This window comes from Glycine max, chromosome 13 (genome assembly GCF_000004515.6).
Source record: "Glycine max cultivar Williams 82 chromosome 13, Glycine_max_v4.0, whole genome shotgun sequence".
Classification (NCBI taxonomy): domain Eukaryota; kingdom Viridiplantae; phylum Streptophyta; class Magnoliopsida; order Fabales; family Fabaceae; genus Glycine; species Glycine max.
Genome location: NC_038249.2, coordinates 25,514,825 through 25,624,698, shown reverse-complemented (window position 1 = coordinate 25,624,698; position 109,874 = coordinate 25,514,825). Strand labels below are relative to the sequence as shown.

The 109,874-nt window shown below is 31.8% G+C and overlaps 5 protein-coding genes, 1 long non-coding RNA gene and 1 other non-coding gene across 11 annotated transcripts; 2 read left to right on the top strand and 5 right to left on the bottom strand.

Annotated features, from left to right (window-relative positions):
- Positions 1-2,371: 2,371 nt before the first annotated feature.
- Positions 2,372-11,926, bottom strand: LOC100800648 (serine/threonine-protein kinase CTR1). Its single transcript, XM_003542487.5, has 16 exons — positions 11,115-11,926; positions 9,538-9,839; positions 9,307-9,451; positions 9,069-9,172; positions 8,653-8,861; positions 7,026-7,415; positions 6,536-6,576; positions 5,813-5,881; positions 5,616-5,716; positions 5,414-5,498; positions 5,201-5,299; positions 4,412-4,480; positions 4,178-4,309; positions 3,436-3,530; positions 3,152-3,355; positions 2,372-2,578 (listed from the first exon to the last, which is right to left on the bottom strand). Exons 1-15 carry the CDS (start codon positions 11,673-11,675, stop codon positions 3,247-3,249), a joined length of 2,511 nt encoding a protein of 836 aa, XP_003542535.1. The 5' UTR covers positions 11,676-11,926; the 3' UTR covers positions 2,372-2,578; positions 3,152-3,246.
- Positions 11,927-31,120: 19,194 nt separating this feature from the next.
- LOC100779756 (DNA glycosylase/AP lyase ROS1) lies at positions 31,121-42,991 on the bottom strand. Of its 5 annotated transcripts, none has more exons than XM_006594133.4 (21): positions 42,534-42,991; positions 42,381-42,417; positions 41,835-42,266; positions 39,134-41,308; positions 38,668-39,045; positions 37,821-37,911; positions 36,403-37,738; positions 36,233-36,312; positions 35,948-36,032; positions 35,792-35,883; positions 35,654-35,722; positions 35,484-35,520; positions 35,321-35,403; positions 34,545-35,018; positions 34,254-34,290; positions 34,115-34,172; positions 33,808-33,950; positions 33,598-33,663; positions 33,388-33,502; positions 33,262-33,300; positions 31,121-31,680 (listed from the first exon to the last, which is right to left on the bottom strand). In XM_006594133.4, exons 3-21 carry the CDS (start codon positions 42,241-42,243, stop codon positions 31,466-31,468), a joined length of 5,982 nt encoding a protein of 1,993 aa, XP_006594196.1. In that variant the 5' UTR covers positions 42,244-42,266; positions 42,381-42,417; positions 42,534-42,991; the 3' UTR covers positions 31,121-31,465. The 5 variants fall into 5 exon arrangements, with proteins under 5 accessions (XP_006594196.1, XP_040864076.1, XP_006594195.1 ...); XM_041008142.1 differs by having other exon boundaries at positions 42,795-42,991; XM_006594132.3 differs by having other exon boundaries at positions 41,835-42,417; positions 42,534-42,990.
- On the top strand, positions 39,822-41,529 carry LOC121173303 (uncharacterized). The gene is made up of 2 exons (XR_005887853.1): positions 39,822-39,934; positions 40,928-41,529. It is a non-coding gene; the product is annotated as an uncharacterized lncRNA (long non-coding RNA).
- Positions 42,992-47,734: 4,743 nt separating the features above from the next.
- Positions 47,735-49,538, bottom strand: LOC100813965 (uncharacterized). The gene is made up of 2 exons (XM_041007932.1): positions 49,385-49,538; positions 47,735-49,104 (listed from the first exon to the last, which is right to left on the bottom strand). Exons 1-2 carry the CDS (start codon positions 49,536-49,538, stop codon positions 47,735-47,737), a joined length of 1,524 nt encoding a protein of 507 aa, XP_040863866.1.
- A 22,655-nt stretch (positions 49,539-72,193) lies between these two features.
- LOC100805994 (delta(14)-sterol reductase) lies at positions 72,194-79,718 on the bottom strand. The gene is made up of 13 exons (NM_001369277.1): positions 79,560-79,718; positions 79,345-79,462; positions 79,118-79,188; positions 78,656-78,712; positions 77,777-77,868; positions 77,290-77,337; positions 76,408-76,528; positions 76,274-76,320; positions 75,044-75,125; positions 73,805-73,881; positions 73,519-73,638; positions 72,901-72,975; positions 72,194-72,791 (listed from the first exon to the last, which is right to left on the bottom strand). The coding sequence occupies exons 1-13, from the start codon at positions 79,620-79,622 to the stop codon at positions 72,638-72,640; spliced, it is 1,125 nt and encodes a 374-aa protein (NP_001356206.1). The 5' UTR covers positions 79,623-79,718; the 3' UTR covers positions 72,194-72,637.
- Positions 79,719-82,063: 2,345 nt separating this feature from the next.
- TRNAL-UAA (transfer RNA leucine (anticodon UAA)) lies at positions 82,064-82,146 on the top strand. Its single transcript has one exon. It is a non-coding gene; the product is annotated as a tRNA-Leu (tRNA).
- Positions 82,147-98,155: 16,009 nt separating this feature from the next.
- Positions 98,156-105,306, bottom strand: LOC100808118 (glucomannan 4-beta-mannosyltransferase 9). The gene is made up of 10 exons (XM_003542501.4): positions 104,919-105,306; positions 104,480-104,779; positions 104,227-104,325; positions 103,864-104,116; positions 100,603-100,713; positions 100,304-100,440; positions 99,822-99,935; positions 99,543-99,742; positions 98,871-99,026; positions 98,156-98,740 (listed from the first exon to the last, which is right to left on the bottom strand). Exons 2-10 carry the CDS (start codon positions 104,777-104,779, stop codon positions 98,575-98,577), a joined length of 1,536 nt encoding a protein of 511 aa, XP_003542549.1. The 5' UTR covers positions 104,919-105,306; the 3' UTR covers positions 98,156-98,574.
- Between the last annotated feature and the right edge of the window lie 4,568 nt (positions 105,307-109,874).

Here is a 109,874-nt window from a genome sequence, read left to right as displayed (position 1 = left end):
CAAATAGAAGAAAAAATTTCACTAAAAAATATCAATTTTTTAGACAAAAATTAATTATTAGTAAATTTAATAAATATTTTGTGCTTGTAACATAGTAAATAAAATGATAAATAGTTATTTTGGTTCATATAGTTTGCATTCAATGACAATTTTGTTTCTAAACTATGAAATAATCAATTTAATCCACAAAAATATAAATGTACAGACAATTTAGTCCAACCGTTAAGTTATTTCTATTTCTGTTAATGTTTTTAATGATGTGGCACGTGAGGGATGATGTGACAAATCCATATGACAAAAGTAAATTTTATGCATTGTGGACCAATTGGTAAGTGTTGGTGGTAAATCTTCGTCCCCCACCCTTTTGCAATGTTGATGACTTGCCAATAGATAGTGGCATTTTATTTTTGGTTGTCATTTGAAAAGTATATTTGATTGTGCGTTGAAGACGAGATGCAATTTCGTAAGATAAGGTTATTTTATTACTTTGTTGCACCAGATGTGTGAATGATAATGTTGTGTATGAATATTTATTTCCTGACACCGAAGATATTAATAGAAGGTGTGTCTAATGTTGTTAGTGAGTCATTAATTAACAACACAAACAAACAAGTGTTTCATGGTGAGGATGTGGGTGTAAATGACTGCATTGGAGATGATATGCTAAATGAAATTGATAATATAACAAAAAACATTGTTGCTCATTATAGAGACAATGATGGTGGCGTGGATAGTGTGGAAGGAGATGTAGTGGCTCACAAATTTGGAGAGGTTGTTCATCCTTTGTATGACATTCAACTTGATTATGGTGGTCTTAATGTAAAAAAAGATGTAGCAACTAAAGTAATGACTGATTTCTTTGGTGACGTTGGAGATGATAATCAAGATGATGTGCGAAAAAATGAAGATGGGAGAGGATAATGATGGACTATACGATGACAATGAAGAATCTTTTATGATGATGATGAAACCAATCTAGATTTTGTAATCAATGTTTATGGTGAGTGTCCACTTTTATAAAAGTTGTGGACCATTTTGTCATTTAGTTACAAATATCAAGCATCAATTTGTTGTTGCATAACAACCTATTACTATGGAATCAAGAAGAATCAACTCTTGAGTAGAATAGTTGTTAGCTTCACAAATTTAAAATTCAACCGTAAAAAAAGTATCATTGGCATTTTATTCCAAGACACTCTTGGCTAACATGGCACATCACATGCACATGTTGATTTGCCTTGTCAGCAAAGAGTTCACTTTCGTCATGTGAATTTGTCACGTTATCCTTCAAGGGTCAAATTGTAAAAAAAAAATTAACGAAAACATAAATAACTTGATAGTTGGACTAAATTGTCGGTACATTTACACTTTTGTGTACTAAATTAATCATTTTCATGGTATATGAATGAAATTATCACTAAATGCAAGCTACATGAACCAAAGTGACTATTTACGTTAAAAGAAATTGTCAAACGGAGCAGATTCATCTTTTGGTTTGGCAGAGCAAAATTTAGAAGCTATCCCTATTCGATCTCGTTGAAATGGAGAGTTCCGATTCTTTCTTCTGAAGGAAAAAAAATTGCCCTTTCTCTTTGATGTAAGCTTAATTTTGATTATAAAATGCAAATTAGCTGCGACAATATTTATATTTCTGTTAATATATAAGGTTTACGTGAATTCCGAGCTTGTTAAAATCTAACGCAAGGGATGCAGATTAAAAAACAAACAAGACATTGAGGAAGAATTGAATTCTAGGCCGAATGTACCCTACCATTCTTACGTTATCAGAGTCTGGCTTGAAAACGAGAACTTATGAGGCTCTATGCCCCCTACCATTCTTTTCCTGATCCCCTTGAGCTTCTACCTGTTCAATGGATATATTCCTTCTGTTCAAGTTATTTTTGTTTTGTGGTTTGAGTTTTCGATCATCTCTTATGCCCAAATGATAAATTATTTAAGCACTAGCTGTACATTAACATGCATTTCTTTTATGCTTCAATTTAGTGTAAAACAAAGTCTACATTTTAGATATGTCCTTTTATCATTTGGTTAATGGATTGTTTTTCTTTTCCAAACTTCTAAAATGACGACCATGAATTATAAAAAACCATGCAAAAAGTGGAGTGAGTATAATGAATCGTATGTTGCGCAAGATAACTGGTGCTCATTCCTTTACGAGGAGCAGAAAGACAAAATACCAAAATACTGAAATAGCGTACATGTCAGATGGAGGGACCATTTATTTGGTTTAAAAGTATTCTCACCATGGAATTAATTCAACTCAAGTACAGAGTGTATTTTAACGGAGTCAACGGATCCAAGCATGCAGAAAAATGTGGGTGTACACAGCTGGCGCTGGCAAAGCTGCTTATCATTAACTGAATGTAATTACAATCGGAATATTTTTTTACATACAAAATTATGAAAGAAGAAAAAGTAAAACATTTCTCGGTAAAATTACAAGATCACCTAATCAAACAAATTTGTTTGGAACAACAAAGAGGGAGTGTGGAGTATCCTTGCTCTGCGTTGAAAATCAATATTCTTAAACCTGAATTAAAGAAATATACAATTGACCCTGCAACCAAAAAGACATGAACAGCATTAGTTTGACCACGAGGTTAGACACATGATCAATAGGGACAAAATAAAAATAAAACTATTTTTGGATAAGCTTCTCAAGAAACAATTCTAAGAAAAGAAAATAAGAAAGAATGAAATAAGTTTTTCATAAGTTAAAATTAGTTCTCCATTAACTAATTTGTGAATGTCTTCTCATCTTTTAGAAAAATTAAATGAGAAAACTTTTACAAATTAACTAATAGTTAGTTAGCTAATGAATAGTTCATTTTAGGTTATGAAGAAATTCATCTCATTTTTCTCTTTTCATTTTCTTCTAAAGAAGTGCTTCTAAAAAAGCTTACCCAAAGAGGCCCTTATTGAGTTGTAAAAGCACTTCAGCATGATTTATAAATTAAATAATTATAACAAAATATTGTGTACGCTCCAATCCAACTATAATGAGGTCATATTTCCACTAGAAAATCGATGACCATTCCCCTTACCCACGGCACAACCAAAAATTGAGAAATACTAGGTCCAAGCTAGATTTAGTGCTGGCAAGAACACCATTATGGAATTTGGCACGTACCTAGGGACAACTAAAGCAGTGAAATCTTGTTAGACATCAAAGACCAATAGAATCCTGTCATATGTGCACGAAAAGCAACTTGGCGTTCCAACCATTCAGGTCAGTAATGGCATGCTTGGACGACCAGGTTGAGGTGTAGGGGGTTTGAGCAATGGCCTCAAAGAATCCATAATACTCGCAAAAGAAGGACGTTTCCAAGGCTCACTGCAGTAAACCAATATCAATAAAATTTTATGACAAAATATTGAAGTGGAATACATAAAGGTAGATGCATCTGAACTCACTAGGCCCAGCAAGCCTCAATTAGCGCAGCTACTTGGGGATTCACATCATGTGGGATCTCAAGCCTTTTTCTCTTAAAGCCAACAGCTGCCACAACCTACACGCCCATATGCATTTGTGACATTGAAGCAAAATAAATGAATATGTAGTAGAAAACTATATATGTGAAGAGAAAAGGTGGATCTAGCTCCTTACAACAGAGCTTAACCCTACTAATTAGTGATTACACTGAAAAACAGAAAAAGCAACATATTGACAACTTTCTCTATAACAGATTCTGCCCATTATTCCTTCTTTCATACACCTGCAGCCCATTAGGCCCAGTCCTCTTTCATTTAGAATAAACTTGGGCCAAAGATTTACCTATGTGCATGCAAATGCAACCAAAGCAAGCATGATATAACAAAGATTGACCACCGTGAAACAGGATAACACTCAAAAGTAAAAAAAATACTTCAGACACAACCTTAACACTTCAACCATACACCCATCAATATTGGCTTGTCCAATACATGCTTCAACCAATATCCACTTCTTGCAATCATTCTCAGATTTCTATTTCCAGCCACACGCTATTTCAATTTCATATATTCTTATAGACATTCATTTCACATCACAAGTTTCATAAATGCCAAAACAATATAATAATAACAGCAACAACAATAACAATAATAATAATAATAATAATAGAACTATTAAGCATAAACATACTACAATATCATGTATCACAGCTATACAACAAACCTGTGCTGGATTTAAATTAACCCATGGCTGTTGCAATGTTGCAAGCTCCCATAAGATTACACCAAAGCTGTAAACATCGGACTTCTCATTCGATGGCTCATCACAAAGAACCTCTGGAGCCATCCACTCAGGCTAAGGGAGGAAAAGGAGAAAAATTAAAAATATAGTTATAAAACTTACTTCTGAAACATAAGACGTACAAAACAGAAATATCTGCAGTCAATGTGAACTTACAGTCCCAGCAGCTGACTTGGATGAGAGAAACGTATTGGCCTTCAGACGTGAAAGCCCAAAATCACAAACCTACAAAAAGAAGGCATTATTATTTAGAGGGGAGGAAAATCTCCCTTAATGTCCAACAGAACAGATCAACCCTCCCCAACGAAAAAACATCCACAAAAAAATTGACCAATACAGTACACATGTTTTCATATGGCTTTTCAAATTTCAACAACATTCCAAATTTGAATCAAAACAAGCACAACAAATTAACAGAAGGCTGAAACTTTTATCAATAAAAAGAAAATTTTGCAATAAACACAATCTTCCTCCAGTTCATAAAGATCCGAGATCAAATCAAAATATCAAATTATTACTAGAATGTACCAGGAAAAAAGTGTCAATTACTATTTAAAGAAAAGCCAATCAAATCAATAGTTTATTCATAATATAGCTCCATCTCTCTAGACAATACAGAAAGGGCTGTCATATGCTATGCGGAAGCCAGAAGTGTCATTTTCCTTTTGGGATGAAGTACAAATTCCCTGAGACAAGTGGGGGAAGAAGGTAGCTCCCTCCCCAGATGAAACCTAGTCCTGACCACATGAGCAAATATAAAATCTTACTACATTCAAGTTATGCTCAAACAAAAAAGATGTGAACATTGTGACTAATTCTTGGCTTGTATCGGTGTGAGACTATCAGCAAGAAAGTGGAATCCTATTGCCATGGGTGACAAATAATTTATATGAAACCCTTAAAGACTATTTGTAATTTTTATACTAGAGAAAACTTCATTCTTACCTTCACTGTATATTTCTTGTCAACAAGAAGGTTTGGAGATTTCAGATCTCTATGAACAATGGGGGGATTACGTTTATGAAGATAATTCATCCCCTTTGCCTGCAAATGATAAAATAACACATGGTTAATTAAAAAAATACAAAGATTATGACATTATAATTCAAAAAATACTAAAAAAGAAGAAACAGTATAGTTTATTTTTTAAATACATACCACGTCATAAGCCATACCAAGCCTACGCCTCTCATCCAATACTTCTTTGGCGCCAGATCTATGCAAAAGCCTATATAAGCTACCCCTGCACTTAGGTCAAGAACTCTTAGAATGTCAAGGTCAAAATATCCTATAATCCTATAGCCTTGAAAAACTTCCCTCTTTTAGGGAAAGGGATGAGGAACAGGTAGAGGAGTACAACCTAGATAAATATTCCGTGACAATTGATAAGTTAGGAGGCTGAGTGACTGCCCCCATAAACAAAACAATGTTTGGATGCCGTAAACGTTTCATTATTGCAACCTACCAAGAGAAGGGAAAACACAGATCAAATAAACAGCAAGAAAATATCTAAAAAGCAAATAAAGCAGGGTTAGGACTTTCAACTTTCAAGCATACCTCCCTTAGGAATTCCTTGAAGCGCTCAGCATGAAAATCCTGTTCCATCAAAATTTTCACAGCAACATCCTGCAATATGATGTGTTTTGAAGGATGTAAGAACAGCAAAAAATAAAACAGGGTTGAGAGGAAGAGGGAAGCAAAAGAAAATTATATATTTATAATTATGTGTGTGTGTACGTAAATATATATATATATATATATATATATATATATATATATATATATATATATATATATATATATATTTGAAACACTTTTTGTTACAAACTTTAATGATCCTGGAAAGTTCAGTCCTCTAGGAGGATATATAACCCCCAAAACCCCAACATATACACATTCCAAATGATGACAGAAATTAAGCTTAAAAGACTTGAAAACAAAAGAACATAAGCCTAAAAAATATGCCACTTTAGCAACATTATTTAAGGCTCTATTAATTTGCAGAAAAAAATAAATGTTTGATGGAAAGTTCCATGAGCAAAACATCTAATTCCCTTGGCGGATGAATTTTTTCAAATAAACTTCTGGTCTTTTGAAGTGCAACTTAATTAGAAAACATAAAATACATAGTTACTGATGGTTGGTCTTTTACTGCAAAAGCCAGTGTAACAATGGCCGGGCTTGTACTACTAGATGTGCATTGAGCTGGGCCTATTAGGATAATAATACTATGTTAGGAGTAACATTTATACAGCATCAATTTAAGAGAGATTGGCTTACCGAGCCATTCCACTCAGCACGATGTACAGTTCCAAAAGAACCTGAAATACCACAGGTCACTTTCAATTTAATGACTACTGATACTAATTACACAGATCATGCCACTAGAAGAAGCAAGTTATGTTACTAAAAATTAATTACTGTGCTCATTTAAGTTAGGATCAGATCTTGATGATTATTAACTTTAGAAGGTTTGGCAGAAGCAAGGAAATTTTTTATGGTGGTGTGGTATAAGTGATTGGATGTAATATTTTGAATGGTTTTATGAATCATGACTTCTTCAATGAAAGCCCCTGGTCAAATATGCATATGGATTGGGGAGCTTTGTTGCATTAATGAGCAGGCTTACTTTTTCTGTTTCTTCTTTTGTACTATCATTACTAAGGACAATATCTAATTTCCTTTCATATTGTCTTTTCTCTCTACAATAGTATGTCTCTTTTTGTCCCCCCCAAAAAAACAATTGCAAGTTATAAAGGAGAAGATATACCTGACCCTATTTTCTCTCTTAGGACAAGATCACTCCATGGTATGTCCAAATCCTCCATGTCAAAGTTAAGCTCTCGAGCATGTTTGCTAGGAATCAGTTGACTTCCTTCAACAAACCTCTTGCCCTCAATCATGTCATCATTAGTATTTGTAAGTGCTAATGGGGTTGGTATACCAGCAGGACGCTTATGCTTTATTGGTGGTGGATACTTTCCCAGAGTTGAGTCTACAATGTTCTGAGGAGCGTTACATGATTGATATGTTTCAGAACCTTGTTCACGTGAGCTTGGATGAGAATCTTGCGGATGCAGAGGAAGGTGAGAACTTCTATTGCTATCAGACGAAATTGGCCTAGGGTTACTGCTGTCTTTGCACTTCCCATCAAACTGTTCTGAAATGGAGAATCCAGAATCTCCATTAGCAACGACTCATGTGATATAAAATTTAGCGTATCCTAAACTGGCACCAAGTTAAAGTTTAAATAACTATCATACATAATTGCAAACCAGATTACAGGATGACAAGCAAAACTAAAACTAATGTCGAACAAGCAACAAGAACATTTATTCAAAGCGTGCTTTTTGAAACTATTCCAGATGTTGATTTACTTGCAAATTTACTACAAATCAAATTAAATATAGTCACTCAAATTTCATTCTGTAGACAGACTAAATGATGTTAACCCCTGTTCATCACAATAAATCAAGAATTTGATAATGATATTTGATAAACTTGACTGAGTAACTTGAACTGTTCTCCCAATTCTACAATACAGAACCCAACTTACATGGAACACCATATAGCACAAACATCACAGTGAAGAATCATGAACTTCTTTTTTAGTAGGCAACCATATTCTTGCAATTTCCAAGTTTAGAAAAATTATTTGTCAGCTAATTGCAGTGAGCATATGAAAGGGACAAAAATACAGACACCTGCCATCTAATCTTAGTGCTTATAAACTGATCAAATCAACAAATGGAAAGAGTTCAATTCAAATAAGAAAGCTATAACACTTTAACATTTGGTAGACAAGCAAATTAATTATAAAGTGTGTTAGGAACCACAGATTAAACACCAGAAACTGATAGCTTTATTATCTGAAACCAGCTTAATGAACTATATCACCTGCAAAAAAAAAAAAAAAATACTCCAGTGCACGAATGCTGCTTCTCAGAAAAAGCAATCTTCTCTGCCTACAATTCACCCTAAAAGCAATTGCAAAAAATAACTCCTCACTCCCTACACTCTCCTCCCAGTAACCTTCCCCCTATCCGGGATCTATGGCTCTCAGCCAGTACGCAACTAACTCTTCCTACCCAGATAACCAAGTGTAGGGACCCACTTTCTTTTTCCTAACATAAACCCTCCAAATCTTGGGCCTCTTTGGATCCAAGTCCAATACCTGCCTCTGGCCCTAGTCCTGGTCTGGGCCCTCAACCCAATCAGAGAGTAACTAGCTTAAAGAAAATGATTTCATCTTTCATTAAAAATATGGAAATTAAAAAGGGAAAGATCAGGGACACCTGGATCCTAAATACTTAATAAATGCAACAGAAGGCCATTAGTAGATCTTTCACACTCCCAGATGTAGAGTATCATAAATTAACAGGAAATATGAATATCACCTGCAGAGTTGTTGTCGAAGACAAGCTCAAGAGACACACAATCCGAGAAATACTGTTTGGCCAATGACCTGAAATCAATGGTAGGTTCAGCCGGTTTAAGTCGTGGAAAGCGCAAGGGTGAAGAAAATGAGATGGAAGATGGACCATTGAGCAAGGAATCAGGCTCAGATAAGTTTCCTGGCTTTCCAATTAAATCAACAAGATACTCCCTGTATTTAGATTATGTAAGATGAGAGGTGTCAGGAATATTACCATTAATAAAGATATATTTAAAATGTCAATAAACAGAATGTTAACATGTTAACCAATTATATAAAGTCCTTTTCCATGGTCATCAGAACTCATGGAAACTAATTTTTACATTGCAGTCTACTTATTAACAGAAAAGTATATGTGCTTGGCAATAAAGCACATACCTCTCAAGCCCAAATCGAACAAGACAAGATGTAGCATCATCCCTTTTGCAATATTTACAGCCCTTAGCAATTCGACATGGTAAATCAATGGCGTCAGCTAGTACCTGAAAATATTGAATATAAAGCAAGTCATTTAAAAAACAACTTATATACAATTGCATGTACTAAGCCAGCAAACAAAAACAAGTCAACATGCATAATCATAGCCTTAAAAGGCCAAAGAAAAGTAGAGCCTTACTTTGAATAATATAGCACGATGCCGGCAGAGGCCAACAGATAGACTACCTATGGGAATAACAACAGATCCTAAGCAATCTTTCAGATCATTACTGCAATCCCTCCAGATGGAAAAAAAGTGATCTTCCCCAACAGAAGCTGAACCACTTGTTATGGCAATAAAACACAGTTAGACAGATATGACCAGACAAAAAGTTAAATAGGTCAAGCCATGAATGTCAAGGAGGCTCACCCCATACGGTTGCAAACCAGCTTGGAAAGTTTATCTACAACATCTGTTGTTGTTATGCTAGTACAAGAAATGTTATGAACATTATTTTGCAGATCTCTTAAGCTGGGGTCACTGCGTCGATCCACCATAACTACTTCAAGTGAAGAAACGACGCAGGGATTCACAGACTTCAGCATATCAACTGATGGAATTCGGCCATTTTCATGCAGATCAGTGCACAAGGTCCAGACAAAGGAATTCATCCCATGAATCAGGTAAAAGCCATCTGGAATTTTGTCAGAGTATGATAGGCAGCCATTCACCTGGTGCACGTTATTAACAAGACACAAAATCAACAATTGCATATCTTACCAAAATGAAACAACTTCTAGTTTCCTCCCTCAACTTTCCTGGGAAAACTAGAGATAATTTTTAAAAAAGAAAATGTAGTACAATAAAGAGTGAAGGGATATTTTTTCCTCTTAAACATAATTCATGCAACAACTCAAGAATCAGGTTTCAACTTCATCTGTTCAGAAATTATGACTATATTTCTTGGTGGCAATTTCCTCTAGTATGACCAAGTACACTCTGCACCCCCGCAATGACACCAAAATATAAAAATTAACATTTTGAAGGTCCTTAAAAGAATTACATTTTCCAATATTGATTTTTTATGCAGCACAACAACGAGAAAATAACTCAAGATAAGCATCAGAAATATGGTAAGCACACAGTAAGAGAATAGCCTACCCATACTGCCCAGAATTCACAGCAAACAGAAAACAGTTTTCCCAAGGAGCAGATGTCACGGGGGAGGGGGGTAGAAGAGAAAAGAAAAAAGGAGCATGATATCCATTAGACTTCAACAGCGTAATTCAAAATCCAACTCCGTCCTTTCAGATAAACAAAACACAACTTCTTAAGAGGATTTTTGCTAGGAACTAAATGGAAGGAAAAAAAAACAGAAAATAGGAGAGAGATCCCTCCTCCAAGGGATTTCCCCTTCACGAAGGATTTCTTTTTTTACAAAGAGCATAAGCTCAACCTACGGATGATACAAGATAGAATCCTCCTTTGAGTCCTTGATCTTAATTACCCCTATTTATATCTAACTAATTGTTATAACTGACTAATTTACTCTAACTATCAGTAACTAATTTTCCATCCCCTTCCATCTAACTCCTAACAGTTTTGTACTAATGCAATTCCCTTCCATTCAATTGAAACTACATCTCCTCCAATTACTCACCGAAAAGGACCAACCAACCAGTGTGAATGAACTTCTAAAAGTTTGCGATCGTCAAGCACAATTTGATTGATCCTCCCTTTGACGCAGACTACAAAAACCTATTACAATCATAGAACCACTGCAGCTTCATCTCATGCTACATTACATTGCACTTAATGAAACTTACCGGAGTCAAACTACACCCATGTCAACTCACGCTTCCAAATTATTTTTCACGGGCAATTCATCAACACACGATTCAAAAACACCTAATAGCGAAATCCATCACCGGAATTCGCAATCACAATCCAATTGAATTCAATCCAATCCAAGCCGCGCAAACAAAGAGGTACAGCGATCAACGTACCCAAAACCTATGCGAAACCGCCTCGGCCGACGACGAGAGCCGCGGCGCGGCGTCGTCCGGCACCGGATCGAGGAAATTGGGATCATCGGCGCACGTGGCGTGCAACGAGAGGCGCAGTGCGAGCGCAAGCTGCAGCTGGTAGCTCTCCTCCGTCTGCTGCGCCCAGCTCTTCCCGGAGGAGGAGCCGGCGATCCTCGCCGGCGCCACCTCCGAGAACTTGCTCCGCTCGTCGTGGAGGTATCCGAAGGCGTCGACGTCGCTGACCGCCGCCGTGGAGAGCGTCGGAGCATAAAAGTCGCCGCCGCCGGAGAGCGAGCTCTCGCCGTAGCTGCTCCCGCTGGACTGGCGCTGCAGGCCGATCGAGGAGTAGAGGTTTCCGATCCGGTTGGCGGCCCGGTGATCGGCGACGAGGTCCCAGTCGAAGGCGGCGCGGTCGGACTTACCGGCGCGGGCGGACTTGCCGTCGCCGGAGGAGGAGGGGGCGGCGGAGGCGGAGAACTGGTCGTCGGGAATTTGGCTGAGGAGCGAGTAGTTGGATCTTCTGGCAGGCATTTCCATCATCGCAGTGTGTTCAAAAAACCCTAAAACTCGCCATTGGTTTTCTGTTTTGGTATTTCTTCTTCTTCTCTCCTCTTTCTATTTCACTTTCTCTCACTAGAACTACAACCAGGTGTGACTGAGTATCAGGGGGAATGGTTGAATGAATCCTCTCTCTCTCTCTGGAATTGGGTTGTCGGAGAGAGAGAAATCAACGAGGCCAGCCTTCTTTTTTTTTTAATCGGTGGCGCGGACTTAATTAATTTTCCCTAAACTTATTTTTTAGCTTAATCTTTCAAAATAGTAATCACTTACTATCACTTAAATATTCTCTTACAAAATTAATAAATAGATACTGAAGTTCTATTTTCTTTTTTGTTTCGATAAACTGTTTTAATTTTTCTTGTATTTTTTGTAAGTGTTATGGGAAATTTTATTGAAACAAAACTTGGTTTTTTGTATATATTATTATTAGTGTAACTTTAAATTATTAATTAGCTAAAGATAATTATTGATATGATTTTTAAATTTGTTTTATAGTTAAGTTTTACATTTTTTTATTCAGCTGATTTTTTTAATATTCAAAGTTAAATTTTACATTAGGGATACATATGCTATTTAATCTAATTCACATAAGTTGGAAAAAGACATGAGAATATTGCAATTCTTTATTAGAAAGGATGGGGGGATTTTGGAAAGAATGGTTGTTAATATTTCAATGAACTTGGAGGTTCACGGCCTACAGTGGAGTCTTATATTTGGTGTTATGTGGTGGAATGGTTCTCCAAAGGGTTTGTGGAAGATTCCATAGACAAGGTGTGTACTATGGCAGGGTCTTATTATGAGAGTGTTGCTTTTTATAAGTCATTCATAAACACCAGACACCTAAATTCGAATATGGTGGAGATTAAATGGATAGCTCCCAAGGAAAGGGAAGTTGCCCTTAATTGTGATGGGGCAGTAACTGCAGATGTGCCTTTATTTACGGATTTTCTTCAAATCTTGGAGGATGTTCAATTATAGTAGCGCTGAATTGAAAGCTATTTGGCTTGGTCTTCGCTTTTGGCATGATCGAGAGGTTTCATGAACATAAGGGTTGACTCAGATTCAAAGCCTGTGCTGAATTTATTAACTCGTGCCATGAATTGGCTGAGCATGCCTTGTCAGCTGATGTTAATGTTCAAGTTTTTTTCTTTTGCACCAAACTTTATTGTATAAGAGCTGATATAGCTCACATTTGTTTTTTTAAAGGCTTTTAGTCTTTGAATAATATTATCCATTTACAACAACAAAAAAATTAGTGTAGAAGATGTGGTATCCATCATATTTTTTCTTTATTCTTCTTTTCTCCCTCTATCAAACACACTCTAGCGGACACATAAAAATAAACATAAACACATGTTGCAAACCACTTTTTGTTTGTGGGTTTCTTCTACTAAAGCTCTAATTTTTCCAGCCAAAAAATTGAACTGATATCTTATGAAGCATACAAGAGAAAACTTTTAATTTCCTTAAAATTTTAAGTTGTGAATGTTTTTGTTTTGAAGAGTTAAATTGAGAATGTTAGTTTCCCATGTTTGGTTTGATTTTAAAAGATAACAATCATAGAAAATAATATTTTTTTGAAAATTTTTTTGACCAAGTTTCCCAAGAAAATATTCTCATGGGAGAAGTAGAAATCTAAGTTTCTCAAATAAAAATAAAATTTAATTAAGATAAAAATATTGTTATACATATTAAATTATATAATGAGATAAATAATTAAAGATCTTCGAAAATAAAATATTTTACTTTATATTCTCAATAAATTTATTTTGCAATATGTATGATCAACCTTTTAGATAGAGGTATTTGTAGTTTGATGGCAACCTATTTGGTTTTAAATAATCTAACATTGATCAATTTATATACCTTAAGGTTAATGAGATTTTTTTTTTCATTACGTTGTATGTGAATGACATATTGTATGTTTGAAATAACCTAGTATACTTTGTGAGACAAAGCAGATGCTAACTAAGTTCTTTAGCATAAAGGATATAGGTGAGACTTCTTTTGCATTGGGAATCAAATATTACAAAGATAGATCACATTGTGTGCTTGGGTTGTCTCATGAGGCTTACAATAATAGAGCCTTTGAGATATTTGATATGCATACTTATAAATTAGGGGATTCCTCATTCACTAAAAGGTAACAAATCAATAAGGATCAATGTTCGAAGAAACTTATTTCGCAATATGTATGATCAACAAAAGAAATTTAGTTATTCCTAGAAATCATGAATCTCAATAACAATGATTCCTGTACACGAAAAAATTCCCCTTGTACTAAACACGCCCTTAGTGAAATCAAATTGATTCAAGTACATTAGAAATTTACTATAAGGGATTAAACCAAGTAGCTTAGTGTCATTGTTTAAGAGAGAAACCTATAACAAATCTCACATGAATCGGGGATTAAAAGTTAAAACACACTACAAGGGATTAAATTTAAGCAAAAAATGAAATAATAGAATGGATAAAAATATGAATGCAAAGATTGATTTAAACAAAAAGGTCAAACATGACTTCCTTCAACAGCAAAAAGATCCAATCATTTCACAGCTAGAGAATCAAGGAGCATAATCAAGCTTTAGGGAAATTTACAAAATTTAAAAAATGAATCAAACAAGAAGCCTAATAAGATCTATGATTGAGAAGTGGAATCAAACGCCAATGACGAATTGGAGCGCTAGAGTTTGTCAAACATGTGGAGTGTGATGATGAAGTCGATGAAGTAGAGGCTCATCACGAGCACTGTCGTCAACAAGAACTTGAGCCAAAGGAAACATTGGTGTAGAACCATAACATGTTGTTCTCGGCACCGTAGTCGCCTCTGATGGAGGCAGAGTTGTTTCCTCCAACCTCTACGTCGATACTCAAACCCACCAGCAAGTCTTTGGACATAACCTTTTTTGCTCATCTACACATTTAGGGTAAGAGGTTAAAAGTAATGCTTTAAAATGGAGGGGTATCGAGTATAATAAAGACAAACCTTAGATGGTCAATGTAATCAACTCTAACAACAAACAAGGTGCAATTTATCTGGATTGGGTGGAGATTGTTTGAGATAATTGCTCCTTTTAACAAAAGGCCTTTGTGTAAAGGTATTTTTCTAGAAAATAATGCTAGAGACTTATTTGGAAATGTCATAACTCATTATTTGAACTTGCACATATAACATTTTTATGAACTTATCACAATAAAATAGAATGATTTGACATGCTTAATAATTCAATTATATTTCATGACATTTTACTAGATGTCTTTCACTTTCTACGGTTATGTAAAACTACAAATACAAATTTTACATTGACCCGACCTTGTGGGGCATAATAATAGACCCAATACTAGTAGTGTATTTTTAGGTTGTATAAGTATATCATTTTACATTTTTTATGAATGAAAAATTGATCTAATTCTTTAAAAGTACCAAAATAATTAATTATTACACTTAACAATACTTTGTGGTAGGGCTATCAAAATGACCAAACCAAGTCCATCAGGTCAAATAGTGAAATTGGACCAGCTCAGGCCCAGTCCATATTCTTGTGGGTTAGGATATCTTAGGCCCGGCCTAGCCCTATGCCAAGTTGGCATGACACAAAGCTTATTCAGCTAATTTAAAAATGAATACAAAAGGAATTGAGCATTTGTTTGTGATTTTCGTGGACGCCCCTCGTAAATCGCAGGTAGGTACTCACTTTGTCACTCACCCTCTCCTTTACAATCAATTATTCAAGTAATTATTTACTTTTGATTTTTGAAACTAAGGGAAAAAAGAAAGAAGGGGTATAATATAAATTATAATACTAAATACTACTTATTAAGTTATTATATTTTATTTAATATTACCTATGGTCCTATTTATAGGAAATAGGAAACAAGTTGTAGTGTATTTTACACTACAATTTGTTTCTTATAAGTAGGATTATAAGTAATATTTATTATATATTACTAGTCGGATCAATCAGGCTTGAGTCCATTTGGCTCGTCGGGCTATACGAGTTGAGCCAGAAAGACTTGTTTTTATTTGAGATGTATTTTTTTTAGCCCAATCTACCCTAATTGTGGGCTAGTCAGGCCAACCTATTAGGTCAAGTCCATTTTGTCAACTTTACTTTACGGTAATCAATATTAAAATATTTCTAATTAATCTAATGTGATTCAATCAATTGTAGCTTATAGGTTGTCTGAAAATGGACTAATGATGTGATCTATTATGTGATACCCAATCCAATTAACATAATGATCATTTGATAATGGTATTTGGACACCTAATATTGATTCATGTAGACAATAGTGTAAGCCCTTAACCTTTAGGCCCATGATGGAAGGTACCTAAAGTTAATATATACTCGAAACTAGGTTCCCTTCATTATCATTATCATTTTTTATTTTCTCTGCAACTTGTCTAATCGATAATTGAGATAGAGAGTGGTATCACGTGAAGAAAGGCTTTGCTGTTAATATGCATTTTCGAAGATTGAGAATTTTTTTCATTTATCTGAAGGGAACACACTTTTTTTACCCTAGTGGTGTGACTATCGAGTCCTCTCCTTATTTTGCCCATTTTTTTCTAGTGATTTGTTGCACAACAATATTGATGATCATAGCATCAACAAGCAAACAAACAAAGTATATGTCCTATTTTCATGTAATGTTATAACTCTTATGCTCATTTTTCTTATACTTGACATCAAAGACCCATAGACAATGTTACATCACTTATAACCTAATTTTTGTATTATTATCTTCCTTTTTATTGAAAATAATTTTTTAGGTTATTATGTTTTTTAAATAATTATTTTCAGAAAATTAGGACACAAAACCATAAGGCTTTTGCAGAGTAAGATTGTAAAAATTTATGGAGAACAATTTCAATAACTTTTTATGAGTACAAAGGAGAAATTCAAAAAATACAATGCAGGTGAAATATGTATGAACCATGACTTTTGAAGCTTAAAATTCCATATTTTATCAATAGACCTATTAGGACTTTTATCATAGATCCATTCGAAATATATTTTTAAACAGAATCCTTTAAAATTGAAAAAAACTTGACTAACGAAAGGAGATTATTTCTTGAATCTAGTGTGTGCTCATAGATTAACCCGTTTGAGGTTTTGGCATGATTATAGCCCTAGTTTATGCTTTTTGCCTAAAGTTAAATGTGCTATTATGCCAATCTCATTATTTATAGCTTGTTACGTCCTAAGTTATATATGTCATATAATATATCTCAGTATGTTTGTGTTGTCTAAATAATTTAATTTTAGGATGGTGTTATTGGAGAGTACATTGGGTTAAGAAATTGGTTTGTCCACAAGAGATCATTTTCTTAATTTAGTGTGTTGTTATATGTTAACCCACTTGAGGCTTTGGCTAAGGCTATAACCTTAATTAGTGCATTCTGTCCAAAAGTGAATGTGTTCTTATATTAGCCTCACAATTGGTAACTTGTTGTGTCTTAACTTACATTTTATCACTCTATGTGCCCCTATTAACTCCTAAGGGTTTGATATTGGTTCTACAACCTATATTGTTGTATCTTTAGAAAGATTTTGAAGCTTGAAGGGATCACATGCAAAGAAAATTAAAATGAAGGTAAGAAATTAGTGGGAGGTGTATGCTTAATCTTAGAATTTAGATTTAAATTGGTTTTGAAATATAACTTTTATGTATCTTCTTTTAGGAAAGTATTAAGGTAAATATGATGTCATGAGGTAACATATGAGATTATTTGCTACACACATGCAATATAGTGGAACAATTCCACACTATGCCATGCTTAAGAGTCCTAAACGAAATGGTGTGGCCAAAAGGTATAATTTCACGCTCAAGGATATGACAAAGATCACTAGGATTGTGGAGTTCATGCATGCTAAGTTCTTGGACCTTTATATAGCAAAATCCATCATCTTATGATATTATGTTGATGCTTTTTTTACTAAGATATTTTCTTTATTGATGCTTGACCATGATAATAGTGCCATGTTTACTATGTTTTTTGAAGCTCACATTCCAATTGAGAATGTGAGTAATCCATGAGTTCAAAATATAGTTAATCATTATATCATGGTTAATGTTCCACAATTTGTTGATCTAGTTGAGTAAATTATTGTAAGAAGGTCAGTTAGACATAGGTGACATGCTATTCTGATGATTTCATGGTTCATCTTAATAAGAATGCTCTTGACATTGGGTGTGTTATGAAGTAGAAAAATTATCATAAAATTGTTTATTGTCCTTAATTTGAGAGTAGATGCATGCAACGAATGAAGAAATGCAATCTATGACCACTAATGATGTATAAGAGCTTGTTGAGTTACTTGGAAATTGTGAAGCAAACGGTTGTAAGTAGATTTTTCAAGACTAGAAAAATATCAGAAGGTAAAATTTGGAGATTTAAAGTTAGTTTGATAGCTAAGGATTTCACTAAAAAAAGATAGAATTAAATTTAATTAGATTTTTTCACCTTTACCAACTAAGGATTACTTCATAATTATAATGGCACTTTATGGTTCATCTTGATTTAGAACAACATCAAATGGATGTTAAAATAACTTTTTATATGGTAATTTGAGTAAGGAGGTATGCACCAACTTGAGGGTTTTAACGTTAGTGGTAATGATCACATGGTTTGTAAATTAAAAATACTCATTTATGGGTTGAAGCAACCTTTTAGATAGAGGTATTTGTAGTTTGATGGCAACCTATTTGGTTTTAAATAATCTAACATTGATCAATTTATATACCTTAAGGTTAATGAGATTTTTTTTTTCATTGCGTTGTATGTGAATGACATATTGTATGCTTGAAATGTGGATTCACGTCCAACAATGTGGATTCACGTCCAACAAAAAGTTGTGTTTATGTCCAATTAAAGAAAAAAGAAAAAGAAGGAAGAGTGTTAAAATATTTTCAAGATGAAAATGGTGTCATGTCTTTTATAGAGTTAAGAGGAAGGAGATGAAGGTATTTTAGACATAAACTTTCATTAAAAATTATGAGATCGGCATGTGCCTACTTTTTGTTAAATTATTAAACGATGTTTAGGAGGGAGGGAGTCTGAGTGTAATGTGAGTTAAACAATTAAGGTGTTTTTTGTAGGGTGAAAAAAAGGAGAGGTGTCGGGTGCAATTTGAAAAAACAGAGGGGGCGCGAGTCTGAGGAAGAAGATGAGAGTATTTTAGACATAAATTTTCATTAAAAGTCATGTGACTAACATGTGCCTATTTTTTGTTAAGTCATTTGACGGTGTATAGGAGGGAGAGAGTCTAGGTGTAATGTGAGTTAAACAATTAATGAAGTTTTTGTTAGGTGCAAAAAAAAGAGGGATATCAAGTATAATTTGAAAAAAATAACACAAGAAGTGCGAGTATAATTTACTCAATTACTTAAGTTGTTCATTGATAATTGTTAATGAGATAGACTTTTCAGAGAAAAAGAGGTTTTAAAGATTATGGAAGAAAAAATAAAGACATTAATAAAGCACAACAAGCACCACTACCAAGTTTAGAAATCAAGGCCAAGAAGAGGATTCAATCTTTGAGCACTAATGAACAATTGCTTGTTGGCAAAGTCTATGAATACATTAGAGGTGTCAAGCCTACTGTTAGTTGGTGTTCTGTTATATGGAACTCAACAATCCCCCCTAAGATGTCTTTCATTTTGTGGCTTGCTAAAAGGAATCGGCTGCTTACTCTTGACAAAATTGCTTTTTTGAACAAGGGTTCCCTCTGCCCTTTATGTTCAAATGAGCCTTAGTCAAATGTTCATTTGTTCTTTTCTTGCAGGAAATCTCTCTAAGTTTGGGCTCACATTCGTGATTTGGCTCCTTTCCGTAGGCGTTTCACTTCTTTACAGCGCATTACTGACTCTTTAATTAGGGGCAGATCCACATCAGGTGTTCAAGGAAAATTACGTTGTCTGGCTATAGCAATTAGAGTCTATTGCATCTGGCTGTCTAGGAACAAGCTGATTTTTGAAGATTATCAATTTTTTGTAATAGAGGTTATTAGCAAGATTAAGTTTCTTATGTATAGACAAACGCACCTATTGCATTTGTTTTAGCATCTTGATATAGGTCTTCTTATATTAGGGAGACTTTTGATTTTCTTTAACTGCGGGGTATGCCCCGTTTATTATTGTATCATTTGGGTTTAATATAATTTACATTTTTTCCCAAAAAAAGTTTAGAAATCAATTTTCCTCAATATTTTCAAGCAAACAAACAAAGTATTTAAGTTGAAATTGAAAATCCTTCAATATATTAAAGTAATAATAATAGTAGTTTTAACTTTTTTTTTCTCTTTTATTAGTGTGTATATTAAGTTTTGATAAATTGTATTCACTATAGCAATAGCTATAGGAAAACTGCTGAAGGGAAAAAGAAAAAAAATGATACATCGAGGAAGGCATTAACTTCAACAAGGAAGAGAAGAAAAACTTCTAGCAATAGGAGAGGAGGTTTCTTACGTTACTTTTGCCTGTAGGATTTCTAATTAATGTTATGTTCGTGATTTGCAAAATATCTATAACTCCATATATTTACTTCTTTATTTTTTTTACTTTCGTAGCCCAAGTGATAATCGTCCTATAATATGAGTGTGATGGTGCTTGCTAAAGGTGTGCCTAAAAAAGCTTCTACTATCCCATAAGTGACTCATCTTTGCCATTCACTTAATAGTTTTGTCTTTAACTTAAACTTCTAAGAAAATAAATATAAGTTTAGGTAGGTGATATAGAATCTACTTACGAACAATGAAATGCATTTTAATATTTTTTTCTCCATTGATCATTCGTCCGGGCAAAAAGAAATATAACAACACATTTTTTCAATACACTTTTTCTAATACATTTAACTGTAGATTAAAATTTATTATAAATTACAAAATCACATATATCTTCTTATATATACTGTATTTAATAAATTTTACTCAATTTTATAAGTTTTAATAAATTTTAACTAATAAGAATTATGTATTAGAAGAGAAAAATTGTGGTAGAAAGTGTGCAAATAGAACTATTCCATATCTATCCGTTATCCTGTAAGAGGGTCCATCCTTCCTACTTTATATTAAGTTATACAAATTTAGAATCCAAAGATCTGCAGATAAGACAAGATCTAAAACACAAGTTAATACAGATTTGACTCTTAAACGTATATATAAAAATATTTTATTAGAGAAAACAAAACATATTTCGATAATCACTGTATTGTCAAGGGTCTGGTCTACAATTACAATTAAACAATAAAATTGATACGTGTGTAATGATTACGTATGTAAATATCCTCGATAATAAAGTAGTATTAGTTTTGGAAAGAAGAAAGGGGGTCGGGTTCCATGAATCTGAACCTGAAGTTGTCATGGGTGTGATTTTAATATCATTTTAAGTCAATGAGGAATTGCACTTCAATATAATAAAATAAAAAAATAAAGATTGATAAATAATCTTATCTTTTAAATATATGATTATGAATTTGATTTATATATATATATATATATATATATTAAAAGAGATCAATTCCTTAAATAAAATTTAATACTTCAAAAATTAGACATTCACTTTCAATAAAGAATACCTTGGTTTTAAAAAGAATAATAGTAAAACAAGAAATGTAAAGATTAGACCAAAGCCTCCGGTCCGCAACGGTAACCATGCTTTGATTGGAAATGAATGAAATGGTGAGTGAGAGTGACGCAGCGACGATTCGTCCAACCCCAGCCTGCTTCAAGTGGGGGAAAAATCTTCAATTATTGAGATTGAAGCAAAAAAAAAGGGTTATTTTTTATGAGATTATAGTTATAATTTTTCACAGGTTTTCATCTCCAAGTCCAAAGACCGAAGCTGGAAGCTTATTCCCTTGTTCTTATGTAACTTTATGACCGTGCAATTTCAACATTTTTTTTATTATTAATGATCACTTGTTTTGACCATCATGCGAAACCATTTTGTTTTTTCTAAAATAAAAAAGTTCAACAAAGTGACTTCATTCCTAATATTTTTCTTCCACCAGTTCCATGTGGAGGTTTTGGGCTTGGACTTGGGCTTTGACCCAAAAACACAAAAAAGGAAGGGACATGCTAGGTGAATCGAGCAATATTATTGAGGCACCCAACAAATAGTGAATGGGTGAAATTGTCCTTCTGCAATCCCTTCTTCCGGAAGAACCTACTTCCTGGAAAAATTCCGGAAGACGTCTTTCCGAACAACTTTCGGAAGAAGACGGTGGGCTTCCAGAAGAACTCCCGGAATGCGTTCCGAAAGGACGTGTTTCGAGCTTATTCCGGAGGAAGATTCTTCCGGAAGACCACCTTCTTCTTACGGAAGAACCTTCTTCCGGAAGTGCTTTTGTAAATGATTTTTTTAAATGAAATATTTTTCTAATAATTTCTTTTCTAATAAATAAATTATATTATAAAATAAATAATATTATTATACATAAATTATTAGTAAACATAATTATGACTAATATTTGTAATTCCTTTTTTACGTGTATGTAAATTTAAATAATAAATTATGTGATAATTTAGTATAATTTGAATCATAAAAATTAATTAATTCGTATATTTTATAAAAAATATAAAATATTTATTATGATAGCATTTAATTTGTATTACAAAACTTAATATATAATAAAAAAATAATTTTAATTTTATAACAACGTGAAGTAAAAATAAATTTCATTTTATAATAATAACTAAAAATAAAATAATATTTAATGCATATTTAATGACGATTTTGTCCCTGTGTTGTTTTCTTTAAATTTACTGCGCTGCTTTTTTATTTTGCACCTTTTTGGTTTCACCTTCATCCTGGTGTTCTTCGTATTCCTATCCTTTTCCGTAAAAAGCTTTTGAAGTTTTGGTGGTCCCATTTGTGTGTTTGAAGTAGCTGTTATGTGAAGGTTAAATATTGGTGGTCCCGTTTGTCTGTTCGTCGTTGTTGTTCTTATTTCGTCGGAGGTACGCATTTATCGTTTTTTTTTTTTGCTTTTTCTGTGTAGTTTTTAGAGAAGATGAACAGTAAAATGATAAAAAAAATTTCCGGAAGAACTTTGAACTACCAGAGGAAGTTGTTCTGCAAGAACAATTGTGAAATTCCGGAACAACTTATTCCGAAAGTTGATCTGTCAACTTCCGGAAGAAGTGGTTCCGGAAGAGACTTCCGGAACAACTTCTTTCAGAATTTCAGTGTTGTTCTTCCGGAATGTTAGTTTTTTAAATTTTTTTGGAATTATGCTTTAATATATATATATATATATATATATATATATATATATATATATATATATATATATATATATATATATATATATATATATATATATATATATATATATATATATATATATATATATATATATATATATATATATATGAATATTATAATTTATAATATATGTATTTTAAATTGTGGATAATTGGTTTAATTAGGTATAATGATTTTGGTATAATATTAATTGATTTAGGTAAAATAATTGTATTTTGTTGTAGTAGTAGTTGTTTATTATAGTGTTAAGTTTAATTTAAGTAAATAATGTAGTTACAAATTTTGAATGTATTTGTATTAGTTGTTAATATGTAGTCAATTTTTGGATGTGGTTATATGATAATTTGAATGTACTTGTGTATGATGCATAATTTAATATGTCGTTAAGATGGACGAAGATCAATGGACGTATGACTATACGATGTCACAAGAAGTTCATATGGATTATGATTATGATAATGAAGAAGAATGTGGTGTGAATGAACCACATGTTGATTGTTCAAATGCTTTTAATACGTCTCAGGTAATCATGTTGATTAGTTTGAGTCATTTGGTTGAATTGATGTTTTGTATAAAAATTAATATGTTGGGGTTGCGTTGTAGGTATTTGGTACTCGAGATGATGTTTTGCAGTGGGCTCGAACAGTTGCCCATGAAAATGGATTTGTTGCAGTGATTATAAGGTCTGACACAGATACCGGCAGTAGAGGAAGAAGTTCATTTGTCTTAATTGGGTGTGAAAGGAGTGGTATCTACAAGTGTAGGAATAAAGAATTCGTTAGAAGAGACACTGAGAGTAGGAAATGTGGTTGTCCCTTCAGGCTTCGTGGGAAACCAGTGCATGGAGGGAAAGGTTGGATGATGAAGTTGATCTGTGGGATTCACAATCATGAATTGGCCAAGTCCTTAGTTGGATATCCATACGCTGGGTGATTGACTAAGGATGAAAAGAAAATTATTGCTGATATGACAAAGTCGATGGTGAAACCAAAAAACATCTTGCTAACGTTGAAAGAACACAATGCCAACAGTTGCACCACGATAAAGCAAACTTACAATGCAAGAAATGCATATTGTTCTTCAATAAAAGGAGCTAATACCGAAATGCAACATCTGATTAAGCTTCTCGAACATGATCAATACATTCATTGGCATAGATTGAAGGATGAAGTTGTGGTGCGTGATCTGTTTTGGTGTCACCCAGATGCAGTAAAGTTATGCAATGCATGTCATCTGGTGTTTTGTATAGACAATACCTACAAAACAAATAGATACAGACTCCCACTACTTGATTTTGTTGGGGTGACACCAACGGCGATGACATTCTCTGCTGGGTTTGCATATCTGGAGGCTGAGCGTATTAATAATATTGTATGGGCTTTGGAACGATTTCGAGGTCTATTTTTAAGAAACGGTCGCCTCCCTATTGTTATTGTCACTAACAGAGACCTAACACTGATGAATGCAGTGAAAACTGTGTTTCCGGAGTGTACAAATTTGTTGTGCAGGTTTCATATCGATAAGAATGTGAAGGCGAAGTGCAAATCTTTAATCGGTCAAAAAAATGCATGGGACTATGTAATGGATAACTGGGGTACTTTGGTTGATTATCCGTCCGAACACCAGTTCGCTGAGTCACTTCAGAAGTTTCAAATTGCTTGTTCGCCTTGGCGATGTTCGTTGACTATGTTAACGACACATGGATTATCCCCCACAAGGAAAAATTTGTTACAACATGGACGAATAAGGTCATGCACCTAGGCAACACAACAACAAACAGGTATTAAGAATTGATTTTATTTGTTAGTAAGGATTATTAATAAATGGTATTTAATTGTTGTATATTTTCATGTTTGTTGTGTATTTTAAATGTAGGGTTGAATCAGCTCAATGGGCTCTAAAAAGAGTATTACAAAATAGCCTTGGAGACCTGTGTAGTGTTTGGGATGCCATGAACAACATGATCACGCTGCAACACGTTGAAATTAAAGCATCCTTTGAAACCAGTATGCATGTGGTTGGACATGTATTTAAAAAAACCTTATACAAGAGACTTCTTGGGATGGTTTCAATGGACGCTTTAAATGAGATTGCTTTTGGGGTTGACCGTCTACGTTATCTCGGCAACAATCCCTCTTCTTGTGGTTGTGTGATGAGAAGCACACACAGTCTTCCTTATGCATGTGAGCTTTCTAGGTATACTACTAGCAACATCCCAGTGAAGTTAGTCCATATTTTCTGGAGGAGACTTTGCTTTTCAGACCAAGGGTTATGTGAGGTCGAAGTCAGCATCAAGGAAGAGATTGAGACCATATCTGGAAGTTGTAACCGGTAGGCTACCGTACCCATACATTCAACTATTTGAAAGGGGCCATAATAGCGCTTACTCAGTTTCGAACAGGTGGTGCCTGTGACTGAAACTTGTCATTGTGGCCTAAGCTTGACGAGGACCCAATCACCCACTTGGAATTCCTGATCACGGCAGTGGCAATCTGCATTTGTCTTCATTCGAGACTGGGCTTTGAGTAGCTTGCGCCGCAACATCGCAAAAACTTCTTCCCTCTGACTGAGTATGGCATCTACAGCTTCGACGGTAGAAGTACCGGCGATATAATGAGGATAAGTGGGTGGTTTCCGGCCAAAGGTAATTTCGAAAGGAGTCATACCCGTAGTTGAATGGCAAGACTTATTATAGGACCATTCGGCCCAAGGCAGGTATCTTTCCCACGTTGCTGGTTTTTCATGCACGAAAGCTCGTAGATATTGCTCGGCGATTTGCGACCTCCGTTTGTCCATCGAACTGCAGATGGTATGATGAGCTTAAGCGCAGCTTCGTACCACTCAGTGTGAAGAGTTCGCGCCAAAATTTACTAATAAACAACGGATCTCTGTCTGATACGATGCTTTTAGGCATGCCATGGAGGCGTCCCACCATGTCTATGAATAGCAGGGCCACTGTGTGCGCCGTATGTTGTGTGGGCAACATAACTAAGTGCAAACCCTTCGAGAAACGATCCACCATGACGAAGATGCATGTGTTGTCGCGATAAGAGGGTAACCCCATAATAAAATCCATGGATAGATCTTCCCATGGTAGTGTCGGCACTGGAAGAGGGCAAAGGAGCCCCGTAGGTTTACGATTATCATACTTAGTGTGTTGGCACGTTGCACAGGCCGTGACAAACTTGCGAATATCTTCCTTGATCGAGGCCCAAGTAAAATTATCATTAAGTCTTTGGAGAGTCTTCTGGATCCCCATGTGGCCACCCGTAGGAGATTGATGAAACTCCTCAAGCAATTGTTTGATGAAAGAAGAGTTAGAGGGAAGCCATATTCGTTTCTTGTACATGTTGAGTCCCTCAATTAATGCATAATCTGGATATGAAGCTGGGTTTTCCTGGATTCGACTGTGCAAGTCTTGAAACGTCTCAAGAGAGGCTAGCTCCTTGCGAAGATCATCGAGGAAGACAAAGCGTGGCATCGAAAGGAAGAAGAGTGAAACAGTGTGGTCTTCCTGTGATCTGGATAATGCATCCGCGACCACATTGGTTTTCCTTGCGCGATATTGAATGGAGTAATCAAACCCCAATAGTCTGGCCAAATAACGATGCTGCTCCGGTGTTTGAATTGTCTGGTTCATGAGCTCACGTAAACTCTGATGGTCCATTAAGATGACGAAGTGGTGGCCAAGTAAATACTAGCGCCACTTTTTAACGGCCGCCGTGATTGCTGCTAATTCCCAAACGTAGGTAGAAGCATTAATTAGCTTAGGGCAGAATTGTTTGCTATAGTAAGCCAGAGGGTGGCCCTTCTGTGTTAACACCGTCCCCATACCAGACCCTGAAGCGTCTGTTTCCACCACAAACGATGTGGTGAAGTCAGGTAACTCGAGAACAGGTGCCTCTGTGAGAGCCCTCTTGAGGTTCTGAAATGCTATCTCGGCCTCGTGACTCCATTCAAATTGGTCGTGGCACAAAAGTTTGGTGAGGGGAGAGGCTAAGGCTGCGTAGCCTTTTATAAATTGTCTGTAAAATCCGGCGAGGCCTAGAAAGCCTCTCAATGCCCGAGGTGTGCGAGGTGTTGGCCACTGTGAGACAGCTTGTACCTTCTCCAGCACCGAAGTGACCCCGCTCGAGGACACCATGTGTCCCAGATACTCCAACTGCTCCTGTGCAAACGTGCACTTGGAAAGCTTGAGAGAAAATTTCCCTTCCACAAGAACCTGAAAAGCTTTCTCCAAGTGAAGAAGATGGTCATGTATGGTCCTGTTGTATATCAAGATATCGTCAAAGAAGACGATGATATACTTCCTGTGGTATGGTTGAAATAGCTGATTCATTGTGGCCTGAAAACTAGAATGTGCATTGCACAATCCAAAGGGCATTACACGAAACTCATAATGCCCTTGATGTGTTCGAAATGAAGTTTTGCAGATGTCAGACGTGTTCATCAATATTTGATGGTCCTTGCATGAGATCAAGCTTAGAGAACTACCGTGCTCCACCCAGCTCATCGAGTAACTCATCCACTGTCGGTATGGGAAAACGATCGCACACCGTGATGGCATTAAGGGCCCTATAATCGACACAAAACCTCCATGATCCATCTTTCTTTCTTACCAGCAAAACTGGGGATGAAAATGGACTCGAGCTAGGTTGTATGAACCCTTTCTCGAGCATAGTAGCTACCTGTTCTTCGATCTCCTTCTTCTAAAAGTAAGGATATCTATATGGTCTAACGTTCACCGGAGTTGAGTTAGGCAATAGATTGATGGTATGATCTGTGGATCGCGATGGCGGCAAGGTCGCGGGAGGTTGAAAGAGGGAAGTGTATTTGGAGATCAATGTGTTGATTGCCGGCAAGGGATGGTTTGGAGAAGAGTTGTGTGTGGTTGCTGTTTCGACACGAATGTGGAAGAAGGTTGTAGTAGGGTTTGTGTGTACGAACCTATGTAGTTGAGATGGTGACATTGGTTCGATTCCCTTCTCGCGATCTCCATGGAGTTCAATGAGTTTACCCCCAGTGATGAACTTCATTGTCAAAGCACCGTAGTCTGTTAAGACTGGGCCGAGAGTCTTCAACCATTGCACCCCGAAGACCACATCAACTCCACATAATGGCAATACATGGAAGTCAATGGTGAAAGAGTGTTGTTGTATGTGAACCTGGACTGCCGTACACAACTGATTACAGTGAATCTCCTCTCCATTCCCCACCGTGACCCTAAGCGGTGTTGTTTCAGTGGTTTTTAATCCTAAGCTCAGTACCACACGATTATGGAGGAAATTATGAGTACTGCCTCCATCTATCAAGATGTTGATAGGCCGGTCATTAATAAAGCCTTTAAGTTGTAACGTCTCTGGTGCTAAGTGGCCAGATAATGCATGTAAGCTTAGCTGCACCGGCGGCGATTCCGGTAGCAACTCCTGAGTTGGTGTATAGTCTCGTATTGACTCCGCTTCGATCGTGGTATCCTCATCGTCCATAACTAAAAGAAACAATGAAGATGCATATTTGTGGCCACGAGAGAATTTCTCGTCGCAGTGAAAGCATAGTCCTTTTTCCCTGCGCGAGGCCAATTCTTTTGGTGTTAAACGTTTAAAAGGAATTGAGGAGGGAGTTCGTACCGGTGTTGGTAGCAAGGGTTGCGTAGAGTTGCTTGATGATGAGCGCGTGTTAGAAGGTCCTGTGGAGACTAGTGGCCGATATGGCGGCGGCCGGCGAGCATCGAGAAGTTTTTCTTCCTGTAATCGTGCGTAGGATACTGCCTGAGTTAACGATATCGGTTGTAAGACTTGTACTTCTCTGCGAATCGTTGGATTCAATCCTGAGATGAAGTAACTCAAGACGAACGGAGCTGATAATCCTACTATCTTGTTAGCCAAGGATTTGAATTCTGAAAGATACGCCGATACCGACGAACACTGTTGCAATTTGCAGAGTAATCCCGTAGGATCTTCATACGTGGATGTTGCAAATCGTGAATGAAGAGCATGTAGAAAAGCTTACCACGAGGATAACTGGGCATTTCGATGCATCCATTGAAACCACGCAAGTGCTGGTCCCTCCATGTAGAAGGAGGCAATGGTTAACCTCTTGTGATCCGGCATAGAATGAAACTCAAAGAATTGCGTAATCTTGAAGGTCCAGCCGATTGGATTAGATCCATCAAACCTCGGGACATCAAGCTTCATACGGTGAAAAGAGGTTTGAGTCTGTGGCGTGTGTCCTGCGGACGACGACGGCGAAGACTGCGGTTGTTGTTGATTCGCCTCAAGCTGAGACATTCGTTGGAGAAGATAATCAATCTTTGAATTCATAGCAAGTTGCGAAGTAGTGAGCTTGGCAATTGCATCTTCCAAACGCTCTGATGATGCCTTAGAACGCGTTCCATCCGCCATTGATGCTCAATGAAAGCACCACTGTTATAGCTTGACTTTCGAGGCCCAAGCAAACCTCCTAGAAGCAAGAGAAGGAAGAAATGATCAAGTATTATTTCATGCTTTTAACGGATGATTACATAGTATTTATAGGTGGTTACAAGCTTCTAGATCCATCCTAACTAACCCTAACAGAAGCCAAACAACTAACAGAAGGTATCTTAGCCTTCTAACCCCTTGATTGTGCTTGCGGTTCCCTCGATAAGCTTCACGCGTTCCATTCTGCATGGCTTTTATCGTAACCTTCTAGATACGCTGGGGTGAGCCGTTCCCTTCGTGATCTCGCATTCCTTGCTTCTTGCACCTCCCTTGCTATTGACACCCCTTCCCTTACATTTCTTGTAACAAAGTTGCTCTTCCGAAAAGTTTCCAGAATAAGTGGCTCTTCCGAAAAGTTCTTCCGGAATACCCAAAGGTCATCCGGAAGAATCCTTCTTCCGGAAACTTTCCGGAAGAACCACTTCTTCCGGAAGTTTCGGAAGTTCCGAAATAAGTCTTCATGGTTCTTCTAGAAACAGCCACCGTAACGAGTCCGCGCTTTCCTCATTTTTTCCGGCGTCTTCTACCCTAAGGTTCCACTATCCTAGGCTAAATGCTACAACAATACTGAATATTAAAAGCAATGGGGAGTTAGGGAGACCAACCTCGAAGGCAAAACGCGTCTAATCAAAGCAGAAGAAGCAGTCGGGCTCGCAGAGAAGAAGAAGCACCAGGAACAGGAAGAAGAAAGCGCGTGGTTCTTCCGGGAGGAGGAGCGCTTTTTAAAATTTTTAGATAAAGGGAAAAATGGCCCATTCACTAAATTGTTGGGTGCACATAGCATGTCCCAAAAAGAAAAGATACTAGCCCAACCCAAAAACTAAACCGCCAAGGGAAAAGAAGGGAAATAAGCGGAGGGAAGAAAAGCATATGAAATTGGCGCTAAGGCGGCAAAAAACTATAATTTGCGTTTCAATCTTCTCTGCCTCGCCAGTTGTTCGTTTTCTCTGATTCGATGCAATGCTTCCTTCGCGCCAAATAAATCTTCAAGGTACGCTTTCTTGTACGAAATTACTCTATGCTAATTCACTGTTCCTCACTTAAACCTTTACTCTATGTTAATTCACAGTTCCTTACTACCATGTTTGAGTTGAAATTAGGTTTTTCCCATTCGATGTTTGTGTTGATTATTGGTTACTTGTACGTGTGTGTGATTTTAGAGGAAGTGATTTTGCGATTAATTTGTAAGGTTTTCATCAGACCTTAGAAAGTTTGTGGACGATGCAGTTTTTTTTTTCCTTCCAATTGTTTGAAGGCTATTTTCTGTTGCTAATTTTATTGAGTTTTGAATGATTTCTGAGCGAGATAGGATTCGTTTTCGTTGCTATTAAAATCCGAAAATGGACTGGTGAGTTAATCCAGAGAGGACAGTATTCCATTTTACTTCTTGTTATACTGTTTAAAATTTTAAATCATCATGATGATGAAGCCTAATTTATCTAAAGTTTGATTTATACATTATAATTTTTTATTTTCTCGAGCTTCTTATATGTTTCTTGGGGGGTGCATTCTTTATTTATCTCTATCCAATGAACCGTTTATTGGATCATTGGATCATTACAATCGATGTTGGTACCATGCAAATATCACTTAGTGAGATAAAACTTTATCGTTGTTATTATATATCATGATGATGGAACTCAAAAGTAAAAATCAGATTAAATATGCAAGTAGTGAAGGTGAAGTGAGGGGGGCATGGTATTTAAATCTAAAATATTCCAAGTGTATCTCTGTAGGAGTTGGGGGAAAAAGTACTTTGCTGTTATGCAAGTAGCCCCAATTCCTCTCATGTGGCATTACATGGCTCACACTCCCCTTCACATAATTTTCCTTTTGGAAACAAGAAACTAAAGCCTAAGTGCTACCAATAGTACATTATTATTGTTGGGTCCTAATCTGGAAAACTGCTCAGTCTCTGAGCATGATAAAAAGAACTCAAAGTTAAATTAAAAAATGACTTTGTCATTTTATACATGCAACTGGGCAACACAGCATGGGATGAAAAATGCTGATTTGTCTTCAGTCTCTTCCCGTCTGTAGAAGGTTGCTACTGTTGGCAATCAATTCCGGCTGTTCTGGATTTGGTTTCGATCCCCGTGATTTTGCCGTTGAACTCGACTCCTTTTTTGTCCTCTCTTTTGTCTTGGCCAACTTGCTAGCTGGGAAATGTAGTCTAGCCATCAGAGGACGGGGTGCTCGTGCTTCCCTGTCAAACCCCCGCACACAGACATACCCTGCAAAACATTTTTTTATTCATTTATTTAGACAGGTGATGTTATTTGCATACCTGCTTTTCTATTCAGCTATGGCATGGCTCCCCCCAATTCGGGTAGAATGGTTTATGGTAATTTATTTCCTTTCCTTTTCAAATAAATAGTAATACACTCCTACATTTTATATTAGAATTAGAATACACAATTTGAATAGTGATGCTTTCACTTTACTTTCTCAATTGGACATTCATATATTCCCTCTCCTTTTCCTTTTCAGATGTACATTTCACATATTATCTTGCAAGTAGTTGGAAAAAAATGTCAACCATCTCAAACTACTTGTCTTTATCTTTATTTGTTTAGTTATTCTATATCTACTTATCTTTTATCTATATCTCTAAATTAGAATTTAATAATTTTTTGAAAAGAAATTGTTAAAAATTAAAAATAACATTAAAATTTAAATTATTCACTACAAATCTAAAATATAATTCAGAGATTTAAAATATCTATTTTTTATGAATTTTAATTATAGTATAACTTATATATTAAAAAATATTTATTATCATTACTTGTATATTAGTATGTACATTGCATTATTTACCAGTGTTAGTATATAAGTTATATTAGCATGTACATTGCACTAGTATATTAGTGATAAATGATAATAATAAAAAACCAGCAAGGAAGCTAGAGCTAAAAAATTGTTTAGTACAACGATGCAGCTCGTAATTTGTATTCCAAAGTACTATTTCGTATTTATATAGAAGTGTTCACGATGCAGTTTAAGGTCAGAAAAGCAAGGAGCCAATATAGTGTCATACACAGAAGGGTATGGACATTAGATGACCGAGAGTTTTCAAAAATCTATGAAAAGGTAAACACACATTGAAAGTATTCGAATACCTCCGAGTATGCATGCTAGAGTGCGCATGAATCTTCCACTAGGAGAAGATAATATGGATCATAGAAGCCTGACAATGAAAATATGAAATGACTGACAAAGTAAGGAAACAAGGTTTCTAGAATTATTCGATGAAGTGGGTATAGAATGGACAGCGATGGCACAAGGGAATTGCTATTAAGGGTTTCAGTTACAGTTTGAGGAGTTTTGATACCAGAAGTACATTGGTAAATAGTGCAAGTTGTCAATTAGATTTCATTAGTCACAAAATGCTCCTGGATGAGATGAAGACAATAAACAAGTTGATACACCAACAATTTACTCTACTAAGTAGGTTAGTTCATATCTTTCTCTTTGCTTATGAAAGCAAGTTGTGTTTTTGGTTGGTTTGCTAGTTATCTTTGATCTTGTTAGCACTGTTGTTAACTTAAGTCAACGAAGCAAGTTTTCCTAGAACTTACAAATTATAGAAGCATGTGCATATATAATGCTTAAAATGCTTGCACAATTAACCTAAAACCTATAGATCATGTGAGGTGGCATATTATGGTCGCATGATGGCATTCATAGTGTTTTAACAAATAAGGTGCTAGAAGTGCGTTTATTTATTCGATCCTGTAGTATGTCTCAATAAAAACTGGCTAAAGTAGGATATTCAATTAACAAAACAGTATTACATTCTGTGAATTAAATCTTACCTCTCCAAAAGCATTGTTGAATTTCTTGTGTTGTTAAACCTGATTGACAAAATTCATATATTCAAGTTCATTGTTAATGCACAGTAATTTATATCTTACCATTACAATGAATTCTCAAGTCTTTACCTTTAAATATTGTTGTTACGGAGGTTCCAAAATATACTGTTCGCCTGTTGAGGTTCCAGATCCAACTTCGAGGCACACTAATTGGGTTGAGACTTGAGTCATGGTCAGCAAATACCTGGTTCAAATGATACAGGTTGGTACTGCTTAAATTTCAATAAACAAGTATAAGAGGAAAAGAGATTTAGCAGTCAGAATTTCACATTATTTTACCTCATTGACTTGGAAATAGGTGCCATTCAGTGGAAAGCTCCCCCGTGTAGCTGTTCGACATGGTATCTGCTCATATTTATCATAAATTCAAGTCAGTCTATTATAATGCTTGAATTTCTATGGAGATGTATTCCCTCCCCTGTTCCCATAATGTATAAGAATTAGTAAGCTACATATGGTTAAAACAATGATTTTGATAAGCATTCAGACCAGGAGTGTCCCTCTAACTATCTGAGAATTTGCTTCACGGAAACTGTTGCACGAGAAACATTCATTCTCATTACAGAGTTGGCCACATTCTTCTTGAGAGCTGCATTTGCTTTCTGGTGGCTGTATAGAATTTGCTGTCTCACCTAATGCAATAATTTATTCGTTAAAATGAGTTAGGAAACACCAGAAAGCTGAAAGAAAACATTTCCCAACTTATTGTGCTGCTGCATGGAGCAGGCAAAGACTAGCAGCATATTTAAATTCATCTAGTAGGAGACAAGGTAGTGAAATTGCTATTTTTGTCTACCTGGAGTCCATATAGCAAGAAGATATTTGCCTGGATCATCAGGCTCTCGTGTGTCCCACTGTAATGCACAAATAGTTAATAAAAGATGGACATACAGGGTGAAACATAGCTTTGATTAATAGATGCAGCAATTACTAACCCCTTGGAGAAGAGGATGCGTATCTGGGAGTTCATAACTGTATAAAAGTAAACACAATCAGCACAATTTGTTAGAAATTTTGCCTACCGTAGCATGGTGGTTGTGATATCTGCCTAAACTCAGGATTTATTACATGCAAGATTCTTTTACACTCATCATTGAATATTGCTGTATTTATAATTCTGGACATGTAATTACTGATTGCTGGTCTTGCATTTGTGGTAATTATTATGAAATCTTGATAGTGCACTCAATGTCATGTAGTAGGAGATGAGTTAGTTATTTACTTACACACAATGCTCTGTTCGTAATCGGCTCACATTCTTTAGCTTGGGCATAGGAATGGAAGCAGCTTCTGGATTCAAAGCAACCAATGCCTTTGACATTTCAGCTTCTTGAAGTTCCATTTTTTCTTGCATGTAATTTTGTAAATTCATAGTGAACTCTTCTATGTTAAGATTGATGGTTGGAATTTCACATAAATCCTCATAGAAAGCATCCTCTATATCAGTTTGTGATACTTGCAAGCATTCTGGCTCTGGAGTTGTGGGCTCTTCAATGATAGGTTGGCAAATATTTATTTCAGATTTTGATTCCAACTGTCTGCTCACTTCTGTTAGTTGAATATCATCTGCTTGGGCCGTGCTCTCAGGGGGAGGCAAGTGCAACTGACTGATGATTTCAGATGGGTTCTGGTCAATCACACTATTTCCAGTTGTGCTAACTATACTCTTCTGCTCTGGTCCAGGCAGTGCAAGCCTTGCACTGCATACAATATTGTTTATTTGTAATTGATCTATCATAACTTGCAATACATGCATATTATTTGGTTCAGTGTGGTATTGAGATCATTTTCAGTTGTCACTTAAGTAAACATTTCTTAATTAAACAATCGTGATAAGGATAGAATGCAATAGTACTGTCAGTACACTAAGGTAGCGAGTATTATATTTCTGGATATATGAACCTAGTATTTTGTCCGTCAAGTTCGTCACCTATTGCCCAACTATAATGCTTTCAGTGCCTTCTAGAGTTCTATATTTTGCAAAGAATTTTAATATACATACCTTGCAAATGCACTAGCGAAGTGTCTACATTCTCCTCTCATTGGGCATGCATTACAATTTGGTTTGCTTTTTGTACAGAAGACCTGCATTCATTGTAGTTTTTGTCCCAATCATAACGGGTTTTAGTTAAGTAAGGTCAGTCTCTTTAGAAATTGTAATTTACCTTTCCAAATGTAATCATCTGGTAATGTAGCTCATATCTGCAATATTAACATAAAAAAGAAGCAAAAACCAAGAATCAATATCCAAACCTTTGCTAAACTTGCAGAAACAAAGAATTTATTTGTATTTTATTTTTTATTTTGCCAAGTAAATTGAAAAGAAAATCTTTACAGTGTTTCCTGATCTAGCTTGCATAGTCGAGGCCAGAGATATTTTTGTATTGACTCCAACACTGGGTACCTGCATAAGACAATGATATTAGTTCTTCATATCAACAGAACTAATGCCTCATATCATTTATGTACTCACAATTCTAGGAGATGCAACTGCAGTGACTCAGGCAGTGGCTGTAGAGGGACCCATCCCAGTCGTACTGCTATACGTCCGACATTTGTGTCTACCTGTTATATGTCAACAATTTATCAGATTTATTCCATATTGCTGTAATTGCTTCTTTCAACTTACCGGGAAGGCAAGATGGTGCAGTGTTAAAAGCCGCACACATTCCACACTTTTTAGTCCCAATCCTCTTATGCTGAGCAAGTATTCTCTGTATGCACGAAATCAATTTTTATTATGAATATATTGCCTACTTGAAATAGGTCTCTTCACTTGTGAGTTTGTTACTAGTGAATGAATTGAGAGAGTTCTGGATGCTGGTTTCTCCAATCAGAGTCAAGAAATGCTCACATTATTGTGCCTATGAGAAATAGTACTTCATTAAGTAGTTTAATTAACCACTGGACTTACTTTGCTTTGTCAGGTGGAACGTCTCTAAGCCATTCAAGGTCAATGCTTCCATGTTCTTCAACCAATCGATTTAAGAAATTCTGCAGTGTATCATGTAAAATATAAGTTGCATTCATAGGCTGTCTGTCTCCAGAAAGTTATAAGAAATATTTCATGGAATTTGGTTGTACCTTAATACGATCTGCAAGCCTGTTGTTCATGCCCCTTTCTTTGATGGTCTCAGCGATTTCACTGACATCTGCACATCTCACAGCATCCCAGTCCAAAGAATCCATGGTGTTATCTGTCTTTTCTCTTTTCCCAGCCTTAGCCTGTGCTTCAATTCTTAAACTATCCCAGTCAAAATCATCCTTTTTCTCTTTTTCTTGTTCCTTGCTCTTAAATTTTATTGGGGCAGAACTTATCTCATTGGTTCCATTCCTCATGGCATTTTTTTGCTCACCAAGATCTGACCCCCTTCCTTTCTGCATAAGATCTTGAGTTTGTCCAGAAATGTTGAAAAAACTTTGCTGCTGGTGATTGCTTTGTTCCTGAGGATGGACTTGAGATACAATACTTTGAGAATGGGTAGTTGCAACTTGGCCTCCAGGTTCTGTTGTTTGAAGACTAGATCTGTTCATGCTATTTTCATCCTTTTTTTTTAAGAAGTCACTTGTTGATGCTTCTGTTTTGAAAGGATCAAAGCAGTTAACATCAAGCATTCCTAAGTTGGGGGCGAGTTTCAAAGTATATTCATCAGATAGGATGATGGATGCTTCTGCAGAGCCCTGAGTAGCACTTGATTTTTTCAAGCTTTCTATTGTGTTGTTATGCTGCCTGTGTATATGTTGATCATATGCATCTCTTAAGTTCTCAATTGATTCGCTTTTTTGACTGTTATCTGCATAAAACTTGGTTGAACTAACCATTTCGAGGAGTTTACTGAAGGAAGTGTTGCTACCAAAATGGTTGTACTTTGCTGTGCTGGACAAAACTTCTACTTCTGAGTTGCTATCTGAGCATGATCCTATTTTCTCAGGATTTTGATCATTTGAAAAATCTCCAGATATTTGAGATGAAATAACAGAGCCTTGGGATGAAACTATGTCATTTAACTCTTTCCTATCACCATCGTAACATGATTTTTCTTCTCCTTCCTCAATTGAAGCACTAAGTAGTCCACTTCTCATTGGACTACAGTGTTCCTTAATATTCTTTTGAGGTAATTCTGACAATCTGGAGTTTGATTCATCTGTTAAGCTAATTACACTGCTGGTAGTTCCACAGGATTCATTGCTGTTGAAGGCTTCTTTTTCTCGAGAATGCTCAACTATATCTATTGTTGGAGAAGGCTGGTCATAAACAGATTGATTCAATAATTTTACATCCCATTCAGTGCTCTCTTCCGGTTCCACTATATGCACTTGTGGTTTGTTGACTACCAGTCTTGTGTCTTCTGCATGGTGTGTTTTGCACATGCTGCTTGAAATTTTGGGAAATCGAGCAGCAAGGGACATGAATGCAGAGCTGTCAACATAGAATAGAAAATGTTGCTGTGGCATGCCATTAAGTTATAAATTTGCCAAAATTAATCTTGTAAAGTTTATACCTGGAAAGATGGTCAGTGACATTTTGGGTGAGGAAAACTCCAACCACTGAATCCACAACTGATCCTTTCCATCGAGAAAATCGTCTGTCTCCTGTTGAATATGATTTATATTGATATATGAACTCAATGTAAGAAGCTCTTATTGTCTGAAGTTTTTGATTGTTCATGGAGTAGATTTTCTGCACATTGTTTTTTTTTTCAAGATAAAATTGCAATTATTTTATTCTCTTCTAAGCTGTAACAATATCCTGATGACGTGGTTTCATTATAATATTTTAGTAAGTGCTACATGTGTTTTAGTCAAATTAGATTGGGTCATTGAGGTTTATGTACACTACACCTGAAAAAATATTTATGCTACTTATCTTTAAATACCATGATGATTTATTGCTTATAAGAGATGCTGAAATTTATGCGTGATGCCATGATGGATGAGATATAGGATGCTATTATATCTGTCTTGCCTTCAATCAATTTCAAGAAAACCCCCTAATAGATGACCGCCAAAGTGGAGGCACTAAATTTTTTAAACACTGAGAGTGACCCTTGCATTGTTCTTGTGATATTATCACTGACCTAGGTTGTACAAATAATTTCATAATTCATGTTGTGGTGGTCTAGGGGACCTTTTTTTTTTTTTTTTTTAGTTATTGGTGGGTGGGGTTTACCATGAACTTTTTGGTTCAATATATATGGGAAGTAGGCAGACATAACATATGATATGCTTTTAAAGTGTAGTTTTGTCTTGCATCTTTCCTTTTCTTATTTCTTCCACTTCATTGATCACATATAAGTTGGTGCCCAGATAGAGGTGTGTGTCAAAGGTGAATAATGTCAAACATGATACCTTGTACAAGATGCATTCGTGCAATAAAAGAGTCGGCTCGTCCTCGAAACACATTTCGTTCTTCTTCCCACCACTTTGCCTTATCTTCATCTGTTCCATCAATCCCATGACTGTTTATATCTAACAGCAAAAGCTTCCACACTCTATCAGTCTCATCATCAAGGTCGACCTTTGGTCGTAGATGCTGTTTCTTAATGTGAAAGGGAACGATGACCCCATCTCCATGGATAAGGCTGTTTTGCTGTTTATAAGGGACAAGTGCATTCTGCTCATGAAATGCAAGGTCTCTGACTTCTGTGTTTAAGTTTAGTTGTCTAAATTGCAATGTTAATGCATCAATATTGTTCATGGTGTTCCATAGTACTTCAGGAACAATGTCTGCAATGCAAAAAAATTCATGGTGGAATTATTTGTCCTTTGAGATTTATATAATGTTGCTGACACAAAAATAAGGATTCTCAAATACCTGATGGCTTCCCCATTGGCAGAGGGTAATTTTCCAATGTAAAATTATGGTTCTGTAGCATCTCATTTGTGGTAGAATGTGCTGAACTGGAAGGAACACTTTTCTTTCTATTCCGCTTCTTTTTTGTGGGTGGTGTACATGTCTCTGCAACTAAAGCACCAATTGCATCCCCAAATGTTTCTCTGCCAGAGACGCCTACTTGTTTTGCAGTATAATTTGGTTCAGTATCACAGTTTCTAATTCTGGTTAGAGAACCATGATCACAAGTAGAGGTTTGAGATCTTTCTGCCAGCCTTTTCAAAGACAAGACGAACTCATTGAATGTTTGAGTATTATCAATTTTTAATTTTTCTGTCGATCCACTTGTGGCTGGGACTCTAGCTGTATTATATCCAGAACCATAAGTCCAGCAGCTGGAGCTTGATGCATATGGATGTCCTAGAGCATCTTCCTGAGGGCATGTCTGTTGGACTTCTTTTGTTGCATTCCCCGTTTCAGTTCTTTTCTTCTGTATTTTTGGAAACTGAAGGCAAATGCTAGTTTGGTATGAGGGCAGTCCATTATATTGCACTCCAATCAGATTCATGCTGCTGTCATCTGCACGATTAAAGGTGCCAGAATGTTTTCTCTTTGAACCAACCATTTGTGACCTTATTGATGAACTTTGACTATTACTGATGTTTCCACCCCGAGCAGTTGCCCGGCCTTTTTTGTTTTTCTTCTCTACAGAGTTGGCATTCAGCTTTGACCCAGCAGAAGTGCATTTTGAAATAGATGTACTTGGGCGTCGTGTTTCCTCAGGTAATGACATGCAAATATTTACTGCCTCTTTCAACCAAGTGTCTTTATAGGTGGGACCTACTATTCTTTCCTCTAACACCAGATTTTCCTTCCCTGTGTGCAAATCCAAATTTTCTCTGCCTACATTTCCCATATCCAAATTTAAGGATCTTCTCCATGACATGTTAGATTCAAGCATCCTTGCTTCAGTCAATTCTGTAATTTCTGTTGGAGGAATAGGAGACGGATTTGATCCTTTTTTCCCCGCATTCTTCCTCTTGCCAGTCAGGTTTTCTTTTCTCTTTGTCCCAGGGAGATTGATTTTTGAAGATGAACTTGGGGCTTGTGTGTCCTTAGGTAATGTCGCGTCATCATTTAATGCCTGCTTCCTGGAAGTGTTTAAATCATAGGCAAGGCCCACATTCATTTCCTTCATGAGTACACCAATTTCACTGCCTGGATGCCCAGTTGGATTCTCTTTGACTGTATAACTTTGATCTCTTGCTCTTTCATCAAATATGGACTCTGTGCATGATGTTTGGGCAGATGCAGACATTGTTTCTTTAGTCAAATTTCCAGGAACTTCTATTGGAGGAGCAGAAGTCTTGTTCACTCCTTTCCTTCTCACATACTTCCTCTTGGGAGGCGTGTTTTCCTCTGGCTTTGTCCCTGAGCTTTTTCTTCTCGAAGGAGATGTATTAAGGGCTTGTTTGTCTTCTGGTAGTGACATGTAACTGTTTGATGCCTGCTTCATGGACGTGTTTAGATCAAATGCAGAACCTACATTTGTTTCTTGAACGAGAATACCATTTTCTTTTCCCAATAGTGCAGTTGTATTATCTATGGCAGCAGAACTTTCATCTGTTGTTCCTATGTCGAAATTTAAGGACCTTTTACAAGACATTTCTTTACTCAATTCCCTAGCCTCTTCGGTAGGAGGAGTAGAAGTCTTGTTCACTGTATTCTTTCTCACATACTTCCTCTTGACAGGTGTGTTTTCTTTTGGTTGAACAGGCTTTGGGGTAGCAGGCTTCCGAGTTCTTTTGGGTTTGCCTTCTTTGATGACCTTGGGACGGTGCTTTCTTCTCCTTGGTTTTTGTTGTGGTGTTTTATTAAGATCAGTATCATGACTGCTTCCCTTATCTGGGTTGTGATTCTCTTTCAATGGTGAAGAAACAGCAGCAAATTCCATTGCAGGGTCACAGAGTTCTTTGCTGTTTGGCGGTACATTATTGTCAAGCTTATTGGCAGGGGCATTTCTCTCTTCCCCTCCTGGATCCTTTTCTTCCATATTGACTTGCATTGATGCTATTTTTATGCCTTCTTTGTTGGCATTGTCAAGTGTAAATAGGGTATCCTGTGAAGTTTTCATGCTACAGCAAGCAATGTATGTTTCTGTGTCAAAAGAGAATATGCAAACAAGTGTAAGAGCAATATGATCCTAGATAGACCAAGTCTGGAAATTAAAGCAGAAGCTTATTGATAAGAAAATGGTGGATATTGTGCTTGAGGCGCAAAAGGTTTTATGAATGCTATAGAGCAACATGGTCTCAAGGTTGATAATTTTCAAGGAGAAAAATGCAAGCAAAATGCGAATAAATCATTTTAGTCACAAACTAGTTCTTTGAATGTAATTCTATAAGTTAAAAACTGACTTCCCATTCAGATTGTCCTCATTTCAATACAAAATGGATGATAATGGAAATATATATTATGCCTAATATCATTCAAATTTATATCGGGTATCCTCTAGCTGTTGCTACCTCTATTTTTTATTTATTCATCATCAGTGTTCTGTGTAAATTCTTAATTTACCTTGATACTGTCGTTGCTTGTGCTCAGAATTCCAGTGAGATGTGGAGGGGAATATTTAATAAAATGTCACTTACCAAGAGTTGCAAGGACAAAACATAGAACTTACCCTGAGGGTCTTGGACATTGTCAAGGATGAATGAAGGAACAAAAGGATTCTTCAATCCATCATTATTCCCTTGTGTCACACTAGAGTTCCTCGATTCAGCCTCAACCGCAAACAATTGTTCACAAAACCCAAGTTTGCTATAGTTGGAAACAGCATCCGAATCTGTCGGTTCACAAGTTTTGCCACCGTCAGTGGCAACATTTGACCCATCACCTAACCCACCAATTTTGTCTTGGCCGTGTGAAAATTCATCACATGCAACTGCTCCATTTGCATGATGACCCATTTGATTTCTCTCCCCAGGCGAGCAGATCGGCATTGGTTTCATAGGAACGGCCTTAATAGGGGTGCCGGGGCTCCAAGGAACCTCAACTTGTGGCTCCTTTCTGTCCATTTCCCCAACCTCCATTCACTCTCCCACTCCAATCCTCACTGAAAAAGGCAAAGAAATAGGGAAAATAATCAAAATTGTTGACTGGGACTATTTCAGGGTGGTCTCAGAAGACCAATTTCCTGATAAAGGTCACAACTTTGTTCAATTTCGACCTTTTCCTCGCTGGAAGGAGCATCTTCACAGTTGAACCTAATGTAATAAATGAGAAATAAATGAATAAATATCAGAAATTGAAGAACAGAATCAGAGATACAGTTCCAGTTAATGCAATAAAACAACATTGACAAAGGTGGGTTTGTAACTACCTAGATGAAGCATGTAACAACTCAGTAACTGTAAAGGGGATCGAAGAATTTGTTTATGCTCAATTGATCAATTAATAATAAAAACAAAAAACAAAAACTGGTAGAATGGAAAGCAGCAAGCAGAAGCAAAACACTGGTTGATTATTGTTCTCTTTGGAAACTCCGCTTCCTGCTCGGCGTGACCATAATTTCTTCCATGCAGCAAACCAAAACCAAAATTAAAACTAAAATATAGGAGAGATTCATGGGGAAGGTGGTTACATAGAGATGCTGGAGATCTAGATATCTCAAAGTGTGTGGGGGCTAAGTACTAAGTTGTAAGTGTCTCACGGGAAGTGAGTAAGAGAAGAAACACAAAATTTTATCTGGCTGGATGATGTGCATCCAGAGCTAGGTTAATTTCATTTCTGTGTTGCATTATCTAGGTTGAAGAAATCAAACATTTAAAGTACGCATTGATTAAATGTACTTTCATTTTATCTTTCATATTTAAGTCATTGCTGACTGAAAATTGTAATCTCATGAGAACGAAATAAAAAAAGAATAATATTATTCACACATTTTTCACACGTAATGCATGCATACGTATATGCATGCATGCGATTTTTAGAATTTAATTTTTATGCACTGTCACGTCTCAAAAATTCATATAAAAGTTGTTATTAACTAACAAATTATACAAAAAGATGCAAAAAAAATAATATTTTTATTCGTAATGCGTGTATATAATTTATTTTAGAATTTAATTTTTATACACTATTCTGAAAAATGTAAATCAATCAATTGTTTTTATTAAACTTTTGAATAGTGTTTTAAATTGTTATTTATGACCATGAATTTAAAGATTTTATAAAATACACATACATTAAATTTTTATTTTGTGTTTCTTTATGTTTTTCATAAATAATATGTGTTATTTATTTTGAAATGTGTTTTTTTCCACCATCACATAAAAAAACATTCTATCTATTCTATTATAATTATCATGTTGTTTCATACAAATAAAACTAATAAATGATGAAAGAGAATAATAATTTTATAAAATTAATCTTATTATTATTAATTTATTTTTAATATTTATTGTTCATATTATTAATATAATAAGAGGTATAGATAAAAAAATAATTAATATTACATTAAATACAAAAATAAAAATTATTTAAAACAATTTTTTCTTCTAACAGTGCAATTATTATAAGATGGATGAAGTATTTTACAAGTTTGGTTGTGCTTCCAAAAGTAAGTGGAGATCCTTTAAATTAGAATGGTATAATATTTGGTAAAGTAACCAAACTGTTGATCAATATAAAACTTGTACAATAGAACTTAAGTAAATTGAGTAAATTCATATTTATATAAGAAATTTAAAATTAGTGTTATTATTGATTAATAAAAATATTTATAAAATTTTTTAAAATTCATCAGTTTCAAAATATTTTTTCTTTTTAGCCAAAAGTGGGAAACAATTTTAGACTTTATTTTGATTATAAAATATTGTCTTTCTATGCATATTATTTATATTATTTGGATTTAAACAAATTAAAATTCTCAATTTTCTACAATATCTAGCGGATAACATGTTTTCAGCAACAAGTAACTTACAATTATTTTTTTCTTTTTATCTGTTATTTTTTTTATCTCTTGTTCTTGTAATATATTTTAATTTTTTTTACAATTGAATTAATTCTTATAAATAATAAATTGAATCCATGCAATTTGAACTCTTTTTATATAATACTTATAATTATATTTTTTTTCTCTTTTTCAGTTTACACGTTGGTATTCCATAACCGAAAAAAAAAAAAAAAGAATCTCATTGTTGAGGTGCCATTCACCTCGAGTTCTTATTTAGCACAGATAATAATAATATGCTCTATTTGGAAATAATATTGAAAAAGACCGTTCAATGTACGTGCATATAAATAATAAAAGATTTTTTTTTTGTAAGTGATAAAAACATGCGCAAATTTCATAAAAATAAGTGTATTTTGTATGCTTTAGAAATAAAACAACAGGAAAAGACTAACTATGGCATCCGAAATCAGTACACGCCTTATAACAGGAAGTCAATAATCCCAAATAATAAAGGAAAATAAAATAAAATGGATTTAGGTCTATTGTACAAGTCTTATATTGACCAATATCTTTGTTACTTTATCAAATCCTGTATCATTTTACTTTAGAGGATCTACACTCTTTCAAAAGTTATATTTAAAATATTGCATTGAGTTTTCACAAATTAAAAGCAAACTAAAAAGTTCTGTTTGAAAAATCTATTTTTCAAATAAAACTGAAACATTTCTGCTTTTTTTTTTCTTAATTTTTGAAACAAAAACATATGTAAACAAGAAAATAAATATATTTTAAACATAGCACTTAATAAATATTTCTTTTTTTTAAGAAATAGTTTTTAAAAATATTTTACAAAATAATTTAAAAAATTATAAATAAAATTAAACACAATTAAATGTCCATAATCCATTTAATAAAATGACTTAATTTTACTTTGGTTCCTGTAATGCAGTGGCCAAGCAATTGTTACTAAAGTGATCAAGCAATTTTTTGCTTGTTATAATAAATATTAATAAGACATTTTTCTGGTACAAACAATAATAAGACATTAGCAAAACAAGAAATTAACATACTCGCAGAGAAAAAAAGCCATAAAGGGGAAACATGAATAAAGAAAATTTATAAACAAGCAAAGTGCGATTAACTATTATAGGATTAACTCTTCAATTGTCTTCAATGTTATCAATGAAATTGTCAAACTCTTACAACGTGATTGGAAGACATCGCGATGAGGGATGAAATAAAATTTGATTTTTTTTTTGGTGAGATGAAATAAAATTTGATATCGATAAGACAATGAAGAAGTTACCAATCTCATTTAAAATCAAGAAAAATCAGAAAAAAATTTATTTTGAAAAACCAGTCTTAAAAAATGGAATCTGGATTTCAAAGTAATATAATTCTTATTAAAACTATTTATGCGCTAATTAATTTAAAAATAATAATTGTATGAACTTAATTTAAAATTTATATTTAATAAAAGGATGAATGTTGAAGATTACATTACAAATTTTTTTGATTCATGACAATCAAAATATCAAGAGTTTATAATAATTTATAAATTGTTATTCAACCAATTAAATTACATTCTTTTTCATGATCAATTAACTATATTTTTTTACGCTATTAATGGACTATCTAGTCATATTTAATTCTTATTTATTGAATTTATTGTATAATATTTAAAAATAATTTTTCGAGATCATCAAATAATGGAGTGAGCGTGTCTTGAAGGGATTAATAAAATGTTCGGTTCATGTAAGATTTTTTATTTTATTATTGTAAATTAGATAGCGAATCAACCAAATAATTCCTTCTTGCAATAATATTTTAGATAAAAAAGTGTGGCTGTTATAATATTAGGCAATAATATATTTTAGAGAATTGAATTTTATCTCAAGAAATTAAAATATTTTAGGAATATGTGTATTTTCTATAAACGGAAATTTGGAGTTGAGTTTTATTTGTGAAATTATATTTATTTATTTTTTAAAATTAAATTTAATAAATTTAAACTATATTATAGTAATTTATAATGTCATTAATTTTTTTTATAAAATATCTCCTTCTATATAAACGTATAAGTTTATTTGCTCTCATTGTTTCACTCTAATATATTCACTTTCATATGAGAGAGATGTGAATTTTGACTCTTTTAACATGCACCTAGTATTTTTTTTTTTTTTTTTTGCACTATTGAACAGTTTAAGTGTAACTGAATATAAAAATCAATTTTAAATATATATATATATATATATATATATATATATATATATTATCTTCAAAATTCAAATAAGCTTTTTACAGATATATTCTCTTACACTTTTAATAGTAATTGAATTATTTAACTTAAAATTTTAATCTATCATTTTTAATATCTTTAGTTTTAAGTTGAATTTCAATTTTTACATATTGATGACTTCAAAACTGATATTTACATATTAAATTTGACTGGTACTCCCTCCGTTTCAAAATACATGTCCATTTTGGAGAAATTTTTTGTTTCAAAATACATGTCCATTTGATAGTTTAAGGATGCATTTTGACTATTTTGCCCTTGCCTACTAATTAATTGGATTCTAGTTTTTTGTCCACAATAATTAATTTCCATTTGTCTCTATCTATTGGTGGGGAGGTATATCAAGGAACGAAACAGTGAATTTAGGAATGAAAGCTCGAGGAGCGGAACAATGAGAAGATAAGGAGTTCGTAGCCCTCCAACTCTCCCAAGAACTACTCCTTGACTCTCTAACTCTTTGTGTGTACCAAGGTTGTTAAATGATGGACTACTTATAAAAATGGCAAATTTATATGTAATTACAACTACAAAAAAAAATGGAAAACAAAGGAAAGTCTGTGAAAGTTGAAGATTTGCAAAATGAAAGAGTTGAAGACTCTTTCGACAGCATACAATATGAAAGAGTTGAAGACTCTTTTGATGGGTTACAAAGTGACACAAACATAGCCTTGCAAGAGGATAAAATGCAAAAACATGGAGATTGTGTAGAAGCATCTTCAAAAGCAACAAAGGATTTTGACTTAAATATAAAGGCAGATTGTGGATTTGATTTGAATGAATATCCAGTAGAAGAAGAAGAAGAAGGAGGAGGAGGAGGAGGAGGAGGAGGAGGAGGAGACGGAGACGGAGACGGAGAAGAAGAGGTTGATGGAGAAGGAGAGGGAGAGGTTGAGGGAGAAGGAGAAAATGTGGTTAACAAGATGTTGAAAATTTATCTTCCTAATCTTAACTGAAACTTTGTCAATTTAAATTCATGAATTCAATGGAAGTGATTTAGAAGATTTTGTTGTATTGCAAAAAAATATAAAAATGTACTATGAAATCCTTTCTAATGTTTTACGTACTGTCAAATCCTTACTTAGTGTTTTATATACTGTCTGGGAGTGGTACTTACGTGAGAGGGAGAATATCTAGGCTAAGTATTGCTCATAGTCTTATGGCACTGTTCTACTTCTATGGATACTCAATAACAGTTATAGTTATAGTCTTGATGTATAAGTATTGCTCATATGTCAGAATAAAATATTGGACTTTCTTATAAATCAAAGCATAATACTAGTATTTGGAATAAAATATGAATGTGATTACAACCCAACCATAATAGGTACTGTTAATTGTTGTTTAAGTAATCCAAAGTTTCTTGCACTAATATTGGGTCACACTTCAATTGAATGGGTAGTTGTTCTTCTGTTTCTAATTTTTCCTTCTGCATATGCTGAGATGTATATCTATTGGAACCTTTGGCTTTCATTGTCTCTATCATGCATAACTGCAATGAGAGAAATATGAAATTGGACTTCACCACACAATAGTTTTCAAACGACTTCACCACTGCATTGACAAGTTCATCAATAGTTTTAGGTGCTTCCTTGTAATGCAATGACTGTATAGCACTGAAAAATCCGAGGTCCAAGACATTAAAATCCGGAGAATTAGGAGGTTGACACATTAAACGGATGTCAAATCCATCTTGTGTGGCTGCCTGAACAAACTCAGGATCATCAGGATTAATATGAGTTCTTGCATTATCTTGTTGAATGAATATCGTTGACCCCAATTCGTCTCTTGGCCACACTTCCTTTGTAGCTGGAAGCACTTTCTCAATAAAAACTGACCTTATGAGGTCTCTATTTATCGAAGTTATTGCTTTTGTCTCCATTGTTCCCGCCACTCTGTTAACACTTGTCCTTTTAGCCGGTTCTTGAGTGACAAACAGGAAAATTCCAATTTTCCCTGAAAAAGTTACATTTTTTTCCGAGTCAAATCTTGGTCGAGCTACAGCAGTTAAAAACATAACTTTTGGAACAAAATTTTTACTTTTACAACTACGATGTGGTTTATCCTCGTCTGGGAGCAAATAGTATCTCTCAGATTTCTTCGTCATGTAGAACCATTTTTCATCAATGTGAATAATATTGTACATACTTTGGAACATTGGATCATGCGGTATACCTTCAAGCATCGACAAACAAAATTCCAACCGCAATCTTTTACCTTCCTCTATCAGTTGTGGCTTTATGGCACTCGAATGACGCTTTATTGCACCTGATTGTATAAGCCTATACATTGCACTTGTATTTGTTTTCATGGCAACAGCTAAAGTTCGAACAGTTGTTCTTTGGCTCAAAGGGATTTCACGAAGTTGACTCAAATCAATTTCAACTCTCTTGCGACCACTATTTTTTGTCTTCTTATGAGACACATCATGAGTCTCACTTTCTTTTGCTCTTTTCCAAATACGGTCGATAGTTTTCCTACAAACTGAAAATGATGAAGCTACTGACTCTTTCACCCCTTGAGGTAATTTTCCATCAACACTTTTTTGCAGTAGTAGCTGATAAATGGTAATGCGCTCTTCATTACTCAACATTTTAACCTTTCTTTGCATTTGGAGTTGTTCCTCATCATTGTTTTGGGGCTGCTCCTCTTGAATATTTTCGTGACTTTCATTCTGAACTTCATGGACTTCTTCTGAATCAGCTTCAAAAGTTACATGAGTTACATATAATAATCATGATAAAGGTAAATACTCATAACAAAAAAATCTCTACAAAATAAATATAACAAAAAATCTATGAAATCTAAGAATACCATCAATAACTGTAATATCATCATATAAACTGGAGCATTAGAGTACAATTATATTTAGGCTAATTCTATATACTTGGAGTACTATATATGTAGAGTATCTCAAAGCAATTATATGTAGCAAATTTTTTACGTATAACAAAAAAGAATTTAAGAAAATGAGAGTACATACCAGTTATGTGAGTGTTGCTTTCTTCTCCTGTAGCAAAGTTTTCTTCCTCACCATTTAAATCATGTAGTTCTTGATTTAAATCAAACAATGGCTCTTCATTTAAATCAAACAATGGTTCTTCATTTAAATCAAATGGAAAAGCATTGAGATCCATAGCAAAATTTTGTTCTTCATTAATAATATAAATTTGATAAATGAGTACCTAACTCTTATATATACTGAAATTATAAGTGTTTTTGAAAAAATGGTGGGAAATACAAATTTTAATTTAACTTTGGTGGTAAACATTTTAAGATTAGAGTATAATTAATAATGGAGGGAAGTTTTTTCAATTGAGTTTTAAAAAACTTTGATAACCGAACTATGCCAATTGAGCTTTTCAATACCGAAGCAAAAATAATGCCATTTAGTAGTATTGGTATTGCCAGTATGTATTGGTATTGTAATTTGATTAACTTTAATTAATTTTGGTATTGGGAGTAATTATGAGGTGGGATAAATAAATATAAAATGGAGAAAATAAAGGACAAGGGTAAAATAGGAACTTTTGTGTCAAATTAGCCTGTCCTTGGTTACCGCAATTTCTCAAAAATGGACATGTATTTTGAAACGGAGGGAGTACATTACAGGGGCAAACATACTAATACCTATCTATTTATATATGGGATTGATAAATTTACTGGGGGTGTATTGGATTAAGATTTCAAAGGATTTTAAAAGGCTTTTTTATGATTAAAAAGTCTTGTGGTATTCAATCAAGACTTTTATAAAATATAAACAAATCTTGTGGTATTCAATTAAGACAATAAAGATTTTTTTTTCAGGGCAACAAAATCTGTTGGTATTCAATTGAGATTTCTTACCACTTTTAAAATGTCTTTTGGTATTCAAAAGTAAATAGATTTTGATGGATTCTTTTGTGGAATGGATTTTGAGAGACTTTTTAGTTAGAAATACACATAAAATACTCCTCCAACAATCTCACCCAAACCCTTGAGACTTTTCATAATCTTCCAATGACTTTTTCTTCTCCTGCCGAACAAGACACAAACCACTATCAGGTTCATTCTCTTACAACTTTTCAATCAATTTTACCTATTTTTTTAAATGGCAATCGATAGTCAATATTGTTCATACTATATGTATATTACGCAAATCAAAAGAAAAGGGTGCTGTATATGCTTCAAGATTTCATATTGCTTTTTTGATTTGCAATCGTATTCATATTGTTTTCAACGTCCAGGCAATGAATATACATCAAAAGAATGACAATTGATATGCATCAAGATTTCATATTGCTTTTTTTTAGTACTGTATATGCAAATCAAAATAAAAAACTCTTTTTTTTTTCTGTTTCTTCAACTTGTTTTTTTACAACGTCCATTATTATTATTATTATTTTCTTGTGTTATTATTAAAATGTTAATTATTAATGTGTTATTATTATTTTTTTGACAGCGTGTTATTATTATTATTATTGTGTTAATAATTTTTTAATTGTTATTGTGTTATTATTATTGTTATTTTGTTAATAGTTTTTTTAAATGATTTTATGATATATGAGTATTATTTTTATGGAAAATGCTAACATGTGCCCTTAAGACACTTGTTAGTGTATTATGTATAGAAATTTTGTATTGAAAGTTGTGCAATTTACTTTTTTAAAAGTAAAAAATTGTTGTTTTTAAGACATAGTTACTATTGGAAGTATCCTTAACATGTGCCCTAAGTGCGTATGTTAGCACGACCCTTATTTTATTATTAGGTAGTTTTTTATTGGTTTTTCTATTGAATTGTATATTATTCGGGATATAGTCACTATACTTTTGACAATTAGGAAACAATAACTATTTTTGTCAAATAACTAGTTTCTTATATATATATTAGCGATCAAATGGGGGATTCACAAGAAAATAACAAAGGAAAGAGTAGAGACAAAGATAATTATGTATCTTGGACTATGGAGGATACCAATGAGTTGTTGCACCTCTTGGTGGATGCTATGAATAGGGGATTGCGTGATGCCAATGGGTCACTTAGCAAACAAAATGTAGAACGAATAATACTTTCTCAACTCAATGCAAGAACTAAATTCCCTAAAACTTATAGTCATTATTTGAGTCGGATGAAGTGGTTTCGAAACCAGTATAACATGATGTCAACCCTTATGCGCAACAACTCTGGCTTTGGATGGGACCCAATTGGAAATCTTAAAATGTATTAATCATCTTTTTCATTATAATGTCAAACATTATAATTTATTTATCATCTTTTTCATTCACTTTTGTAACTTCCGTTATTTTTTTGTTTAAAATGTATTAATCTTTCAAAATCTTAAAAATCCATAAAATACTTTGAAATCTTAAAAATCTGTGTTAGAAATCCATTAAAATCTTGGGTTAAGAATCCTGATTGTAAAAAGTCTTCTAAAATAAATCTTTTAAAATCCCACAAAATCAATACAATCCCACATAATCTTTTAAAATCTTCAAGATTGTTTTTGTCAAAATATTCTCTCAAAATCTTCAAGATTGTTTTGATAAATTTACTTTAGGAGTAAGTTTTTATTTTACATTTATTCTCTTTAATAATATTTTATAAATTATAAATTTGAAATTTCAACCGTTAAATTATGTGATCATGATATTATCTTAATTATCAAGCATTTAAAGTTTTAGATAAATTAAATTAAGAATGTTTACATTTGTAATCTTGTAAAAAAGTTGATTGATGAAATATTTAATTGTATAATTGGACTATTTATTGCAAACTTTCAAATCAATGGTTAAAAATTAATGAAATTTTATAGCTATAATTTTTTAAAAGTGGAGTTAACTAAGTTAAGAATTAGTATATTATCACTTGGTAAACGGAATTATATTATCATATTTTGATATTATATATCTAAGTGCTTATAAAATATTGATAATATAACGTTGTGTTCTTATATTATTTTACCTAGCTATTTTGGATATTTTATCGTATCTTCCCTTTTGCCCACCAAACAAGTATTAAGTATAAAGAAATTGAGTTCTAATATCAAGATGGCAAAATGTATCTTATTATTAGTTTGAATATCAAGATCGCAAGACTATCTTATTATCACATACATGATTTGAAAGATAATTTAATTAACTTTTTCATATCTAAAATATAGGTCGTTTTTAGATTAATATTTAACATTTTTTTAACTAATTATCTGAAAAAAAAAATCAATTTTATTTTACTACCTGCCGTTAATTGTCTTACGTTAAGTGTGTTAAGTTGTCATTTGTAACCGACACTCTCTCATTGTCATGTTATCTCCTTCAATGACATAGTAATAATGTGTTAATGATTGAACGCGATAATGTGATAAACACTCTATTTTGTCAGGTAGTAAGTTAAAAAATTTTATAAGTAGTTATTTGATAAAAAATGAATTTTTAGGTAATAATCTGAAAAAAATCTATTTTCAATGGATAAAAAATTTAATTACGTCAATTGAAAAATATTTTTAAGTTAACAAATGATAAGGAGAAATTTTATCAAAATAAATAATTTAATTTTAGATAAAATGATAAATTTTATTATTTTATTTAAAATAAAAATAAAAATGGTAATAATAAATTTAAGTTATGTTTAAAAGAAAATCTTATAAGTCAATAAGAAAAAATTATTTTTCAAAACACTTTTATTTCATCAAATATTTGTAAACTTGTCAAAAAACTAAAAATTAATTAAAATAACTTGATGAACATATATGTAATTTATTTTTATATAGACTTAAGAAAATTTATCCTATTTATTTTTTTAAGATAATTTCTCATTCAAAATAAAAAATACATTAAATTAATAATATATTTTTTATTGGTAGGAATAAAAAAATACTATTTTGAAATTTACAATAACTCGTCTATCAATTTATCATGTTTAATCAACTAAACTAGATTAATAAGATAATATTAAAGGTGAAATTAAAGAATTAAGATGCATACATTTAATATCTAGATAAAGCTAAAAGAGAACCAACAAGATCAAATGATGAAATATATATTTTGGGTCCAAAGAATAGTGAAGGAAGAGTGAGGCAATGCATAACATGTTACATATGTACATTGATCATAGATCACAAAACATAAATTATATATGATTTAAATAAGTTTTTTATACTTGAAAAATAGATTGTTTTCATATTACTATCTAAAAATTTATTTTTTTGTCAAATACCTACCTGAAAATTTTTTATGTTTCAATTTATTACTTGTTGTTAATCTCCTTCTATTAAGTAATAATGTGGTAGACCGAGTGTCACGTCATCACGTCCAATCATTGCCACATTATTGAAGGTGATGACATGATAATGAGGTGTTTATGACAAGGCATTATGATGTGACACTCCATTTGTCATATCATCACTTAATGAAGACGATTAACGACAGATAGTAAAATAAAACTGAAATTTTTTTCAGGTACTTGGTTGAAAAAATGAATGTTAGGTAGTAATCCAAAAACAACCTATATTCTAGGTATGAAAAACTTAATTAATAGGAGTAGTGGTAGCAAATTACAATAGCACCCCTTCAAGTTTACTCAAATTACACTTTTAGTCTCTCCTTTTTTTATCATATAGAAAATCCCTTAACTTTTGGGTTCTCATTACAGGGACACCTCTTATATCTTCAACGATATTAACTATGTTTCATCATATGTCAACCACATATTTTTCAAGTATTTTTTTCCAAAACACCCTCATCCCTTTCCATACATAACTATTACATCTGAGATTTTTGAAGAACAATAAAGAACACATAAATTTCCAATATCTAGACCATGTTCCCAACTACAAACCAAAATGCTAAAAAAGGAATGCACCAATTGGATTATGTAGCGACCCATCTTTGTTACCAATTTAAAATACTAATAGATTAAAGGTCCTATGGAAATACATAGTATAACACATTATGCATACAATCCATAACCTAATATACATCATTGTATCATGAGGGTATTAAGTCTTATGGCTTTACAGAACATACATATATAAGCATATACAATACCAAAAAGAATCCTCTGTTAGAAAACAAGCACTCAAAACATAAGTATATATCATTAAGTCGTAAGCTAGCCTACACTATGAGTATTCTATAAGAAAAAGAGCAAGAAGAGGGATCTTATCCCATCTCTCGCATAATCCACATTTGCTTTAGTCACGAGTGGCTTGAGAACCTGCATTAGCATCGTTAATCTACTCTGTGCCAACCATCACACGATCATCGCAATCACACAACACAACACAGAACATACAAAGTGCAAGGGTAAGCTTATATAAAAAAAAAACATAGTCATTTGAAGAGATAAAGATAGAATTATATTAACTCAAAATAGAATTCTAATAAAACAATCACAATCCAGACAATTTCAACACCATTCATTAAATAATCAAACTATACTTTAACTTCATATGCACTTAGACCATGAAATGCCATGCAGGCTTGACTCCTCGAAGATTTTCACCTTTTGGCAATCAACATAAATACATCCCTTAACATAGTCTCACTTCTTGACCATTTAGGAATGACCTGCAGTTGATCTCGTGGAGGAAGTGTGATTTTTTCGAATATAGGCAAGTATGAGTATTGGCTTACCTATGCAAGGTTTGCAAGACCTTGTATCTATAGGAATTCACTCACTCGTCTATTCTATAGGCTCATTCCCATTAGTCACCACGTAAACTCCCAACACTATGTTGAGAGTTCACCTAACACCCTCAACTTACGTACCAACCTATATGCTATACCATTTATGCATCATGTATGAATCGACATGTACCACCAACAACATAACACACTACATGCATATAAACATTCATAAATTTCTCTACCTCAGGTTCACCATGTTATAAATTTACTATTCATATTTGATCACACTTAAGAACCTATCTAAAAGTTATACAAATACCATAAGACATTGAACACCATGAATCCTTACTATCACCTCACCAAAATCCTCTTGAATGGTGAATTTTATAACAAATTAAAACTAACCTTACTTCTTATAAGCTCTTAAAATTGGTTTGAAAACTCTCAAGAAAGTATTAAAGATAAATAACACTTTGCAAGAATTTTGGCTTAGCCAATTTTCTACATATTTCCATTCTGCCTAAAATATGACATAGCTACAAATTTTAGCTTAGCCAATTTTCTCTAGAACTCATAACATTAACTTTATACGTGAATTTTGGCTTAGCCATATACTTTCACTTAGCCAATTTATTGCAAATTTTTTAGCATCGTGATTCCTCCAAATTTTTCTTGTTCCAGCATCATTGATGACTACCCAAGCTATTCAATAGATCTTAAATGGTTCATAATCAACCCCCGCTTCTTCTAAATACCAAACCAACAACAAACAATTCATTAACCATGTAGATTTATGAAAATTCCCAAATGTCAAGATTCAAGATTCTAACCCCTAAAATAAACCACAAAGAAATAAGATCAACAAGGGGAAAAGGGGAAGAAAATAAGAAGGAAGTATTTTATCATTCAAAGAGCATGCAATTCATACAGTTTCCAAGGATTCTAGCTTCGTAGAGGAAAGGATAAGGAATGAAACTTTATGCCAAAGGGAAAAGCTTTTCTCCAATTTCTGTATAGGTCCAAATAAAAGAACAACAAATCAAATCCAAAACAACCATCAATGAAATTTTTATGTCATGGTTTGGAATTTTCATGAAACTCATGTAAAAGCTTCATGAATAGGAAAAAAAAATTGAACAAGGAGAGCAAGATGGGGAGGTGATAAGCTTACTAACTAGTAATCAACCCAACCAATAGTATAGGAACTAAATCTTCAAGCTCTAAGGTGAAGAGAAGACTTGGAAAGGATAAAGAAAATGATGAATGATGGAGACAAAGAAGGAAAAGATAAGAAAATGAGGAGGGAAGGAGTTCCGACGGTTAAAAAATTACGAAAATTTGAGATTTCTCTTTGCACCCCTTGTCTCTCTAGACACACCTTTTTTATTTTTTACAACTAAACTTATTTACAAGGCTTCAAGAACTTAACCCAATCTCATCTACATCCATCAAAACATATCAAACACAAAAATAAAACAGCATTTTTAATTGATTATTATTATACCAAATAACAATTTTAATTTAGTTCCTTTTTTATTTAAATTAGACACTTAATCATACAATTAGGAAAACATGATATTACAAATTCCCCCAACTACATGAAGCTGCTCAACACAGTGCTTCAATCCAAAAAACTTGAAAATAGTGGGTGATATGAGTGGGATAAAAATTAATTCCTTCTCGCAACAGTAGGGAACATCACAGACGAATCTAAATCAAGGCACAGACATACAAATTCCTGTTGTTACAACCGTTGTCATCGTCTACTCTCCGTGCCCTTCCTCTTCCTCCTCTACCCTGATCTGACTCAACCACATCGGAATCCGAACCAACCAGAGCCCTATTCTTGACCTTTCCTTCTCCCTCACCGGCAAAGTTCATCGGCTCCTCCTACGTTGACGCCGCTATGGGTCTCTTAGAAATAGATGGGAGGACATTTTTGGGTTTGAAACAAAAATGAAAATGTTTGTTAACGGTGTTAGACAAAGAGAGGCCAAAGTAATGAAAAATAAATAAATAAAGAGAAGAGGAAATGGATGTGTAATTTGAGTAAATTTCATAAGAAATGACTGGAATTTGGTCTTTTTATTTGGGTGGATAAAAGGAGGAACTAAAGTCCTCTAGAGAAAACAACTTGAGTTAATCAGCTCTCAAAGCATTAAGAATAAAACTAGGAGCAAACTCAAAAACATGATATCCTATGTCATCATTTACAACTTGGTTTGCTTCTCTTAAGACATGATTCCACACCAGATTGCCTGTATTAGCATGCAAAACATGGATCTCCCTAACCAAGTTATAGCAAGGGTGAAGATTGGAGCAAACTCCTCCCAACAAATTAATTGCAGGAATCTGAAACAATACGAATACGCCTAAAACCTCTTGACCAATCAACAGTGGCGGATATAAGACCCTGAATTAATGGGGTAATTTTAAAATATATAGAACAGCAAAATAAAAAAATTTAAAATACTTAGTAATAATTTTACCAAATTAAGGGGGTGCACCTGCACACATGCAGGTCTGCCACTGCCAAGCAAATTTGATGATGCCCAATAGATGCCCAATAGAATGGCCCATAGCTCCTATGCCATGGTTTAGTATTTCTATTTAGCTTAATTATCACACAAACTGACGTAAAAATGCACTTAAATAATTACTGCATATTAAACATGAAATTCTAATTTTATATTTGGTAAAATAAGCTAATAACTTAGTTGAAAGCTTATAAACTACGGACTAAAAAATAAAAAATTTATAAGCTAACTGATATAATTGAAAGTATATGATAAATGTCAAATAACATATATTTAATCTTTTTAATATTTGAATTTATTTTTAATAATTTATCAAAGAGAATAATTTTATATTACAAAAGAATGGTGAAAATTTGATGATTTTACTCATATCATTTAAAATCAAAATTTTCCTTCTTTAAAAAAAGTAGAATTAAATTAAATAAACATATTATTTAAAATCAATTTTTTAATATTTATTTTTATTAATAATATTGTTTAAAAAATAAATTTTTTTCTCTTTATAATTTTTATTTTCATCAACTTTCATTTAGTGACTAAATATTTTAAATAAAAAATAAACAATGTATTAATTCATTGAATAAACAATTTAAAATTAAACAAAATAAATAGAGACAAGTAGAATTTCAAGTTTCATAATAACTAAAAAAAATGCTATCTAGTGTTTGTAAGAATGTTAAACTAAGTAAAAGGGTTTTTAAATTGAATAAAAAGGTAAAAAAAATAGTAAGGATAAAATTAAAAAAAAAAAAAAAAAACTAGTAGCTATAAGCATGCTTATTTTCTACAAGTTACTTGAAGCTACTTCATGAAAAAATCAATTTTAATTGGGTACAATAAAAAAAACTAACTCAATCCAAATACTCAACCTAACCTAAAAAAATGTAATTGGATTAGACAAGTTTGCATATTGAGTATAACCCGCTTATACCTCTATATATATATTTTTTAATTATCTCATGTTCATTTCTCCTCTATTTCTTAGATATCAAACAAAGAAATTTTTAGGATCGATTTAATTCGCTAAAAAATGTACTATTGGACATGACAACTACTATTTTTGTTTCATATTTGATTTAAAAAATGATTGCAACTAATCACAAATTAAACAAATGATAGCAGAATAAAAACATCACATTTTGTTACTTAGAAAATTATGAGACAATTTTTTATCCTAGATGCAAAATATTCAAAACTCAAAAGGCACATGCCCTCACTCATCTTTCTTTCTCTTTCTATTAATTAATAACAATAAAAATAGTAATCATGGTTCTTTTTTTTTTTTTTTAAAAAAAAGGAAACATGTACTGAAATTTCTTATTCTAATTCCTATTTTTTTATTTTATTTCGGAACACATGTTGAATTAACAATAACTATAATATATGCATATGTAAAATAAGATTTTAATGTCTATGCAATGAGTTTTATACTATTATTCAATCACAAATCATCATTTAATTTTTTTTGAAATAATTATTTTAAAAGTTAATAAATTTTTTTTAAAATAATTATTTTAAAAGTTAATAAATTTATTATATATGATGAGTTATAATTAAATGATTATGTAAATTTTTTTATATTATTAGTGTATAATTCTTTTTCTCATAAAATAATATATATTATATATTTTAATATACCATAAATACTATTTAATATATAAATATTATAATTATTATGGTATATTAAAATATAGAAAATATATATTATTTTATAATATAAATAATATTAAGATAATTATTATTAAAAAAATTATTCTAGTAAATTTTATATTATTTTAATTTATGTCGTTCATTATCCATCAAACGAAGTATATGATAAAAAAAACTGTCCAACAACTAGTGCTTTTGTCTTATGTTGTTTTTCGTGTTCCATAACTTGGTGAGTATAATGTCAAAGAAAGTAAAGATAGAAAGAAATAAAAGATATTAATAGAATATTTAAAGTTAAAAAAATATTTATGTATCATTGGTGTGATAAACAAAAAATGTCAATGTCAAAGAATGTGATTCAATCTACAAATAATAAAAATGCAAAAGGCTGACATAATGGTACAAGGTCTTTGTATTAACATGAGATAACAATTTATATAGTGGGAGAATCCATGTTCAAGTTCCATAGTGGGCAAAAAAAAAATTGAGTCAATGGCAACCATGCATTAGGAATGAGATTAACATCTGATCCAATAAAAATAATTTATGATAAATCATTTATGTTGTGATATACTATTATTTTAATTATTGATATTTAAAAAAATCAAAGTCAAGTTAAAATTAAAAATACTGAAAATAATAGGTTGAAAGAGATAAATAGTTAAATCATTCATAAGATGGTATCATATGCATGTCAGTAGTATATTTGAAATTAGTTTATGATATTTTGTTATAAATTGTTAAACCATTTATTTGATATTAAAATTTAAAAACATAAAAATATGCCAAATACATGTTAGGAGAGAGTGAAGTTCACTATTTAATGAGAGAAGATTATTCAAATGAAAATAAATATGAGGGAGGAGAATAGAGAGTGAAGGTCTGGAAAAACAAATAAACTTAGACATTTATATATTTATATATATAGGATAAGATGATATGGGATAAGAAGCCAAAATATATATGAATATGAATTATTTATATTTATTGGCGTACTTGCACCATTACATATATCGTTATTTACAAGAAAACAATGTAGAAAGGAAAAGTTTGAACAAAAAAAAAAAAACCTGAAACAAAACACAACACCCTTGGTGTGGTACAATGATTGTGGATGAGATGTACAATTGGGGATTGGGGATTGGTGTACAAATGGTGCAATAACTTTGCTTCATGTGGTGAGTACTGAGCAATAATAATAATATGAGATCGTGATTTCCGAAAGCTAACACTTATCAACGAAGAGGAATAACTCTTTCTCTCTCCCCCTTTTTTTTCCTTCCTTTTTTGAGTGCTAGTGGGTCTCTTTTACAATCCAAGAACAACTTAATTGGTCTCCAAATGACTAACTAATTCCAGTATACCATGATCTCCTTGTTTGTAGGCTTGCGGCTTCATGTATCTTTTAGTAACCACTTCTTTTCCTCATATGAATTAATGTTGCTCCAGTGTGACTGAAATATCTTCTGTTGACCAAGTCTTCTTATAAAGTCCACATCTTCTTTAATTTTTTTTCAAAAATATTTTAAATACTTTTTATTTAAAAGATAAAAATACACCTGAATAAAATTGGGTATTCACAATCCTACATATTAATCTCCTCTAATTGAATTTACTTGTTGTATCTGATCTAAATATGGTATTTACCAAGAACAAGCTTCATCATTACATTATTAATGTCATTGTGGTGCAAGAGGAGGCAAGAGAGTTTCATCCTTTAAATAAACCTATAAGAGGACACAACTAAATAAAGTTAGTGGACAAATTGACATACTACAATGCTAAATAACAAAATAATTGAAAAATGTGTAAGTGCACAAATTGATAACCATTAATAAATCCAATAGCGATAAGTCAGTGACGTGCAGTAAATGACGGTAGACTCTAAGTAAAAAAATGTCCAGCTTTACATCTTGGATAAGTGTATCAACACGACATTAAACTAACTAGCAATGAAATACCCAATGTCAGGAATGAACATCCACTTATCACAATTTGCTATTGTGCTATTGTCAACATGACATTAATTTTTAAGACCAAGTCAAAGACTATTGGACATAGAGCGACTCTCAACAAGGATGAGATTAATTGAACCAATTGTTATTTTGTGTCAAAGAGCTAAGCGTATTGAGTTTCCTCAACGTCGTAATTACTAATAACTGCAAATTTTGTCTAACTTGACATCAACAATACAAACAATATATTCATGCAACTTGTCAGAAAAGTCATCTATAAATGGAACAACTTTTTTCCATTTAGAGTTCTGCAAAACTTTGCAAGGCACACCTGGTGACGAATTATTTACAATTGTGTGCATTGCATCAACTCATTCCCACATTGATGGTTGATGTTTAGCCGATTTCTCAGATTTTGGTGCTCCCATCGTTTAAAATAAATAATTCAATAATCAAACAAACAAATAAATACATAGATATATATAACGAAATCACAATTTCATTATATATTTTAAACCTTAGTGATAATAAAATCACGATTTTCTGTTATGTGTATGAATCTAGATATATACCGGAATCACCATAAAGTATGTTACTTGTTACTAAATATGACAATTTAATTTTATTCACTATTCCATAAAGTATTTATGTATTGAATATAACCAACAATGCATCACTCTACTACGAAAGTGCGAAATTCACACTCAGATTTTGTTAAAAGGAAGAATAAATTTTATATATAAAAAAGTTGGCGATGTTTTTTTTATGAGAATTTTTTTTTAGGTGTTTCACTTTAAAGATCGGGGGACACAAAATTATATAATATGGATCAATAAATGTTAATTAGTGTTTAAATAATGATTAAAAATTTTAAGTTATTTTTTAATTAAAACATACCATTAAGGCAAACTAATATTACGTGTGTGCTTGGTTCCACATTTGGAACCATCAAACATTGGTCTTAATCTATATCGATATAAATTTAGTATTTTAAAGATGTTTGGAAGTCAATTTCAAGCGTGAGTCAGAAAGAGAGACACAAATTTAAGTTGAAGTCATTGAGAATAACTTCTGCATCAATCTAAAATTGAATTTATCTTTTAAGAACATTTTTGCCCTTTCCTTCTCAGAGTGCAATGATGGTTTGCTGAAGAAAATCTTCTTTTGTAATTTTCCAACTGACAACACACAACCCAATTAACTTTAAAGTTCCCTCATAGAAACATGACAATTTCACTACTTTCATTCACTAGATGACAAAAGTTTCTAACATTCAAAAATGGACTAAATGGACTGGGGAAATTTGTTTGGAGAAGGTTAATAGAATAACTGAGAAGGAAATTTTGAAGTGTTTCCCTCTAGTTGTTTATCAACCAACATAGGTGTTACCATGTCAGGCTCTCCTTCACTAAATCATGGACAACAATGCTAACTCTCTCTCAACTATTACATGCATGCCAAGTGCGTCTAATCAATACTAAAATCCCACTTGCTAGTTGTGGTTGCAATGGACATTGAGAAAAATGGAGAAAGGTTACAAGCGATCAAATGGTGATTCATCATGTGGTGTATGCTGGAGAAAGAAAAAAAATGCATTTAGCCCAACAAAAAAAGCACACCTTTTATTTATTTATTTTAAGACTATGCATTTTATTTCAGAACCTAATTTAGTAATTTCACACTATAAAAATCAATTTTGATTGCAAAATTTCAAATAACATTGTGTCAACCAATTTTCTAACATATATTATTTAAACAAAAATTACATTAGCGTAAACTTAGGTTTACTTAAAATCAATTCTATAAAATCATTTTAATTTAATATCAATTTTACTAACTCATATCCAAACATGCTACATCGGTACGTTTGAGTGAAATTAAACTTAAACTACACTAAATTTCAACATGGTAACCCAAAAATACCATTAAGGTAATTCTATCTCATAACTTTTAATACATTTCTAAAAAGAATCTAATTAATAAAATTAATCTTTTATCAACAGATTGAAATTTAATAAAAATTCCAAATTATGAAAAAAAATCATTAAATGAGATGTGTTCATATTTTTTTATATAATTTTTAGTTAATAAGAAATGATGTGTTTAAAGAGTGTATTAATAGTTAAGGACGTGCATATATATCTACCATGGAAGTAAGGACCAGTAGTTGGGAGTCACTATCACCATGTATGTAGGTCGAATCATTCCAAATTGCATGTATATATATATATATATATATATATATATATATATATATATATATATATATATATATATATATATATATATATATATAAATATTAAAGTTGCTTAATTTTTTTTATATAAGCTTTCTGTTGTGATATACTATTTTATTTTACATAATTAAGAAACTTTCTTTAATAATTTGATTTTTATAAAATATATTAAATAAATTCTCTAATTAATTTGACATCTTCAATTTTTTAATTAAAATTTTAACTCATTTTTATTTTAATTTTATAATAGTAAAATATTTTTTTCCACATTCTCAGTTTTTCTTTCTTCTCTTCTTTCTCCTCTCACCACCTTTTTTTTTTCTTCTTCTTCACCTCCTTATGGTTTCTTTCGGTGGTCTCATCTCTCTATGTTCAAGCTCTCGCGATAGTTGTCGTTGGCTGCAATGCATTCTCCGAATTTATATATATGCGTACGGGTATTTTATTATTTTTAAAATAGTTATTGTTTGTTACCACATACATTAGGACCATAGAAAATGCATGTTTCGGAACAGTCTTCCTCGGAAGAGATAATTGCTTTGTCCATTTTGTCAAATAATAAAATTCTAGTTCAGAATAGTTACAAGAACTGATTGCTTAAGTAATAAGATAAACAATTGTGTTAGTTCCTTCCATTTTGACACTTTAAGTCAATTGATAAAATGACTGAGTACATGTGATCTTTAATTTGTTGGAGAACAACTTCAGCTCTCTCTTTTTTTCCTTACAAAGAACAAAGAAGTTTGGGAACCTTTGCACCTCCCTCCTGTAATGGACAAAGATAAGTGTGTATTTACTCCATTTATTGTTGACTTAAGTATTTTCTAAGAATTTTATTTTTGTCATCATAATATAGTGTAAAGTATCTACGAGCTTTGTTGAAGATCAATTTTTATTGAAAAACTTAATTTATAACAATTAATTAGATCTCCTCTCAATCATGTATGTTTTTTTTCATTCATAAAAGAATTTATTAAACAAACATGATATGAAAGATAATTTTTTTGGATAAGCTTGATGTATCCATTGGTCGAGAGAATCAATGACTATTCTCTCAAGGTTATGATAAATTATATAACTTCATGTTGATATATAAAAGATAGAATATGATAAGCTATAATATTTTATAATGCAACCAATTGTGTCATAAATTGTGTTTTTCTCATGGATTAACCTTCCGATATAGGAGAGGAGCCGAACTCAGAATTATTAACAAAAGTTACATGGCTACATCAACTAAAAGAGCTAGTAAAATAAAGTGCGGAGGAAAAAAACAACTCTCCTAAGTTTCTGTAAAGACAAGTCAAATTTAGCTAGAGAACAAGCTATTGTGTCAAGTGTTAACTGTTCTGTAGGAATGCCTAACACAACTAACAAGAGGGTAAGCATGGATGGAGTGTCGAGCAACCATTATAAAGAAAAGGTACATCTACCCGTCAATCATACACAACGATAACAACTATTTGTTTGAAACCTCGATTGTAATGGAATAGCTTATGCAGAACATGGTTGGAATTATCTTTTGACATAAATAATTGCGTATATTTTTTAGAGAGTTTAAGTAAATAATTTATAACATGTCCATAAAACGTTTTTAACTTATTTCAATAAACTTATTGTGATAGCTTATATTAAAATAGTTTTCTTTTTCTATTGCTTGTTTGATTACAAAAATAACTTATGCATAAAGGATCCAAATCACCAGTCTGTGTCAAAATATGCCCACCAACAAAAACTTGACACATGGATTAAAATAATAAACCTTTGACGGATCATTTACACGTTTACCTGTTATCCATCTTTTCACTACCTAATCAGCCTTTCCCTCAACGTATTATCAAATGAAGGGTTTTGCTACGCTGCCTTGAATTGAATTGATGCATCTACGGTATTATCTAAAAAAATAATTGCTTCATCAACGTATCTCAAAGAAAAATCTTGATTTGAATTGCCTTGAAACAATAACTTGTTCTGAATTTATCATAAGTAGGAACATGACTATAAATTGATTGTGATGGAGAAATCACGAATTGCTCACGCGTTCTGAATTAGTCAGTTTGCAGCTGCTTTACTTTGATCGTAGTTGAAAAAAAGGAAGCGAATTGCTCATATTTTTAGAATTAATGGTGAATTGCTTACATGATCTCAATAGGCGAATGGCTGATTAGGTTGAGGAAGGATGGATAATCACGCAAACTCTAAAATTGAGAGGAATGTAAGGATTGTCCAAATATGAGACTATACAATTAAACATGATTTAAAAGAATTAAGTAATACGAGTTATATTAACAAGAAAATTGAGTAAAATGTTACTGGATGAAATATTGTAGAATATGAGTCACTCATAAGTCGATAATCATGAATAGTACAAATGATATCAGCGCATATGTATATCTCTCTACCATTCTACCAGTACGGTGTGATTTGAGTTTACATCGGAATGAGAGAGATCTAGAGACTATGCAGGTGTGAGATTGTATAATTTTGGATGACTTAAATGAATTAATTAATATTATTTATATTAACAAAATGCATTTACTTTTTTTATAGCCTATCACTTAAGAATTTCACAATCAAGTGTGTTTGATTTGAAATAATTATGAAATGAGCGACTTATTGAGAAATATTTTGAAAGCATGTGAGAACAAAACACGTTAAAAAGTCTTGTATTAGTTGTGGGGACAATCATTAATGCTATAAAATTGTTGAGTTATTAGAAAAGACTATCTACAAAGTATTATGACCAACAAAAAAGTTAAGTAAAGTGTCACTTAGTGAAAATAGAAAATTCATTTTTTATTTTAATTCATGTATCAAGTTTTTATTGGTGGGAGTAATTTGAGACACACAAGTGAGACGGTGATTTGAATCTATGCATAAATATTTATATAATAAATACTTATTCAATAATACCTTAATTAAGTGATTTATCCAAAGCGGCCTCTAACTCAAAGTATCTCCCCCAATTATTGGGTTGCTACTCTCATCTTGGTTTTTACTATTCCCACCAGATTCTTTGTTTGACAATTTTGCATTCCAAAAACATTCCTAACAAGTACATGTTTCTATGGAGCAAAATACACAACAAAAACACATTTTATTTTTGTTGTGTTAATAGGGATGTAAACTCAATACATAGTGTAAACCTATTTCCATTGTGTATTTTTCTCCAGGAAAATGTGTTTTCATTGTGTATCAAGTTTTCACTTTGTTAACACAACGAAAATATGTTTTTGTTGTATATTTTACTCCACAGAAACATATTTTCATTATGTTATAATTTTATGAAAAAAATTATAATTAATTCTTGTGTAAATTACCATTTTAAAAGTAATTAAATTAATGGTGACATGAATTATCTTTTTAATTTTAATTAAATAATTATGATTAGCCCATTAATACAAAAAATCATGTTTCTATTATATAATAAAATGATAATGTTGTGTATATGAGTTTAAACACACGATGGAAATGTGATTTCATTGTGTATGAATACACAACGAAATAGTATTTTCATTAAACATGAAAAAAAAATCATGAAGTGTAGAAAAATAAAAGGAGGACAAGAGTGTCTTTTTTCCTGTTTTTGAAAAAGTAAGAGGTGATAAGAGAAAAAAATTGATATGGGAACAGCAATGCCCCAAGATGAATCATGAATGAACCATTGTGGTCACGTAAAACATTCCCCCACAAGCTGCAACACCATTACTTAATTCTGATAGGTCATAGCCCCATCCCTATTTAGTTAGTCAAAACCAAATATATATGAGTCATTATCCTTAAGCATTTGGATAGAGAATTTTAACTAAGAAAAGTAATTTATCAGAGAATTTGAATTTTTGTAATTTAGAATTAATTGTTTGAATGTTTTTTATTAAGAATTTAAAATTTTAGAATTTTAAACGACTAAAAATATGAAATTTCAATTTCCTTCTAAAATGTGAGAAATTGAAATTCTCTTCTTAGAGTCTTATTCGAGAAACACCGTTTGAGCTCCTAAAAGCATACAAGAACACATATAACTAACACACCAATCATATCTTCTCTTTTTTTTTCATTCATTTTTTTCATTCTCATAATTTTAATTTTTTTTTATTCAAACACAAAATTTTGAAAATAAAAGAATTTGAATTGAAGTATTTGAAATTCTTAAAATTTAAAATTTCTTAAAATTTTAAATTTCTTCATCCAAACACACCATGAAGAAATTTGCAAGTAGGAACCTGCTTCTTAAATATCCTGCTAAACATCGAAGAGATATAATTTTTTTCTTCTAATATTTTATTAGTTTTGTAAGGGTTGGAAAAATAAAATTAAGAATAAAGAATATTCTTGTCTTCTCTCTCTAACTGTAGAAAATCCACACATAGTACAAAAGTCACGCACATGCCAAGAAGTAGAATGTTAGCCGTCGTAGTACAAATGTTAGGAAATTTAATAAATATAGCATCATCATTGCGACAAACCAGAGGAAATGATTTTTTATGTATGAATTAAAATCTAGATTTTTTATGTAAAAATTAAAGTGTTAAATATAATGATCAAATTTTTAATTTAACCTAAACGTAATTAATTATTATACATTTATAATAAATTCTAACTATAATAAATGAGAACAATTTTCGTCAACAAATTTTAAAAAATTTGAAGCCATTTTCCCTCTTTTCTAAATCTTATCGATGTTAAAGTATTGGGTCTGGTTAGGTGAAGTAGCAAAACATTGATGTACTGATGAACAAGTAAGTCTAACGTATTGTTGAAAGGTTATTACCGGCAGCAATAGATAATAAAAGTTTAATAAATTTTATTTTGTAATTTTTTTAGAAAGGAAAAAAAAAAAAAGACACGTGCCCTCTCTATCCCCAACCCCAAAACGTAAGCCTTCACACGCTATCTCGCCTCCGCTTATTAACTTGGATTCGACTCCGTTGATGTGGTTACGCTGCAACTCTGCAAGCCCCCAAAACACAAGATGGTGGCTATTTCGTTGCTATTATTAAATGTCTTTTTACACAGATAAGATTTATAAATTACAATCATAGGAGAAACAACCCAAACTTTAAACTTATAAAGGGGATTCTGCAAAAATGATTTGTTTTAATCACAAATTTGATTTTGCTACCCTTTACGATTCTTCAAAGTTCAAACGAAACGAAACCAGGTCAGCAGCCTTGGTGCATATGCTTTGCTTTCTGTCTTTCTTTCCATTTTAATTAATTTATACCCCTATAATTTTAAATTTGTGATTTTATTTTTCTTATTTTTAAATTAAGACATTTAGTTTTTTTATTTTTTAAAATAAACAATTTTGATCATCTCATCAATTGATTATTAGTTTATCATTAGGTTAACTTTAGTGTGACGCATTGGTAGTGGTGTAACGTTTATATAAGTTATTAACATATGAGAAATTAAATTAACTTTTTATAAACACTATTTTCTATGTATTATTACTCAATAATGATTATTTTTGTTGAATTATAAGAATTTATAAATTATAAAAATAGTTAATATATAAATATTTTTAACTTTATTTTATATCATTTTATATATTTTTATTTTGAAAAATTCACATATATTTATTTTATCAATTTATGATTAAATTTTATAAATTAATATATGAATCATATACATAAATTGTTTTGTAAATTGATTTTAATATAGATATTATTTTAATATTATGTTTGTACATGTTTATTATTTTATTAGACAAATGTAATGTTATTTTATTTTCTTAGTCAAATATAATTGTTTAGTATGAAAGATTACTAACTTATATTTTCATTATATTTCAGACTTGAGATGGTTCGCACGAAACAAATATTGTACGTTGTTAGATGCAGCCTCATCCATGAAGGGGAAGATGTAGACAAGAGACATCATAGAGTGACTGTGTCAGCACACGCGTTGTGATGATGAGAAATGACAACAGCAAAAGCTAGAGCCAGAGATAGCGACAAAGTTGCAACTAAGGCCAGCTACTAATAGAATAATTGGACCTCCATTTGGAGGAGGTCTGATTGATTTGTCCTTTATTCGGTCTTGCAAGAACCATTGTGTTGGTCATGTTTGGATCTGTCAGGAGTGGCCAAAGTTGAAGTTTGTCAGCCACGATGCTCAGGTTCTAGCACTCTTTACTCATCTGCTAGTTAGGGCTCATGTGGACCGGTTGGGGTTATCAACTCTTGTTACGATGCATTATATTGCCGCAAACAAGGGCTTGGTGAATGCCTATTTGGTGAGGTGGCACCAAGAGATATCTTTTTTCCACCTGCCTGTCGAAGAGATGACCATCATTATGGATGATGTGACTTGATTTCTGCACTTGCCTATAACAGGTAGGCCCATTAATCATGTCCCCTCACAGTTTGACAAAGAGGCGATGAAGATCCTGTTGATGACTCGTATTGGCATTTCAACAGAGGCAGAGGTTGACGTGGCTAATAGACCTATATCACCGCTATGTTAAGTCGGGCTCCTATGTTTAGGCTGTCACGACTTATCTCTTACACTTGATTGACAATATGATATTTGTTGACAAGTCCTCAACTCATGTACATGTCATCTACCTCTAGTGCCTCGACAACGTAAATGCTTGCCATAAGTAGCCATGGGGAGTAGTTGCACTAGCATACCTCTACAACCATCTCTCCTATGCGAGACAATATACTAGCCAACAGTGTGGAGGTTATATGATGTTACTCATGGTAAGTAAATTATTTTAGTATTGTAATTATTTTTTTATTATTGTAATTAATATTTTTTATAATCATGGGTGTTTTTGCGCATTTGCTCAATATTGGCTACTCAGAGCCAAAGGATTATGTGGTGAAGGATTTGATAGCCACCAAATGGAAGCCATTGAGAGGTACCAGGCGTGCCCTTCTGGGCAAGGAAAGACTAAATGACCTACAAATTGATGTTGTCACCTAGTGTCCATATGAGGAACATAAGGGTGTGAGGCCTTTCACATAATAGACCTTTTTCTTTGACTTCATCATATGTAGGACTGACGTAAGGCCTTATCATTTGGAGAGGGTGTTAAGGAAATTTGGCCATGTATAGACGATTCCACGCCAACCACCTCCTTATCCTATGTATCAACTTTGTGATCAGGCATGGACGGAGTGGTAGCAACATATCATTCCTCTAGGGAAAGTTGTGCTACCTGGGGGTCCTTGGGCCTACACCTCTAACTATTTGCTTTGGCTTTATAAGGTTTCCCACCCCTATGTCATTCCATCGGAGGAGGGACAACCACCACATGGTCCTGTATGGTTACCGCCCATCCCAATACAACCATTGGCAGACTATGTACCAGAAGGAGACTACTCTTGTCAGGTAATGCAAATTGATTTTTGTGGATTTTTTCTGCTAAATTGTCACTAAAAAATAGTTACTAATTGTAATTGTTATTACAATATCGATTCTGGTTGGCATCAAGAGCTATGTAGAGCTTACTAGACCTCAAAGTTGTGCCAGAGGGCATAAGTCATCATTAGGTCATACATCAAGCTTTGTAATTGTTGTAGGAGGACTTAGTATATGGATGCAACTCGGACACACAGAGACAACGGAAAGAATTGTCAAGGATGGTGGCAAGGGTGGAAAGAAAGGTGGCAGATGTGGTTGATTATTGTATTGGACATATTTAATATTAATATTATTGTTGTTGATTTTTTTTTTTTGCATTCGTCAATTGTTTAAAGAAATCATGCATAGAAACAACGGTGTCTTCAATTAATTCATAAAACATACATCAACAACTAAAGAAGTATTGATAATACAAACTTTTTGTTAAAAAAAAAAACTAGTGTATGATTTTTATAAAGTAAAAACATTACTACACAAATTTTTCACACATCAGGACAATGATCTCATCAACAAATCTTGGTTTCATTGGTTTGCACAAGACAAGGATTTCATCTAGAGATCGACTAAAACTTGCATTCAACTCAATTGAACCTTTACTACTAAATTATGAAAAAATGAAAAACATGTTTCTCAAATCATCATCACATTTAAGATTCATACACTCATATTCAACACAAGCATAACTTATGTAAACAAATTAACACTAAAAAGATAAATTAAAATTCTATAATCTCCAACAACGTCCATACTTATTTTTCTTAAAGTATCAAGCGACATGTCCTCGCTTATTGAACGAACTTTAAAACCACTAGATAGGACATTTAAACAATACCTCTTCAGATGATGAAAGTATTCATCATCGCAATGCACAACAATAGATACATTTTTCATGTTTCAAGTGATATGGTAAATATCAAGAAGTAAAGGTATTGAATTGCATCAAACCCATGTTGCTATTTACATTGGATGATCTATTGTTCTCTCGTGAGTCATACCAACAGTTAAGATCACACCGATAAAATAAACAATTTAAATTGCACTATATTTAATACAATTGGTATGTGTATCATAAAAAAATAGTGTTCACTCAATATGTTTTAGAAAAAAGTAGTGTTCAGTCAATAAATACAGTATTGCAATGTTCAATCAATAAAAAACACCAAATATATTTTTTTTGTAATTTTTAAAAAAAAAACAATACATCAGAATCATTGTTCTGTTGTTTTAAGGGGGATGCAAAAAAAACCACAACGGAATCATGATTCTGTTGTAATATCTGAGTTGACAAAAACATTATACAACGAAATTCCGTTGTGTTATGGAGGTGCAAAAATGAATGCACAACATAATTATGATTCCGGTGTATCCTATCCAACAGAATCATGATTTTGTGGGAAAGACAATTTGAGAATAAAAAAACGAGTCAACCCCTTGGTAGGAGCCAATAGCAAATGAAATGGGGCCAATAATAACTCACAAATGAAAAGCAAGAACATTAAAGGGCCTAAAGTACCATTGAGCATATCAATGTAAAGGCAATTGCTTCCTGCAGTCCCCGAATTGCTTCCTGCACTTCCCATAGAACATGACACTGTTTTTTTAAGCCTAGGAGCTTTGACCATGAAATTCTCATCTAAAAACAAATAGAACAAGTCAAAAAGAGTTGGCCATTGAAAAATGAAGGCCTGCAGGCTGCAGCATAATGATACACAAATATAGATGGTAAGATAAATCCCTCGAAACACTCTCCTGCAGCTACATGGCTCAATAAGAAAAGATCCAAGATTGAAACCACAAGAACAAGAACCAATTTACATCGAAGTGCTTAATAACATCGGCAAGATGAAGAATTCATGGTGAAGCCCTTTTTTTTTTCATCCTAATAAACGTAAGGCAATATTCTCCATGGAACAAGTTTACGATACTCGGCCCATATCTCTCTATACTTCTCGGCGCAACGAGCTTCATCCCTTCTCTCTCTCCAGATTAACAGAATAAGAAGATAAATTGGATAGAAGTATGGAATTGGTGAACTGCATAATTGAGTAAAATACAAATGTTTGACATCGTTTTCTTTTAGAAAAATAACAAATATCCATAACTTTATATCAACATAATTAAGCAATGAGTTAAAGAAATCACCTTATCCCACATGGTAAGCTAAAGGAGAGAGCAAGCATCAAATCCCCTAGGTAATTACAGTGTCTAGCAATACCCCTTCAACATAATAAGAATAAGAAAGATTAATGGCCTCAATGAGAAACAGAATCAAGGATATGGATGTTGCTCTCATAAGCTCTAAAAAGATGGCAAATGGTAAAGACAGTATTAAATATTAATTCTTGTAAGAACCTTGTCACATATTATGAGCTAGATGAAGGGTGAAAAAAATAAACCACATGCATATGACTTCCATATAAAATAAGACTATCTTCTTTTCCTTTTACTCAATAACGTCTGCATATGGAAAGATGAGAAGAACAAGAAAAAAAGATATCAAATGAAATTATATTATAAGGAAATATCCGGTAGTATCTTTGATTATATCTTAGAAAATAGAATATTTTAGAGCATCTTACATTCTTTTAGGAATAGTTTTCCTATTAGCTTGGTTTCCATATTTGTATTTTATGATACTTGTTTATGTTTTGAATGACATCGTAAAACATCATAATGAATATCAATTCCAGAGTGATACTCTATTCTCTCCTTTCCCTCTAAACCTAAAAACCTTTAATTTCAACATAAATGAAATCTTACCAATAACCAGAAGCAAGTAGCTTTCCACCAATGACTTTTGGAGGCTTACCCCAGATAGGAGCCTTTGGATTCTTTTTGAACACATGCTTTTGCTTGTTTGCTCCTCGAAATACCATGTATCTGCACAGTTATATTCCACAAATTACAGTTTATAAGGTTTACAGATAAAAAACTGAGTGCTTATTAGATCAATTTCAGTCTTAAAATTTTCTTTGAAGTCAACTTTATGTCACTTCAGGAGTGTATGCATTACAGAATTCACTTTTTCATATTACAGGTAAGTTACCCAATCAGGAACACAAAGCAATTAGCTACAATGGCAGCTGGTGTTAACTCCACACTGTTCATCAAGAGCCACCATCCCTAACAGCAATTGCAGATTGTCAATACATGGAAGATTTTAATGTGGAAGAGATGAATAAAAATTAAAAATGGAGCTAACAAAATCAGTAGCAAATTTCATTTCCCACACAGGTGAAATATATGTTTAAAGCATGCATCTAAAGCACATACATATCTTTGTTGGTCAATTTCAAGCCTTTGACCATTGCACATAAGCAAAATAAACAAAATGGATTCAGCATATGGGAAATTTCCCTTGCCGAAAATATGAAAAAACGCATGAGCAAGAGAGAAAGAGAGTCTCTTGGAAAGTGATTTGGAAATTCCCCATATTTAATAACTGCCTTGATAGAATTCTGAAATGTCTGAGACAGTAATCAAAGTAAAAAGAACTTAGGAAGACATAAATAACACACATTCCATATTTATTTATAACAGTAAGTTAAGTAGACATGGAAAAAATTATAAGTCAGGGGATGCTATTTGAAAAAGCAGCATTATTTTAAGTGGGAAGCAAACTCAAATTCTCCCTCGGTGATTTCCTTGGCCACTTGGGCATTATTCTAAGCATTATCCACGTTGTTTGAAAAACCAATAAATTACTACTATATCAATTACTCAAGTTCTACTAAATAGATTATGTTATCATGAATCATTATTACTAGTGAATAATAAATTACTAATATATTGTTTGTCAAAATTCACCCAAATAGACCATATGTCCTAATTATCAATATGGCAAATAACAATCATGGACACTTCCCTAGTTCCTGCTAATTTTCTTTTATACGTCCACAAACATGATCGCATGCATTGGCATGCCTAGAAATGTATGTTATACCAAAAGATTTATTAAAAAAAAATGGTATACCATAAAAATTGAGAAACCTGCCAGAGTAAAAAATGAGTATTATCACTGATAGATCCAATATAGCAATAAACCAAGGAATAAATCACTTTCAAGTTCATCCAAAATTGAGATGACAAACAGAATGGAGTATTCATGCCGGCACAAGAGCCCAAACACCTTTGGGAGACAACAAATTTTATAAATAAAAAAGTTCAGTTTACAACATTATGTATGACTAAGCACAAAACAGGTATTATCTCCCATGCCTACACAAATAAATTGCACGTCTGAACCTTTTAATTTCTCATCCAAACTCGTAATCCTGACAAATACCTGTATGCTGAAAGAGAAAGGAATCCACACTAAATCTCCAAAGACCAACATGAAGCCCAGTCTCTCTGCAATTATGTCCCAGCTGCAAAAGACAAAACAAAGATAAGGTTAGAAAAGAGAATTAGATCATATGTAAATGATCAAGTGGATATCCTGACCATAATTTAGCGAAAATTTCAGGAAAGTTCAGTTAAATCTTTGTAGATTTTATTGTTCTGAACCTATATCCTACATTTTCAGAAATTGTTGCATCCCCATATTGTATTTTGGGCACAGTACTTGTACCTGTATCTTCACAACCTAGCTTTTGCTACCTAATGCCTTGAAGGTAATTTTAAAAATCATATGTTCCACCAAATAGACCTTCAATTCTGATTCCTTCTACACTGGGCCTTATCCAACAGGAACTGCAGATGATACATCTACTAATCCACCTAATGCAGCTATGACATACAAATTCATTTGTGTCGATTTATTATTACGGGAATTCTACAATTGGTAGTACTAGTACTTGATGTTTCTTCCCCTGCTGCAGAAAGATAAAGTGATGTATACATTGTGGCTACAAACTTGATCATCGACAATAAGTACCAAGGCATTTTACAGCCAGATAAATTAGCATGAGTGTCACAACACGACACCCCACCCCCTCCCCTCTCTAAAAGCACTGCTAATGTCTTTAGGACTTAGAGGTGTGATGGTGATGGTTTGACTTTGACCCTCCACTAGGCCACATATACTTCCCCATCCAAGTGTTTGCACTTCCAATGTCAGCCCCCTTTCCAATTATAAAAAGAAAAGAGCATGAAAACCTACCACTTTCATGCCTGTTTTTGGTGACCAACTTGTTGATGTTAATGTTTATTAGAAAAGTATATCATAAGTTAATTAATAGACATTTCAATTGTATACAATGTGGGATAAGGCTTTGTTGTTGTTGTCAATTGTATACAATGTGGGATAAGGCTTTGTTGTTGTTGTCAATTGCATACAAAAGAATCTCAAATTAAAGTGAAAATTTATAAGCCAAAATGTGGATGATACAAACTTCCAATGCAAAGGTAGATTTTATTAAAAACTCATCATATGAAAGTTTCTCGTTGGTGTAAGAATTTTAATTTACAACATTGTGAATGAGTGTCACCATCTTAAACTTAGAACATGACATGTAACCCATGATGAAATTTATAGAACCCAAGTCTTCTAGTGAAACAGATATAACTCACTTACGTGGATGTCATGTACTCTTCATGTACAAAATAGTCCAGGATGTATAGCTGAAACAAACATGTAGAAATTCACAAATCAGGCACACAAAATAATACATTTTAATCTACAACAGATATGCAAGTTTTCGAGATTACTGCACAGAATAGCTGGTAGAGAATCATTGACTGGCTCAAAGTACCATCTTGAATGCTCTTCATAAGAATAGATAAATTGATAAGTAGCCATCCCATCATTCCAGCTCTAACAAAGAAAAATCTGCAATTCGATAATTCCATTCAATATATAGCAACATGCCAGATTGATTTCAGTCATCATTCACACCTCATTATATATGCTGATAGTGCTTATACAGTCTCATTTGCAAAATTCGTTAAGATGCATGCGAACTACATGTACAAGTTGTCAAAAAAATATATTGCCTAAGAAAATAAAGACAAGAATACTATCCCTAAATTTAGTCAAATGATGCAATACAGCACAAACCATTGAAAGATAGAAAATTTTGAGGACATGACACTAGGGTGCAGGAGGGCAGAAATAACTTTTGGAATTTTTATTCACGTGTTAAGACAATTCTTACAGTTAAACTTACAACACAATGCAAACATTTCTTACCCATGCATGTTCTACATGAACGCCAATTTGCGTTGAGTTTTTTTTAAAACAATAATTTTGTTTTTGGCCCTTGACACTTATTTTTAGTCCTTGATAAATTAGCGAATTTTGTGTTTGCTCCTTGATAAATTTTTTCATTTGTTATTAGTCAGGACTAAAAAAAAATCGCTAATTTATCAATGGCTACAACAAAATATCAAGGACCAAAAACAGAAGTGTTGTTTCATTAGGGACCCAACACAAAGCATAAAGTTTATCAAGGAGCAAACAAAAAAATCGGGTATTTATTATAGATCAAAAACATATTTAAGCCTAATATAGTTTTTATCATGGCTCACAATTAATAAACAGTAATCTATGTCATATAAGAACAAGCAAGAAAATGACGGAAAATCACATACTTGAGGTCGATACCCATGAACTGTGGATTTAGTTGTATACCAAACCACCTATTTAAATAAAAAAGAAAACAAAAATAAACAAGATTAATCATAGAAAAGCAATTCCTTCAGGGAGTAAAGTTGACTGCGTAACCAGTAATTGCAGAAGCCAGTACTTACCATAGAAAGATAGAATATGGAGAATGCAAACACACAGTTATTTACATATTTAGCATGTGTTAAACATGCAATATACTTTCTAACTATTAATATAACCTCATGAAGACAATAAAACTTTGCAGTGGAGCCAAGTGCCAGGGAAATGCAAAAGAAGAGGGTATGAGTCATGGAATAACCCATTGCATATGCATATTCTTTCTGCTATCTCCCAGTTGGTTAAGGAGTTGACAGGTAATATATGATGCTAACAACATCCAAATTATGGCCCCTTCAATTTTTTTTTAATTAAAATAGCCATCAGTTAAAGTAATCTTAATTTACAACATACCAATCGTGTATCAGGTTTCCACTGAGATGAGGCTTTAGTGATGAACCTTTACTTTGTGACTTGCAACCGGAAAAATGCAATATCAGGGTTACCTGCCATTTATATGTGCAAGAGATGAACAAAACTGATGACCAAAAGAGAAGATAAATATCATGCTGTGCAGAATAATAAGAATAACACATTATAATTCAAATTAAGCATCTTACGTCAAAATTGTAAGAGAATAACACAAACCGCAGTTAGATGGAATTGAAGTAACACAAACTGCAGGAAGATGGTATTGAAGTCCAAAAGTTAGTCATATTTTTTTTCTTCAATTAAGTTTAACAATGGATCAAACGGAATAGTTCAATTAAATGGGGTAAAGGAATGTCAAAGAAAACTTTAGACAAACCATTTAAAAATACCTCATCCTAACCAGTTTTACTGAAAATTAGGTTTCAGATAGAGCCCAATGGTGAATTGTTCCATATAGTCAAGCCCAAGTAATAGGATAAGACTACATTGCTGTTGTTTAAATTTAACAATGGGATATTTGTTCATATTTTCAGTTCAAGTATATCTGTACGATGGAATTGAAAAATAATCTACCTATACCATATTGGTATTTGTAAGTATAACTGAGTTCTTCAGTATTGAAGAAAACCTTTGATATGAAGAACAAACAAACTAGCATTCAACATCTGCTAGTTTTGCAAGTAAAAACACAACATTCAAAATCTGCAGTGTCGTGAAGAAAATGCTAATCTCATGAAGAGACATTAATCCAGAGAATACATGTCACCCTGAAGTATATAAACAGACAAACATGACCAGTAAATAAATTATCAGACACCACATAACTTTCACACTCCAAATATTAACTCTAAGCTTACATACAAGAAAACTGAAGGCAAAAGTTGTGGACAGCAGCTCAAGTCCTCTGTCTGATATGGCCTACAAGAATTGCCACAAAACCTCATTAAACACTATAAGTTCTGCATAAACTCAATCTTCATGAAAGAAGCAGCTCAGTCTAGGCTTTGTTTGAATAAACTTCTCCATAAACACTTATAAGAGAAAAAAGTAAGAAGAAAAAATAGATCAAGCTTCTTTCATAAGTTAAAATCAACTTACCACATCCACTTTTCGGGAAGTTAAATAGGGGAGAACTTCTATAACAGTTAAAGATTTTAACTCATGGAACAAACTCAATTTGTTTTACCTTCTTATTTTCTTCTCTTATAAGTGCTTATAGGAAAGTTCATTAAACATGGCACTAATCCCAACTTACATTTCACGAGTTCACACAAATGCATCTAATAAAATTAGACTAAACAGACAAATTCAGGGAACACATACAGTGGGAGACACAAAACCCATCTTGGCACCGATCCCGAGAAGTGCAACCAACAGAAGAAGCGAGAGCAGACCTGAGAAAACACAGTGTTAAATTCCCCCAACACATTTTTTTTATTCATGTATAAGAAACGAATCACATTGTCGTTAAATTGCATAATAATACCTCTGTTCCTAGACCCAATTAACTAATTCACGAAGATTAAGAAAAGTAGTATATTATAACTAACCATTGCAGCAATAGTGTAGACGAGTTCCATCGAGTAGTGCAACGCCAGGAACAAGTTTTCCAGGGAGAATGGATCCAGCAACGGCCAAGTAAGTGAAGAACCCCACAAGCAAAGGAACCTGACCCAGATTTGAAAAGGGGAAAAGATTGAAAATTTATCGTTATTTTGATATAATCAGTGAATTCATGAAAAGGGGTCGAGTAGTGAGGGCTAACGGAGTTCCAAGATGGAGTGAGAGCTTGAAGGAGAAAACCTAGATCCACGTGTGACTCCATCATCACTTCGAGTGAGTTCAAAGTTGAGACTTTTCAGTAAAAGATTGAGGTTTTAGATGGGCAAATTCCAACGTGGACCTGAACTACCCGTGAACACCGTTTTCTTAATTATTTTTCCTAAATATTATTTGGGTTCTTAATTTTTAGTATTTTAAAATTCTTTTTTATCATTTTTTTTAAGAATTTTATTTTGGTTCGACTGAAATAGTAAATATGTTAAAAGAAAAATGTCACATATCCGATAACACTAGTTAGGATGATAAGATGTCATTTTAAATATTTCTAGTTTTATCCTTTATGTTTTAAATGATTTAATTTTACTACTTTAATTTTTTTTAAAGATTTTATTTTAGTCATCAAATTTATAAAATGATATATTTTGATCCTAACAGTTAGATACTTACGTACGACATCAGGATCTAATACATATAATTGAGGATATTTTATCAAAATTGTCACAAAGGATTTTGTTTTAGACATTTGTAGAATAATTTTAAGGAAATACTTAGCTAAGCAAATGTTGTGGAGGGCTGTCAAAGCCACTTGGGAAGATACTGTCTTATCTAGGATAAAAAAAGATGTTGAAGATTGAATATGCTACAACATAACAATATCTGTTTAGGTTTGTTTATATATTGGATGTTGTAATGCATTTATTATTTTCATTTATTATAACATTCAACACATCTAACAGAAAATAATTTTTGTAGAATCTTTTCAATTTTATTCACTATATTATATATAATTGTTAGAATCAAATTGTACTATTTTGCAAACTTGATAGAATAGAATGAAATCATTTAAAAAAACTTAAAAGGATCAAAATAAAATTATTTTAAATATAAAAGATTAAAATGAAATCATTTAAAATAATTTTGTTTTAAATATTGTCACATCTTCATTCTAATAAGTATTAAAGGATACCTCACACTTTTTGTTAATATATTTATCGTTTTAACAAAAATAAAATTTTTAAGAATATAAATGATAAAAATTAGATTTTTAAAACTTAAAGTATAAAAAATAACTACTAAAACATGAAGGACCAAAATAACATTCAGCCTAATTTTTTATTATTGTTAAAAGTTTGTTTTACCTTCACCAGATCTGCCTCTGATTGAACTGGCACTGCTTCTGCCGAAACATTGATGGTGGAAACGAATTGCGGTGACGATAACGATGCCTTGTTCTTTGAATTGTGAGAGTAGGGAGAAGTGAAGAAGAAGATAGGACAAACTTGTCATTTTGCTTCTTCTTTTTTTTCCTTTCTGACTTTTAAAAATGTTTAAAACTGTAAAACATATAATGTTTATTTAAAATGATTTGAATTTAAAATTTAAAGGATAAGAAGAACTATTTTCAAGAAGGAAAATAATTAAGGAAGCATTTAGTAGAGAGAAGTTTTTTTAATTTCATATGTGTTTCAACAAATATACTCATTCATGTTTACCTAACAAGTATTTCCTTTGTTGAAACACTTATAAAATTTTAAAAAATATATTTTAAAATGGTTTAGTTGTTTGATATGTGATAATTTTACTAATGATAAAAATAAATCAAAACATTAAAATAGGTTTTTGAAATTTTTAAAAACTAATTTAGTTGATAAAAATAACTTTAATAATATTTTTTAGATATTTAATTATGTCTAATATTGACCAAAACATTAAATATTAATTAAATAAACAAAAAAAATTAAATGAAAAACTAATTAAAGATGTAAACATGTAAACTCTTATTTATTTTTATATTATAAATTAAAATACAAAATTTAAAAAGTCTTGCTCCTCCCTTAAGACATTAGATTTTGAATACACAATTTGTATAGGTGGGGTCCCAACTCCTAACATAGTAAGGGAAAAGTCAGAAATGCCATTATATGTTTTATATTCCAAGAGTTGATTCATCAAAGATGATTATGTTGTAAAATGAGGTTTTTTTTTTTTCTCGAAATAAGGTATTCTTATAGGTATTTTTATAAATGAAAGTTATGAGGTTAACTTTCAAATAATAAAGATCACTAAAATAGATTTTATTTTCTCATCAACAAAGTTTTTCATGTAAGGTCATGAAAACGAATTGATATCACCAATTCAATATTCTTAAAAAACCTAACTATTTACCAACTCTGCATGACCTTGTTGGTTTTATTTTATTTTTTATCCCAATTTTTTTAAAAATGTGACTAAAATTGGTTTTAAATGAGACTAAACTAAACCTATTTAAAATATAAGAGATATAGTCGAGCATTTTAAAAATAAACGACATAACTGAATTATTTTTAAAAATTACATACCTAATTGAATTAAAAAATAAAATAGAGGAAAAAAATTAAACCTATTTATTAATACTATATTTTTTATAATTTACTTGTACTTTTGTTAATAAGAGAATAAAAAAGTCAATCTATTTATATATTGTAAAGCAGAAAGCTATAAAAAGTAGCAGGTTTGCCCGAGTGGTTAAGGGGGAAGACTTAAGATCTTCTGCACATAAGTGCGCGTGGGTTCGAACCCCACAGCCTGCAGCTGGTTGCTTTTTTACCTTTTAAAACCTTTTAAAAGTTGTGAAGCTGTTCAATAAAAGATTTAATAATATTTTGAAAAGCGAATTTATTTATGTCCAAGTTGTGATTTGAAATAGTCGAGTTGTGTTTAACAAAAAAAAATATTTAAAATGTTCATAACTTAAATTCTAAAATTGCATCACTCAATAATGTTATCATCTTAATCAAATATTGGATGTTAAGTTAATAAATCAACTAAAATTGTATAATGTTAAAATATAGAGATAAAAATTGACAAAAGAAATTAGGATAAAAATTATCCAATTTTTATATTATAGACAAGAAACATTAAATTCATTTTATTAATGATATTTTGAACCAATTTAATTGTGTTTTTATTTTTTAAAGTAATTTGTAAATAGTTTTAAACAACTTGTTTCAAAACATAATAAGAAAAATAACATTTTGGTAAGTATTATTTTGAAAATAAATTCCTTATTTTTTATCTAAGGAATGCTAGCAACAATTTGATACTCTCTTTCTAACATTTTCTCCATTGTTGATTAAAATTTATTAAAAGAAAAAGAGATATAAAAGTGTTTTTTAACATAACGTTTATTGACATGAATAAAAATAAGAAATGAGTAAAACAAGTACATGTTAGAGAGAAAAGAAATAAGAAAGGTTGTAAAAGAAAAAAGATTTTTAAGACAAAGGAAATTAAGACTATTTTTTAAAATTTGCTTGTCTTTTTTTATAAGATTATTTTTTAATTTTTAAATGTATTAATTATTTTTTATTTAATCTTACTTCTTTCTAAATATTAATCAAATAATTAAGTGAATTCAGAAATAAGAAAAAAATAATTTTAAAATAATAATATAAATGATTAATAAATTTAATATGATCAATTAAATTAACTATTTAAGAGAGGTAGATAAGAATGAAAAATTGATATAATCAAAATGGGAGGGAGTAATAAAAATGAGGCTATTTTTGTATTTTACTTCTCAAGTCTCAACCGTGTCTGTTCCTTTCTTTCAAATGGGACCCGCATGATTCTGTTCTTTCCAGTTTCCATCGTGTAGTACAGTGTTCCACATGGCTACCTGTCTTCTTTTCTTTTTGCCAGCATTCGTTCCTCACATCTTCACAGCATACAAACCATGCGTAAATGTGGATTTCTTCAACCCAACAGACCATACAAATGCAATTAACCTACCTCTGAATGCACATCAAGTTGTGCTCCTTCTCTTTCACTGTTCTCACTTTGTGAGAAAGCTTACAAAAATACAACGTTAGTTAATTAGTACTTATTAGCCCCACCACATACTCAGTATCATGCTTCATTAGTCACAGATAATTACAAGCTCGCTTTATTTTGTCAACTTTGCTTTATAGCATCAACTGTGAGAAAACTGTATCTCTGATCTTGTTCTCCATTATCACAATTGTATTAACATTTTTTTATTTCCCATTTCCTTGAAGATGCACCTTTTAGTGAGGAAGAGGTCGAGAGTGAACAAAGTTGTGACCTTTATGGGGAAAGCAAGTGAGCTTCTGAGAGCATCATGAGATAGTCCTACTTAGCAACTTTGATTCTTTTCTTCATTTTCTTGACCTTTTCCGTTAAGGGCTGAAGAGAGGAAGTGAATGGAGGTTGAAAAAATAGAAAGAAAGGTACCCACCATGATTTTTAAGCCCGTTCCTCTAAAACCAGTGCCTATCTACACGCTTGGGGAGAGAAACCAAAAGGGTTATCATCGTGCATGTATTGAATTCTCACATGGCAATCAGAAAATTTGCGGGTCACGTGATGGGTCAAACCTTGCTGGTGACAGTGGCAAAGCTTGTGAACATAGAGCTTCTGATGCTGTTTCCAGCCACAGGAAACTCGGGTTTCGGGAACACTTGTTCGCAGTTGAGGCTGAAGTGAGGAACTAGCGTGACACAACAAGGGAATAATGATAGATTGAAGAAACCGTTTGTTCCTTCATTCATCCTTGACAATGCCAGCGATCCTCATGGTAAGTCCTGCTATTTTAGGCCCTTGCTACTATTGTATGTGGAATTTAATATAATAGCTAGTTTTTTTTTTTTGCTAAAATAACTTTAATTTGCATATCTTCATGCATTTTCTGCTTGACACTTATCAACCTTGAGGCCATGTTGCTCTATTGTATTCATAAAACCTTCTGCTCCAGAGGCACAATTTACACCATTTCCTTATCAGTAGTTTTCTGTTTTAATTTCCTTTTAATACTTGATCAATCTGGGACTATATTGCTTTTACACTGATTTGTATACTCTCGTTTGACACAGAAACATACATTGCTTGCGGCAGCAAGAGAACTTTTCAGGATAGCCCAATTACGATTGACAATGCCGACCAAGAAGAAAGTAGACAAAAAAACATCAATGCAAATCAATAGGGAAGAAAAGGATCCAAGAGGGGAACAGAGAAATGCCCCTGCCAATAAGTTTGACAATAATTACCGCCAATCGGCAAAGAACTCTGTGGCCATGTTGTAGAATTTGCTGTTTCTTCACCATTCAAGGAAAATCACAACCCGGATAAGGGAAGTAGTCGTTGATATTGATCTTAATAATGTAAAACAATTAAGGATTTTTTAGATTATCAATTATATGAAAACAACAGGAACTTGAAACTTATGATTCTCACAAATAATACATATCTTTCTCCATATGAAGACTTCTCTCCGATGTACTTTGATTTTCTTGGAAGAAGAGAGAAATAAGATTTCACTCTCTTTTTGTCTCTTTATGTTTGTGATGACGAGCTATAAATGAGAGAGAGAACTTTTTTATCAGAAATGAAACCTTATTTTAGGTTAGTGGGCATTAACCCCTTTTATAACCACTACTCTCATTAAGTAGCAAGTAACATACTTTTAGAAATTTCTCCAATTTAATCCAATTACAATTTAGTCCCTAATTATTAATTATTTATTTATTAGTCTCTACATAAGTTACATGTCTCTCACATGAGACATTAATTCTAACATTCTCTCACTTGACCAATGTGACATCAATAAACATTATGGACTAAATAAATAAATAGATTAAACTAACATAATGCGCATTAAAATGACTGAATCGTTCTATACATTGGGTATATCATAATTTTATGATTAAAAATAAGAACCAATTCCAGTCATGGCGGTTGTACATCACTTAATCGACATAGTCCCTTCCATGTACTACAAATTAGTCTTCTCCTTAATATGATCATTAGTTAGGAGTACATAATTGGTCCAACATAATGTCTTTATTCAAGACAAAACTTATTAACATTATTCTAATACAAATATGCATATAAACATAGAAAACAGGTAATAAAAAACACATCATAATTGAGCTCAGAGTATCATTAAAAATACATAAGGTAAATTACACTTAATGATCATAAATAACAATAATGTCCATACTTTCAACATGTTCTATAAATGTATTGAGCGGAAATCCCTTTGCAAAGGGTCAGTTATCATAAAGTTTATGCTAATATGTTTTATTGACACTCTTTGTTTCTGAACTTCTTCTTTCACGATAAAGTACTTCAATTCCACATGCTTAACACCCTTAGAGTACTTGTCGTTCTTAGAAAAAATACTGTTGCATAGTTATATCAATACATTTTCAGCGGCCTAGGAATACTGTCAACAATTCCAAGCCCTGAAATAAAGTTCAGCAGCCAATTAGCCTGAATTGTAGCCTTAAAACATGCTACAAATTCAGCTTCCATGGTAGATGCAATAACAACTCATGCATATGGAATTGCTTTCATTTGTTTTCATTCCATATCATTTCTAGGACATTGTGCAAAACTAAATTTTCCCCTTTTCTAAATTGGAATAGGTGATGCTAAAAATACCTTTTCATCCTAAATCTCTCTAATACTTTATTGATATATGCTTTCTGAGATAAGTCTAACAATCCTTGTGATCTATTATGGAATATTTCTATCCATATCACATATCTTACCTCACCCATATCTTTCATTTCAAAGTTACCAGAGAGAAACTTCTCAATTTCATGAAGAAGACCAAGATCATTAGTTGCAAGCAAAATGTCATCAACATACAAAATTAGAAAATAACCTTACTCTTACTGACCTTCAGATATATACATCGATCAACAGTATTTTCCTTAAATCTAAAGGAAGCAATGGTATCATTAAACCTCAAATACCATTGGCGGGAAGCTTGCTTAAGACTGTATATTGATTTCTTTAATTTGCACACTTTGTGTTCCTTTCCTTCAACTGAAAACCCCATTGGTTGGTCCATATAAACATTCTGCTCTAAATCTCCATTAAGAAAGACAATTTTTGCATTCATCTAATGTAGCTCCAAGTCATAATAGGCTACTAATGTCATGATAATCCTAAAAAAATCTTTTCGTGAGATCGGTGAAAACGTCTCTTTATAATTAATGTCATTTTTCTAAGTGAATCCTTTAGCAACAAGTCTAGCCTTATAACGTTCAAGGTTTCCATGAGAGTCACGTTTAGTCTTGAAGACCCACTTACAACCAACTCTCTTACAACCCTTTGGTAATTCTACAAGGTCTCAAACATCATTATGTTCCATGGAATTTATCTCTTTTTTCATGGCATTCAATCACTTCTCAGAATTATCATAACTTACAGCTTGTGAAAACAAAACTGGATCATTATAATTAATGCTTAAGTTTGTTTTTATTTCGTGCAGGTATACCACATAGTCATTCGAAATAGCTAGTCTCATTTCCCTTTGAGACCTCCTTAATGCTACTTCTTGCGGTTCTTCCATAATAGGTTCATTATGTATCATGGGCTCATTATTGTGTTGTGTTTCTTCATTGTTGTTTGTAACAATAACTAACGGAGCAATCACTTTACTGCTAGAGGCACAAGCTAAAAGGGACTTGTACTCTAACTTCTTTAATTTCCACTTCTCGTGGAACTGTACTCCCACTGATTTCACCATTTTTAATGAACCTTGCATTTCCAGTTTCGACAATTCTCATACTATGATTAGGACAATAAAACGTATACCCTTTTGAGTTTTCTGGATAACCAATGAAATATCCACTGATTGTTCTTGTATCCGATTTTCTTTCTTGCAGATTATAAATCCTTATTTCTGTCTGACAACCCCAAACATGCAGGTGCCTTATACTAGGTGTCCTATTCATCTACAGTTCAAAATGTATCTTTGGAACTGCCTTACTAGAAATCCTATTCAACAAATACATGACATCTTTCAAGGCATGCATCCACAAAGATACAGGTAAAGTTGAATTGATTAACATACTTCTTACCATATCCATTAAAGTTCTATTATGCCTTTTTGATACACCATTTTGTTATGGTGTACCAGACATTGTGTATTACGCACAAATGCCACGTTTCTGAAGAAGCTTAGCAAATGGACCTGGGTGTTGCCCAGTTTCATTGTATCTTCCGTAATACTCATCACCTCTAATAATTTTCACCTTTCTATCTAGTTGTCTTTCTACTTCATTCAAGTAAATTTCTAAGGCATTACTGCCTGAGGTTTCTCATGCAGTAAGTATACATAACCGTAACGTGAATAGTCATAAATAAAGGTGATAAATTATCTTTCCTTTCTGAAAGAACTAACATCAAAAGGTCCATAAATATCAATATGCATAATTTCAAGAAGTTGGGTGCTTCTTGTAGCTTCTTTCTTTGTATGTTTTGTTTGTTTTCCCTTGATACAATCCACACAAATATTCAGATCCATAAAATCTAGATCAGGAAGAATTTAATTCTTTATTAATCTTTTCATTCTTTCTCTAGAAATGTGATCTAAATTTTTATGCCACAAGAAAGCAGATCGTTCATTCACTACACTACGTTTAGTGCCAACATTATGATGCAGAGTTAAAACAGTTTCATCATACAAATCATCTAATTTCAATTTATATAAACCATCACAAAGAACACCAGTACCAATGAGATGATTATGCTTAAATAAACTGAAACATCCATTACCAAAATTAAAAGAGTATTCAGTAACACCAAGTTTAGATAATGAAACTAATTTCCTAGATAAACTAGGTACATAAAGAGTTTCCAGTAAATCTAAATGATGTCTAGTATCGAGTTTTAGACAGTAAGTCTCGACTGCTTACACTAGAGTTTTCACTTTATTCCCCATGAAGACGAACTTCTCATTTGGGCTTATGATTTGAATTGTAAGGAATCCCTACATAGTGTTAGAAACATAAGTCGTACATCCAAAATCAATCCACCATGTATTATGGGGAACTTCACTTAAGTTTGATTCAAAACATACATGAGCATTAAGTTCACCCTTCTTTTCGAACCAAGACTTACACTTTATACAATCCTTTTGGAAATGTCCTAATTTCCTACAAAATTGACAAATATTGTCCTTTGATACCTTCTTCTGGATTTGCAAAGAGTTGTCATTGATCTTTAATGACTTTTTGTCTTTATCATGCTTCTGCATAAATTTCTTTTCAGCTCTTTGATTCCCTTGGTGGCTTACATAATAGACTGAGTGACTTCCTTAATTCTTAAGCCTTGTTTCTTTCTAAACTAACATACTGTGTAATTCATGCACATTCCATTTATCTTTTATTTGGAACGGGTCATACTCATACGATAATGAGTTTAAAATAACAAGGAAGTTCTCATTCACAACCATTTCCAAGATCTTAAGTCTTGTTGCAATGTTTGTCATCTCAATGACATGTTCATGCATAGTACGCGAACCATTAAACTTTATGGTGGTCAGCATACTCATTAATGTCTCAGCAAGAGACTTATCAGCTGTCTGATCCCATAAATTCTTTAGCATTATTGGTCTTAGGGAGAGCTGTCTTGATACTGTCTGCAACAGCCATTCTCATGAACATTAAGTTGAGTCTGTTAAATCTTTTCCAAGCTTAATAATGAGCTTTCTCTTTATTGCTACTAGATTCAATAATAGTAACAAACTTCTCTTCCAATATAGCAAGATCAAGATCCAAAACACCAAAGTGAAATTGGACTTGCTCATTTCAGTCAGAGAAGTTAAGCCCATTAAAATTGACACAGATGATACATGAGAATTCAGTGAATTGGGAGCATGTATTGCATAATAAAATTCATATAAGTGTTTTGGGACATAAAACACATGTCATACATATGATTTATTCAAATAACAATCAATGTATATTGATGTTCTCCTTTGGGTGATACACCAACACAATCATGCTAATAAAATTCTTAATGTTATTTGGCAATTAAATATGCACCAATTAGTAGTATCTATTTCCTTTGGACATATGTTACTTTTGGAAAACCATTTATTTATTAATCAGAATATTTTATTTCATTGTCCTGTCATGGCCCACGTTGCAACAAGTGTCATTAAGAAGATCCTCTAAAGAAAGGAAAAAAATGTAATTTGAATGATTAGGTTATATTTCTTTAAAAACATGAATATGACGTTAGGTTGACTGAGAAGGTCTAATCGACTTTAGTCAAGTCATGTTGTGCTCTAACTCTTAAGTGGATTGATGACATAAATGATGTAATAAAACTGATGGTTGAATATGACATTTGGGATATTAACAAATTGCCTGAAAGTGTGAAACTCATAAGTTGTAGATAAATATCTATAGTCGAAACGAATTCAATGGGTAATATTGAGATATATAAAGATTGTGTTGTCACCAAAAGTTTTAGAAGAAAGAAAACATTGATCACAAAGAGACTTTTTTTTTTAATTTCATAGAAAGACTCTCTTAGGACTATAATGACACTCTAGATTATTTTGACCATTGTTTTGCATGGATGGATGTAAAGATTATGTTTCTAAATGGAAACATTGATGAAATAATTTATACGGTGCAACCAAAAAATCTTGTTTAAGATGATCCAAAGTTTATGGCATCCAAACTAAAGAAATCCATTTATGCTTTTAAACAAGTCTCTCATATATGATAATACAAAATTCATCAAGATTATCTCTTATAGTGTTGAGGTAAATTTGATTGATGATTGCGTATGCTAAAAGTTCAGTGGAAGTAAATTTATTATTTTGGTATTATATGTCAATTTAGATTACATGATTTTGAAAGGAAAAATAGTTTCACTTTAAGCCCAACAATTTTCTTGCTTTTATCATTTGAATCCCAGAAGTCAGTTGTGTTGAGCTGGCCTGAATTATATAGGTTTCAAGAGGCTAATATTTTCCTTAAATTTAAATATTCATTTGGATTTTGCTAAACACACTGGATTCGCTGCTTCCACATCACCAGTAATGGTGAACCATTAACCATCACAACATTCATTCGAAAGTTGAAGAAGATAATGGATTCATGAGGAGAAACAAGATCTGTTGCCTGTTACTCAATTTTCCTGAAAAGGCAATTTGCTTGGCTATTTGTTTAGATGAACCTAAACAATTGTCCTTGCGAGAAAGGCATGTAGTGAGTAGTGACATTGTTGCACCATCCTTCTCCCTGGTAGAAATGAAGAAGATTAAAAATCAATGAAAGAACCTTCTATGATTTGTCCAAAAAGGTGAGATAAAACAATGAACCAAAATTGATATTTAAGAACCACTCCACAGAGAATCACATGAACTGCATAGTATTTTCAATTTCCCCATCATCATTACCATTGAAAATATTAAGCATGAGATTAAATGCACAATTAATATGGTTCACTATGAGAATACACAGCAAAAATTCCTAACAGGCTCCTTTTGTCTCACTCGTTCTGAACACAAGTGATTGGCACATAAGAAGCTTCTGCTGCTATCAGGATAGCACAGACACACACACATACACCAGATTCAAGCATTAGCTTATTCTTGTAGTCTTCATTCTGCACAAATCTAACATTTTGATGGTGCTTTTGATGGTTACAGTGACAGTGCAAAAGTGTCTGATACCGAGGATGATGTGGAGAGGAAGAAATATTTTCCAATCCCAGTATCAAAAGTCAGAATGACAAATCAAATAATGAGAAGTGAGGGCTTTTTTACAATATGGGTGTATTTTTTTTCGTTATTTTTCATTCAACCGGGTAAGTATTAAAAAATTATTTAAAAAGGATAAGTCATAATAATTGTTAGGGCTTATGAGTTAGAAATCATAATATTTTTACGACTTTAGTTAATTTTTTTTTACGACTTTGAAGTTGTAGGGATTTTTTTTTTTTAGTTTTACGACTTTAAAGTCATAAATTTTTTTTATGACTTTGAGGTCGTATATCACTTTTTTTAATGTTTAAGTGATTTTTTTTCAAATTTATAATTTTTTATAATTTTATTTTATATGTTATTAATTTATTTTAATATTTTATTATTTAAAATATGTTATATATTTTGAATATTGCTTTATTTAAATGTTTTGTTTATTTAAAATTTATATAATCTATTAATAAAATACAAAATAAAATTAAGAACAACATAATTAATACATTAATATAAAACGCACAATACAAATGGAAGAAAAATATAAAAAAAATTATACTTATTTTTTTAAATCAACATTTTTAAACTGTTTTAGAAATGTTTTTTTTTATGTTTTTCTTTCATTTATATTGTGTGTTTTATATTACTGTATTAATTATGTTGTTTTTAATTTATTATGTATTTTTATTAATAGATTATCTAAATTTTAAATAAAACAATATTAAATATATATATAACATATTTTAAATAATAAAACATTAAAATAAATTAATAACATATAAAATAAAATCATAAAAATATTAATAATAAGTCAAATTAATATTATTTATTATACATTTAAATAATTTTTAAAAAATTAAAAAATAAGAAAAAAAACCATAAAAAATTATAAATTTGAAAAAAAAACTTAAACATTAACAAAAAAGTGATTTACGGCTTCAAAGTCGTAAACCAAAAAAAAGAAAAGATTTTATGACTTTAAAGTCATAAAACCAAAAGAAAAAAAAATTTATGACTTCAAAGTCGTAAAAAAAAAATTAACCAAAATTGTAAATAATTTTACGATCTTAATTAAAAAAATAAAAAGTTATAACAAGTGTTACGACTTCTTCTAACACTTGTTACGACTTATCTCTTTTAGGTAATTTTTTATAATTTATCCCAATTGAAAAATAAAAATAAAAATATATCCCATTTAGTAAAAAAGCTGAGAAGTGAGAACAAAAGTATGTCTGAAATCACTCCAGTGTATTTATCTAACTAGTACTTTAATTGTTGCATGAGATAAACTCTTTATACATGCAATCGTTTAATTATATAAATTAAAATTAGTTTATTATAGTTTTAGTAAATTAAGTTAATATAAAAATCATGTAAAAAAAGTTAATATAAAAATAACATCAAATTTAATTTAAATTTAAAAAATAATATAAATTATAAAAATGATGTTCTAAATATCCAATAAGCAACAATTTTATAGCCAAAAGTCAATGACTAATCTCCCCATTTATTTAAGGAATTGATATTTTCTAATATAAGATATTGTATAAGATTAATAGTAAAATATACAATATGAAAAAAATATAATAATTGAAACTAAATAATATAATTAAAATAATTGATCTATAAATAAAATTTGCAAGAGTTTAAAATTAACAAAATTAAATTACAAATATCCAAAATATATTTTATCAATTAAATTAAATTAAACTTGATGTAAAAATGTCGTTTATTTTTATCATTTTATATTTATCAATTACTTTAACATATAATTTTATCAAATATTTATAATTTAATAAGTTATTTTAATCGAGCTAATAGCTTTTAACCATCAGGTAACTTCTAGCCTTCCAACTAATTTTGGCTTCTCACTCAGTTTTGCCAAAAATAATTCCAATAAATTAAAAGCACAAATAAATAATATTCTCCATTTAATGAAAATAACTATATATATATATATATATATATATATATATATATATATATTATAATTGATATTATTTAATAATGTAAAAAAAATCCAATAATTAAACAAAGTTAATCTACAAAATTCCAACATTTGCAACTTTATCTTCAAAAGCTATTGGCTGAGAATTGATAATTTTATCTGACAAATTTGTAACATAAATTGTGAAAGATGATGATTTAATGTATGTTTGGTCCAGCATCAAATCATATAAATCTCATATCTTTCTCAAAACACTTTTAAAAAATGAACCCGATTTGATTTGTCTCAAAGTGTGTCCAAAGACACTATATCTTTGCAAAAAGTTGTGTTAGGAGAGATTTTGTAGCTTTGTTGTTCGAAGTTGCATTGTTTGTGATATGGTCAAGGTAAATTTAATGTCTTCTCATTCGTGAAGCACGTTAAAATTTTGCTGTGTATGATGTTTTCTTTAGTTGTCAATATTTATGTAAGTACATGTAGAAGAAAAGGATGTCACATTACCCAACCAAACATGGAAACACTTGGCAAAAGGGTGCGTGTGACCATAACATAACCATTAATTGAATGAAGTGTTATAGGTCTCCACTGAGGGGGGAAACATCCCCTTCACCAGCCTTTCTACTTGGTCCACCTTCCTTGTTTGGCAGAATTTGTAAAAAAAAAAAACAGGTTATTGAAAGTGATACAACCATATAGCCTTCGACCCACGTTGCATTTGTTCAGTTGTCAATGTCATGAATATTTCCATTCACTAATATGTTGTACATGATATCTGGCTTGGAATCATTACATGTATATTAGTTTGGCCAAAATCTCCTTGGCCTTTTCATTTTTCCTTCATATACATTCATGATTAATTCAACAGTTTTTTTTTTTTTTTTTTATCACAGCAGAACAGTTTGGTCGTTGATCCTCTCTCTCCCTTGCAGAACAGTTTTCATTCTCCTACCTTGAATGGGAACAAAGCATGTGTTTGGGTGATTTTTAATAAAATTGATTTTTTTTATAAATTTAATTTTGATTAAAATTGATTTTGAAATTAAGTTATTTATGTTTATATATTTTTATCATAAAAGCTAATAGTAAAATATAATAATTTTTTTATCTAATGTAAAAGTGATATAAAATTATTTTAATTCAAAATCAAATTTGACTCCAACGTTAATTTCTCAACACATAATTAAGTAGGTGAATATTTACTTAAAATTATTTTAGCTGATATTTTATCATAATTTTGAATGATTCAACATAAATTTAAACATGTATTAAACATTAAATATAATACACTGAACGTAATTGTTCATCAAAATCAAATAACGATTCCAACTGAAGCAAAGGGATAGAGGGGAAACATTTTTTGAAGTGTCTGAACTTTTCTTCTCTTTTTAAATTATCTTCAGAGTTATCCCGCATCGTTTGTGAACTTAAAATTTGATGAATATTTAGTGAAATGTGTAATGAATCAAATTGACATGTATTGCAGTGCAGCCAAATTCAAATGTATGAAAATAGAATAACTCATGATACTAACATTGGATGGAGTTGAGCAAATTTTTATGTCATTTCTAAGAGTAAGACAAATAATAAAATTATAATTATATTAATGTATAAAATACTTCTATCCGATAGCTTTGAAATTGAAGAGAGAGAGAAAATTGCATTATTGAATAGAAAAAATAAAAATATTTTGTAGATTTCATTTCATTATATATATATATATATATATATATATATATATATATATATATATTAGAGTTCACATATTGGAGAGATTCTAGGGATACAACCTTTTCACTTCTACAAACTAATTGTTAGGGAGATTCGAAGGGTACACCTGTGGATCAGGAGCCACCACATAAAGAGATCTGACACCACACTTTAACCCAAAACCTTAAGGTCCAGGTTTATGGGTTTTCTCCTCACTTATATGGTGCTCAACCTTTTCACTTCTACCTGATGTGGGACTTCACCTCACACTTCTAACCCAACATATCTCCCCCTCAAGTGTGAGTCTATTCCACATGGTAGCCTCCCCCTCTAGTGGAAGTCTTTTTTATCATCCACGAGTATAGTCATGGCCACCTGCGATACTTGCACTGTCCGCTAGCCATTTTGGCCACCCTGCTCCACCTGCGGGGCACGCTGTGCCGCTAACCATTCTGGCCACCTGCGGTACTTGCATACTCGTCTGAGCCGGTCATCAACTTGAACCATCGGCTCTAATACCAATTGTTGGGGAAATTCGAGGGGTACACCTCTGGACCACGAGCCACCACATAAAGAGACCACATCAGGTAGAAGTGGAAAGGTTGAACACCATATAAGTGAGGAGAAGACTCATAAACCTGAACCTTAAGGTTTTGGATTAGAGTGTGGTGTCAGGTCTCCTTATGTGGTCCCTCGTGATCCACATATGTACCCCTCGAATCTCCCCAACACATACTTATAAGTCTCTAGTTTAACCACTAAATTTTGTAGTGGATCAATTCATTTTATATAATTAGTTAATTACTCTGAACAATGACAACGGTTATTAATTTCATTTAATTTTTTCTTGATTAATTTTCTTTTTATTATTACATGTACATATTATAAGTCTCTAGCTCAACCACTAAATTTAAACATGTTTACTATTTAAGTCACCCCTCATAAATTTGGAGAGCTCCTCTAAAACCAACATTTTTTATTTAATTAATTAATGTGATTATGGATTCCGGTGGACTGCTATTGTTGTATTTTCTTGGCACAGGCTCGTCCATTATTGCAAGAGACCAGTGGTTTGTCATCCTATCTGCCAACAGTATATGTATTTATCTTCTTTTTTTTTTTTTACTTAACTTGACATTTTAATAAAATTATTTAATTTAATTTTAATTGTATTTAATTAAAATTTAATAATATATGCTATAATTTTTTTAAACCAATATATGCGATAAAATTATGTTCACATGATTTGTTGATATAGTATATCATTTTTAATACTACATATAATTAAATAATAAAAAAAGAAATATATATTAAAATTAAGATATACTACCTCCTCGGGTCATTTTTATAAGAAAAAGTTTAAGAGTATTTTATACTAAAACTTGTTTCCTATATAAAAAAAAAAAAAGATTGGAGGGAGTATTTTATAACATATCGTTCAAAACAAATAATATAAATATAATATCACATTATGTAAAATGTTATTCATTAAGTCAAAAAGTTTTATTATAAATATAAATTCCTTTTGTTTCTTTTCAACTATTCACTTTAGAAGGATAAGACAAATTAAAAAAAATTAAAGATAATTTAACTTAATTGATAAAATAAGATAGGTAAATTGTTATAAATTTTTGGATACTTATCTTTGTTTCCTACTAACATTCTCATTTGTATTTTTTTCCCAATATCTTAATATGATTTCCTCTATCATTTCTCTCTTAGACAAGTAAACAAAGTATTTAAGAATTAGATAGACATAAAGATATAAGTGAAAAGACAACAATTAACATTGTCTTATATCTTAAATGAATAGATAAATATAAATGAAAATTTTCTTTATGAATAAAAAATGGATGGAGTAATTATTTTTTAAAAAAATTGGGGGACATAATTTTAAAAGAATACAAGACAAAAGTCGGGATAAGATAAGATGAAATATAACTCAAATTTGTATTTAAATCATATCATGCCTAATTTCTAAATTTAAACTCATCAAAATTAGTTTTAGCGGGACAAAACAAGCCATAAAATTTCTCACTCTCCTAATACTGTGAGTTTCTTTATTGTTCATCTTATAAGGAGGAGGAGAGAACAATCAAGTAGATGAAAAAAAGACATAATATATTACGAGTAATTAAACTCACACATTCATAATATGTTCCATAACTTAACCAACTAAACTAAATTGAAGACACAAATCTAATCTTGATTATTTTGCGAGGAATTATGTTAATTGCATGTCAAGTACTTCATATGAAGTGAGAATACTATTAATTTTAATGAAAAAAATGTTGGAATAACATATATGAACCATTAGGGTAGATACATAAAACTTTAAGTTCAATTCTCATTGTCACTATTTTACACGAAAATAATATGAATAAGAAAAAATCTCACATGGAATAAAAAAAAACAAGGTGCAAATAAACCATATATATTACATATTCATAAATAAAATTTATCTATAATAATAATAATAATGAATTATACATATAATTAATTATTTAAATATTTTCTACCTCTAATTCAAACACATTAAATGTAAACAACATTTATATTTTGATTTTCTTTTTTTGAAAATTGTCTTCTGAGAATCCATCATGTATCTACGGATTGTGACAACAGCAAATTCGGTGACCTCATATTTCCTTCTTTGAATAGACTGATGAAAAATTGACTTGGGTTCAGATATGGTTGTTGGATTATTAATAGAAGAGAAACATAGAGCAGACAATTATGAATGCTTTTGACTTGTTTTTACCCTTTTCATGAAAATGGTTATGTTTCAGTTGCCAAAGTAAACACTTTTCTGGTGCCAATAGGAATCAGGACTTAGCAATAGTTTATATATATATATATATATATATATATATGAAAATGTTAAATGTTAGTTTTTTTTAGAATGTTAAGAGATTCGAATCCACATCTCTTTCTCTCTTATTCTTCCTTCAATCTTCAGACCAACTTTATAACTAGTTTGTTAGCATAAGTAAATGCAAAGAAAGAGAAATCAGAAACAGCTTCTAACAAGAAACCTTCGATACTAATTTCACTTCCTTTTCTCAGTTTCCTTGTGATGCATACAAGGTTGGTGGTTGGAACCTGTAATCCCTTTAGCCATAGATAAACCAATTAAAATATTCACTTTCCTATAAACCAATCAAAATATTCACTTTCCTTGTTCATATTAAGGAATGTGTCTCATGCATTTGATGTAATTTTTTAACATTTTTTAGCATGTTTAATTTTACATCATAGATGTGATTTTTCACATTTACTAAAAAGCTAATAGTATAGTTTTCACATCCCAAACATAATTTCTTATTTTTCAACGAGTGGTCCAAACACACTATTTTGTATAATTTTGACTAAAAGGCAGAGAGCAAGTAAGACAAAAAGGAGAGTCAACATGAAATTCTGTAATCTACCCCATTTATTGAAGATGATTATTATTTCTTCAAACAAATTCAAGTAAAGAAAGGCAAAAGAAGGAAATATCAATAAAATTAAAAAGAAAAAAAAAGAACTACAAAATCTTATAAACCATGTGTCCAATCAAAGATGTTTGCCCAGGGAAGATTAATGCCTGTAGAATGCTGTATTCATTTTCTGTATGCTTCATTTCCAAGATAATAACTTCTGTAATTTCCTTATGTATCTCTGTTGAATATTCACAAAAAAAACTGTTTCGAGCCACCGACTCTGAATATGCAGAACCATGAACAATGACCACCCATTCATTTATACTAACACAAGCTTTAAATTAATGTCACAGATTATACTGTGAACACTATTACAATATGTAGATATCTGAATGAAGTGTTGTCAAGTCCTCTAGGTGTTGGGATCGAAAATACCAACATATCCAAAGGCCATGATGAAGAAAGCAATTGATTGGATGTATAGGAATATGTAGTAGCGGTTTTTCCCGAACATAATATCATAGCAGCCACAGAAGAAGAGGTAGAATCCAACAAGAAGTTCCAACATGTGATGAATCCTAACGATATTCATCACAAAGACAACAAATATAGATAGGTAAGCACTTAGATATATCATCTAAAAAGTGAATTAATGAATGTTATTGTTATCTGATTAATGAAACCAATAATAGCAATACTTTATTATACCTTATCCTAAACCGACTCTTGGGTGGTTTACCCTTTTGAGTGACAATCCATTCATTCGCTCGACTACCCTCTAGTAGACCAATAATCGTTGCCTTTGTTCGATGCAGAGACATGGTATTCTCAAAGAGAATCCAGAAGACCAGCAAGTGGAGTGACCTAAAAAATAGTTAAACACCTTGAGTCTACAAGGTTACAATAGTAAAACATGTTCATTGTCTTTAAAGTTTTTAATCTTCTTAGACCAGTTGAGAATGTCTCATGCAATCAATTTGTGCTTGCTCATTCCTAGGAATTAATTCCTCATTACTTTTACATAGTTTAAAGCCATTCATATGTGCTATGACTAAAGAATCATACTTGAAAGTGTTTATTATGCGCTTCATGGATCATCTAAGAAAAAAGTTTAATTTTTATTCAATATTAGTATACAATCTTTTTGCATTGTCAACCAATAAGAAATCATGGTATGACTTTTGAGATAGTTATTTATGAAGAAAGTTAACAAATTTATCATACATATCAGATTGCGATCCAATGATAGTATAAAAATGATTTATGCCGTCACTGCATGAACTATTTTCTCTAAGGTTAATCCTACTTTTGTTTGAGATTTGATAGTAGAGGCAAACAGATTATAGAGCAAAGGAGGGAAAAGTTGAGAAAAATGAAGACCTTGGAGTTCCAACAGCATTTAGGAGTGTGATGATGGAAGGGATGTACACAGCACCCCACTTGGGGACCACCACCTCAGGCACCACAACAGTAGCAGGTAACACAATACAATAGAACATAAAAGTGTTGAGGTGGGCCACGACCTTCCGGACAAAGAAGAAGCTGTAAATCACATATATCTTCTTATACAAGGACACCTTCTGCAATGGACACACATAAGAATTTTGGTCATAAATAGCCTATACTTTCTGTCCTGCCAATTCAAGGGAGAAACCTTACCCTGTTTCTCATAATCTCCATGAACATTTTCATGAAAAGATTGGCTGGTCCACAAGACCACCTGTGCTGTTGGAAGCGGTAGGCGTTCAAAGTACTTGGCAATTCGTTTTTAACCTATAGTTGAATTAATAAACTCATGTCATTCATCCCATGTCAACAAAACTACATCATGAAAGAGTTTAATCATTATGCATTGTCATATGTAAAAAAATTTAGATTGTCTGCTAAGACATCATCTTTAACCTATAGTCCAATTAATAAACTCATGTAATTCATCCCATGTCAACAAAACTAGATCATAAAATAATTTAATTGTGATGCATGTGTCATATGAAGAAAAAAAATTACACAATCAGCTAATAAGAAATTATTATTAGTGTAACTTTTAAGATAGTCATCCATAAAAATTAACAAACTTATCGTAAGTCCTAACATACACACACATTAAATTTTAGTCATATATTGAATTAAGCAAATGGAACCTTCAAATTGGGTAGGTACAAGAATTTCCATCCTCTGAGACTGGCTCGGACAGCCAGGTCCATATCTTCCACTGTGGTCCTATGATTCCACCCTCCAGACTCATACAACGCCGAAATTCTCCATACACCAGCAGTTCCTGTATCATTTATATGAGTGCAAAAATTGGTTGTAAATTACTAAATTCATCATGCCACAACCACAATAAAAACATTTTCACTATTGCACTTAAAATCAATTATTCTTTTTTTCTTTTATAAGAAAAGGAAAACGGATGAAATTGTTTTTATTAGATGATTACCGTTGAAGCCAAAGAAGGCGTAAGTGCAAGACCCCACTTCTTGTTCCACAGTGAAATGGTAATCCAGTGACATCTCTTGCATCCTGGTCATCAAACATTCATTGGCATTCACTGAAAAAGAAAAAAGAAAAAAAATGCATTGTTAATTTAACAACATTGCTACAATCAAATTAGAAATTTTATCTTGTAAGTAAAAATTATTGGAATATAAGTCTAAAGTCAAGTCTCACATCTAGTATGAATAAAAAAGTTAAGCATTATATAATTAAAAAAATATTTATAAATTTAAACTTTAAGATTTTAAATTAAGACATGATATTAGACTCATTTATATAATTTTTGGGTAACCCATTACATTTCTCCTGTATTTATTCCTAGCACAGGAATGATTTGCGATATCAATTCAGCTGTCTTTTAGTAATAGATATAGACAGTGACTGGGAAATGAGGGTCCACCATTAAAATTGCACATGCAGCTGCCGGATGCAATAGTAGTTAAAGATTTTCTTTTATCAATGTGTATTTTCTAAGATTAAAACAAAATAAAAATGTGTGCGGTAATAGTATAGTACTAGAGGGGGAAAAAATCCAAATAAAAATAATAACAATAAAGGAAGAAGGGAGATGAAAAAATGAAAAATAAACATCTTATGAACAATCATCACATCAACCACCACAATTATACCAACAACGGTGTTGTGTCCTTGTAAGTAAAACACAGGTACCCCATGAAATACGCATGCAGATTAATTTCAAGTATTGCCCTCTTTTGCGGTCACAACAATCCACAATAATTATGTTTCGGACTTTAAGAATAGTCGAACCCAAGTTGCAACTTCCTTGATTGAAAAAAAAAAAACTTCAAAAGGTATGAGCTGAAAAATTCTGGTAAAGTGGTAATGCACATGATCAGGTCAATTCTTAGATTAGTACCATGTCCTTCTCGTTTAATTGGCATGCTTAAAAGTCACTCAGATAGCACAATGCACTGCATCCTTCAATGTTATCATGTGTTCCTTTATTATATAGTAATCATGTTGGAATACGAATTCCTTATGCTTTTTAAATATGAATCTGCCAAAGTGTAATTCCATGCGTGAGTGCTATGCAATTTTTGTTATGTACATAATCATTTCTTTAATCTAATTATAGCATAGTAATTTTGTGAAATAATGAAGAATAGTACTACTCAAATAATTAGAAGTAATGAAAAGGCTTACAGAACATAATAATTGACTACGCAGATAGGCAGACGAATGAGAGCCACTTGCAACTGTAATTTTATTTTTATTTTTATTTGTATTTTATGCAAGCAACTTTACACAATTATTTAGATAAGTAAATGATTAGATATACATACCATAATTATATGTTCTTTCTCAGAGTGTTTCATCCATACGTCACATTTATTAATATAATAAAATAATTATATATATATATATATATATTATATAGAAATTGAAAAACATACCACTCCAACAAAGATAACAATATTTAGTCTCTTTATTTAGATATTCGTATAGCTGATATAAATAATTTGTATGTACTAATGACAATGTGACATATCAACAACACTTCATCTTCCTAAAAATCATGTGTTCTTCCTCATAATACTTTTTGGTTCAAAGTCGAAACATGAAAAACTAGTTGAGCTTAATACGTACCAATCTAGCACATACATTTGTAGGTAGTTACTATAATCACCTTATTATTAGCTGGAAGATATAAATAACTTTAATTACATCACTAACATAAAGTTAACTGATCTTTTTAAATAAAATAATAGACAGAGTCAACATATTATCTTGGACAAGGTTGTTTCAATTTAAAAAAATTTACTTTAAAATACGTATTTTTTATAAATATTTTTTAATAAATAGATAGAATTTATTTCTTAAAACAATAAAAAAATTATTTTTTTAAAAGCAGAAACAATTTAAATAAAAGGTGAGTTTGTTTAAATTTTTAAAAATAATTTTAAAATAAATATTTTTTTAAGAAACAGATGGAATTTATTTCTTAAAATAAGTAAATTTTAAAAAAAAATTAGACAAATACGTTATAAGAATAAAAAAATACTTATTATATTAAAATAAAGATATATTTCGATAAATAAATTTAAACAAACTTCCGCTAAAGACTCCAAAGAAAATTTATGAAGATTTTGCATATGAAATCCCCTTTATTCCTTGAGTTGCTGGGCCTATAAACTCCGAAACTAATTCCCCCCACTACTGTGGTCCAACTATGTCATCTCACTTTTCGGCCACAGAAAACTAACCCCATTCTCGCATTAAACGAACCATTACAAGCACTCATAATTAATCCCCGGAAACCATTATTGTTGTATCATGTTTAATCATCTATCGGTTCATTTTTATGATGGTGACTTCTCATGACAGACTGTATTCAAAATAGAAAAAAAGAGATTTGGTATTTGCTATTATTATTCCACACTCTTACTTTTTTTCCAGTACTATGAAGATTGAAGACAACTGAACCCAAACAAACAAAGTAAGAACACAAACACAACACTGGGCCTTGGTGAACACGGAAGAGGCTTGTACACGTGCCCTATGTTGAGGGCCATTTCAACACAAAGTGGGACCCACCTTAGCCCTAGCAAACAGAAACATTTCCAAAACAAACAAGACCCACCGACAGTATTTTTTTTATTTGCTTAGCTTGAGAACCATGACCCCGGATTAAGGTTAAAAATGGTTAATCCAAGAAAAAAAGAATTATAAAGTGAGACTTATGTCATCTCTTGTTGGTCTCACTAAATTATACTACTAATTAACTAATCTCTAATATAGAAATATCAGCTTCTTAGAGAATAAAGTTGATTTTAACCGTAGTCAAATTTGATTTTATAAAAACATCCATGTTTAGTTATTATCAGATAAAATTAATTTTGTTTCAAAAGTTCGATTTGACTAAATGTGATAAAAAGTAACTTTTATGTTGAGTTGAAAATTTTATATTAAATTTTATAACAAACTTCTTTTCAGGGACAAAAAAAGCATCTATATATAAATCATTTCACTCAAAAACAAACTTTTATCAAAATTAACTTTACAAATACATATCCAAACATATACATAGATAAATTTTAATATTCTAATAATTATAAGATTGATTTAATAATAATCAAAAGGAAAAAGAAAAAAAAATTGTGGGATTTAAATTTTTTTCACTAACCAAAATTAACGATTAACATTTGTAAATAAAATTAAGAGAGATTGTGAAAAGAGAACATACCAAACTTCCAGCGTGCCTGAACGAGACCAAGTTCAGGGTTGTTGACAAGGAATGGGACAGTTCGCCAGAGGAAATCAGGCTCCGGTTGAAAATCGGCGTCAAAGATGGCAACATAGTCACATTGCTTCACGTAGCTGCGTTTCATGCCTTCTTTCAGAGCCCCTGCTTTGTACCCGTCTCTGTTGTCCCTCACCTCGTACTTTATGTTCACCCCTTTGCTCGCCCATCTACTACATTCCATTTGCACCAGCTCCTGCATTTTGTTCATTCATTCACAATTCCCACAATCAATCCCCTCACATATCCCTCGTCGGCTAGAAATATGACTTATGTCGTAAACCCAAATTCTAATAACATGCGTACCTTGATTGTTGGGTTAGTAGAATCATCAAGAACTTGTATGATGATTCTGTCTGAAGGCCAAGAAAGGCCACAAGCAGCACCGATTGATAGCTGATAAACCTGCTTTTATTCATTCAGAAATGTAAAAAATATGAGTCAAAAATAAGTGATGAATAAAAAGAAATTGTTGGTTCAACAAGTAATAGATGTGATAGTAAGTTCTTACATTAATATTAATAATACTATGATAAAAAAGGATTAAAAGAAAAATGACCTCTCTTTCGTTGTACATTGGGACTTGGACCAAAACCATGGGATAGCTAGAGTTTCCCAACTCAACATCGTCCTTCATAGGCTCCCACTTGTAACGCTTCTCGGGTCTTCGACTAAACAGCTTCACCAAGCAAATGACAATGCCCATGTACACCCTCTCGACCAGCATCATCAACGACATGGCCAAGCACAGAAACACTGCAACTCTCAGCATTGGCACGATCACTGGCTCCTTCACTTGGCTCCAAATCAAACCCATTTGGTAGGAAATGTCATCCCTGTCACCTTGGAACGATTCCATCTGAAAAACAAAACGAAATGGATTTCAGAAAATGAACTAAGTTTGGTAAAGAAGCAGAATGTTTTTCTTTTGGGTAGTTGCTATATTTATGTTTTGCTTCAGGGTCACGCAAAAAAGGAAGCTAGCTAGAGAAACAAACCTTGCTCCTCTCTGGATCTTAGAACACTGAGGAAATTAATGAGAGAGCAGAAAATTGACGAGGGAAGAGTGGTGTTTTTGGTGGTGCTAGTTTGTTAATTGCATGCCACTTTTTTTTTTTTCTTCCAAGAGCAGAACACTGATCATGTAAGTTATTATTATGAGAGAGCCAAAGCAAATAAAGGGTTGAAATAAAAAAAGGTAAAAGAGAGAGAGAGAGAGAGAATGATGAAGAGCAAGAGAGAGAGAGAATGTTCTTTGTTTTGTAAGAGAGAGCAACGGCCTCTCTGAGGTTGCTGCTCTGTCTTCTCTCTCTGTCTTCTCTCTCTGTTGTTGGCCTTTTATAATGGGTTTTTGCACCCACAATGGCTCAAAACCTCTAACTCTTGCTGCTGCCACAAGTGTGAAAGTTAGGCTTATATAAAAATCAAATGTCTATGACAAGAGCTTTTCTTACATGTGCATTAATATTCTGATATATGTTAGGAAGTTAATATATCACATAACACTTAATCAGCATTTAATGAATTTCATTAGTACATTTATTAAACTTAATTATATACACCATTTTGTCTTATAAATATAATACATGTTTTAATTTTTTTTAAAAGTGTGCCGTATAAAATAAGTATTAATTTTAATAAAGTAACATCAGAGTATTAAAAAATAATACATAAACTCAGGCCGGTGGTGAGCAGTATTGTACATTTATACTTGGGAGGTTTGTTCCCTTATTATTTTTTAATATATATGGTATTTTAAAATTAAGATAATCATTTCTATTTACTTGATTGTAGAAAGAATGATATTGTGTTAATTATTTCTTTTTATTTTTTGGTAACGTATACGATTATCATTTTATAGGCTCATTATGAAGAAAATGGTATTATTTCATCATTTTTAAACAAACATTCTATTTCTCTTTTTTTATATATAGTTTTTATTTAGTAGATATTATATTTTTCTCTTTTTGAAAAAAATATTTTAGTGTGATTTCGTTTATTTTAAATAAGTTTTCTTTTTATTATTCATTATTACTATTTTAAAGGTTATATATGATTGTATTTTTAACCAAATGACATTATTAGTCTTCTCTTTATATTGTTTTCAGAATTGTATGATAATTATTAACCTTTGTCAATGGAACAGGTTTATGAACTTTATATGAGAGATAGACAACTTGAACTTGAAATACACTAACAAATATTCTTTTTTCATTTATTTTTTTTCTCTTCTCACCTTTGTTTTTACTTTTATTGTTTGCAAGATTTTAACATGTTTCTCACATTGAGTGCACAGTCCAAACACAAAATTGTATAAACCTTGGAAAAAATTGGATATATATATATATATAAGAAATTCTTGATGGCATGTAAAATGACTGAGTCTTGCAAATTTATTAATATATTTTCTATTATATGTCATTGAATATTAGAAAACACAATTATAATTTTTTTAATGAGAATAATACTTATATATTTGTTTGATGCATTTGTAAGTATAAAAATGTTTCGATTTAGTTTTTAATAAATAAATTGTCTTCTTTTTATTTATGCAAATGTTTCATATATGATCTTGATTTTTATAAACAATAGATCAAAAGGAGACGATTGTTCTAATAAAAAAAACCAAAGGATCACATTTGGTGCATTTTCATAAATGAGGAATTAAAAGGAGACAATTTATATTTTTAGGGACCATAAAAAATATTATTCTATTAATAGAGATTTAAAATATATTCAAGCTTTATACTTTAAAAATTCGTAGTTAAATCCTTAAACTTATAACTAATTTTTAATTAGATTCCTAATCCTAATCACATCTTTGCTAGAGTTCTATTCACTATTTAATTGAAAAAATATTTATTTAAAGACCCGGAGAATATCAAACTAACAATTTAGTTTCTAAACTATTTAAAAAATTTAATTAACTTAATGGATCCTAATTAACAAAAATGTTTCCCAACACTCAGTTAAAAATGATTTATAAAAAATGTAGGGACTCAACTATAAACTTTCAAATACAATACTTATTTAAAAATCTCCATACAATTTCGGAATTTTTAGATTAATATAACCTTTTTATATTTCTTTTTTTTTTTTACATTCGTTTTATACATATTTTTCCTTTCCCTTTTTTCCTATTATATATAGCTTATCATATCTATTATATTTTTTCTTTCTTCTTCTTTTTCTTTCTTTTAATATCTCTCTTCTCTATCCTATTTTGTACATAATTTTTAAGGCTGTGAAAAATACTAATATGATGTACATTTTCTAATAATTTTAAAATATATTTTTATTATTATTAGGGGCCAGGTGGCAAATTAAACATTTAAAGCTCTAGTTAGTCTTGCATTAAAGTTATGTTTGGTTAAGGTAGTACTTCTTTATTTAAATTATTTAAATGAGTCATATTTAAAGCTTTGACTTGATTTGCAATTTAAATTTAACTGATTTATAAATTTTTTATTTATTAAATATATTTTTGAAATGTTTTTTCAATTTATTATTTTAGATTGAGTAGCATTTTAATTTTAAAACATGAGATAAAAGTAAGTTTAAAAGAAAATAAAGGAAGATTTGAGCATAAAAGCTATATGACAATAATTTTTTATAAAATTAAAATTTCCTAAATATATCTCTTTTTATTTCAAATGAAAATTTTTCAACATTGCAACGGTATAAAATTTGATTCTATCTTACTCATATACGTTATTTTTTGCAAAATTAATTGAAGAGTTAATTAAAAGCTAAAAAGTTAGTTACTAACGGATAGTTATTGAAAAATTAATTTATTAAATTAGTTGTCGAATAAGTTGATAAAAGGTGTAAAATAACCAAAAATAATAATAAAATAATGATTGATTTAAAAAAATTAAATAAATATATTGAGAATAAAAATTAAAAATATAAAAATTAAAAACTAACGTACCTCAAGTATCATTCCAAGAACACGATAAATTATTAAGAAAATAATACAAAAGTTTATTTATTGAATAGTCAAATAAATTTTTTAACTAATAAAAAAACTTAAAAATTAACTAAAACTTTTTGTAAAACATAACCATAAGCGAGGTCAAAATCAAATCAAACCTTTTTTATTAAAAAAAATCATTTCATCAACTGTTGAACATATTAAATTTGAATAGTTGACAAATAATTTAACCAATTTATATTATTAATTATTATGTAAAACTTATGTAAGTTCACTAAACAATATATAGATTCCACCTTCTCTCAATCAGTTTTATTTGTTATTTATTATTTAATATAAAATATGTTGAAAAAGTATCTTATTATGCTAGAAATTGTTGACAGCATTCTTGCCGTTCATTTATTAATCAGTGCTAGCACATATTACCGTTCATTTAAAATGAAGTTATTTCTTTTAGCCGCTTCAACTACAGTGTAACGAGTGGACTTTGTTAACAAAAAAATAATCTGAGTTTTATAATTTAAAGCAATTTTTTTTACTGTATAATTCTAATTCTGATTCTGGTATCTGTTGATTTTTCATTGGCCGAATGAGGGTCCAATAGTTTGAGATAAAAGGCTTTTCTTGTGGGGTGCAGAGACAAAATGCTTTTATTGTTGATGTATCAGCATCAAATGGAATTGTAGCATAGGAAAATCATACGCATACACATGCTGTTCTTTACTAGACTAAAATGCTGTGAATGAAAAATATTGTTACTTTTGTATTTTTAACGACAGTGTACTAAATCATTGGTTAAACCATAAAAAAAAGGACACCCATTTTAAATTTATCATCCCCAGTTTCATGAAGTCATATAGTATTTAAATTACTTTAAAGCAGAAATAAAAAGTTAAAATATCTTTAATTTTTAATTAATAATATAAATTTCTGTCCAATGGAAGATCAACTTGATTTTACATTGTTTCATCAATTTTCTGTTGTCTTGATTTGTATTCCATTAGCATCTTAGCATGTACGAATTTGATGTTGTTGATCTCAATAAATATATATTATCAGCACATCTAATATCAATATAATACATATCTTATCTTACTGTAAATTTAGACTCATAAAATCCATAACAATAATTTAAGTCTCACTAAATAAAATCGAAAGAGTCAATTTTAACGTTTGAAAATTTTTAATTTTTATAATAATTGACATTTTTTAGTATTATCACTGTAATTTTTTTTAACAAACAAAGTAAAATAGTACTTCAATTATGACACGTGATTAATGAAAATTCTCGCGACATCTATCTTGCGCTAGACAATAATTGTTCTTGAAATAGATTCTGAATAGTTATTTAGTCTTCAATTATAATTAATTTTACATATGCTATTTTTTTTCTGAAGTTCTATATGCTAGTTTGTTACCCTTCCATAACCAGTTTGTAACATAAAGTTTTTTTATACAATTATTCAAATTTAACTAAAAAGAAACAAAGTACACAAAAAAAAATGCTTTAGTAACTGTTCTGGTGCAAATAATTATGAAGTGTTTGAAGCCACTGAGACGTACATCAGGGTGTTTTTTTTTGGTTTTTTTTTATTTGGGCATCAGGTTGGGTTTGGTTCCCTTCGACCCACTCTCCATCCACATTAGAAATATTCATTTCTAGCTAGGCGTAGGTATTTAATAAATTAAACTGAAATTTTAAAAGTACTTAAAAATTGTCAATTTCCATCACGATGTGGTCTAAACAGTTAAATTACGTATACACAATTTTGACGATAAAATACTTATATAATAAAAATCTCTTAAAGATCATATTAAATTCATTGATTAAAAAATATTTTTATATAAAAATATTAATTACTATAATCTCTAAAAATATAAAAAAAGTTATGCATTTATAATGATAAAATAAAAAATATTTTAATAGTACTCACAGTATGAGTATTATAATGATTACTCTTAATGTGTTTTATTAAAGAATTTTTTTTAACAAGAAGTTAAGTTTTTTTTCACCGGCTGG

What these genes read in the sequence shown, in the direction of transcription:
- LOC100800648 (XM_003542487.5), bottom strand. Translation starts at nt 11,675, where the DNA reads ATGATGGAAATGCCTGCCAGAAGATCCAACTACTCGCTCCTCAGCCAA. An exon ending in ATCGTGCTATATTATTCAAA is followed by an intron (nt 9,173 to 9,306) that starts GTAAGGCTCTAC and finishes CAATATTTTCAG; the next exon opens with GTACTAGCTGACGCCATTGA. An exon ending in ATTGAGGCTTGCTGGGCCTA is followed by an intron (nt 3,356 to 3,435) that starts GTGAGTTCAGAT and finishes GGTTTACTGCAG; the next exon opens with TGAGCCTTGGAAACGTCCTT.
- LOC100779756 (XM_006594133.4), bottom strand. Translation starts at nt 42,243, where the DNA reads ATGGAGGTTGGGGAAATGGACAGAAAGGAGCCACAAGTTGAGGTTCCT. An exon ending in CAATGTCCAAGACCCTCAGG is followed by an intron (nt 41,309 to 41,834) that starts GTAAGTTCTATG and finishes CTTTTGACACAG; the next exon opens with AAACATACATTGCTTGCTGT. An exon ending in CGCATCCTCTTCTCCAAGGG is followed by an intron (nt 34,173 to 34,253) that starts GTTAGTAATTGC and finishes TGTGCATTACAG; the next exon opens with TGGGACACACGAGAGCCTGA.
- LOC100813965 (XM_041007932.1), bottom strand. Translation starts at nt 49,538, where the DNA reads ATGGATCTCAATGCTTTTCCATTTGATTTAAATGAAGAACCATTGTTT. An exon ending in AAGCAACACTCACATAACTG is followed by an intron (nt 49,105 to 49,384) that starts GTATGTACTCTC and finishes TAACTTTTGAAG; the next exon opens with CTGATTCAGAAGAAGTCCAT.
- LOC100805994 (NM_001369277.1), bottom strand. Translation starts at nt 79,622, where the DNA reads ATGATGGAGTCACACGTGGATCTAGGTTTTCTCCTTCAAGCTCTCACT. An exon ending in TTCATGGGTATCGACCTCAA is followed by an intron (nt 76,529 to 77,289) that starts GTATGTGATTTT and finishes ATCGAATTGCAG; the next exon opens with ATTTTTCTTTGTTAGAGCTG. An exon ending in TGCTTTGTGTTCCTGATTGG is followed by an intron (nt 73,639 to 73,804) that starts GTAACTTACCTG and finishes ATAACTGTGCAG; the next exon opens with ATACATGGTATTTCGAGGAG.
- LOC100808118 (XM_003542501.4), bottom strand. Translation starts at nt 104,779, where the DNA reads ATGGAATCGTTCCAAGGTGACAGGGATGACATTTCCTACCAAATGGGT. An exon ending in TGGAGATTATGAGAAACAGG is followed by an intron (nt 99,743 to 99,821) that starts GTAAGGTTTCTC and finishes TGTCCATTGCAG; the next exon opens with AAGGTGTCCTTGTATAAGAA. An exon ending in AATGCTGTTGGAACTCCAAG is followed by an intron (nt 99,027 to 99,542) that starts GTCTTCATTTTT and finishes ACTATTTTTTAG; the next exon opens with GTCACTCCACTTGCTGGTCT.